Genomic DNA, 144179 nt, shown 5'->3' on the forward strand with positions numbered 1-144179 from the left:
TAGATACATTTGTCTCTGTCCCACAGGGCTAGGCTGGTCGGCTCAATTGGCCTCTATCAGTGTTTTTGCTCTGCCTGAGCCTCCACCTACCCCTCTTCATCGCCCCTTCCCATCCCTCATCAGCAAACTGATATCCCCCACTTATCACACGTTTGCTTTATACTACTTTACTTTTACAAAAGACCCACATTAGTACCTGTTTTCGCTAATCAAAAGAAATCCAAAGAGGATTTTTGCTTTCATGAGAGGCAACGTCCTAGTGAACCTTCTCTGCACCCTCTCCCAGAGCATCCACGTCCTTCCGGTAGCATGCTGGCCAGAACTGCATGCAATGTTATGAATGTGGCTGGAATAAATAGCTGTAACATAACTTGCTAACTCTTACACTCAAAGCAAGCATGCTGTATGCCTTCTTGACCACGTACCTGCCTGCTTTGCCACTTTCAGGGATGTATATGCCCAGATCCCTCTGTATGCCAGATCTTCAATGCGTTCTGTAATTTAATGTACAATTCTCGTATTTCCTTCTCTTCCTTTCTCCCTCATCTGTATCCCGCTTCCCCTTAATTGTATTCCTCTCTTCATCTCTTTCCCCCCGTTCCTCACCTCTCCACACATCAGTGTATCATAAGACCATAGGAGCTGAAATTAGGCCATTCAGCCCATTGTGACTGTTCTGTGATTCAGTCATGGCTGATAGGTTTCTTAACCCCATTCTCCCAGTAACCCTTGATCCCTTTCATACTCAAGAAACTATCTTTCACAGCTTAAATGTGCTCAATGCCTTGGCCTCCACAGTCTTCGGTGGCAGTGAATTCCATAGATTCACCACTCTAGCTGAAGAAGTTTCTCTTTACCTCCATTCTAAAGGGTCTTCCCTTTGGTCTAAGGCTGTGCCCTCGGCTTCTAGCCTTTCCTACCAAAGGAAACATCTTCCCACCATCCAGTCTGTTCAGAATTCTGTCAGTTTCAATTAGATCCCCCGTCATTGTTCTAAATTCCATTAAATATAGATCCAGAGTCCTCAAACATTCCTTATTTGTTCAGATGTTCATTCCTGGGACCATTCTCGTGAACCTCCTCTGAACACACGCCTTGGCTAGTACATCCTTCCTGAGACTTGGGCCCAAAACTGCACACAATACTCCAAATATGGCCTGACCAGAGTGTTACAAAGCCTCAAGTACATCTCTACTTTTACATTCAAGTCCTGTCAAATTAAATGTCATCATTGCATTTGCCTTCCTAACTACTGTCTCAACCTGTAAGTTTACCTTGAGAGAATCCTGGACTAGAACACCCAAATCTCTTAGCACCTTAGATTTCTGCATTTTCTTCAGTTCCAAGGGTGACTGTTGGTGTCGGGGCAGCACCAGAGATTTCCTGACATGCGGATTGTATTCGGGGGTACCAAGTTATCTGAGGAACTGGCAGTATTTCAGGAGAAATGGTTATTCCTGGAGGAGGTAGAGAGGAATGTGGTGTGATTCTGTAAACTCGAGGTCTCCAGAAGTGTGCAGAGGTAGTGTTAGAATTTCACACCACAAATTTGAAAGTGAGAAAACTCCACCAGAATTCAATTATCAGACATGACAGGCCAATGGTGTCTATCTGTGATGTTAGAATTCAGGCCAATGGTGTCTATCTGTGATGCTTGGAACTGAAACATAACTTTCAACCCCATGTATTTCATCTCCTTTGTAATAGAGGCCTCTATTTGTATTTTTCAATTGGTTTTTGTACCTGTCTGCTATGTTTGATGATTTGTGTACTTGGTCTCCAAAGTCTTTTTTTCCCTTTTATAGTGCTTAGTTTCTCATAATTTAGCAGTTCTCCAATCAGTTTTCTTGGGTGAAAAGTAAATGGTCTGATTTTGTCTTATTGGGTGACATTAAACATTTTTTCCACTCATTCGTTTAACCCATGAATGCTGTTTAGCTTCTTCCTGCTTTCTGTACAAGTTGATGCCCCTCTGTCCCTGGATAGTTGATAGTTGACCAAGAACTAGATAGGTGTCCCCTTGATCCAACCTCTCGAGCAATAAGCTATCAGTAACCAAGGACAAAGGTCTTGGACTCCAATTGTTAGCAGTAAACCTCCACTAGGGACAGATTCTTTGGACATGATCTTTGCTTTTGGCACAGAGACAGGAAACATCTCACCTGTTTCAGATAAATCAAATTACTGACTGTCAACTCCTTTGATACTGACACTGCCATGACACTGTCAACTTCTTTGATGCTGAACAGCGTGAATTGAGTATTTACTGGCCCAACAAGAATGGATTTCCCAAACTGCCACAGTGTTGGTGACAGTCATACACCCAAACCAGCTGCTAGTAGGGATCAGCCTTCTCTCTGAATCAGGAGGTCACAGGTTCAAATCACAGGATGTTGCTGGTAAGAGGTTCAGTGATGGAAATGTCATTCAGTGGAAAATACTAATAGCTCCCAGAAATTATGGTGATTGTAGGGGCTAGTATAAATGAAGAACTGACGGATATTAATATGTATGAAACAAAAATGCATCAGAGAATTGAATAGGATTTAAAGTAGCTAAATTCCCTGGGCTTGGTGGTTAACGCTAGTTCACTGGAAAGTGGTAATTGGAAAGTGGCACATGTCATCCCACTGTTTTAGAAAGAAGGAAGAGAGCACAGGGAATCTATAATGAAAGGTACAATAACAGGACAGTTAAAAATTAATGATAGGACTGAGCAGAATCAACATGGGCTTATTGGAAATATATGCTGGTCAAACTCTGGTCATTATAGCTAGCAGAATATATGAATGTCCAAATTAGGAGCTGAGGTAAGCCATTCGGCTCATTAAGCTGCTCCACTCCAAGAAGATAATGGCTGATTACTTTGTGTTATACATTGCACATTCACATCCATCCCCATAACCTCTTCTTAGGCAAAGGAATTAATCTACTTCTGCCTTAGAAATATTCAATGGTCCTGTCTCCACTATCTTCTGTCGTAAAGTATTCCAAAGCTGCATAACCTTCCAAAATATTTCCCTCCTTCTTTGTCACAAATGATTGCGTTTTTTGAAGAAGTAACAAAGAGGATTGATGAGGGCAGAGCAGTAGATGTGATCTGCATGGACTTCAATCAGGCATTCGACAAGGTTCCCCATGGCAGATTGATTAGCAAGGTTAGATCTCACGGAATACAGGGAGAACTAGCCACTTGGATACAGAACTGGCTAAAAGGTAGAAGACAGAGGGTGGTAGTAGAGGGTTGTGTTTCAGACTGGAGGCATGTGACCAGTGGAGTGCCACAAGGATCGGTGCTGGGCCCTTTACTTTTTGTCATCTACCAAAATGATTTTGATGCGAGCATAAGAGGTACAGTTAGTAAGTTTGCAGATGACACCAAAATTAGAGGTGTAGTGGACAGCGAAGAGAGTTACCTCAGATTACAACAGGATCTTGACCAGATGGGCCAATAGGCTGAGAAGTGGCAGATGGAGTTTAATTCAGATAAATGCGAGGTGCTGCATTTTGGGAAAGCCAATCTTAGCAGGACTTATGCACTTATTGGTAAGGTCCTCGGGAGTGTTGCTAAACAAAGAGACCTTGGAGTGCAGGTTCATAGCTCCTTGAAAGTGGAGTCGCAGGTAGATAGGATAGTGAAGAAGGCATTTGGTATGCTTTCCTTTATTGGTCAGAGTATGGAGTACATGAGTGGAGAGGACATGTTGCAGCTGTAGTGGACATTGGTTAGCCCACTGTTGGAATATTGTGTGCAATTCTGGTCTCCTTCCTGTTGGAAAGATGTTGTGAAACTTGAAAGGGTTCAGAAACTATTTACAAGAATGTTGCCAGGGTTGGAGGATTTGAGCTGCTGGAGCATCGGAGGCTGAGGGGTGACCTTATAGAGGTTTACAAAATTGAGGGCATGGATAGGATAAATAGGCAAAGTCTTTTCCCTGGGGTCGGAGAGTCCAGAACTAGCGGGCATAGGTTTAGGGTGAGAGGGGACAGATATAAAAGAGACCTAAAGGGCAACTTTTTCACGCAGAGGTTGGTATGTGTATGGAATGAGCTGCCAGAGGAAGTGGTGGAGGCTGGTACAATTGTAACATTTAAGAGGCATTTGGATGGGTATATGAATAGGAAGGGTTTGGAGGGATATGGGCCGGGTGCTGGCAGGTGGGACTAGATTGGGTTGGGATATCTGGTCAGCATGGACGGGTTGGACCGAAGGATCTGTTTCCATGCTGTACATCTCTATGACTCTATAAATGGGTGATCTAATTGTTCGTTTACAACAGGAAGTAAACATCCCTCAACATCCATCTTTTGAAGACCATTCAGGCTCATAGAAACTTCAATCAAATCACCCCTTGCTATTCCAAACTCTGGTGGAAAGTCAGACCTGCCTGTCTAATGATTTTCCATTAGACAGTCTGTTCATTGTGGGTGTCAATCTAGTTTACCTTCTGTGAATTGCCTTTAATGCATTTTCATTCTTCCTTAGGTAAGGATATCAAAACTGAGCACCGTGTTCAAGATGTAGTCCCACCATTGCTCTGTAACTGAGGCATAATCGCCTTACATTTATGTCATTGGCCTTTCTAATCACTTGCTGTGCTTGCATTCTAACTTGTGACTTATTTGCAAGGCCCCCCCAATCCCTCTACATCTCAGAATTATGCAGTTGTTCTCCAAGTAGTTAACAAATTGCATTTTACCATATTGTACACCACTTGCAAGAGTTTTGCTTATTTATTTAACCAATCTATCAATCTGCATCATTGATATGTCATCCCCACAATGCACATTTCCATCTATCTTTGTGTTGCCTGCAAAGGTAACCACATACCTTTGATCCCCTCCTGTAAGTCATCTATATAATTGTAGAAAGTTGAGGAGCCAGCAGAGATCCCTGTTGGAACCCCACCATACATTGTCATATACAACCAATTTGACAAAAGAATCATTTTTGCATATTCTGTTTTCTGCCAGTCAGTTGATGTTCTATAACTATACTCTACACCATGAGCTCCTCTGTGTAGTATGCTTTTCGTGAAAACATGTCAAGCACCTTTAGGATATTCAAGTTCAGTATATCCACAGGCTTCAATTTACATACTCTTTCAAAGAATTCCTTTAGGACAGCAATGTGGCACGGTGGCTCCCTCTCACGGCCAGAGACACCTATTTGATTTCAACCTTGAGTCGACTATCTATTTGGAGTTTGCATGTTCTATCTATGTCTTTATGAGTTTCCACTGGGGTTCCACAGTCCAAAGATGTGTAGGTTGGATGGATTAGCCACGCTGGATTGCGTAATGTCCTTGGATGTACAAGCTAGGTGAGTTAGCCATGCGAAATGCAGGGTTACGGGAGTAGGGTGGCGGTCTGGATCTGGTTGGGATGCACTTGAGGGTTGGTGCAGGACTTGATCGGCCAAATGGTCTCTTTCCACACTCTCGGAATTCTATGAATAAATTGGTGAAACAACATTTCATTTTCATATTAGCATGCTGATTTTTTTCAATTACCATGAGCTTTTTGACATGGTGGTTATAATCTCCTTAATTGATTCAAAAACAAATGTTTAATTGCCATAGACTCAAGGGACCACATTTTCCATGATGTATCTTTCCCTTCGAGAACAGAAGTATTAAATATGTTACTCTCCAGTCTGAGGAAAACTTGCCTGAATCTAATAAATCTTGGAAAATTAACATTAATGCAAAATGAACTCATTAGCCACCTTTTAAAATTCTCTGAAGTCCACCTTACCCAGAGATTTGCCAGCCCATAGCACCATCAGTTCGCTCAGTAGCATTTATCTAATGATTCTCATTTCACCAAACTCCTCTGTTTGTTCAACCTATGGGGTTAAAGGCAGGATTCTTGACAGTGTGGTGGAACAGAGGGATCTTGGAGTCCAAGTCCATAGATCGCTCAAAGTTGCCACCCAGGTTGATAAGTTGTTATGAAGGTGTACGGTGTGTTGGCTTTCGTTAGCAGGGAGATTGAGCTTAAGAGCTGCAAGGTTATGCTGCAGCTGTATGGAGTACTGGTTAGATCACACTTGGAATATTGTGTTCACTTCTAGTCACCTAATTTTAGGGAAGATGTGTAGGGAGAATGCCAGAGGAAACATCACAGAAGCGCTTCACAGGAGGCTCCCAAGCACTGAGGATGTCACCTGGACAGGGGACGAAACGTCTGCAACACAAATTCCCAGCTCGGTGAACAGAACCACAACAGGAAGCTGTGTAAGCTGAGAGAGGGTATAGAGGAGATTTACCTCGATGCTGCCTGGAATGGAGGGCCTTTCTCATTGGAGCGAAGAAGGATGAGAGGTGACTTTATAGAGGTGTACTATATGTTGAGAGGCATAGATAGAACGAATAGCTAGAGACTTTTTTCCCCAGGTCAGAAATGACAGGGCATAATTAAGGTAATTGGAAGAAGGTTTAGGGAAGATGGCAGAGGTAGGTTTTTTACTCCGAATGGTGAGTGCATGGAATGCACTTCCAGGGTTGGAATGAGAGTCAGATACATTTAAGCGACTGCTGAACAAGCACATGGACGGCAGTAAATTGAGGGGAATGTAGGCTAGTCTCATCTTCAAGTTGGATAAAAGGCTGGTACAACATCGACGGCTGATGGGTCTGAACTGTGCTGTATTGTTCTCCGTTCTCGCTCCAGAATGTTGCAGCAGCAGTATTGGAAGAACAATATTGTGTCAAACCCCTTGACCCTTCCAGAGATGGGCACTGTCGATGGAAACTCGGTTAAATTCTGCCAGCAATCAGGTGATAGCCGGGGGGAGGGTGGCAACGGTGAGACTGAACTTGCTTACTTGAGGGTTTTTAGTTTTAGTTGCTACGTGCAATGAAGTGTGAATCATTGTTTCAGCAGTTCGTTTCTGAGTCAGTGGCCAAATTAAGGCGATTCACCCACAACCAGAGCAAGAGGCTGGGATTAATATTGACTCCACTTCATTCAACATGACACACGTCAATACTGTTAGACACCAACCCCAACCCCACCAGAGATCTCAAACCGAAACACCCAAAGAGAAGCGCATCACCCTATAATCTGTAAAATTAATGTGAAAAGTGGTGTAACCTGCTCTAATGTTTAAAAAATAAATCCCTGACACTTTAAAATCAACAAAAATCCATTTATTTATCCAAGAGTAACGGTGAACAGATAAACTAAACTATTAACAAACCAAATAAATCCCTTCTAACTACTGACTGTTCTGGAATGAAACAAGATTCTCGTGATATGATGATTCAATAAATATAATTCCCTCTCGTAACAAAAAATGGAATTTAGTCTCTCAGATTACAGCCAGGTTATGTGTCTCTTGGAATACTCTGTGCTGCCTTCTGTTGAATCTTCTGTCAGGAATGCCCTTCTCAGTTTTTTTTTAAATGATGCATTTTCTAATACAGAGATGACTGACGGCCAATTTCCCCCTCTCAATAGAACTGAGGACATTTGGCTCTCGCAAGGGGGAGTTAGAGATCTGGGCGTTCAGTCGATTGTACCCTGAAGGTGGCAACACAGGTCAATGGAGTGGTCATGAAGGTTTCATTCGGCGGTGTGTAAATAAATTGTTTTCCTGGAAGCCAAGTGATTTGACCAGCTGCATGACTCCTGAGATACCTCTGCCGAAAACAACTAAAAAAGGTTAGGGTCTGGGGTACATTCCTAGAATGTTTTGAGGGGATCTGGCCTGGTCCATAACACTGTACACCTGCAAATTGTGTCTCCAGGAAGGATGTAGTGCAACTTGAAAGGGTTCAGAAAAGATTTAAATGGATGGTTCTGAGGTTGGAGGGTTTCCTTCCCCGGGATTGAGTACAATGGTTGGCAGGTTATGTTACAGTTGTATAGGACTTCGGTTTGGCCACATTTGGAACACTTCATACAGTTCTGCTTGCCACATTCCAAAGCATCCACATCCTTTTGGTAGAGGGTGCAGAGGAGGTTCACCAGGATGTTGCCTGGTAAACAGGGCGCTTGCTATGAGGAGAGGTTGAGTAGATTAGGATTATTTTCATTAGAAAGATGCGGATTGAGGGGAGGGCCTGAATGAGATCTACAAACCATGGAGTGGCATGGTGGCTCAGTGGTTAGCACTTCTGCCTCACAGCACCAGGGCACTGGGTTTAATTCCCCCTTGGGTGAGTGTGTGGAGTTTGCATATTCTCCCTGTCTCTGATTGTCCTCCATGTGCTTTAGTTTCTTCCCACAATCCAAAGATGTGTGGGTCAAGAGAATTGGTGATGCTAAATTGCCAGGTCAGGGGTAAATAAAGGGTAGGAGAATGTGTCTGGGTGGGTTACACTTCAGAGGGTTGGTGTGAACTTGCAGGGCCGAAGAGCCTGTTTTCATACTATAGTGTATCTAAGGAAAGAACAAGAAACTTTTATTCCCAGAATGGGAGACTCAATTACTAGTGAGGTCACAAGTTCAAGGTGAGAGGGGAAAAGTTTAAGGGAGTTTAATGCATGGCAAGTTCCTTATGCAGATGGTGGTGGGTGCCTGGAGCGCATTGCCACCGGAGGTGGTAGAGGCGGACATGATGGTCTCATTTAAGATGTATCTAGACAGATACATGAAAGGGCAGGGAGCAGAGGGATACAGATCCTTAGAAAATAGGCAAGAGGTTTAGATAGAGCATCTGGATTGGTGCAGGCCTGGAGGGCCAAAGAACCTGGTCCGGTGCTGTAGCTTTCTTTGTTCCTTGTTTAGCTCTGGGCTTCTGTCCAACTGTCCCCTTCTTTTGTACCCTTGATGACATATCTTTCTTTTTTAGGATTGTTCCTCTGTTTTCAAAACAATCATATCAGATTGAAATTTAACAGGTTTTTGGAAGCCAAAGGACCTGGTTTAAATTGATTGGCTAAATTGAAAAACTGTTGTCTTAGCCTGCTAACTGTATGGCCTTTCAATACAAATGCTTCAGTTCAGGTGCTCTCTGTTGTGACAATGCTGCTCCTTTGAAGAAGATGTTGTTCTTGGTTTTTTTTGAAGAGAGGTTGTAAAAGGCAGAGGTTCTGATTCATCTGGGGTTAGGGACTTTGCTAATGGCTAACAGATACTGGCTAAGGCAACAATCAGGGAAAAGGGTTTGAGATGTTTTTTTTCTAAAACACTTGGACAATGAAAGGGCGGTTCTCCTTTTTGTTAACCCTGATTTGGTTTGAGTTTTAGCAAGCAGTCTGTCTGAAGCTACTGGGGGAAGAAAGGTTCCCTGATTCAACAAATGTTTCTGGCTGACTCTCTCACTAACATCTCTCCTGTAAGAACCTGTGTTTGAACTGACCGTTCCTTTTTGCCATAGGGGTGTGTTTATGAGAATGTTGCAGGAAATCTGAACAGCTGCTTTCTTAAGTTGCGGGGAGATCGTGATGGTCAGGTTTATGAATGGCTGCTATTCTAAAATCTGTTTTCTTTTGTGTTTCATTCGGCGGTGTGTAAATAGTTTTCCTGGAAGCCAAGTGGTTTGACCAGCTACATCACTCCTGAGATACCTCTGCCTAAAACAACTAAAAAAAGTTAGGGTCTGGGCTACCTTCCTAGAATGTTTTGAGGGGATCTGGCCTGGTCCATAACACTGTACACCTGCAAATTGTGTCTCCAGGAAGGATGTCGTGAAACTTGAAAAGGTTCAGAAAAGATTTAAATGGATGGTTCTGAGGTTGGAGGGTTTGAGTTATAGGGAGAGATTGAATAAGTTGCAGGTATTTTCCCTGGAACATTGGAGGCTGAGGAGTGACCTGGTAGATATTTATCAAATTATGAGGGGCACAGATAGGGTAAATAGTCAAAATCTTTTCCCCAGGGTGGGGAATCCAAAACTCGAGGTTTAGGATGAGGGGGAAAAGATTTAAAAGGGACCTGAGGGGTGACCTTTTCACGGAGAGAGTGGTGTATGTATGGAATGAGCTGCCAGAGGAAGTGGTGGAAGCTGGTATAATTTCAACATTTAAAAGGCATCTGGATAAGAACATGAATAGGAAGAGTTTAGAGGGATATGGACAAGTGCTGGCAAATGGGATGAGATTAATTTGGGATATGCAGTCAGCATGGACGAGTTGGACTGAAGGGTCTGTTTCCCTGCTGTGCATCTCTTTTGACTCGAAGTCTCTAAAAGATACCACATTGCTTCAACTGAACTCTGAAACCAACGTTACTGACAGATTCTTTGTGTGTGAACCCGAGAGGCCTAGTCGCAGAGATGTACAGCACTGAAACAGACCCTTCGCTACAACTCGTCCATGCTGACCAGACATCCAAAATTTAATCTACTCCCATTTGTCAGCATTTAGCTCATATACCCATCCAGATGCTTTTTAAATGTTGTAATTGTACCAGCCTCCACCACTTCCTCTGGCAGCTCATTCTGTACATGCACCACCCTCTGTGTGAAAACTTGTCCTTTGAGGTCCATGCTAAGTTGCCTGTAGTGTTAGGGTGGGTTACTCTTCGGAGGGTCGGTGAGGACTTGTTGGGCCGAAGGGCCTGTTTCCACGCTGTAGGGAATCTAATCAAAAGGCACCTGGACGGGTGTATGAACAGGAAGAGTTTAGAGGGAGACAAGCCAAGTGCTGGCAAATGGGACTAGATTAATTTAGGATATCTGGTCAGCATGAATGAGTTGGACGAAAAGGTCGCTTTCCAGCGCTTGGCCTATATCCCTCTCAACCATTCCTATTCATGTTCCCATCCAGATGCCATTTAAAAGCTGTAATTGTACCAGCCTCCACCACTTCTTCTGGCAGCTCATTCCATACATGTGTCACCCTCTGTATGAAAAGGTTGCCCTTTAGGTCCCATTTAAATCTTTCCCCTCTCACCATAAACCCTCTGGTTCTGGACTGCCCAACCTCCAGGGAAATGACCTTGTTATTTGCCCTATCCATACCCCTCATGATTTTATAAACCCATATAAGGTCATCCCTCAACTTCTGACACTCCAGGGAAAACAGCCCCAGTCTATTCAACCTCTCCCTGTAGCCCAAACTCTCGGCAACATCCTGGTAAATCATTTCTGGTAGAGAAGTCAATGATTTGGGTTAATACCTGAAACACTGACTTCACTGTTGGTGCTGCCTGGCTTGCTGCGTTTTTCCAGCCTCCTGCTTGCCTACTTTGGATTCCAGCATCTGCAGTTTGTTTTTGTCTCTAACGAATGGCAGAGCAGACTCGATGGGCTGAATGGCCTAACCTCTGCTTTGATGGTCTCACAGGCTTAGGTTTGTGCAGATTGTTTCAGTGGGAACGTGCAGTAGCGCCCAATGGATCAAAGTTAATAGAATCACAGAATCCCTACAGTGTGGACACAGGTCCTTCAGCCCAACAAGTTCAAACTGACCCTCTGAAGAGTAACCCACCCAGACCCATTTCCCTACCCTATTACTCGACATTTCCCGTGACTAATGCACCACACCTACACATCCCTGAACACTGGGACAATTTAGCTTCGCCATTCCACCCTACCTGCACACCTTTGGACTGTGGGAGGAAACCGGAACACCCAGAGAAAACCCACACAGGCACAGGAGGAGAATGGGGCAACTATCTGTGTGGAGTTTGCACAATGTCGGGCCCCTGGCACTGTGAGGCAATGCTACTCACCACTGAGCCACCGTGGGAGTGGGTGCAGTCCAACAGAAAACAAAACAAGCCCACTAACTCTCCCACTGTCAGACTGGGCAGGAGGTTCAGTCCTGGGGGTGACCCACAGCAGCCTCACCGGCAGAATCTGATTGTTGGGAGCGCTGGTGCCCCCGCTGGTGCCTCTGCAAGTTGCAGGCCTGGGTGAAGGCCTTCCCGCACTCAGGGCAGCTGAAGGGCCGCTCCCCGGTGTGGACCCGCTGGTGCTTCAGTAAGTCAGAGGAATTGCTGAAGGCCTTTCCGCACTCAGGACAAGTGAATGGCCTCTCCCCGGTGTGGACCCGCCGGTGGATCAGCACGTGGGAGAAATTGCTGAAGGCCTTCCCACACTCGGGGCAACTGAAGGGCCTCTCCCTGGTGTGGACCCACCGGTGGGTCAGCAGGTTGGAGGCATGGGTGAAGGCTTTCCCACACTCGGGGCAGCTGAAAGGCCTCTCCCCAGTGTGGACCCGCCGGTGGGTCAGCAGGGCAGAGGAATCGCTGAACCCCTTCCCGCACTCTGGGCAAGTGAATGGCCTCTCCCCTGTGTGGACACTCTGGTGCCTCAGCAGGGAAAAGGCCTGGGTGAAGGCCTTCCCACACTTGGGGCAGTTGAAGGGCTTCTCCCCTGTGTGGACCCGCCGGTGGGTCAGCAAGGCAGAGGAGCTGCTGAACCCCTTCCCACACTCTGGGCAGGAGAATGGCCTCTCCCCGGTGTGGACCCGCTGGTGCTTCAGTAGGTCAGAGGAATTGCTGAAGGCCTTCCCGCACTCCGGGCAGCTGAAGGACCTCTCCCCTGTATGGACCCGTCTGTGCCTCAGCAGGGTGGAGGAACTGCTGAACCCCTTCCCGCACTCAGGGCAGGAGAATGGCCTGACCCCAGTGTGACTGCGCTGATGAGCCTCCAGGACAGACGGGACATGGAAGCCTTTCCCACAGTCACCACACTTCCAAGGTTTCTCCACGGGGCGGGATTCCTCGGGTTTCTCCATGGCTGAAGCTTCAACGGCACACAAACGTGTACAGTCCCTCCCCGCCGTGAATTCCTCTTTCCGGGCTGGATAACTGTTTAAGGTTCCACACTCAGTGCGTTGTAACAGTAGGGTCTCTCATTCAGTCCCACTGATGCTGAAAACTTACTGAAACAGGGACCAAAAAACTTTGCTCCTTCTCACAGAATCTTAGTCAAAACTCGTTACAATCCCAATGGACTGAACGACTGTCAGACATTGACTTGAAATTGAGGACAGCAGACGCTGGAGAGTCAGAGTCGAAAAGTGCGGAAAAGTACAGGTCAGGCAGCATCTGAGCAGCAGGAGAGTCGGCGTTTTGGGCATAAGCCCTTCATCTGTTGATTTTTAAACTTCAGTTTTCAGATCAAATACTCTGTAAAAAGAGATTACAAAAGTCATCATTGTCACTGAGAAGGTCTGTAGCCTTAAAACTTGTCTTTAAACATTTATACTAAATTTAATGCTGAATTATGGAACACATTTATTGCACAAGACAGCAAGGCTCAGAAAAGGGGGGAATCTTAAAGGATGCACAAGATAGGGACACCTGGGGTCACCAAGTGATAACAGGATGCTGTAAGACAATTAAGAACGTTTGCCTCAGCATCGGTGAATCTGTGTGAACAGGACACCAAGTGATAACATTCACAGCCGTTCCCTTGTGAAATTAATGACAGTGTTTGATTCTGACCCTGAAACGAAACTTGGTACTATCAAAACCTTTGTAACGGTCAGTCGCTGTCAATTATAATGGATTCTTATACCCCTTGCAAGCAGGGCAGTCACAGAGAAAATAAATCTTTGCTGTTACAAAACCCTGACTTGAGAGTTCAAAAGGACACTAGAGAGAGACACCACTTTAGTGCTGAGGCTGTTGAATCCAGTAGAAAATTAACTCTTAGTGCTTAGCTGCTATGGATTGAATTTAATTGAGTTTTGAGACTTTTTGATGCTTTTGAGTAGCCAATTCTGGTTATGAAATGCAAACTCTGTAAAAGGAAATACTGATAAAGCTTTAACTTACTTGCTGTTTTTACAGACTTTACAGACTGCCCCACTGTCAATTCTAACTAATCAGATCTTATGTCTTATTTGAATTTCAATCACAAACTTGAAAAGAAGGCATGTTTCATTCGAAGACGAATGAATCAGTTTAAATGCAACCTTACAGTAACATCTCAGCCTCAGGTACAGAATGATTTAGTGCTTAAAAAGCAGGAGTCTGCTCCTAGCTTAGAAATTATTCTAGGTCGAATATTGAAGAGATTCTTGCACAATGTGTCGGGAAGCCATTTTATGATTGAACGTTTGCCCTTCCTACTAAGAAGCTGTTTTATAAAAGAACTGTATCTGACATGTGAGCTGTGCAAGGTTATCTTGTGAACTCTCCAATTAGCTGGGACTGGTACCTCTTTATGAGGGGAGTTTATCTCACTAGCAGGCACCTAATTCAGCTGTTTTTCCCACCTGACGAATGGCTTCGGGCCTGTAGGAGTGATTAGTCAAGCTTCACAGATCTGTCAATTAGCTTTTCTTCCTTATGAATTATTGTCTTTCACTGTTATCTGTCTAATTAAGAACATGCAATTTCTTTTTCAAACTTTTGTACAAAGGAAGCCACTTTGTATCAATACATTGGAGTAGCCTGGTGGGCATTTGAACAGCTGGTAACCTACTCTCCTAGATTATTAGAACCTAGTTAGTTTAGCTGATAGGTATCAATGTTATGTTGTCACAGTGATGCTATTAGTGAATAAAGGGGATAACTAAAATTATACTAAACTGTCCATAACAGGATTTTATTCCAGACTTCCAAACAGTACGATTTCCGGGACGAACCAAGAGAGAGGCTTTACAGGTCTGAGTCCACAAGGGATTCCCTGGGCCATCTCAAATCTCCACTTTAACATCAGTCCAGGGTAGAAATTCAGAACAAGCAATTCTTTTTCTGCAGAACAATCTTTTCTTTTGTTATTCCACAAAATTGAAAGCACCATCCCAATCTCTCTCCCCCCATCCATTCTCACTCCACTCTAATTCTCCTGAAGGATGCTAATTCAGGATCTTACAGGGCCAAAAAAGTAAAAACATCTCTTTTGAATAACTCTACCTGAAAGTTAACAACTTTCACGACATTGGGATACTGCTCAGTGTGAGCAGATCTGTTTTTGGGAAGCAAAGGAAAACTGTATAAATTCAGGATAAACCTGCAATACAGCATCTTTAGAAACAACCAGACACAGGGTCAAGGCATTGACACCAACACCAGTGAGAAACTAAACATACAGATGTGGCAAACCATCAGTCTTTAATCTTTTAGAATGGGTTGTAGGTATCATTAATATGTAAATCTCAGAACTTCTTACAAATCACCTTCTCGAGATAACTTAAGGTTTGTAACAAAAGGTGACATCTCAGCTCAGACAATGCATTAAAGGTATGAGGTCACAGTCTGTATCCCAATTTTGAATCTGACAGGTTCTGTTTCCAAAGTGAAATTTACAAAATATTACATGCATGCATTGCCTGCATTGACTGCCAGCAGACTGCGCATTTTTTGAACAAAATCAAATTTTTGGATCAGAAATTGGCTAGCTGAAAGAAGACAGAGGATGGTGGTTGATGGGAAATATTCATCCTGGAGTTCAGTTACTAGTGAGTTACCACAAGGATCTGTTTTGGGTCCACTGCTCTTCATCATTTTATAAATGACCTGGATGAGGGCATAGAAGGTGGGTTCGTAAATTCGCGGATGACACTAAAGTCGGTAGAGTTGTGGCTACTGACTAAGGATGTTGTCAGTTACAGAGGGACATAGATTAGCTGCAGGGCTGGGCTGAGAGGTGGAAAATGGAGTTTAATGCGGAAAAGTGTGAGGTGATTCACTTTGGAAAGAGCAACAGGAATGCAGAGTACTGGGCTAATGGTAAGATTCTTGGTAGTGTAGATGGGCAGAGAGATCTCGGTGTCCAAGTACGTAGATCCTTGAAAGTTACCCAGGTTGATAGGGCTGTTAAGAAGGCATACGGTGTGTTAGCTTTTGTTGGTAGAGGGATTGAGTTTCAGAACCATGAGATCATGTTGCAGCTGTACAAAACTCTGGTGCGGCCAGATTTGGAGTATTGCGCACAGTTCTGGTCACCGCATTATAGAAAGGATGTGGAAGCTTTGGGAAAGATTCAGAAGAGATTTACTAGGATGTTACCTGGTATGGAGGGAAGGTCTTAGGAGGAAAGGCTGAGGGGCTTGCGGCTGTTTTCGTTAGGGAGAAGGAGGTTGAAAGATGACTAACTGAGACATAAGATAATCAGAGAGTTAGATAGGTTGGATAGTGAATGCCTTTTTCCTTGGATGGCAATGGCTAGGACGAGGGGATATAACTTTAAATTGAGGGGTGATAGATATAGGACAGATGGTCAGAGGTAGTTTCTTTACTCCGTAGTCGAGGTGTGGAACGTATTGCCTGCAATAGTAGTAGACTCGCCAACTTTAAGGGCATTTAAATTGTCATTGGATAGACATATGAACGAGAATGGAAGAGTGTCGGTTAGGTGAGCTTCAGATTGGTTCCACAGGTCGGTGCAACATTGAGGGCCGAAGGGTCTGCACTGCGCTGTAATGTTCTATGTATCTATAAATATAATTCTACAAATACAAATTCACCCTATATACTTATATGCATGTGTGCATGCATGAGAGAAAGCAAATGTCTATGTCTATGCTGTTTATCTCTATGTCTATTTGATAACAAATGCTTTATTTCTGTAAATGTTGTTATAAATCAGAGTTGGGTACTAATAGTTAGATGGAAGGGAGAGAGAATTCCTCAAGTTGGGTACCATAAGAATCCTGGGAGACCCTTATTTCTGGCTTACTTCCTAATGAACAAACATTAAACAAGCTCACCTATTTATTTCTAATTTTGTTTCATTTTTCTTGTTTATTCCCTGCTACGATGAGTCTCTCTGGATGGTTGACAGGCTGGGGCAATGTGGGTTGGGCCTTGAGTGGCTGAATGTTTTATTGTTCTGGAAGGTGGAAAAGGGGGTCAAAGTTTCAGCAAAAACCCAGCAGAGCTGAGGACATACGACACCTTACTCTGTGGGAACAGGGAGATCAACAGAGGACAGAGAAATCAGGACCTGAAACCCGAGCTGACACCAGGCTACCCTGTGATCAGTGCTTTGATTAGCAGTGCCAACCTTCTACCTTTACCGAGCTTCCCATTAAACTTCTTTATAAGGAGTCTCAGATCATAATTATTCTCTTTAATGTGTGCAGCCAATTCACTCACTTTTGTTACAATGCAGCACACATGCAGCTTTTACTTTTATTTTTGTGATCTTTTGAATCGAGCTTTGATTGCTGTTACGTTTATCCTCCTTGTCCCTTTTTATCATTCTCCAACGTTCATTTTCCACATCACCACACTGCTCACCGGCCTTGATTTGGATTGGCCATGCTAAATTGCCCATTGTGTCCAGGGATGTGCAAGTTAGGTGGTTTAGCCAAGAGAAATGCACAGTTATAGTTTCACAGTAATAGGAGCAGGAGTAGGCCATTTGGCCCATCCAGCCTGCTCTGCCATTCATTATCGTCTCAGCTCCTCCTATCTGCATTGTCCCAACTACCCTTTAATTCCCTACAATGCAATAACCCAGCCAACTGTATCCTGAATATACTTAATAAAGCTGCTGCTACTGCTTCCTTGGGCAGACAATTCCATAGATTCACCACATTCCAGGAAAAACAGTTCTTCCTCATCTCTGTCCTAAATCTACTCTCCCTAATCTTGAGGCCATGTCCCCTAGTCCTAGTCTAATTCACCAGCAGAAACGACAGGACAGGATAGGTGGGGTGGGGGTGGTCTGTGTGGCATGCTCTTCAGAGGGGTCAGCGTTGCCTTTATGGGCTGAATGGCCTGATTCCACACTGTAGGGCTTCAATGATTTACCAGGGTTGTGTGCGTTCCGGATGACATCTCCCAGAACCTCCACTTTCTGCAAATCGAAAGACAAGTCCCACCCTGCCCTCTCGTATGTGTGTTCTGTAACTGCTTAATCGTTTCTAGTGAATACAGCCCACACCTGCTGCTGCCAGTAACCTTTACAATGCTGATGAAACAATGCAATACCTGCTGTATTGAAAATCGTAAGGCTTCTAACGATACCAGTTACTGATTCACCGCTCCTTCTGATGGACAGCGTTGGAAATACAATGTTGAAGGCTGAATGAAATGAGCAGTTTAAAACAAAAACCCACCTAACCCTTCACTAGGTTCTCTACTCAGCACACTGTACTTACTGCCAGTAAACCTGAAAGCACTTCATCCCCACAGTGCAATGAATTCCCACTTTCCACTAGAATTCCAGATGTGCTCCCTCACTCAGTTACTGTCTCACAACTGGAAGAATTCGTTGTAACTTCTGCTCCCAGGAAGGGCAAAACATCTTTGAAAACTGCTCTGAAAGTCTAGTCTTCACAACCACACTTCTACTTTCACTGAGGACGATTAGAGTCATACAGCACGGAAACAGACCCTTCAGCCCAACTCATTGGTGCTGACCAGATATCCTAAATTAATCCAGTCCCATTTGCCAGCATTTGGCCCATATCCCTCAAAACCCTTCCTATTCATGTACCCATCCAGATGCCTTTTAATATGTTGTAATTGTACCAGCCTCCACCGCTTCCTTTGGCGGCTCATTCCACAGAGACATCACCATCTTTGTGAGGAAGTTTCCCCTCAGGTTACCCCTCTCATCTCAAAACTATGCCCTATACTTTTGGACTCCCATATCCTGGGGAAAAGATCTTGGCTATGCATCCTATCCATGCCCCTTATGAACTTCTGTAAGGTCACCCCTCAGCCTCCACTCCAGGAAAAATAGACCCAGTCTATTCAGCCTTTCCCTGGAGCTCAAACCTTCCAACTCTGGCAACAGCCTTCTAAATCCTTTCTGAACTCTTTCAAGTATCACAACATCTTTCCTACAGCAGGGAGATCAGAACTGAGTGTGGTATTCCAAAACATGGTCTAACTCAATGTACTGACCAATGGAGGAAAGTAGACCAAACAGCTCCTTCATTATCTGATCGACTTGCGACTCCACTTTCAAGGAACTATGAACCTGCTCTCCAAGATCTTTTTGTTCTGCTACACTCCCCAGGACCTTAGCATTACGTGTACAAGTCCTGCCCTGATTTGCCTTACCAAAATGTAAAATCTCATACTCATCTAAATTAAACTCAATCTGCCACTCCTTGGCACATCAGCCTATGTAATCAATTCTAATTTATATCAAACATTCTTTCCTCTCTCATTCCCAGAAAGCTGAAAATCTCCATCCCTCAGACTCTTCCCCCATTCTCACTTTGCTGAACCTAATTCCTCTGTACCTCATCCTGAAGGGTGTGGTTCATGCTGATTAACAGGCCCACACTCGGGGGGATCTAAATGAAACAGACAGAATGCTGAACAGCCAGGACAGAGTGGACATTGGTAAGAGAGGGCACAGCCTTCGAGTAAGGGGAAGACTTTTCTGAATGGAGATAAGAAGAAATGTCTTCAGCCAGAGAGTGCTGAATCTATAAAATTCATTGCCACAGGAGGCCAGGTCACCGAGTATATTTAGGACTGAGATAGATAGCTTCTTGAGTATCAAGGGATTCGAAAGTAATGGAGAGAAAGCAGGAGAATGAGGTTGAGAAATTTATCAGCCATGATTGAATGGCGGAGCAGACTCGATGGGTTGAATGGCCTAATTTCTGTTCTCATGTCTTATGGTCTCTCACAGTATGAGCAGGGGTAGACCATTTGGTTTTTCGAGCTTTCGCCAGCACTGAACAGATCATAACTGGATATGAATATACTTACATCTGGGTGGATAGGTTGAGATGTTTTTCACTGGAGTGTAGGAGGTTGAGGCGACTTTATAGAGAGGATTATAAGATCATGAGGGTATAGATGAAATGACCAGCAGATGTCCTTTCCCTAGGGTGGAGGTTTCAAGTTGAGGGAGCAAATTTTGAAGGGGAGAGGAGAAAGATTTTAAAAAGATATCAGGAGAACTTTTTTTTAAGAAAGTGGTTTGTGTGTGGAATCAATGTCCAGAGGAAGTGTGGATGCAGATGCAGTAACAATGTTTAGAAGACATTTGGATAAGTACATGAATAGGAAAGGTTCGGAGGGATATGGGCCAGTCACTGGCAAATGGACCAGTTTAATTTGAGAACATAGCATGGACTAGTTAGACTGAAGGGTCTGTTTCTGTGCTGTATGATCTTGTAGCAGTTCTCTACTGGTCTGAAAACCATTTTCTTGGAGATCCAAGATGGCGGTGGTCTGCTGTGTTGGGCTCTGTGCCATATCCTCTGGCAATGTGGACCTTTACCACCCCCCCACTCATTAACCATCCTTTGGAGAAAAATTACTAATATAAACTTAGTGAACATCTGGAGCTGCTATAATTGTGGTTTGACAGCTTTAAGACCAGGATGAAAGCAAATGAAGAAAAGGGGCCGAAAGGAGTGCAGCAGGTAGGGCATTCCCCTACTGCATCGGGGGGGCCTGGAGCCATTGCTCATACTCCCAGGGCAGACGTTTTGGGTTTAATGGGGTAGCAGCAGTTACTCTCGGAGTTTGCCAAACTCTGAGAAAAGATTGAAGCAGCGGTGGAACCACTATCTGCCACGCTGGAAAAGCATGGACAGGAAATTCAAATGTTGGCCCGAAGAGAATAGGCAGCGGAGGAGAGGACCGTGGCATCGGAGACCGTGGCGGAGGTCTCAGGAGGAAGGATCCAAACGCTGGAAGACCAGGTTCGGGTCCTTCAGGAGCAAGTGGACGACCTGGAAAACAAAAGTAAGAGAAAAAGCTTACAGCTCATGGGTCTTCCGGAACGCGAGGAAGGCAAAGACCTCGTTGGAAAACTGGAGAAGTGGTTCCTGACGTTCTTGGGGCTGGAGTTGGAGTCGGGCCTGTTGAGTTTGGAGCGGGCCCACCGAATTGCAATGTGCAGGTCAGGACCGGACCCACGCCCCTGCACGGTCCTTGTGCGACTCCTGCATTATAAAGAAAGACAGTTAGTGATTGAAACAGCAAGAAAACTGGGAAGAGATCCACAGGCTTTAAAGCACAAAGGCTCAAGAATAATATCTTTTCAGGACTTCTCAGGAGCAAGAATTAAGAAGAGAAAGGGCTTTTGATGAGGTTAAGAGAAAATTAAGGGATCTGAACATTCAATGTTCCTTGAGGTCCCTGGCCATGTTGCATTTTGCTCATGGGGGGTCAGTATCTCATTTTGATTCAGCAGAAAAGGTGAAGGACTTTGTGAATTCTCTGAATTCAAGGACTCAGGTTGGGATAGGGCCATCGATATGGACAATGGTACAGTTCTTTCTGCCCTTCTTTTCTTTTCCTCTCTCCATTTTTTTTGTGGTTATCGGCTTCTCTGTACTGCCTTGATGTAAAACCGGAATTATTTAGTATATCGTTCAGTTGTGCATTATGTGGGGACTTTTGTTTTAACTGCTGTCCTTTTGCTTTTGGTTTGGGGGTGGCTATACCTCTGGTTAAGATGTATGGAGAAGGGGTGTGTGTGTGGGGGTGGGGGGGGAGGGCGGGAGAGGGGGGAATGGGCATCCATTTTTAACTCTCAGAATGTAAATAACGTTTTTTTTCCATCTGTAAATTGCCTGGGGCTAGGGCACGGCCTCAGCTGGAAGGATCCAGGATGTTAGCTATGGGTAAGGTGGGGTGGGGTGGTGGGGGAGTTATGATAGGGTATTCTTCTCGTTTAGCTCCAAGAGTAGAGGAGTGGCTATACTGATAAGAAGGAACCTCCCTTTCCAGGTAATTGAGCAAATTAAGGATGAACTTGGACAGTTCATCATTCTTAAAGCTCAACTACATGGAGAAGAGTATGGCGTCCTGAATGTGTATCCTCCCCTACCCCACCACATGCACCCTCTTACATTTCTAATTGATGCAGTTGCTAAATTAATGAGTCTTGGGGTGCACAGCACAATCATAGGAGGGGATTTTAATCGCCTCATAGATCCTGAGGTAGACAGGGTAACAAGGGGCCTGGCATGTATGACTGCACAATCTAAGCAGTTGGTGGACATGATTAGTTTGATGAGTTTCCCTACAGTGTGGAAATGGGCCCTTCGGCTCAACAAGTCCACACTGACCCTCCGAAGAGTAATCCACCCAGACCCATTTCCCTCTGGCTAATGCACCTAACACCATGGGCAATTTAGCATGGCCAATTCACCTTACCTGTACATCATTGGACTGTGTGAGGAAACCAGAGCACCCAGAGGAAACCCACGCAGACACGGGGAGAATGTGCAAACTCCACACACAGTCGTCTAATGCCAGAATTGGACCTTGGTCCCTGGTGCTGTGAGGCAGCAGAGCTAACCACTGAGCCACCGTGCTGCCCCAGTGTGAGGAGTTGGGGTTAGTGGATGTGTGGAGGCACCTCCACTTGAATGGAAGAGACTTTACTTTCTATTCCAACCCACACAAGTGCCACACGCGAGTTGACATGTTTTTTATGTCATCAGATATTTTGGATATAACACTGGCTTGTAAAATTGGGAATATAGCTGTCTCAGACCACATGCCAGTGTATTTAGATGGTAAAATCAAGGGTGGTGGAATGGATGCACGGCACTGGCGCACGGACCCATTCCTGTTAAGGAATGGCAAATTCGTTGAGTACATCAGAAGAAAGTTCAGGGTCTTCTGGGATATCAACTCAAGTGAGGCCAGTAATCCGGCAATACTGTGGGAGGCCACTAAGGCATATTTATGAGGCCTAGTTATTTCGTATTAAACAACTAGAAGGAAGCAGAGGGAGGAGCAACAATAGATGCTGAGGAAGTATATTATATTAGGCCTTCACTAGTCAAGCTGCAGCTCTCCGGGCTGCTCTCGACTCATTGCACACACAGGTAGCAAAAAAGGGTCTCCTTTGCCAAAGATCGCTTGAATTTGGAGAACCTGCCCCTCCCCAGTATAAAGGCGGAACAGGTTTCCCTGTTGAATGCATCTATGATGATAGAGGAGGTGCAGGAAACAATAAAGGATCTCCAGAGTGGCAACGCACCGGGGTCAGATGGATTCCCAAGTGAATTCTATAAGGAATTCATAAATGCCACCTCTGAGGATGTATATCAATTCATATACACAGGTTTGTCTTCCGCCCTCTCTTAGAGAGGCTAATATCGCCTTCATTTTAAAGAAGGGGAAAGAGCCTGAAGAATGTGCTTCATACAGACTCATCTCACTGTTGAATGTAGATTTTAAAATTCTACCCAAGATGCCGGCTCTGAGGTTGGAAAAGGTGTTGCCCTATATTATTAAAGAAGATCAGATGGGTTTTAAGGGTCGTAGCTCCTCCAACAATATCAGGAGGGTATTGAACATGGTGCAGGTATGCCACAATGATTGATCCTGGGCTCTGTGGTCTCCGGAGACGCAGAAAAGGCATTTGACCGGATAGAATGGCTGTACTTGTTTGGGGTCCACAAGCATTTTGGTCTGGGGGGATCCTTTGCTAGACGGGTGGTAGTGTTGTATAATGATCCTAAGGCAGCAGTCATCACAAATGGCACTAAGTCAGATAACTTTAATAGTGGGAGAGGTAGTAGACAGGGGTGTCCTCTTTCACCGCTGCTGTTTACCTTGGCAATTGAGCCATTAGCTGAGGCTATCAGGAGGGATCCTGAAATAGTGGGGCCAGGAGTGGGAATGGGCGAGCATAAGATCACCCTATATGCTGATGACATCCTTTTGTTCTTGGCCAATCTGGAGGAGTCAGTTTCTCGATTGATTCAAACAATTAATTTATTTGGCTGTTTTTCGGGCTACAGGATCAACTTTACAAATTCGGAAGCCGTGCCGGTGGGGGGGATTAGTGGAGGTGCCTGATCTGAAGGATAGAATGCAGTTCCTGTTTAGATGGTCGTCAAAAGGATTTTTGTATTTGGGAATTTTTATTACTCCTGCCTTCCACCAGCTGTATAAAGCTAACTATGTACAATTACTCGAGAGGATAAAGCAGGATTTGCAGCAGTGGGAGGGATTACCGTTATCATGGTTAGGCTGAATAGCCCTGAATAAAATGAATGTTATTCCTCGCCTATTGTACCCCATGAGAATGCTCCTGTTGTTGCTACCCAGATGAGTATTACTGAGGCTCCGTGGTTGGCTCGGTTCTTTTATTTGGTGTTGCAGCCGCCCCCTAATTAAATTTACCAAATTGCAGCTCTCACAGGGTGAGGGAGTGGGGTGAACATTCCGGACTCGAAGAGACATCAAATATGCACTTTGTTACCATATCTGGGTGGCTGGGTATGGGGGTGATTCGGGGTCAATTTGGCTTGATGTTGAAGCCTCGCCGTTGCGATGTCGAAGCCTCGCCGTTGCGATGTCCCCTAATTATTTATGGATAAGATGAAATCCATGACCGAGCAGTGTAAGAGTCCAATCATTTTAAATACAGTGAAAGCCTGGAGGATAATGAGGCAAGATGAGGGCAGTTGGCTTAAGACCTCACTGTTTACCCCACTGGTGGGAGCCCAAGGATTTAAACCTGGGGCAATGGACTCCGGCTTTAAGTCATGGGAGAATAAGGGAATCTCCTGTCTGGGAGATTTATTCAAGGGGGAGGTCTTGATGTCATTTAGCCAGCTAAGTCAGAAATATGGATTGTACCTATTCCGGTACTTTCAGATAAAGGGATTATATACAGAAAAAGACGATGGTCCCAGCTCAGCTTTACAGGTCAGACGTGGAGAAAGAGTACTCCAGTGTGTTGGTGTTCTTTCAGTCAGTACTTTGTATTATTTACAAAAGGGACGTGCCTTATGGGACATGGAGGGAATCTGTAGGATGTGGAATCAGGAGCTCGGAGAGGATACTTCATTGGAAGTATAGAAAGAAATATGGGAAAATGTAAGGAAAATTTCAATACGTAACAAAGCATAGGCCATGAAATTGAAGATTTTACACAGGGCTCATATGGTGCCAGAGAGGCTAGTTCAAGAGAGGAGTATCACCAGGGTGTCCCAAATGTAAAATTAGTAGAGGCACTCTCTCACACTGCTATTGGTCATGTTTTAAGATCCAGACTTACTGGAGTGCTATAGTAAGGGAGCCGAAGGACATCCTCGGGATTGAAGTTAAAGTGGATCTGGCATTTCTTCTTCTGGGGTTGGCAAATTTGCCCTCTCCTGGGAAACATGGGAAGAGACTGTGTAACATTCTTACTCACTATGCAAGGAAGAACATTTTAATGAAAGAGACATTTGGGAAAAAACCCAGGTCTTATGGGGTGGCGTCGGCTAGTGATGGAGCATCTCCACCAAGACTACCCCATGAATATGGTGCACCACAGAACAGAGCAGTTTTACAAGACGTGGCAACCCTTTCTAAATTATATGGATGCAGACTTATCAGCAATATTGATTAGGGCCATGGTATGCCATGGGAATCAGATTGGGCACCAGTGGGGCCCTGGGAAGGGCGGCTGGGGGAAAAGATTATGGGTACAATAACTGGAGCTCCCAGGGATGGGAGCCTCAGTGGAGGTGTAGTGAGTGAAATAGAATAAAATAATGTGATGTAATTTAATTTGAATTCAGTTTAATTTAATTTTTTAAAAATTTGATTGTAGTTTAGTTTAAGCTAAGTAGGTACGGTTGTTCTGGTAGAATAGTCGTTAGTTCATTATTAATAGTATCGTGATATGACATTGTTGTACTGCCTCTATCTTTCTGTATTTTGGTATTGTTCTTTTTTGTCTATAGATGTTTTGTAAAAGATTTGAAAAAGTTTCTAATAAAATTTTTTTTTTAAAATGTCCTTGCCTTCCCCCATAACTACTTTTAACATTTAAAAGTCAGATAAACTCAGCTTTGAATATATTCAATGACCCCCTAACTGCAGGAAGACATCCCCACTTCTGAACTCAATTCCTCTTACTAATACACCACTTGCCTTGCTCATTGCTTGCTGCACCTATCTGACAACTGGCATTGACTGGGATAGAAAGCCTGAGTAGAACGTAGCTGAGGCACCTTTGCACATCCACACATCATCCCTGATGAATGGTTTTTGCCCAAAACATTGACTGTCCTGCACTACGGATGTTGCCTGATCTGTTGCACTTTTCCAGCGCCACATTTTTCGACTCTGATCTCTAGCATCTGCAGTTCTCACTTGTTCCACATCCCAATATAAACAACGTATTTAAACAATGCATCTCCTTTCTGTTTTTATTTCACAGGAAAGACTATAACTTCACACTGTGTTACTGCATTTGCCATGTGTTTGCTAATTAAGACACAGACCTGAACCAACTTTGCTGCAGGTCAAGAACTGAACTCCAGAATGAAAAAATAAAATGGAAAAGGGGCTGAGAAAAGAGTGTGTTGTACTCACAGATGTTGGACAGAGGAAAGTTGCAGTCTGAGGTGAAGCTCAATTTTCATTCAGACAGACAGGAACAGCAACTACAGCTTCACAAGCTCATGGTCCAATGTCCGCATTCAGAGAATAGGTGCGCTCTCAATGGCAAGAAGACCACACTCCTTCCGGTCTTCTAGCGCTTTCTCTCGGTCCATCAAAAGAATGTGGCGCGCTGTTTCCGCTGTCAGATAGGAGCATGCGCAGTATTTTGCTGACACCGGGACACATGCGCAGTATTTTGCTGACACCGGCGTACATGCGCAGTGCTTGCTGACACCGAGAAGCATGCGTAGCATGTCCTGTGGAGATGTTGGTATAGCCGACAGATTTTCAGTCCAAATGCTAATAGGAGAGAAAAAAAAAGACTGGTGCCACAACTTTGTTTTCCTGGGACTCAACATTTTATTCTTTTTGAACTTTGTCTGGCTGCTCAATTTTATATGTCTTTTCCCCAGGGTAGAGGAAGTCCGAAACTGGAGGGGCATCGGATTAGGGTGAGAGGGGAAGGGTTTAAAGGGGACAAAAGGGATCAATTTTCACGCAGGGCGTGGTATGTGTATGGAATGAGCTGCCAGAGGCCGTGTGTCAAGGCTGATACATTTACAACATGTAAAAGGTTTCTGGATGGGTTCTGGAAAGGCCTCTGTATGAATAGGAAGGGTTGAGAGAGATATGAGCCAAATACTGGCAAACAGATCACTAGATTAATTTAGGATGTGTGGTCGGCGTGGACCAAAAGGTTTGTTTCTGTGCTCTGCAATTCTATGACTCTATTTCTACATATTCTGTACCAATTTCACAAGACTAGGAATAGTTCATTCCTCCCTCACAGCCTGTTCTCAACTGTGGCTTAACTGCAAGTTTCAGAATGATGTCTGCAGTTTTTTTGAAGCAATTGAATATGCTTTCAGACTTTATTGATGTTTCTAAATACATTATTTTAGCTATTCTCAATGTTTTAAAGATCAGCCATTTCGCTGGTTCAGTGGTTAGCGCTGCTGCCTCACACTGCAAGGGATCCGGGTTCGATCCCACCGTCTGGCAACTGTGTGTGGGATTTGCACATTCCTCTGCCCTCCTTTCAGTGCTCCAGTTTCCGCCCATGGTCACAAAGATGGGCAGGTTAGGGTGGATTGGTCTTGCTAAATTGCCCCACAGTGTTCAGAGATGGGTTTTGGGGTGGGATGCTCTTCGGAGGGTCAGTGTGGACTCGATGGGCCGAATGGCCTGCTCCCACAGTGTGGTGTAAAATTATGTCCCAATACATGTGTGAATCATTATGCAACACATGTATTGGGCCAAGCAGTGGAATGTGGTGAAAGGGTTAAAATTGTGTCCCAATACATGTGTGAATCTAACCGAAAATGGAAGGTGTCGCTTGGTCCCGTGTGAATCTTGTTATACACCTTCCCGTGTGAATAACCAGAATGGAATGTGTTTTTTAGCCTTGCTCTGCTCTAACCGAAAATGGAAGGTGTCGCTTAGTCCCGTGTGAATCTTATTATACACCTTCCCGTGTGAATCTTCTTATCTGTATGTAACCAGAATGGAATGTGTTTTTTAGCCTTGCTCTGCTGTTCACATGAATGTTTATATCTGGAAAAGAGTATATCAGCTGGAGAAGTCTCCAGTTCGGTAGAGTCTGCTCCGGGGTTACGTTTAACCGCCGAGCGTGGGTTGTTGGCAACCGCTCTACGAGAACTGACGGCTCCCAGTTCGGGTAACATGTAGAGTGAGTATAAACCAGACCCATTGTAAGTACGAGACTGGTTGTGGTGACACTGCGGGGAATAAAACACTTATATTCTAGCAGACTCGCCTCTTGGCTGTTTGTTCTGTGTCAGACTACTTTCCTGCGAGCCTGGTCCTTGACCTTGAGAATTTTTTAAAACACACAGTGTGCGGATTCTATGATTACAAGAGTTGTCAAACCAATTTTAATTGGTGAAGTATAAGACCAGGAGGCAATCTTTAAGCAGTTTTCCATTCATTCACAGAGTGAAACTTTAGAATTGTATCAGTCTGAGCTCTACTCCAATCTCCATTTACGACAGAGATGAGGAGAAACTTCTTCACTCAGAGTGGTGGCTGTGTGGAATGCTCTGCCCCAGAGGGCAGTGGAGGCCCAGTCTCTGGATTCATTTAAGAAAGAGTTGGATAGAGCTCTCAAAGATAGTGGAATCAAGAGTTATGGAGATAAGGCAGGAAGAGGATACTGATTAGGAATGATCAGCCATGATCATATTGAATGGCGGTGCAGGCTCAAAGGGCAAAATGGCCTACTCCTGCACCTATTGTCTATTGTCAATGTCAATAAATGTCTTTTTATCTGTCCTCAAACAATCATATAATCAATATGTCCCTCCTTAACCTTGATTTTTTAAAGTTAGCAGTTTCTTCCTTTAGATAAACCTTATCAATCAAAACACAAAACATCGTTTCAAACCTAATTAAAGATTTTTCAAGTTCTGTACAAATCTTCTGGGATCCCCAGTAATCACCCCATATGAGCTGTTATCTTCATCAAATAATCTGACAATTATTGACTGCTATCAAGCTCTTCCGTCCCAGGAAATTTCCTTTCTCTGCAAAGTTTGGTTCATGTTGGCAAGTTCAATCCTCCTCCATTTCCCAAGAACACAGTTTAAAACGTGTTACATTCTCAGTATCTGTTTAACGCTCAGTGGGAAAACTGTTTTCACTCTCACAGTTATACAGAATTCCTCCAAAATGTTTTTGAGGAATGCACTGCTCCCACAAGAGCTGGTGGTTCCACAGTTAAAATACTATTAACAGCACTTTTACTAATTTACCCACCTTCCCAGGATACAGGATTTCTCTCACCAGAAACTGTGCCCCCTGAAAAAAATCCAGCAGGAAGATCATTATGCAGCTATCAGTAAAAATGTCTCATTTGGGTCACCCAGTGATAGAAATGGAAGAACCTGTCTCTTCAAGAGAGATATCCGCTGGCCTTGTGTTGGTGCTTGCTTGGTTGTCTTTGCTGTTTCCCCTCTAACTGTTCAAAACATCTGGTTTTATACCCCAAAACATCAGATCATTTCATTGGTTTGGTGTCATTCCAAACAGTAAAATTCAAATTCGATAGGGGTATCAGGGGCATACTTTAAACTGATTGGCTGAATTGAATTTGTTTTTGTTCCATGGCAACACAACCCCAGCTATTTGTTTCAACCAAATGTTACATTTTTAAATTGTTCAGCACACTTTGTGCTTTCAGTCAGTCCTTGCTCGCTTCCTCTCTCTCAAAAAGGTACACTACACACCTACACCTTCATTACACCATCCAAATGTCTTTTAAATGTTGTAACTATACCTATGTCTATCACTTCTGGAAGTTCATTCACTCACAAACTAACGTCTGTGAAAAAAACGTTATCCCTCAGGTTCCTTTTAAAATCTCACTCCTCTCACCTTAAAAAATGTCTCCCAGTTTTTAATTCTCCTTCACTGAAGGAACAGACATTTGCTAATCACTTTACCTTCATGATTTTATAAATTTCTACAAGGTCACCCTCAACCTCTTACGCTCCAGTGAAAAAAGTCCAAGCCTCTCCTTATAACTTGAACCCTTCATCCTGGTAACATCCTGGGAAAGCTTTTCCAAACCTTCTCCAATAATATTCTTCCTATAACAGGGCGACCAGAACTGTACTCAGTACACTAAAAGTGGCCTCATCAACATCCTGTACAACCTCAACATGACATCCCAACTCCAACACTGAATGACGTGAAAAATGAAAGCAAGTGTGCTAAACACCACCTTAACCACCCTGTTTACCGGTGATGCAACTTTCAAAGAACTCCCCCCCCCCCCGCCACCAGGTCTCTCTGTTCTACCATTTACTGTACAAGTCTTGCCCTTGTTTGCTTTACCAAAATGCAACCCCTCGCTTTTATCCACACGCTCTCTCTCAGGTACACACACACAAATACACCCTTTCCACAGGCTTACACTCCATCACACTTACACTTTACCAAGTTAAAAAATCACAACACCAGGTTATAGTCCAACAGGTTTAATTGGAAGCATTAGCGTTCAGAGCGCCGCTCCTTCATCAGGTGGTTGTGGAGGACACAATTATAAGACACAGAATTTATAGCAAAAGTTTACAGTGTGATGTAGCTGAAATTATACATTAAAAAATACCTTGATTGTTTGTTGAGTTTTTCATCTGTTTGAATACCATGATAGTTTCACTTTTTTCATATGTAAATTAAAAAAGGTTTTGTGATTTACATCAGTTACATTTTCAGGTTAACTGTAACAATTGACGTTAGCGAACACCAATTGTTACAGTTAACCTGAGAACATTTAAGAGGCATTTGGATGGGTATATGAATAGGAAGGGTTTGGAAGGATATAGGCAGGGTGCTGGCAGGTGGGACTAGATTGCGTTGGGATATCTGGTCGGCATGGATGGGTTGGACCGAAGGGTCTGTTTCCATGCTGTACATCTCTATGACTCTATTTACATATGAAAGAAGTGAAACTATCATGGTTTTTGAACAGATGAAAGACTCAACAAACAATCAAGGTATTTTTCTATGTATAATTTCAGTTACATCACACTGTAATGTTTTGCTATAAATTCTGTGCCTTATAATTGTGTCCTCCACAACCACCTGATGAAGGAGCGGCGCTCAAAAGCTAGTGCTTCCAATTAAACCTATTGGACTATCACCTGGTGTTGTGTGATTTTTAACCTTGTACACCCCAGTCCAAGACCAGCATCTCCAAATCATGACACTTTACCAAGCACGCAAACACGCACTCTCTTATGTGCACACACACACACAATTCTATGGGGCAAATTTGGATTTTCAGAATTATATTTGCAGATACATTCAGTTTTCCGCAAAATGTGTGCAATCTGCAGGCAGTCAAGCCATGTCATATTTTATAAATCCCTACTTTGAAAATACAACCAGTCTAACTCAAGATTGGGATACAGACAGACTCAAACCTTACACCTTTAATGCATTGACTGAGGTGAGATGTCACCTCTTTTTATAAAACCTGAAGTTATCTGGAGAATGTGACTTAAAACTAGTTCTGGGATTTACATATTAATGAACAGAAACCTTCAACCCATTCCACAAGAAAGACTTAACAGCAATCTAAGTTGGTTCAATATATCATTTCAATTGCATGACACTAATCTTTTGCTATAAATTCTGTGCCTTATGATCCTGCTCCACAGCTACCTGATGAAGGAGCAGTTTTCCGAAAGCTAGTCCTTCCAAATAAACCTATTGGATTATAACCTGGTGTTGTGTGATTTTTAGTTTCTAGTGAACACAGCCCACACGTTCCTGCTGCAGGCAGTAAACTTTACAATGCATATGAAACAACGCAGTAAGTGCAGAGATGACAAACTTAACAGTTTCTAACAATACTAGCTACTAGTTCACTGCTCCTTCTGATACATAACATTGGAAGCTTAGTGTTAGAGGCTGAAAGAAATTAGCAGCTTTAAAACAAAAACCTGTTGGACCTCATAGATATCAGTGTCTGAGTCTGATGGTAAGTTCAGGTCACCTTTATTGTGACACAACTTCAGTACTGCTTCAGATCTGCCCAGCAAAAAGGCTTATGAAAACCAATTTATTTCATTTAAAAACAGTTCAAGGTCAAAGTGCATACACTCCCCATCCCCACTTTCTTCACTATTGGTCAGCACAGACGTGTCCCTTTGTAATTGGATCCTTGGTACAGCCTTAACCCAGAGGAAGTATTGCCTCACTCAGCAATTTCAACCTATGCTCTGTATCCAAGTAAATTTCTTCCCACCTATTTTCCAGGCATGAGGGAGCGTAGTCAAGAGTCCACCACATTGCTGTGGGTCTGGAGTCACGTGTAGGTCAGATCAGGTAAAGGATGCAGCTGGGATGACTGAGTGAATCCTTTCCCACAACGGCAGTTTCCCTCCCTCAAATGGACATGAATGAATCAGATGGGGGTTTTCTTTGTTGCCCTGAAAACAGTTTCATTGTTAGATTCTGAACTCCAGATTTCTGACCAAATTCCAATTCCGTCATCTGCCACAACAGGATTCAAACCTGTGAGTTCCCAGACCTGGGTTGATAGTCCAGTCAATAATGGGGCTCGGCCATTGTTCTTTCAATTCCCCTGCAATGGCACGTGAATTTACTGGTGCCTCCACAGGTGGGAGGAGCTGGAGAAGCCTTCCTGCACTGAGAGCGGGGGAGTGGGCTGTCTCCAGCGTGGACCAGCTGGTGGGTCAGCAGGCTGGAAGAATCAATTAATTCCTCCTCACATTCAGAGCAGGTGAACGGCATCTTCCCTGTGTGGACCCGCTCATGTTGCTGTACGTTGCCCACAAGCCCTTCCTGCACACGGGACATGTGAATAGCCTCTCTCCCGTGTAGACCGGCTGGTGGATCAGCAGTGTAGATGACTGCACGAATCCCCTCCCGCACATGGGATACGTGAATGGATTCTCTCCTGTGTGGACCTGCTGCTGCATCTGCAGGTTGTCCATCCACCTGAATCCCTGCCCGCATATGGAACAGGTGAATGGCCTATCCCTGGTGTGAACTCGTCTGAGAGTTTCTAGCACCGAGGGGCAAGGGAACCCTTTCTCCCAATACTCACATTTCCACGGTTTCCCAATAGGGAGAGCTTTCCTTGTGTCGCTCTGGATTTGAAATTACAGACAAAATGTGTTCACAGTCTCTCCCCACCGTGAATGGTGAGATTTTTATCCCCCAAGCTGAGTCATTAGGTTGAAGCAGTTTTCACAGTCAGCGCACTGAATCTCCCTCACTTGTGTGTCTCAGTATTCTTCCTGCCATACCAATATCCAAAATCTCTCAAGCAAACAAAAGCAAACATTTCATCTCAATTTGAACAGTTGCTGATATTCAAGTCCCAATGAATCAAGTGTCTCTGTCAGAAGTTGTTGTGTCATTTGCTTTCAGATTTCTTTCCACCTGTCTTCCTGCAAAAGAAATGCACAAAATATGTGATTAATGTCACTACAGTTAAATAAACATAACATAGGCGGCAATTCCTGTTTGCCAGATGCCTGCTGATCACATATTATCCAGGACACAGAAACCTGAATACCCTCATGCAGCCAGATAGCCTTGTGTGTGTATGGAGGAAAACTTCATTTAGGTAACAATTAGCTTGAACAAGCTGCTTCCAAAGTTGCTGGAAATGAAGCTGAATCAGGGACATGATAATGAAATGTCAAGGTTGCTTGAGAAAAGAAAACCAGTAAATTTGCTGAATGACTTCCTGCTGTCCAAGCTTGCCACAAGGTTGGAATTCTCCTCCGGAAATGACGGTTGATGGGGCCCTCACCAAGATGGCCGCCCGCGCTCCTCGCCCCAAGACAACATGCGCCTTACCCTCACAAAGATGGCGGCAGGTTGCACCGGCAACCCGAGAGGTCCCTTCCCAATGAAGTGAACACTGGGGCTGTGGGTTTTATTCCGAGGCCTCGGGCCTCCCCCTCGGAGTTTATAAACTCCCCAGTCTCCCTCCTCCCGCGGGTCCCAATCCTACCCTGTCTCACTGTCTCCTCTCCCCGGGGGCAGGAGCCAGGTCTTGGCGCTCGGGCCTGGCCACCTCCCCGGGATGTTCCTGAAACCTGGTCCTGTTCTGAAGGAGGATCCCCGGACCCGAAACACCTCCTCACATTCCTCCCGACACGAGCTGCCGGACCTGCTCAGCTTTTCCAGCGGTTTCTGTTCTTGTTCCTTCAGCCGCCAGCGCCATTCCTCTCCCACACTGCCTTTGTCCTGCTACAGGACCTACACTGCACATGCGCCAGTTCACAAGGGGCGGGGTCCGAGCTCGTGACGTCACGCTACGTGCAGCGGGCGTGGCTACATGGGTCATCCAACCAATCGGAGACAACGGGCGGGGAGATCGTGTTCCTTGCCCCAAGACAACTGAAAGGTCCGGGTTTTATTAAAGTTTTAACGGAGAATATTTTTGAATTTTTCAGTCTTTTTCGAAATATTATTCCAGACCTCTGGAAGGCTCAAACATTGGAAAACTTTCAAACATAAACAAAAGGATATTCATAAATGAATAAAGGTAAATTACAAAAGAAACCTCGCACAAAATATCAAAAAGTGTAGCAAAAGCTTCTGTTGACACGCTAAAGGGAACAGAGTCACTAAGGTAAATGTTGGTCCCTCGGAAGATGAAACCGGTGACTTAAGGGGGGAACACCGAAATGGCAGAGATGCTAAGTCAATGCTTTTCCTCAGTTTTCAAGTTGGAGGACAATAGTACAATTCCTATTGGAACGGACAAGTCAGAGGCTACAGAAACAGTAAAACTTAAACAATCAACGTCGATAGGGAAAAGGTACACAGCACACTATTAGGACTGAGGGCAGACAAGTCCACTGGGCCTGATAGCCTACATCCCAGGGCACCATATGGACTTCACTAAGGGGTTTGACAAGGTTCCCCATGGAAGATTGGTTAGCAAGGTTAGATATCATGGAATAGAGGGAGAACTAGCCATTTGGATACAGAATCGGCTCAAAGGTAGAAAACAGAGGATGGTGGTGAAGGTTTGCTTTTCAGACTGGAGGCCTGTGATCAAGGATGGGTGCTGGGTCCACTGCTTTTGGTCATTTATATAAATGATGTGGATGTCAATATAGGAGGTATAGTAAATAAGTCTGCAGATGACACCAAAATTGGAGGTATAATGGACAGCAAAGACGGTTAGCTCAGAGCACAACACGATCTTAATCAGATGGGCCAATGGACTGAGGAATAGCAGATGGAGTTTAATTTAGATAAATATGAGGTGCTGCATTTCGGAAAAGCAAACCAGAGGAGGACTTCTCTATTTAATGATAAGGTCTGAGGGAGTGTTCCTCAACAAAAAGACCTTGGAGTGCAAGTTCATAGTTCCTTGAAAGTAGTCACAGGTAGGCAGAATATCCAAGAAGGCATTTGGTGTGCTTTCCTTTATTGGTCAGAGTATCGAGTATAGAAGTTAGGAGGTGATGTTGCTGCTGTACAGGACATCGGTTAGGCCACTTTTGGAATATTATGTGCAGTTCTACTCTCTTTCCTATTGGAAGTTGGTTGTGAAACATGAAAGGGTTCAGAAAAGATTTACAAGGATGTTGCCAGGGTTGTAAGATTTGAGCTAACGGGAGAAAGTGAATAAGTTGCGGCTGTTATCCCTAGAACATCGGAGGCTACGGGGTGACCTTATAGAGGTTTATAAAATCATGAGGGGCATTGATAGCATAAACAGACAAGGTCTTTTCCCTGAATTGAGGGAGTCGAGAACTAGGTGGCATACATTTACGGTGAGAGGGGAAAGAAATAAAAGGGACTTAAGGGACAACTTTTTAACGCAGAGCATGTGCGGTATGGAATTAGCTGCTTGAGGAAGTCGTGGAGGCTAGTATAATTACGACACTTAAAAGGCATCTGGATGGGTACATGAATAGGAAGGGTTTAGGGGGATATGGGCCAAGTGCTAGCAAATGGAACTAGACTGTTTAGGATAACTGGTCAACATGGATGAGTTGGACTGAAGGGACTCTTTCCATGCTGTAATTCGTGTGACTCTGTGGAATTCTCTGCCCAAGGGAGCAGATGAGGCATTAATTATATTCAAGACACAGTTGGATGGGATATTGCATGGAGGGGAATTAAGGGTAGATGGATTAATGCAGGTAGGAGGAGCTGAGTTGATGGATAGATCAGCCATCATCTGAATGAATGGTGGAGCAGGCTCGACAGGCCAAATAGCCGACTCCTGCTTCTATTACTTTGAAACGATAACTCTGCATTTCCCATGGCTAACCTATCTAACCTGCACATCCCTGGACATGATGGGCAATTCCAAATCAAGGCAGGTGAGCAATGTAGTAATGTGGAAAGTGAATGTCAGAGAACAATAGAAAGGGACAAAGGGAATAAATGTAGCACCAATCAAAGCTAGATTGAAAAGATCACAAAAATTGAAACGAAAGACTGTGTCTGAATGTGTGCTGCACTGTAAGAAAAGTAAATGAATTGACTGAAGAAAATAAGTGTGATCTGGGACTCCTTACAGAGACGTGGTTTTAGGATGACAAGGATTGGATCCTGAATATTGAGGGTACGTGACATTCAAATCAAATGGGAAGTTCGGTAAAGGTAGAGGGTTGGCAATGCAAATCAAAGCACTGATAACATGGTAGTCTGGTGTCAGCTTGGATTTCAGGTCCTGATGTCTCTGTCCTCTGTTGGTCTCCCCGTTCCCACAGAGCTCGGTGTTGTCTGTTCTCAGTTCTGCTGGATTTCTATTGAAGCTTTGACAGCCCCCGCCCACCACCCCGCCCGCCCAACCGCACCGCCCCCGCCCCGGCCTTTTACACCTTCCCGAACAATAAAACATTCAGGCGATCAAGGCCCAACCCACAATCTCCCAGCCTGTCAACCATCAGACAGAAAGAGTCATCTTGGCGGGAAATAAAACAAGTAAAGTGAAAATGATTGTCCTCAAGTTTCTCTCTGAGGTTCGCACTGCCTTCACCTGCCCAACACCCAATTCTAGATACTTGGAACTCTTGCACAATTAAATAATGAGAAGTTCAAATCCATTATGGACAAATCACACTGCAAACACCACTCCCATCTATCCTCATGCCAAATGTGTGAGGCTGAAGTATATTTGATTTGAATACATTACAGTGTGTAAACAGGCCCTTCGGCCCAACAAGTCCACACCGACACGCCAAAGCGCAACCCACCTATACCCCGACATTGCCCCTGACCTAACACGACGGGCCAACATGGCAAATTCACTTAACCTGCACATCTTTGGACAGTGGGAGAAAGCCAGAGCACGCAGACTCGGGGAGAACGTGCAAACTCCACACAGTCAGTCGCCTGTTGCGGGAACTGAACCCGGATCTCAGGCGATGTGAGGCAGCAGTGCTAACCACTGTGCCACCCAGAAGTAGCCGCTGGAAAGCTTGGTAAATGCTTTACCTCTCAGATGAGCTGCATGTCCACACTTTCATTGGGGCCACCTCTTCAAATCTCAGGAATAATTTCTTACCCTGCCCCACCTCAGTTCATCTGATTCTGAAAATTACACTATGCCTTTGTCACCTCTTGAGTTTGATTCTTCTGTCACACACCTGAAAGCCTGAAACATTCTACTCCCCATAAATCTGAGGTCATCCAAATCGCTAAACAAGAAACAAATAACTGTGGATGCTGGAAATCTGAAACAGAAACAAAATCAAAAATTGCTGGAGAACCTCAATAGGTCTGAGAGCATCAATGGGCAGACAGTACAGTCAACATTTCAGGTCCAGTGACCTCATTTCCTTCCAGATCACAGCTGCTTCTCGCCTTCCTCACACCAAGTTCATTTAATCTATGATTGCTATGCCTGCTGACGCACACAGGTTCCTGGTGATGCAGCAGATCCATTATAAAATGTTAATCTTTGCTCATAGTCTTGTTCCTCGCTATCACTATCATCTTCTCCAGCTCTAAACCTCTGAACTCAAGGAGCTCAGTAAATGCCCAACATTCTCAATCAAACTGACATCGAACCCCAGGGTTTCCTGATGAAGGGCTTTTGCCCGAAACATCGATTCTCCTGCTCCTCGGATGCTGCCTGACCTGCTGTGCTTTTCCAGCACCACACTCTAGAATCCAACTCCAGGGGTCTGACGTCAGGAACTCAGAATAGCACAATTAGGGATAGCAAATAGATGCTAAAGACGTTCAGGTCCCATGTATGAGTAAGATTGAGGAGTGCAGCTTAACAGTCGCAGTAAACTACAAACCACCAAAATTATCATGTGAATGAGACAGAGGTCAGAAAGACTCACCACACGACTCCAGTCAAACATAAAAACATTACTTGAGGAAAAGCCTGGAAATGCCCCCCGCCCATGATGGCGGCACGGTGGCTCGGGCGGTGGTTCCCGCCTCGGGCAACTGTCTGTGTGGAGTTTGCACATTCTCCCCGTGTCTGCGTTAGTTTCCTTCGGGTACTCCGGTTTCCTCCCACAATCCAAAACTGTGCAGGTTAGGTGAATTAGCCATGCTAAATTGCCCTAAGTGCTAGGTGGATTAGCCAGGGGTAAATGCAGGGGAATGGGTCTGGGTGAGTTGCTCTTCGGAGGGTTGGTGTTGGGCCGAATAGCCTGTTTCCACACTGTAGGTAATCTAATCAAATCTGTGACAGGAGTTTGTCGGAACCATCACTGTCAGTGTTGGACAGAAATTGACATCATTCTCCCTTCCGGCTTCCGGACCATCAATGCGCATGTTCCCAACTCCAGAACCATGTGCCTGGAAGCGCGCATTGCGCGCGCTTGTGGAACTCCTGCATTGAGAATGGGGTGCGATCACATTCGCATGCCATGTTGGGTAAAATATATACCATGGAAGACTGTGATTTACCATCAGACAGAGCGATTATAGATTGGTCGCTGAAAAACGTTCAAATTAGTAAACATGGAAATTTTCTGAAAGGTAGCTAGATTCAAGGAAGGGTTTTATAGACTGGAATATAATCAAGAGATGGGGTTTGTTAACTGGCCAAATAGCACAATCAGAAGTGATCGACAGACGGAAATGTGATCGAGGGAATCAGGATGATTACATCCAGTATAACAGAAAACTGAGTGTGTAATACAGGCTATAATCTAATTGAGGAGTTCGGGATAGTTTGTATATAGAATAACATACTCAGGAATGAATTACAGACTGGAACCTAATCAAGAGGATCGTTGTGATTGATATAGAGAATAACGTACGCAGAAGTAAATTACATCCTGGAATCTAATCAAAGCACCTTGATGCCACACTGGGTCGAATGCGCCTTGAGGTCAAGGGCTGTCAATCTCATCTCACCTCTCGGATTAAGCTTTTTTGTCCATGTTTTAACCAAGGCTAGAATGAAGTCAGTACCTGAGTGAGCCTGGTGGTACCCAAACTGGTCACACAGCAGCTCATAGCTGAGAGGATGTTATTCGATATGTTACATAGCTTTATCGATAATCGAGAGAATAATGATAGACAATTAATCCTGAGTTCGATGTGTCCTGCTACTTGTGCACAGGCAATCTGGCAAATTTCCAGATAGTTGGGTAGATGCCAATGTTGTAACTGCACTGAAGAGCTGAGAAAACTGAATGCAGTTTGTATTACACTCGGAGCAAGTGGATGATCTCTCCCTAGTGTGAACTCATTGATGTGTTGGCAGAAGTGAATTCTTTTACAAACTCTCACCAGAATGATTGTGTTGATGTATCAGCGGGTTGTGGGACTATCCGAATCCCTTTGCAAACTCTGAGCAAGTAAATAATTTATCTCCAGTGTGAACTCGCTGATGTCATAACAAGTTTGATGTCCGGCAAATTCCTTCCCACATACAGGGCACATAAACAGCCTGTCCCCAGTGTGAACTCGTTGGTGCAGAGTGAGGTTGACTGACTGTGTGAAACACTTTCCACAGAGGTTCAGCTAAACGGTATCTCCTCAGTGTGATAAGCAAATTTTTCTGGAAGCTGGAATACACTGTGAATCCCTTTCCACATGGAGAGCAGGCAAAAGCTCATTTCCAGTGTGACTGTATCAATCAATTTCCAGCTAGACAGGGTAACTACAATCTCTTCCCATAATCTCCACATTTACATGGTTGCATCATGGTATGGAGTCTTCGTGTTCGTCCAGGACAAATGCTCAATGCAATGTTATGAAGTAGAAAGCATGTATTGTCAGGTTAAGATAGAGAGTGCTTTTCTCAACTTAAAGTACAGCCACAGCTGCTAGCAAAAGGTCGGGCTGTTTCAAATGTAGCAATTGGCTGTTAAATGGATACCTGAGTTCTGTTTGATGTTTTGACAACAATTCAAATTTAATTAATTTAATCTATTCCCAGGATACCAGAAGACAATGAGATTTGAATTTTATTGTTTTGATCCCTGGAAAATCAATCAAATAAGAATTTATTCCTATGGGGGAATATAAACCCGGCATTTTGAAAGTTAGTGGGAGAGCAACTGCCAATCTAATACCTTGCTCTCAGAGAAAATGAAAACACTCTCCATCTAAGGTACCTGTTCACGTGAAACATACAGTAAGAAGAAGAGCACCCAGGAAGATCAGCAGCTAGAAAAGTGAAAACATCAATGAAGAGGAGACTGTGTGGCCTTGAGATTCAGTTAATGTAACGTTTAATAAATATGATATTAGAATAGCATATTAAATTGTGTAGAGTTGGGGTCAGACAGTAAGTAGTTAAAGAAAGGGGGTGTTGGATTTGTGAATAGGTTTTGTTTAGTGTTCACTATTAGAGTTAGAAAATATTTTCTTTAAATAGTGGAATTTAGGAATTCTGTCACTCACATTTTAACAGATTATGAGGCAAGATGAGCTTTTCTGGGCGGTTAGTTTAATTAACAGGGTTTGATCTCTATGCCGTAACAATAAGTATTATTCTTACTCACACACGGACTTATGGATTATGATTCTTCTTTTCATATGTAAATCTTCACCCTAAAATCCTGTGAGGGAGTTTTACAGAAGTTATTCCTGTCAGTTCATGATGGAAATTCTGAATAGATACTTCTGGTTTCCCTAAAACTCTTGTTGACCAAAACTGGAAATTCTCAGAAGACAGTGGTTTTGTCTCAATGTAACTGGTCTAGTCCTAGCTAACCCTGGTTAGTGTTCTGTGAGAGGTGTTCAAATCTCACCAGGCCAGATAGGGGTGTTCCGTTAAGTCATTAAAAATCTGGACTGTCAATTATTGTAAGATACCATTGGGCTCACCTTTCTCCGGTTAGACTTACCTATGACTCCATTGTGGTTGACTCCTCACCGCCCTCCAGTCAACGAGGGATGGACAATAAACACACGCAGGCTCAGAGATGAACACATATCTCTTTTATGCTTCAGCTCTTGTGTGACTGACCGCATGTCCTGCCCAATAGAAAGTGGGGCAGCTCGGGACGACATTCTGGAATTGGCGGGACACCGAGCCAATCAGAGTGAACAAAAGGCAGCGCCGAGTTGTTTATGGAGCATGCGCAATGCGGGTGTCTGAGCTGGTGGAGTTGAAAAGTGAGAGACAGTGCTGGAGGGAGGGACTGGATGGGTTTAGGAACAACCTGCTGGGAAGTGTTTGTATTCGAGTTAGTACTGAACTCTGGGAAATTCTTTTATACGGGGTTAGAGTGGAAGAATTTCCCCACAACAATCTCAAACCAAGAGGAACATTTGTCTCTCCTGCACTGAGAAGGAGAGGCTTCGGAGCGGCTGGTTCTTGAAGGTCAGTGAGCTGCAATTCTTTCTCTCTCTCTGTCTGTCCCTCTCTCTAAAGAAACAAAAACATGTATCCACAGGAGGACAGTGTGTGTCTGAGAGCGGAGTTTATCGGTGATGCTTCTTCATACACTCTGATCTTGATCTTCTTGAAGTGGGGATCTGTCAGTTATTCCTGTGATAGAGATGGAGGAAACTATCTGTAAGTATCCCACTGCTCTCACTATCTCTACTCTCATTGAGGGCTGAGTATTGTGGAGGGCCAGAACGCGCCCTTTCCCTGAAGGACATTTGTCAGCTAGTTGAGTTTTTCATGACAGTCCAGTAATGTTTCACGGTCAGTATTTGAGTGACTTTCAGACAAATGGTTAACACTGCTGCCTCTCAGCTCTGGTGACCTGGGTTTGATTCCAGATTAGGGTGACTACGTGGAGTTTGCACTTTCTTCATATGTCTGTGTGGTTTCCTCTCGGTGCTCCTGTTTCCTCCCACAATTCAACGGTATATGGGTTAGGTGGGTTGGCCATGCTAAATTGCCCATAATGTGCAGACTGGGTGGGTAAGCCATGGGGAATGCAGGGATATGGGGTGAGTCTGTGTGGGATGCTCTTCAGAGGATGGGTGTGAATTCAAACGGCCTTCTTCCACACTATAAGGTTTTTATGATTCTTTACTCCTTTTAGTATCTTAAACAGTACGATTTCTCAATCTCTAATTTTTCCTGATTTACGGATCTTAGAGTGAGTCAATTCATCAGGATTTGAAAACCATTAGATTGTCAATTTTTGTCTGTGGGAAAAGTTTGCAAACATCAGTGTACTCAGTGACAGATGGACAAGTCCTGCACCAGTTCCACAGATTGAATAGCATCCCACCATTCACAGCAGGGAGAGATTGTATCGCCACAGTGGCTCAATCCCAGCCTCAGGCGACTGTCTCTGTGGAGTTTGAACATTCTCCCTGGGTCTGTGCCAGCTCCATCTGGGTACTCCGGTTTCTTCTCCCAATTCAAATATGGCCAGGTTAGGTGAATGGACCTTGTTTGAATCCCTTCCCTTGTAAAATTGCACATTGTTTTCAGGGATGTGTAGGTTAGGTGCATTAGTCAAGGGTAAATGTTCAGTAATGGGGTAGGAGAATAGGTCTGGATGTCTTTATCCCCAGAGGGTTGGTGTGGACTTGTGGACTGTAGGGATTCTATAAGTCTATTAACCCTGTCCTGTGTCTGGGTGAGGAATCAGCTGATCATCCAATATGGAGAGACATGATCTACACCATAGAAACCATGGAAATGTGCAAACTATGGGAAGGGATACAAATGTCTATACATGCTGGAAATTCATTGATGCAGTCACACTGGAGATAAGTCATTCATCTACTGTTTGTGGGAAGGCATTCAATCAATCACCCGTCCTTGAGAAACAAGAACGCACTCAGTGGGGAGAGGCCATTCATCTGCCCTGAGTGTGGGAAGAGATTCAGTGACTCATCCTACCTGCTGACACACCAGTTAGATCACACTGGGGAGAGACCATTCCCCTGCTCTGAGTGTAACAAGGCATTCTCTGTTATCAACCTCTAAGCACACCAACTAGTTAACACTGAGAGACCTTTCAAATGTTCACATTGAGAGAAAAGCTTTAAACACAGACATGAAATGCTGATACATCAGTACGTTCACACTGGGGAGAGGCCATTCCCCTCTCTGTGTGTGGGAAAAAAATTGTCCATTCAAAAAACTTTCTGAAACCCCAACGAATACATACTGGTAAGAAGCTGTTACCTGCTGCTTTTCTGGGAAAGCATTTAATCAGTCATCCCACCTTCTGAGTTCACACCTGACTCAGGCAGCTGTGTGCTGCTGCTGCTGTTCTCAATAAAATTCTGATGGATCTCCACACCCCCCCCCCCCCTCCCCCGCCGCAGGAGGACCAGGAAACAGATGCAGTGGAACAGCGAAATGTGGCGCTTGTGATGTCAAATGGGTAGGCCAGCAGAAGGCGGCATTGTGTTACTGTACTTCTCAGAGAGAGAGAGAAACTCTGACTTTGAAAGAATGAATTATAAACGTGGTGAATCAAAGTTTGTCCCATTGCAGGCAGAACTGGGCACACACCAACACGCACAGGCACAAAATCAGATTCACAGACAGCTATAAAGAAACTTTCAGACACACGCTTCCGGGACAATGTGTGCCACTGCAGACAGCTTGTCATTCATACACAGATAGACACACTCAAACTTCCCTCCGACATAATCTGAGTCACTTTGCTTGCAGAGATAGTCACATCAACACTGAGAAAAAAAACATTAACACAAATTATTTTCCTCGTGAATTTAAAACTCTGCTGAATCGTTGTCGATCCTTTCAGGCGTGGGAGCATTTGAACTACTTTATTCTTTGTCTAGAACCTCATGACTTGAAAAACGTCAATCAGGCCAGCTTTCAACCTACTGTTCTCCAAGGAGAACTGTCCCAACTTTCCAATCTACCTTCATTGCTGACAATCCTCATACACGGCACCATTAACGTCAACCTGTTCAGCGCTGTCTGCAATCACTTCACTTCCCCGCTTCCTGAAATTTCACGCTCACAATTGAGCAATAATGCAGCTGGAGGATTCATTCAGAGTCGCCATGCGCGGGCGAACGATGTGCAATGCTTGTTTTCACTTTGAGCAAGTGTTTCCTTTTACCCTGTTCGCTGTAATGGGAGCTCGGCCCCATCCCTACTTCAGGAAGCCCGATCCCGTTTAATAAATGTGCTTTTGGAGAAAATTGCGCTGGCGTTTCGGCACAAGACAACTTCCGAAATGAAGGCTCGTCCGGGAATTTCTCGCACATGCACCCTACTCTAGATCCAAAGCGAGAATCATATCGCTAGACTGGCGGAAAGCAACTTAAATCTCCACAAGCACTTCCCCTCAATTGTGTAAGTTGGGCCAGTGTTTAGTGACATATTCAGCTCAGATGCTCGAAGATTTGGGAAGCAGAGGCAAAGGCAAGATATAGAACAGAGTACCGTTACAAAGGGAAGCAATAGCAGACGATAGTTTCAATCGAGGGACATGAACCCAGCACCCTCCTGCTGCGCCCCTCTACTTTCCCACGCGGAGTGTTTTCCACAGATCCCTTCAGCCTTTTGTCTGCAGTGTGGCATGCACGTTCGAGCCTGATGTCAAAGACCTCCACTGCTGTCGTGTAATATGCTGTTTCGCGGACGTATGGAGGCTGTGTAAATATAAACTTATTTCTAAATTCCCACATTCTGTTGATCGAACTGTGATTTCACACCGAATCACAACATGTGTCACAGCGCAGACGGTGGCCATGCGGCCCACCTTCGCTCTGCTGGTTCTACACTGTTAGTAAACGTGTGTCTCAGTTCGTATTTCTGTGCCTTTTCCGTGCAAATCTGCACATCTGAACATGACCACCGAATTCCCTTTCGGGTCCATTGAATCTTCATCTTTGTCAATGTCAGATAGGGATTTACTGACCCTAACCACTCCCTGTACGAAAACGTTCTTCCTAATGTCACTTTTACTTCTTTCCCTCCTGACTTTAAAATTCTGCCGAATCGTTGTGGATCCTTTCAGGTGTGGGAGCATTTTCACAACATTATTTCCTGTGACTAGGCCTCTCATGATTTGCAAGGCTTCTGTTCTCCGTGGAGGGCAGTCCCAATTTTCCAATTTCGCTTCATTGCTGACATTCCTCAAACACCGCATCTCTGGCAAGTCGGAGCAGTAGAAGACCCAAAGCGAGAATCATACCCCTAGACCAACGAGCTGGATACCAGGCGCACCCCATCGCCCGTACCCGCCCCACCTCTTGAACTAGCTGAGACTTGCTCAGTGTGAAATACATTTGAGATTGCTCTTAGAATTGCAAGCGGCAAACAGTTTCCAGAACAGCTGCTTCTCATTCAGTCTCCCTGCTGCTGTTTGTCCCGTCCCCAGGAACCGGGCTCTCTCCACTGGCAGATAATTCAACCGTTTTGTTTCTAACCATTTTTCTGATACCCAGGTGGCCAGTGACAAGCACTGCGCTCCTCAACATAGGGTACAGAGAACAGGGGAAGACCACAAAGACCTCCACGAGTGTGTCACCTCAGCTGTGCAGATTGGGCCAGTATATCCATGTGAAATATTTATGTTGAGTTTTTTGGGAAGCAAATTAGAAGGCGAGGTGCAGAACAGAGCGCCCTTATACAGGAAAGCTGCTAAGGACGACATTACGTGAATAGGAGAGAATAGGACATGGCGGATTTCAGGCCCTAAAATCATGGAACTGAAGGTGGGGTTGGAGAGTCTTCGTGGAAAATGAGGCGTTGTTCTTCCATCTGGAGCTGAGCTTTGCTGGAACACTGCTACATGCCTGAGACTGAGGTGTTGGCCAGGGAACAGGGTGGCGTGTTAACGTGGCGGGCAACCAGAAACTCAGGGCCTTTTTTGCGGGCAGAATTGAGATGTCCTGCGAAACAGTCACCCAGTTTATGCATCATGCTACGTTGGGGAAACGACACTGTGAGCAGCGAATGCAGTAGACTAGGTTGTGGCAAATGTGCAGGTAAAGTGCTGCTTGACCTGGCAGGTATGTTTGAGCCGTTGGATATTCAGGAGGGAGCAGGTAAATGGGCAGGTGTTACACATTCGGCGGTTGCAGGGGAAAGTGCCTTGGCACTATGGGAGGTGGGTGTAGGGTGTTGAGAGTGAAGGAAGAGTGGAACCGAGGTGTAAGCCCTGCCCACTTCTCTCAATTATAAATCCGTGAAGTTGAAAGAACGTTCCATAGAATGAGTCAGGACCACGTGACTCATGAACTAATTTGTATTCATGTTCCGGGGCCAGCATCATTATTGTATCACAGCAGCTGCAGGCCATCACTGGGGGCTCGCCCTATGACGTCACGGTACGGCTGGAAGCCCCGGGACAGTTTATCAAAGAAACCTCCGGGTGGGTCAGGGCAACCCTGCATCGGGAAGTACTGGGATGGTCAACCACTATCAGTTAACATGGGGAACACATCTCCACATTGCACAGCCTCGAGGCAAACTTCCCGTCCTTCCACTTAAAGTTCAATAGCCCTCAGACCGAAATTCCCCAGGTACGTTTGGAAGAATGTTTTCCAGGTGTTCGCAAAGTATATCTATCGCTTAGGGGAGGCTATTAGTGAATTCATAATTCAGCCTCCCCACCTAGAATTACAATTGTCGTCTATCAGTTTTACTTTTCCATAACAAAGCCTGGGAGATTTATTGTGGAGACACCGGGGACAGTCTGATCCGACCCTCTGAAGACACATCCATGTCAGGAGGAACTAGCTTTCTTTCTCCGGGGCCGTCGCCCTTCGAGCCTTTCAGTGTTTTGCCTGTTCCCGAGTTCTCTCATTGGCTCGGAGGCGAGAAGGGGTTTGAATTCCTGATGTGCAGGAACGAAAATTCTTTCAATGTCTCAGATCAGTTCATGTCCCGAGAACATCAGAGTCAATCTCCCGGCCTCTTCAACAAGGGGACGGTGTCTGCACTGTCTCTGCTCAGTGGGACAGGTCATCTTTCATTCTCCTTCAAATCCGCTTCCCAAAGAATTTCTAAAGATTTACAAAGCTGGAGACTGGGATTTCCGGTTTGCTTCATGAACATTTTTCCATTTCCTAACTGAGAATATTTTGCCAAAATCTCTTCCCAATTGTACCCCTTGCGTCATGTCCAGGGATGAGGAATTTCCATTTTGGAGAGACATTCCCAGGGTTGGGAATGTTCGCTTTGGAGCAAACAAGGTTAACTGGAGATTTCCTGGGGCTGTTGGTAATGATGGGAAAAGAAGCGGTGGGAATGGGCAGATTAATGATCAGAAGAATCAATTGCCACTGGCCAGAGTCAGTTACCAGAGGACAGGGATTGAAGTTCTTGAATGAAAAGCAGCACTTGTGCCTAATAAACACAGAGAATACTGCAGAAAGCCAACAGGTCGAGCAGCATCTGTGGAAAGGTAAACAGAGCTGACGTTGTGAGGCTGGTACGTTGTTTGTTCAGAACCAGAGTTACCTGCATGGCAATCAATTCCCAGACATGAGAAAACGGGACTTTATTGAGACGGGTGTTGTGAAGTTTGAGCGATAATGCAACCAACAGGAAGTCATTTAAAATCGCCAGCGAAGAAAGCACAGTCAGCAGGTTACCAGCCTGGGCGAGGGAGCCCCACAAGATCTCTACGCCAACACCTTAAGTGTTCGGCCACAACTGCACGCCCAAAGTTATGGTGCAAAATTTCTCATGGAATGGTTCTAACAGGAAAGGTGTGTATTGGGCTTGTCCTGTCCGCGCCATAGCCCCAACGTATCCTGTTGCCCTGGATTTGATCAAGACAGAGGAGGCTGATGGGAGATCGAACTGAACTACACACATTGATGAGTGATAGAGCGGGTGGGAAGGATCCATTCCCATGCATAGAGAGATTAATAATCAGGGCTGAAAATAAGGAGCCACTTCAAGAAATTTGGGGTTCATTCAGCAAAGCTAATGTAGAACTGTTCACATAAAATTGTGATGAAAGTCTCTCGAGTTGTTTTGATGAGAAGTGTTGATGATGCTCATACAATCGGTAGGATGAACGTAGATTGGTAAATGTATTTGGTGACAGTTCTGTTCTAGCCCTGTGAGCGAAACCTGGATCTGAAGGAATAAAAGGGACATTAACAGCATCGATCTGAAATTGGATACGTGACAAGAAACAGAGCCATCATTAACAGTTGGCTTTTGAACTGGAAAAGCTTTCTCGTGAAATTAGTTTGAGGCTTGAGGTATGCAAGGTCAAGATAATTTAGGTAAAACACGGAAACGCTATCCTCATTAGCAGACAGTAAAAGGATTACAAGACGCAAATTAAACATTTTCTACAAGTGATACAGGGGACTGGGAAGATAAGTATTATAAACTGTGAACAACAAAGTTCTGGAGCACAAAACTTACATTCAAAGACCGAAAACATCCAGGTCCTGATTAATCAGATGGCATTGTGGTGCTTTTCTGCAAAACATCCACTTGCAATGTCCTACAAAAGAGTGACAAAACCCATCCCTCTCAGCCCAGGATAGAAAATCCGAAGAGATGAACGTTTGCTGATTTTCAGAAGATTCACAAAGCTAAGACTGGGTTTTGGTGATTGTTTCCTTTCCACTCCCAGGAGCCGCAGTGGTTGAGGTGTTGAGTTGGGGAAAGTAAAATGTGCCCGTGAGCAGCGTGTGGGGCTATTTCAGCTTCCCCTCATCTGACAGCGCTGTGACGTGACTCCGATGTTCTCGGGGACACTCACTGACGCGAGACAGTGAAAAGATTCCCATTCCCGCAGATCGGGATTTCAAACCGTATGCCGGCTTCAGGACAATGAGAAAGATTAATTGGGGTGTGTGAAGAAGCTGTGAGCTGCATTTCAAACAGGTCGGTGGAGTCAGATGCGTCATCCATTGCGCCCAGGCCCTGTGCGTATCTAACGCCACCATGCTGCAGAGTTCTGACGTTATCACGGACATGCGCAGCAATGGGAACATTCACAAGGTGAATAACCAAAGATAATCACCGTCACTGATTCCCTTCCACAGGCCCAACTTTGTGAAGCAGTATCTTACACTGGCAAAGGAAACACCCTTGTCCTCAGGTACCTGCTTCATTTCGATCACGATTTCATGCCCCTCACTGTTCTAGTCTCATTTCCAAACACTTTGCTCATAGCCTCAAAAGAAGCTCTGCGGGTATCTGCTTGTTCCACCCGAACAGGCAGTGGGTTGCAGATTCCCACCAGTCCCAATGTGAGTGAAATATTTTTCCCCCTCCACTGATTTGAATCTTAAAGAAGAAGCCGGGGAGCAAGCTCCCTTTCTTTTCGACGACATTTCTCATTTTGTAGTCGGCAGGGTTCACACCTGCGTGGGGAGACCGCAATGGATTTAAAGTCCATCGCATGAAACACTCGGCCCACGAATACAGAACCACACTGACAGCTTCACTTCCCAGGTCTGTCTGCCTGTGGAGCTGAGAAAGAGTGAATCATCGCAGAGTTTGTTTGAATCCAATCACTTCACAGTGATTCGAAAGGGTTAAATATCTGCACATGGCGAGTCGAGGTGTTTCATCCCAAAAGGTGAAATGAACTTTCCGTTAAAAACAAAACTAGAAATTGCAGGAGGAACTCAGCAGGTCAGGCAACATCTGTGGAAAGAGAATCAGAGACAACATTTCAAAATTCTGTTTTCTCCGACACGTACTGTCAAACCTGCCGAGATTCTCTTTTTGTTTCGGCCTCTCAGCATCCGCAGTCCCTTACGTTCAACATGAATTCAATTCAGAAACCCCTTTGTGGAGAGGATTTCCGTTTGGGGAACATTTTCCTGACCCCATTAAAAGCGTTCAGCTTCGAAGCCAAGAGAACACACCGCCTCTGGGTGGGCTCGAACCACCAACCTTTCGGTTAACAGCCGAACGCGCTGACCAATTGCGCCACAGAGACAGGCGACGTTATGCGCTGCACCATCGCTTAGGGGAGGCTATTAGTGAATTCATAATTCAGCTTCCCCGCCTAGAATTACAGTTGTTGTCTACCGCGCAGTCTTGCGAGAGATCCCGGCTTTCTTAACTTGACTTGTGCAAAAATGCCCGACTAAACTTCTCAAAAAGAACCTTCATTAAACGAGGCTGGGCTCCCTGGAGTACGAATGGGACAGGAAGTGAAATGATTGGAGATAGCATTGAACAGGTTGACGTGTTTACTTCCCTAATTTTCTTATCCCTATGCCAATTGGCACGTGGCTTGGGCAGTAATGTTATTACACACACTGCAGCAGTGGGATTTGAACCTGAGTCTCAGGGCTCTATGGGAGACGACAGCTTCACCACAAAATAAAAACTCGAGTAGATAGGTCCTCTTCTGTTGAATGAGAGGAAACAGCTTCCTCCTCAACATGAGACACGACCACTGTACCCTCCGTGCCCATTACAGTAAATTGAGCCGCCTCCTGTTGAATGAATGAGTGGGAACCCCTCTCCAAGCTCCAAGAAGCGGGGTCCCGGCTGGAGGCTGGATTTGCTCAAGGCTTGTATCTATTAACTTATTTAAATGGTACCTACTGTATGGGGCTATGGTTTACATTAAAACCGGAGGGTCATGTCAGAGTGTTTGTTTATATTGAGCAGTTGTAGTTGGTAAAATACACTCCCTGGAGGAGCACCTTCTATGATGCTGCATTTCTTGCCTTCTGCCCTTCCCCCATTTGTTATCTCTCATCTCGATTTTACATTTTCAGTCAAATTTAATTTCACATTAATCAGCCTTGTATTCACTGTGTATTATTAATTAATCTGTTGGATTGTTGTAAAACAAAATTAATGGTGTAATTTCATTTATGTTGTCTGAGTTTGACATTGAATGTGCAGGTGTGAATGCCAGGAAGTTGTAAAAATAAATCAAGAACTTGTGCTTTTTAAACAAAAAGACGAGTTCAATGGTATTACTGGCATTGTCTCCTTTGAGGATGATGATTATAGTCTGACCAACAAACCATTTCATGCTGTCCCCCAGTTTAATTAAAGTCTTTTGGAAAATAATTCTGGCGGGCAAATATTTATACAACCCAAAATACGGTTGGTAATCATGTGTATTCTTATCTTTTAAGCCGTAACAGATGGCATTGCGTGGCGGTTTGAGACTGAAACTTCGCTGGAAAGAATGTAGATTGATGAGGAAACTGAAAATGGCAGAGTCTGGGGCCACAATCTATTAGTCTGGCTTGATTGCATGAGTGGTGGTTCTTCAAAAGCACCTTCCAAGTCATGACCTCAACCACCAAGAACAAACAAGTGTGAACACAGGATTCCGACTGCAAGATATATCGCATTGTTTCTTTGTTATTGACCAAAATGCTGGAAATCACTCCTGAACATTGTTGCAGTCCACACCATATTTGTGAAGCAATTTCAGAGGCAGTTCAGCACCACCTTTTCAAGGTCAGTTTGGGAAGAGTTGTTGGCACAGCCAATGATATTCACATCTCATGAAATAGTAAGCAAAGAGCCCACGGTGTTGGGAGGCTGTATGTTAGCATGGATAGAGGATTGGCTAACTACCAAAGTTGTGGTAAGGGGCATGTTCAGGATGACAACTTGTAACTAGTGGTGTACCACAGGGATCAGCGCTGGGGCCAACATTATTTACAATATATATACGAATTACTTGGATAAGTAAAGTGAAGGTACTATTGCTAAATTTGCAGAAGAGACAGTTGATGTGAAAGCAGGTGGTGAGGATGACATTAGATATCTGTAGAGGGATATAGACAGGTTAAGCAAATGAGCGAAAGCTTGGCAGATGGGAAAATGAGGTAATACAGTTTGTCAGGAGGTGAAGAACTGAATATTAAATGGAGAAAGGTTTAGAATAGAGGGATTTGGAATCACGTCCACGAATCTCTTCATCCAATTTCAGTGAGTAATAGGGAGGCAAATGGGAGGTTGGCCTTTTCAATAGAGTAGAAATGTAGGGAGGTTATAGTGAACCTATGTAAGGCATTAGTCAGTTCACAACTGAATACTGTGAACAGTTTAGGGCCCGTTACCTGAGGAAAGATATATTGGCATTGGAGGCAGTGCAGAGAAGGTTGACCATGATGATATCAGGGATGGAAAGAATGTGTTATGAGGAGAACTGAAAACGTTGGGCCTGTGCTTATGAGAAGTTAGAAGAATTAGAGGTAACCTTATTGTCACGTACAATATTCTGAGGAGAATTGACAGGCTAGACGTGGAAAAGTGGGTGAGTCTGGGACCAGAGGAAGTAACCTCCAAATAAGAGATTGCATGTTTAGGACAGATAGGAATTTCTCCTGAGGGCAGTAAATCTGTGGAACTTGATACTACAGAGGGCTGTTGAGCCCGGGTTGTTACGTGCATTCAAGGCTGAGATAGTTTTTTTTTAATCAGTAAGCGAATTGAGGATTATGGGGAAATGGCAGCAAAATGGAGTAAATGTTTCCCAGAATAATCGTGATCTGAATAAATGGCAGAGTCAACTCAATGGGCTGAATTGAATAGTAAATAGTAAGGTGGAAAAGGATGCAACGGGCAATTACAGACCAGTCAGTGTTGGGAAGCCGAGAGGTTGTAGGGAGTTGGTGGCATTTGGACATTGTTACTGGATTTAATATCTGGAGTTTCAAATTGATGCTGCTATGGCCCCGATGCAATTTGAAATCAATTTATGTATCTGGAATATAAACTTATCGCTGCTTTGGTGATCTTATCAATTGTCATAAGTACCTATCTTGTTCACTAATAACCTTTTTTTAAGGAAGGAAATCTTCAGTCCTTTCCCAGTTTGGTGAATGTGTCACTCTTGATCCAAAGTCATTTGGTTGACTCTTAACTGCCCTCTGAATTGGCGCTTGGTTAGTTTTTGGGAGACCAAGTGTCACGTTCCATGAATGAATAAAGAAAGATATTCAGGACAAGATTGTCAATGTCACTGTCAGTGAAGGGAAGATTGTGATCTCGTGATACTGGTTAAGTAGCCCAGAGATCTCGGTCTTCTGAGAATAAAGATTAAAATCCCATCATGGATGCTCGTGGACTTTATTTTCAACGATTAAAAAGATCTGGAAGTGAGAGTTTGTCTCTGTACTGGCAACCAGGAAACCATTATTGGCTAAGACAATGAATTGCAGATGTTGGAGATCAGCAACAAAAGGCACAATTGCTGGGGAAATGCAGCAGGTCTGGCAGCATCTATGGAAAGAAACAGTCAATGTTTTGAATCCAGCCTAATTTTGAAGGGCCACCGGACTCAAAACAGTAACACTGTCGTCTCCTCACAGATGCTGCCAGAACTGTTGTTTTTGTCCAATCATTACAGAGTGTTCTGAAAGTGTTCTTTTAGGGAGGGAAATCTACCATTCACAACCCTACACACGCGTGCATACGCTCACATCATGTGGCTCCAGACCTACTACAATGTGATTGACTCTCAACTGCCTTCTAGCATGTAGCCAATTGCTCAGTCCAAAGGCCATGAGGGATGGGGAGCAAATGTTGGACGTGCTAGCAACACTTCCATCCCTCAAAATATTTTCTTATATATTTTAAAGCATAGGTTAATGAAGGACAACCAAAACAAACTGCTATGGGAAAGTCATGCCCAACTAACCTGATTTGCTTGTAGTTATAAATATTGTTTTAAAATCCTCTTCAGAGAGGACATTGGTTCCATCATTGTTGCAATACTGCATGCAATTCTGTGCTTTCTGCTGCAGGAAGGGTGTTGTGAAACTTGAAAGGGTCAGAAAACATTTACAAGGATGCTGCCAGGGTTGGAGGGTTTGAGCTACAGGAAGAGGCTGAATAGACTGGAGCTATTTTCTCTGGAGCTTTGGAGACTGAGGGGTGACATTAAAGACATTTATAAAATCATGAGGGACATGGGTAGGGTAAATAGGCAAGGTCTTCTCCCTTGGGGTGGGGGAGTCCAAAGTTAGAGGGCATAGGTTTAAGGTTAATGACAAATGGAGTTTAATATAGATAAGTGTGAGGTCTTACATTTTGTATAGTCAAATCAAGGTAGGAATTTCATGGTGAATGGTACTACATTAAGGAGTGTAGTCGAACAGAGGGATCTTAGAGTACATGTTCACAGTTCTCTGAAAGTGGAGTCACAGGTAGAAATGTTTGGCACAGTGGCTTTCATCAGTCATGGCATTCAGTGTAAAATACCGAATTAGAGTCGAGAGAAGCACCAAATAATAACACATACCAACAAGCACCAAATCTGTTTCATATGCAGTATTTCAAACCAAGAGATGTAAGGGTGCAGGTTCATAGCTCCTAGAAAGTGGAGTCATGGGTAGACAGGGCAGTGAAGAAGACTTTCGGCATGCTTGCTTTCACCAGTCAGAGCACTGAGTACAGGAGTTGGGATGAATTGTTGCAGCTGTCACAGATTCCACACAACAACACAAGACGTGACCCTGCCCTCCCCTGACTGACTGTCCCTGTGCATATCAGGGAGAAGACACCCCTTTAATTGTGATGATCAGAAAACATCCCATCCTTCAAAAAAAGGGATGTGTTCACAAATATTTGGACAGAGGAAGGAAGTTGCAGTCTGGGTGAAGATCAATCTTCATTCAGAGAGGGAGAGGAAGAACAGCAGCAGCTTCAGAAGTTCATGGTCCAACTTCTGAAAAGACCTTGTCTGATTTGCAATTGTTCCTGGGCTTGTAATATCGTACTGCAGCATATTGTAGTAAGAGTGTCAATACTGCACGACAGAGGTCCATTCAACAACTTGAGTCCATGTGAACTCTTCGTGGAGGTATGCAGTCTGCCCCATAACCCTGTTGGTTTACAGTTACATGTAGATCTACACAAAGTTCTTTGGGATTGAGTGGAAAGAATGTTCCACAGTAACTAGAATTACGTTCAGATTTTCTATCATGGACTGACTGTGATGACCTTTGCAATCACTTCATTGGAATATTACAAGAGAAGAATTTAGTGGCCGAAATCTCAGACCAAACATCACATCAAAGTCTGACAGTCACTTGATTCACGAGGACGTGGATATTGATGGCCTTGAAAACAAAGGGGAGAAGGTCTGTCTGCTTAGTTAGGTTTTAAACGTCAGTGTGGCTGGAAACTCAGAGTCTCACATACTCACACACCCGAGTAGTGACTGGAACAAGCTTTACAGACTGAATGAGAGTGTTCCAATTATCAGAGGGTTCACCAGTAACACCACACACATGCTGTAAGCGTGAGCAAGTTTTCAACTGATTGTTAAGGTCTGAGACAGACGAGGGCACCTGCACCATGGAGAAACCGTGGAAATGTGGGGAGTGTGGGAATGGTATCCCTTCGCCATTTGCGCTGGAGATTCATCGGCGTTTGCACACCGGGCAGCGGCTGTTCACCTGCAGTCAGTTTCCACCACCTCCTGGCCCACCAGTGTGTCCACACCAGCAAGAACCTGTTCATCTGCCCCGTGTGTGGGCAGGGCTTCACTCAGTCACACCACCTGCTGCCGCACCAGCGGATGCACACCAGGGAGAAACGGTTTTCCTGCTCCGTGTGCGGGAAGGGCTCCACCTGCTGCTCAGCTTCCGCGTCCACACTGGGGAGAAGCCGTTCACCTGTCCCGTGTGGAGCAATAACTTCCGTGATTCCTCCACCCTGCGCAAACACCAGTGCATCCACACCAAGGAGCGGCCGTTCACCTGTCCAGTGTGTGAGAAGGGCTTCACCCAGTCATGCAACTTGTGGAGATACCAGCAACTTCACAAGTGAGACGGTGCAGGGATTCGGGTTGGACTCTGCTGTTACCGCTGCTGAGAGTCACATCATGAACCCCGTTTAGTGGGTGAAGTGGGAGGGGTAAGGGGTTCCTTTATGCTGACTGGCCGCTCTCTCACCCACTTGACTTCCAGTGGGGGTTGATGCTCTCTGAGCCTGGGATTGCACCTTCCCTACGGAAACAGTCCACAGAAGCGGCTGAAGTGCAGGTAGATCTGAAGTAGATACGTTTGTCTCTGACCCATTGAGTCTCCAGCACAGTCGATCCAATTGGCCACTATCAGTGCTTATGCTCCACCTGAGCCTCCACCCACCCTTCATCAGCATACAGGTATCCCATGCTTTTGGAAAGTTCAATTTATCCCCTACCCCCTCCCCGCCCAAGCCTGTGCCAATTCTTAATCCTAACTTAGACCTGCTATTTATTGCCGATGCGTGGTTTCTGTCCCTGTATACACCTGCCATTCATGTGTCTATCCAGATACACCTTCAGTGTTGCTAAGGTGCCTCTTACCACTACATCCACTGGCAATGCATTCCATCTACCATCCAACTGTGTGAAAAATCTTCCCTTTCATTTCTCCCCCAGACTGTCCCCCTCTCGCCTTGGACTTGTGCCCTCTTGTAGTTGACTTTTCCACCCGGGAGGGCGGGGGGAAGCCTCTGACTATCTAACAGACTATCTGGCCCAACACCAAACGTCCAAAGAATAATCCACATAGACACATTTCCCTACCCCTATTACTCGACATTTACCCCTCACTAATGTACCTAACTTTCACATTCCTGAACACTGTGGGGCAATTTAAGCATGGACAATCCAACTTAACCTGCCAATCCCTGGGCATTGGGATAATTTAGCATAGCCACTCCACCCTAACCTACACATTTGGATTGTGAGAGGAAACCGGAGGAAACCCATATCGACACAGGGAGAATGTGCAAACTCCACACAGACAGTCACCTGGGACTGAAATCGAACTGTGAGGCATCAGTGCTAATGATTGAGCCACCACGCCGCCCCCGTCCAGTCAATCTGTGTGTCTCATCATTTTGTTGAGGTCATCCCTCCGCCTCCATCTTTACAGTGAAAATAATCCAGGTTTATCCCATCTCTTCTCATAATGAGACCTCCAGACCAGGCAATGTCCTAGTGAACCTTCTCTATACCCTCTCCCAGAGTATCCATGTCCTTCTGGTAGTCTGGGGACCAGAAATGCATGCAATATTCTGAATGTGACCGGAATAAATAGATGTAACATAACTCGCCAACTCTTACACTCAAGGCAAATGTGCTGTGTGCCTTCTTGATCACGTTACCCGCCTGTATTGCCACTTTTGGAGATCTATATGGCCAGATCCCTCTGTATGCCAGTGCTTCTATGTGGTCTGAAATTTATCGTTCAATTATTGTATTTCCTATGTATCTGTACCCAGCTTCACTTTAATTGTGTTCCCCTCTTTATCTCTTTTCCCCCATTCTCACCCCTCCACACATCAGCATATCATAAGAGCAGAAATTATGCCATTCAGCCTGCTCCACCATTCAATCATGGCTGATAAGTTTCTCAACCCCATTCTCCCCATAACCTTTGATCCTCTTGATACTCAAGAAACTAGTTATCCCCATCTGAAAATGTATTCAACGATCTGGCCTTCACAGCCTTCTGGGGCAGTGAATTCCATAGATACACCACTGTCTGTCTGAAGAAGTTTTCCTTATCTCCGTTCCAAAAGGTCTTCCCTTTACTTGAAGGCTGAGCCCTCGGGTCCTCGTTTCTCCTACCTATGGAAACATTTTCCCAACATCCACTCTGTCTAAGCTGTTCAGTATGCTGTAGGTTTCAATTAGTTCCCTTGTCATCTTCTAAACTCCATTGAGTATAGACCCAGAGTCCTCAAATGTTCTTCATATGTTAAGCTTTTCAATCCTGGGACCTTTCTCATCAACCTCCTCTGAACATGTTCCAGGGTCAGTACATCCTTCCTGAGATATAGAGCCCAAAACTGTGTACAGTACTCCAATTGTGGCCTGACTGGAACCTGAAAGATCCTCAGAAGTATATCCCTGCTTTTATATTCAAGTCCTGTCAAAATAAATGCCATTGTTGCATTTGCCTTCCTAACTACTGACTCAGCCTGTAAGTTTACCTTGAGAGAATCCTGGGCTAGAAGTCCCAAGTCTCTTTGCTCTTCGGATTTCTGAATTTTCTCCCCATAATCCTTCTGTTCCAGGGTAGCAGCAGAGACTTCCAGACACACTGATTTGTATTCCGGGATATCCAGGGATCTCAAGAACTGCCAGTATCTCAGGAGGAATCGTTATTCTGGGAGGAGGCAGAGAGGAGAGTGGTGTGCACCTGTAAACTCCAGAGCTTCCCAAACTTCATGAGTCAACAAGAACTCTTTCTGGACCAAGAAACGAAAGGGCCGACGAGAAACTGTGACACCACAGGAAGTGAAATTAGGCCATTCAGCCCATTGAGTCTGCTCCACCATTCACTCATTCTTGAGTATCAAGGGGCTCAAAGGTTACAGGGAGAAAGGGGTTAAGAAAAATATCAGCCATGACTGAATGGCAGAGCAGATTCAATACGATAAATGGCTTAATTTCTGCTAGTTAACATCCATGGGAAGAAGGAGGCAATACAATAAGTTGTTTCTTGGGAGAGGCAAGATAATGTTGTTTAATAATGGTGTGACAAAAGGACAATTAATTCTGCCTGTAGAAGGAAAGCCCTGACATAGAGGGATTAATTGCAGGGCAGGCTGTTTCAAACAGACAGCTAACCCTCAAGGATAAGAAGGTAAGCTGCAGACCTGAGGTCTCCAGCAATGTGAGGTGATGTTAGAGTCTTAAAAACAAAAGTCACACCACAGATTGGAAATTGAGGAAACGCCACCAAAATTCAACTCCAGAATTATGCAGCCGCAGCTGTTCCAATCAATACATGTCCCACTCAGATAACACAAAATAGAATTTAATCTCTCAGATTACAACCAGGTTATGTGTCTTCCGGAATATTCTGCGCCATTTTCTGTCGGGGATGCCTCCTCCGATTCCTGTGTCTGGAATGTCCTTCTCTGTTTTTCTAAATGATGCTTTATCTAATACACAGATGACTGAGAGCGCCAATTCTTTATGATAGGATTGGTCCTGTTGTCAAAACTTTAGGATTTAAATTTAATAAGTTTTTGGTAGCCAATGGGGTTGATTTAAATTGATTGGTGAAATTGAAAACCTGTTTTCTTGTCCTGCTAACGGTACAGCCTTTTGTTACAAATGTTTCAGTTCAAGTGCTTTTTGTTGTGATCATGTTGCTCCTTTAAGAAGATTACGTTGTTGGTTTATCTTCAGGAGGGGTTGGAAAAGGCTTCCCATTCATCTAGGATTAAGGTTTTCGCTAATGGTTAACAGATACTGGCTAAGGCAACAATCCGGGAAAAGGGTTTGACATTTTATTTTTCTAAAACACTTCTACAATGAAAGGGCAGTTGTCCCATTCTTTTCCCCTGGTTTTGGTTTTGGCAAGCAGTCTGTCTGAAGCTGCTGCAGGAAGAGATGTTTCCTGATTCAACAGATGTTTCTGGCTGACTCTAAAGCTTCAGGGAAAATAGTACCAGCGTATTCAGCCTCTCCCTGTAGCTCAAACCTTGCAGCCCTGGCAACATCCTTCCAAACCTTTTCTGAACCCTTTCAAGTTTCACAATGTCTTAAAAAGGCGTCAACTTTGCTCGACTAATGTGGGAGAATTTTCTGCATGACGCGTTGTGTCTGAAAGAGCCCTCCCCTGTGCTGTGACAGAGCTGCAGTGACTTTCAAAAGCCTGACAAATGCTGTTATCAGTCAAAGATTCATTGGGAGAAGCTTCTCAATCACATCTGTAAATGGAGAAAGTGTTTTTAATAATGAGACATGAACAAAGGCTGCATTAATCTTTTGTTCTGAAGATTTACTCATACATCTCAAAACAGAGCATATGAACCCGGTCACAAGAAGTCTACAGGAATATAAGACACCACTGCCTATTTCCTGACCAGGACCGACTTTGCACAGAAAACATAGACATTTTAAATGAATGGGGTGCCATTCGTTTTAAGATCAGGTGAACTTAAGAGGCACAGTATTGGCTTAGAAATGAGAGATCCTTGACACACACACAGCCAAAATCATCACTGCCGTTATTATCAAATTAGAATTTAGGCTGGATAGGCTGGGATGTTTTTCCACTGGAGCAGAGGAAGTTGAGAGGCAATATTTTCAAACCATGAGGGATAGTGTTAGCTTAATGGTAGCTGTCTCTTCCCTAGGGGGAGGATTTCAAGAGCAAGGACGCGTTTTATGGTGAGAGGAGAAAGATGGAAGAAAAGATGTGGGGCAAAATATTTACAGAGTGTAGTTCGCCTGGGGAAACAGCTGCCAGTGGAAGTGGTTGAAGCAGGTACATTAACAACAGGAAAGCTTTAGAAGGATATAGGCCAAGTGCAGTGAAATGAGGTTAGTGTTGGCAAACATTTTGGTCAGCATGGACCGGTTTGGGCTGAAGGGCCTGTCTCTGTGCTATAGTACTCTATGACTGGCATTTCTTTATAACTCTGACAGTGTTGAGTTTCCACATGAACAAGGAAAAAGTGAGGACTGCAAATGCTGGAGATCAGAGTTGAGAGTGTGGTGCTGGAAAAGCACAGCAGGTCAGGCAGCACCCGAGGCGCAGGAGAATCGATGTTTCAGGCATAAAGGCATCCAGATGAATATCTCACTAAATCATGCTGAATAAAATCTGATCTCATTCGTCAACTCTGATGTGGAGGTGCTGGGGGTGGACAGGTCAGAAGTCACACAACACCAGGTGACAATCCCAATAGATTGGTTTGAACTCATGAGCTTTCGAAGCACTGTTCCTTCATCAGGTGAAGTGATGAAGGAGCAGCACTGATGAAGGAGCAATGCTCCCAAAGCTTGGGATTTCAAATAAACCTGTTGGACTGTAACCTGGTGTTGTGTGACTTCTGACTTCTTCAACTGCGCATTCATGTTGAACTTGATGGGATACTTTATCCAACTCGGTATAGTTAAATCATATCGCTTGGAGGGGTTCATTTGAAACCTTTCAGGAGGTGAATTCAACAAGATTGAATTATTCAAAGTTACTCAATTCTAAACTTACATCAGGACCGGTAGTCATAGAGAGGTACAAAGCGGAAACAGATCCTTCAGTCCAACTCGTCCACGCTGACCAGATGTTCTAAATTAATCTAGTCCCATTTGCCAGCACTTGGCCCAAATCCCTCTAACCCTTTCTATTCATGTCCCCAAACAAATGTCTTTTAAATTCTGTAATTCTATCAGCCTCCTCCACTTCCTCTGGCAGCTTGTTTCATACACGCACCACACTGCAGGAAAAGTTTTCCCTTTCGGTCCCTTTTAAATCTTTCCCCTCTCACTCTCAACCTCTGCCCTTTAATTCTAACAACATCTTGATAAATCATTTCTGATGGAGATGTCAACGTTTCGGGTAGAACCCTTCTTCAGTCCTGAGGGATAATACTTGAAATGCTGCCTTCTCCACCTCCTGGTGCTGTCTGCCTTGTTGTGCCCAGCCTCCTGTTTGTCTATTTTAGATTCCAGCATCTGCAATTTTTTATTTTGTCCCTAAAAAATGGCGGAGCAGATTCAATGGGTCAAAATATCCTAACTTCTGCTCCAATGGTCTTGTGGTCTTAGGTTTGTGCGGGTCCGAGGCTCAATGAGCAGCAGCGTCCACTGGAAGCAATGTTCACAGAATCATAGAATCACTAAACTGTGGAAACAGGCCCTTCTTACCAACAAGGTCAGAGCGATCCTTTGAAGAGTAATTCACCCAGACACATTTTCCTACCCTATCACTGTGCACTTACCCCTAACTAATGCACCACACCTACACATTCCTGAACACTATGGGACTATTTAGCTTGGTCAAATCGCCCAAACATGCGCACGTTTGGACTTTGGGAAGACACTGCAACACGCAGAGGAAACCCACGCAGACACAGGGGGGAATTACATGCAAACTCCACACAGACAGTCACCCTGAGGATGGAATAAAATCTTGGTCCCTGGCGCTATGAGGCAACAGTGCTCACCACTGAGCCACCAGCCCCCCTTCCCCCTCCACTCCCCCAGTAGAAAACACAAAAAACCTACCAACTCTCCCACTACCCTCACTGTCAGAAAGGGCTGGAGGTTCAGTCCTGGGGGTGACCCTCAGCAGCGTTACCGGCAGAATCTGATTGTTGGGAGCATTGGTGCCTCCGCTGGTGCTTGTTCAAGCTGCAGGACATTGTGAACCTCTGCCCACACTCGGGGCAGGCAAACGGCCTCTCCCCAGTGTGGACCCACTGGTGCGTCAGTAGAGTGGAGGAGACAGCAAAGCCCTTCTCGCACTCGAGGCAGGTGAACGGCCTCTCCCCAGTGTGGACCACCGGAGTGTCAGCAGGTGGGAGTCCTGGGTAAAGCCCTTCCCGCACACAGAGCAGCTGAAGGGTCTTCCCCCAGTGTGGACTCGCTGGTGCTTCAGCAGGTCAGAAGAGCTTGTAAAGCACTTCCCGCAGACAGAGCAGGTGAATGGCCTCTCGCCGGTGTGGACCCGCCGGTGGGCCAGCAGGTCAGAGGATTCGTTGAAGGCTTTCCCACATTTGGGGCAGTGGAAGGGCTTCTCACCGGTGTGGACCCGCCGGTGAATCACGAGGTGGGAGGAGCGAGTGAACACCTTCCCACAATCGGGGCAGCTGAAGGGCCTCTCCCCTGTGTGAACCCGCCGGTGCCTCAGCAGGACAGAGGAATCACTGAAGGCCTTCCCGCACTCAGGACAGGAGAATGGCTTCTCCCTGGTGTGACTGCGCCGATGTGTCTCCAGGGCAGACAGGACACGGAAGCCTTTCCCACAGTCGCCACACTTCCATGGTTTCTCCATGGCTGAAGCTACAGTTGCACACAAACGCGTGTATGTCCCCTCCCTGCCTTGAATTCCACTTTTCAGGCCAGATAACTGTTTCAGGCTCCACACTCAGTGCGTTGCTGCAACAGTAAGGTCTCTCTTCCAGTCCCACTGATGCTGAAAACGTACTGAAATAGGAAGCAATTGGATCACAGTTGAAAATTGTTGCAGTCCTGATGGATTGAGTGACTCACAAATGCTGGAGAATCAGAGTCGAAAACTGCGTGTCAGGCAGCATCCGAGCAGCAGGAGAGTCAATGGTTCAGGCATAAGCCTTTCATGTGTTGATTTTGAAACTTCATCTTCAGATCAAATACTCTGAAAAGAGATTAAAAAAGTCATCACTGTCAGTCAAGCAATTTTACTTTCTGCAGAACATTCTTTTCTTTTGTTATTCCACAAAACTGAAAGCACCATCCCACTCTCTCTCTCTCTCTCCCTCTGTTCTCACTCCATTCTAATTCTCGTGAAAGTGCTGATTCAGGATCTGACAGGGACTGAAATGCAAAACAGTCACAACTGACATCTCTGAATTTTGGATACCTGCACCTGAAAATTGATATCTTCCACGACATTGGGATACTGTTGAGCAGATCTGATTTTTGGAAGTAAAAATATAGTATGTAAATTCAGGATGAATTTACAATGCAGCTTTTAGATTAGATTACTTACAGTGTGGAAACAGGCCCTTCAGCCCAACAAGCTCACACCGCCCCGCCGAGGCGCAACCCAACCACACCCCTACATTTACCCCTTACCTAACACTACGGGCAATTTAGCATGGCCAATTCACCTGACCTGCACCTCTTTGTGACTGTGGGGGGGAAACCGGAGCACCCAGAGGAAACCCACGCAGACAAGGGGAGAACATGCAAACTCCACACAGTCAGTCACCTGAGGCGGGAATTGAAACCGGGTCTCTGGCACTTTGAGGCAGCAGTACTAACCACTATTCTTGACAAGCAATCAGACACAAAATGGTTAACGTGCCCCCACGGGGGTGTGGGAGTTATGGAGTGAGACATCAAGGCTATGACACCAGAGAGAAATTGAACAGACTGGCGTGGCAAACCAGAGTCATCTCGATACACAGCACAGAAACAGGTCCTTTGGTCCACTGGTCTATGATGACCAGATATCCTCACCGAATCTGGTCTCATTTGCCAGCATTTGGCCCATATCCCTCTAAACCCTTCCTATTCATAAACCTATCCAGATGCCTTTTAAATATGTCATAATTATACCAGCATCTACTACTTCCTTTGACAGCTCTTTCCTTACACGCGCCATCTTCTGCATGAATTGCCCTTTTAAATCCCTTGCCCCCCGCCCCCCCCACTCCGTCTCCCTGGGCCACCTCACACTAAACCTATTACTCTATAGTTCTACACTCCCAGAGAAATGACCTTGTCTATTTACCCTATCCATGCCTCTCTTGATTTTATAAACAATGGAAGCATCAATGGCTCAGGGCAGAGATGGGGGGGGGGGGGGGGCGGGAGGAAGCCGAATGTGCTGGAGAGGACATAAAACCTTGAAGCTGCAATGAGGAATACTGCATGTGCTGTACTTGTACCTGTTGCTTTTATTTGTGGGAATCATGTGCATTTTAAAAATAAAAGCAAACGAGATATCTATCCCCTCCCCTTTCCCAATCTCCCAATGCTGTCCTGGACACAGAGTGAGAGAATTGGGAGCAGAAGTTGGCCATTTGGTCTTTTGAGCTTGCATCAACATTGAACACATCATAACTGAATATGAATATACCTACAGCCAGGTGGAGAGACAGGGATTTCTTTCACTGGAGCAGAGGAGATTGAGAGGTGACCTTATCGAGGATTATAATATCATGAGGGGTACAGATGAGGTGAAAGGCAGGTGTCCTTTCCCTAAGGTGGGGCTTTCAAGATTAGGGAGCAAATTTTGAAGGGGAAAGGAGAAAGATTTAAAAAAAATGAAGAGCTCCACTTTTTTCTCACAGAGAGTGGTTTGTGTGTGGAATGTGTGTCCAGAGGAAGTAGTGGATGAAGGTACAGTGACAATGTTTAAAAGACATTTGGAAATGTATATGAAAAGGAAAGGTTCACAGGGATATGGACCAATCACTGGCAGATGGGACTAGTTGGGTTTGAGAACATAGTGAGCATAGACTAGTTGGACCGAAGGGTCTGTTTGTGTGCTGTATGACCCTGTAGCTGTTCTGTAATGGTCTTAAAACCATTTTCTTGGAAATCCAAGATGGCGGTGGTTTAAGTGGTCTGCTGTGCTGGGCTCTGTGCCATACCCCCGGCAAGGTGGACTTTTACCCCTCCCCCCATCTCATTAACCATCTGTAGGAGAAACAAAATGCTAATATAAACTTACTGAACGTCTGGAGCTGCTATAATTGTGGTTTGACAGCTTTAGGACCAGAATGAAAGCAAATGAAGGAAAGGGGCCGACGGGTGCAGCAGGCAGGGCACTCCCCTACTGCATCGGGGGCGCCTGGAGCCATTGCTCAAACTCCCAGGGCAGTCCCTTTGGATTTAGTGGGGCAGCAGCAGTTACTCTCGGTTTTTGCCAAACTCTGAGAAAAGATTGAAGCAGCGGTGGAACCACTATCTGCCACACTGGAAAAGCATGGAGCAGGAAATTCAAGTGTTGGCCCGAAGAGAATAGGCAGCGGAGGAGAGGACCGTGGCATCGGAGACCGTGGCGGAGGTCTCAGGAGGAAGGATCCAAACGCTGGAAGACCAGGTTCGGGTCCTTCAGGAGCAGGTGGACGACCTGGAAAACTAAAGTAGAAGAAAAATCTTACAGCTCGTGGGTCTTCCGGAATGTGAGGAAGGCGAAGACCTGATTGGATTCCTGGGGCTGGAGTTGGAGTCGGGCCTGTTGAGTTTGGAGTGGGCCCACTGGATCGAAATGCGCAGGTCCGGGTCGGACCCGCAACCCCGCGTGGTCCGAGTGCACCTCCTGCATTATAAAGAAAAACAGTTAGTAATTGAAACAGCAAGAAGACTGGGAAGAGATCCACAGGCTTTAATGCACAAAGGCTCAAGAATAATATATTTTCAGGACTTCTCAGGAGCCTGGATTAAGAAAAGGGCATTTGATGAAGTTAAGAGAAAATTAAGGGATATGAACATACAATATTCCTTGAGGTCCCTGACCGTATTGTGTTTCACTCATGGAGGGACGGTATATAATTTTGATTCAGCAGAAAAGGCGAAGGACTTTGCGAATTCTCTGAATTAAAGAAATCGAGTCGGGGTGAAGGCGGGAGGGACAGCATTACACACAATGCTACTTTTTGCCCCTTTTTTGTGGTTATCGGCTTTATACGTACTGCTTGACGTAAAACTGGAATTATTTGGTATATCGGTCAGTTACTTATTGTCTGGGGCATTTTTTTTACTGCTGTCCTTTTGTTTTTGGATTGAGGTGGATATACCTGTGCTTAAGATGTATGGAGAAGGGGTGTGGGGAGATGGGCAACCATTGTTTACTCTCAGAATGTAAATAACGTGTTTTTTTTGATCTGTGAATTGCTTGGCGTTTGGGGCAGAGCCTCAGTGGAAAGGAGCCAGGATGGTGGCAATGGTGGGGGTTGGGGTGGGGAGGGGCGGGGGGGAAGAAATCTATATATAATTGGGGGTTATTTGAGCGTTTGTCTAAGTTATATGTGGTGGTTAGATTTTTATTTATTGTAGTTTTTAATAGGAGCAGTTTTTAGACTTTATAGAGTTAATGTCTTTGTTGCTCACTGCACCTCGGATAAGCTTCCTCCTCTTGGGAAACCACGGGCTGCCCTGGATGACCATGGCTACTGATTCGTTCAGGTGGTACACCTGGAATGTAAAAGGGAGCCATTCCCCCGTTAAAAAGAAAGACGGTGCTGTCAAGCCTCAGGAAGGAAAAGGTGGGCATCGCCCTGCTGCAGGGGACACATTTAACTGATAAGGAACATCTGAAACTGCAGCAAGGAGGTTATGATAGGGTATTCTTCTCCTCCTTTAGCTCCAAGAGTAGAGGAGTGGCTATACTGGTAAGAAGGAACCTCCGTTTGCAGGTAATAGAGCAAATTAAGGACAAACATGGACTGTCCGTCATTCTTAAAGCTCTAATACATGGAGAAGAGTATGGCGTCCTGAATGTGTATTGTCCCCCCGGTGCACCCTCTTAAATTTCTAATTGATGCAGTTGCTAAATTAATGAGTCTTGGGGTACGCCACATGGTCATTGGAAAGGATTTTAATCGCCTAATAGATCCCGAGGTAGACAGGATGCCAAGGGGCCAGGCAGATACACCTGCGCAATGTAAGCAGTTGGTGGACATGTGCGAGGAGTTGGGATTAGTGGATGTGTGGAGGCATCTCCACCCTAATGGAAGAGACTTTACTTTCTCTCCCAACCCACACAAGTACCACATGGGAACTGACACTTTTTAATGCCATTGGATTGCTTGGACAGAACATTGGCTTGTGAAATTGGCAATATAGCTGTCTCGGACCATATGCCAGTGTATTTATATGGTAAAATCAAGAGTGGTGGAATGGATGCACAGCACTGGTGCATGGACCCATTCCTGTTAAGGGATAGCAAATTTGTTGAGTACATCACAAGAGTTCAGAGCCATCTGGGATATCAACTCGGGTACGGCCAGTAATCCGGAAATACTGGAGGAGGCCACTAAGGCATATTTATGAGGCCTGATTATTTTTTATTCAACGACTAGAAGGACAGAAGGATGCAGAGGAAGGAGTAACAACAGATGCTGGAGACCCGTCTGCAGATAGCTGAGGAAGTATATTATAATAGGCCTTCACTGGTCAAGCTGCAGCTCTCCGGGCTGCTCCCAACTCATTGCACACACTGGGAAAAAAACGTCTGCTTTGCTCAACAAAGATTGTTTGAATTTGGAGATGAGCCACGTAGATATCTGGCTAGAAAGAAAAATGCTTCCCAATCTATTATGTCTGTTAGATAGAAGGTTGGCACAGTTACCCTTGAGTTAACGAAGATTAATGTTAGATTTAGTGAATACTTTGCAGAGTTCTATCAGTCAGAGGGAGATGAACACAGTGCAGCGAGAATGCAGCCCTTCTTTGAGATCCTGCACCTCCCTAGTATAAACGCGGAACAGGTTTCCTGTTGAATGGGCCTATGACAATACAGGAGGTGCAGGAAGCAATAAAGCATCTCCAAGGTGGCAAAGCACTGGGGTCAGATGGATTCCCAAGTAAATTCTATAAGGAATTCATAAATGTGTTGGTGAGGCAAACACTGGGGTCAGATGGATTCCCAAGTGAATTCTATAAGGAATTAATAAATGTGTTGGTGGAGCCACCTCTGGGGATGTATAGCTATTCATATGCACAGGATTATCTTCCGCCCTCTCTTAGTGAGGCTAATATCTCCCTCATTTTAAAGAAGGAGAAAGAGCCCGAAGAATGTGCTTCATACAGACCCATTTCACTGTTGAATGTAGAATTTAAAATTCTAACCAAGACGCTGGCCCTGAGGTTGGAAAAGGTGTTGTTCTGTATTGTGAAAGAAGATCAGATGGGTTTTGTTAAGGGCCGTAGCTCCTCCAACAATATCAGGAGGGTACTGAACATGGTGCAGGTATGCCAGCAAAGGTTGATCCTGGGTTCAGCGGCCTCCCTAGATGCAGAAAAGGCATTTGACCAGATAGAATGGCTATACCTGTTTGGGGTCCTCAAGCGCTTTGGTCTAGGGACAACCTTTGCTTGATGGGTGGTGGTGTTGTATAATGATCCGAAGGCAGCAGTCATCACAAACGGCAATAAGTCAGATAAATTAAAACCTGGGAGAGGTAGTCGCCAAGGCTGTCCTCTTTCGCCGCTGCTATTTACCTTGGCAATTGAGCCATTAGCTGAGGCTATCAGGAGGGACCCTGAAATAGTGGCGCCAGGAGTGGGAATGGGGGAACATAAGATTACCCTATATGCTGATGATGTCCTTTTGTTCTTGGCCAATCTGGAGGAGTCCGTTCCTCGATTGATTCAAACAATTAATTTATTTGGCAGATTTTCGGGCTGCAAGATCAAATTTACAAAATCAGAAGCTATGCGGATGGGGGAGGGGAAGAATTAGTGGAGGTGCCTGATCTGAAGGATGGAATGCAGTTCCTGTTTAGATGGTCGTCAAAAGGGTTTTTGTATTTGGGAATTTTTATTACCCCTGCCTTCCACCAGCTGTATAAAGTTAACTATGTACAATTACTCGAGAGGATAAAGCAGGATTTGCAGCGGTGGGACGGATTACCATTATCATGGTTAGGCCGAATAGCTCTGATTAAAATGAATGTACTTCCTCGCCTGTTGTACCCCATGAGAATGCTCCTGTTGTTGCTACCCAGATGAGTATTACTGAGGCTCAATGGTTGGCTAGGTTCTTTTATTTGGTGTCGCAGCCGCCCCCTAATTAAGTTTACCAAATTGCAGTTCTCACAGGGTGAGGAGGAGTGGACCTTTTGGACTTGAAGAGATATCAAATAAGCGCTTTCTTAGCATATGTGTGTGACTGGGCACGAGGGGACTCGGGTCGATTTTGCTTGACGTTGAAGCATTGCAGTCGAGATGTCCCCTAGTTAATCTATTATTCATTGATCAAGATGAAATCCGAGACTGAGCAGTGTAAGAGTACAATCATTTTAAATCCAGTGAAAGCCTGGAGGATAATGAGGCAAGACAAGGGCAATTGGCTGAAGACCTCACTGATTACCCCACTGGTGGCAGCCCAAGGATTTAAACCTGGGGCAATGGACTCTGGCTTTAAGTCATGGGAGAATAAAGGAATCTTCTGTCTGGGAGATTTATTCCAGGGTTAGGTCTTGATGTCATTTAGCCAGCTAAGTCAGAAATATGCATTGTCTAATAGGGACCTTTTCCGGTACTTTCAGCCAACGGATTATATACAGAGGAATACCACGCTCCTGGCTCAGCATTACAGGTCAAATGTGGAATAAAGAGTACTCTGGTGTTCAGGTGCTCTTTCAGTTAGTACGTTGTATCATTTACAGAAGGGACGTACCTTAGGGGATGTGGAGGGACACTCTAGGATGTGGAATCGGGAGCTAGGATAGGATATTTCATTAGAAGTATGGCAAGATATATGGGAAAATGTAAGGAAAATTTCAATATGTAACAAAGCACAGGGCATGCAATTGAAGATTTTACATAGGACTTATGTGGTGCCAGAGAGGCTAGCTAAGTTCAAGATAGGCACATCACCAGGGTGTCCCAAATGTAAAATTAGTATAGGCACTCACACACTGCTATTGGTCATGTTGTAAGATCCAGAGATACTGGAGTGCTATAGTAAGGGAGCTGAAGGGCATCCTGGGGATTAAAGTTAAAGTGAATCCGGTATTTCTTCTTCTGGGGTTGCCAAATTTGCCTTCTCTCGGAGAACACAGGAACAGACTGTAACATTCTTAAGCACTGTGCAAGGAAGAACATTTTAATTAATTGGACGTTGGAAAACCCCCAGGGCTTATGGGGTGGCACATGCTGGTGATGGAGCATCCCCCCCAAGATGACCTCACAAATATGGTGCACCACAAAACAGTAGTTTTACAAGACGTGGCAGCCCTTTCTAAATTATATTGATGTAGACTGATCAGCAGTATTAATTAGAGCCGTGGTATAACTGTGGGAATCAGTCTGGGCGCTCATGGGGCCCTGGGAGGGCAAGGCTGGGTGAAAAGAATACGGGTGCAATAACTGGTGCTCCCATGGATGGGAGCCTTAATGGAGGTGTGGTGAGTGAAATAGAATAAAGTAATGTGATAGAATTCAAATTAACTTAAATTATGTTTAATTTTATTTTTATTCAATTTGATTGTAGTTTAGTTTAAGCTAAGTTTGTTCCAGTAGAATAATAGGTAGCTCATTATTAATAGTATCATAATATGACATTGTTGTACTGCTATGTTTCTGTATTTTGGTATTGTTCTTTTTTGTATATGGAGGTGTTGTGAGAGATTTGAAAAAGTTTCTAATAAAAGTATATATTTTTTAAAATTTCTTGCCTTCCCCCATAACTATTTTTGACATTCAAAAGTCAGATGAACTCAGCTTTGAATATATTCAATATCTCCCTAACTACAGGAAGGCATCCCCACTTTGAACTGAATTCCTCTTGCTAATATACCACTTGCCTTGCTGATTGCTTGCTGCACCTATGTGACAACTGGCATTGACTGGAGTAGAAAGCCTGAGCAGAAGGTAGCTGAGGCACGTTTGTACATCCACACATCATTCCTGGTGAAGGGCTTTTGCCCAAAACGTTAACTGTTCTGCACCTCGGATGCTGTCTGACCAGCTGTGCTTTTCCAGCGCCACATTTTTCGACTCTGATTTCCGTTATCTGCAGTCCTCACTTTCTCCACATCCCAATATATCACCATTTAAACAATGTACCTCCTTTCTGTTTTTATTTCATAGGAAAGGCTATAATTTCACACTGCGTTACTACATTTACCATGTGTTTGCCAATTAAGACACATACCTGAACCAACTTTGCTGCAAGTCAAGAACTGAACACCAGAGTGAAAAATTAAAATGGAAAAGGGGGTGAGAAGAGTGTGTTGTACTCACAGATGTTGGACAGAGGAAAGAAGTTGCAGTCTGGGATGAAGTTCAATCTTCATGCATAGAGAGAGGAGCAGCAACACCTTCACAAGCGCATGGTCTAACTTCCGCATTCCGACATTAGAGGGGAGGCTCTCGATGGCAGGAGGACCACACTCCTTCCCGTCCTTCAGGGCTTCCCATTGGTCGATCAAGAATGTTGCGTGCCGTTTCCGCTGACAGCAAAGAGCATGCGTAGTATTTTGCTGACACCAGCGTACATGTGCAATGCTTCCTGACATCGAGAAGCATGCGCAGTATGCCCAGTGGAGATGCTGATCCAACTGCCAATCGGAGAGAAAAAAAAGCTGGAGTCAGACTTGTTTGTTTCCCTGAGGCTCAACAGTTTATTCCTTTTGCATTTTGTGTGGCTGCTCAATTTTTGAATGTCTTTTCCCCAGGGTAGAGGAAAGCCAAAACTAGAGGGGTTTAGGGTGAGAGGGGGTTTAAGTGGGACCGAACTCGTAACGTTTTCATGCAGAGCGTGGTATATGTATGGAATGAGCTGCCAGAGACAATGGTCGAGGCTGGAACAATTACAACATTTAAAAGGCATCTGGATGGGTATATGAATAGGAAGGGTTGAGAGAGATATGGGCCAAATGGTGGCAAATGGATTACCAGATTAATTTAGAATATGTGGTTGGCATGCACCGAAAAGTTTGTTTCCCTGCTCTGCAACTCTATGACTCTATTTCTAATTAATCTGAACCAACTTCGCAAGACGAGGAATTGACCATTCCATCCTTACAGCTTGTCCTCAACTGTGGCCTAATTGCACAGATTTCAATGCAAGTTTCAGAAAAATGCAGCTTTTAAAAAAAATTGAATTTGCTTTCAAACTTTACTTATGGTTTTGAAAGTATCATTTTAGCGATTCTCAATGTTAAAGATCAGCCATTTCTCACACCACACCCTCCCATCTCGCAGGTAGAGTCATCACCATCCACGCTCTCTCTATCCTTAGAAGGGCTGATACAGTGATCAAAGAGGGCTCGACGCACAAGAAAGGATGAGAATGGGGGTGCAGGTAGAGAAATTGGACGGGAAACAGAGGCTGGGCGTAGAGAGAGAGAGAGAAATCGACCCGGGGACAGAACATTGGAGTTAGAGAAACACTGGGGGTGCACAGGGTGGGGGCAGAGCGTTTGACAGAGAGAGAGAGAATGGGTGTGCAGAGTGTGGGGAGAGAGAATGGATGTGGGTCAGTGCGTGGGGAAAGAATGCAAGGGGGCAGAGGGTGGGGGAGAAAGAGAGCAACAATGAATGTTAGGAGAGGGTGAGGGAAGAGAGAGGGAATGGATGGAGAGCAGAGGGTGGGGAAAGAGAGAGAATGGAGGGGAGCAGAGAGTGGGAGGAGAGAGAGAATGAGTGTGGGGAGAGGGACTGGATGGAGGAAGGCAGAGGGTGGACGAGAGACTGGACTAGACAGGGGGAAGAGGGTATGGAGATAGAATGGACGGAGAGGATGGCATGTGTGTGAGAGGGGGGAAGCGAGATAGCGAGAGAGATGACAGGGGGCGCTGTGGGCTTGATTGGGTCTTGATTGAATGGGGAGTTGGTGAATGCGTCCCACCCACTCCCAGCATCCCCTTCTTTGCACATGTGCAGTGCAGATTTTTGTGAATGATGCGAGAGAGAATCTGGAGCGTGAGCGCAATTCCCCTCAGATCCTGGCATCAGCAAACCACTGCCTTTCTGTTTTAAAAACTAAATAAAGATGTGGGCAATATACTGGGAATGGCAAGAAGTGACTAAGAAACTGAACCGAGAGTCAGCACTTTCCGGTGAGGGGAGCTGGGCAAAAACAGGAGGATGGAAGGATGAATTCGAGTTGGAATCCATTGAAAGGTGGAGGAAATGGGAGACAGAGATTTCGGGTAGGAGATAGGGAAGGCTGCTCGGTACAAACTAGAATTCTCTTATCCTATCTCCTGCCCTGCACTGACAGCAATGATCTGTTTTCTCAAGGTATTAGCAGAGGAGGATTTGCTGTTCAGGCGTGCACAAAAAATTTACTCAGGGCCTGAATATCAGCAGCGTTTAAATCCAGGAGGGGAAGTTATTTCAAACATCAACGTGACTTGAGAAGCCCCGCGATTACACGCAGCCTGCGTGGGAGTGTTCCAGGGTTCTGACTGTGCAGAGAACTTTAACTCTGTAGCGAAATGTGGACTAGTGTTCTCGCTGTAGACGAGCCCTTCTTTGGATCGTTGAAGCTGCTGAGACGCAATGACCCTGTACCGTGGAAACTCTGTGGAAGCAAATTCAATTCCCCAAACGGGCTGGAGTGTCACCAGGACTGGCATGAAGCCAATCGATTCCTTCAATCCTGGAATGAAGTCAATCGATTCCTTCAATCCAAGACTGTGGGCGGCGCGGCAGTAGCTCAGTGGTTAGCACCGCTCCCTCACAGTGCCAGGGACTTGAGTTCGATCCCACCCTCAGGGTGATTGTGTGGAGTTTGCACTTTTCTACCCTCCCCCTCCCCCTCCCCCTCCCCCTTCCCCTCCCCTCCCCTCCCCTCCCATCTCTGGGTGCTCTGGTTTCCTCCCAAGGCCCCAAGATGTGCAGCTTAGAGTGGATTGGGCATTCTAAATTCAGGGATTAGCTGTGGAGGTTATTAGGTGGGATGCTCTAACGGGGGTCAGTGTGGATTGTTGGGCCAAAGGGCCTGTTTCCACAGTGTGGGGGTTTGATGATTCCCCCATCGTGTCTGCAGCCTGGCTTCCAGCTGCATCTCTTTGAGCCGAAGGTCCTCCAGCATGTTTTCCCTAGTTTACAGCACCCAGAACCTCCCACCTTCTGCAAATCGAAAGACAAATCCCACCCTGCCCTCTCCAATGTGTGCAAAGTAACTGCTTATTCAGTTTTAGTGGCCCAGCAGAGGCTGGAAGCCAAGTTCAGAACACATGAGGATGGCCTCAACCAGGACCTTGGGTTCATGTCACATGACAGGTAACCCCACTTCACTGTCACGCTCTCTCACACCCACACAAAGCATACACTCTCACACACGCTCACATTCACACAGATCACTCTCTCAGACACACACACACATATACACCCTCTCTCAGGCTGATACTCTATCACTCACACACTTTATCAAGCACACACACACATCCTCTCATGCATGCACACTTACATATAAGGCTTTTGTGTGATTTTGAATTTGCAGAATTATATTTGCAGATACATTGTGCGCTTTTTGAGCAAAATACAATCTACAGGCAGTCAATCCATGTGAGATTTTATAAATTCCTACTTTGAAAATAGAACCAGTCTCACTCAAGATTGGGATAGAGACCTTAAGTTGTCTCGAGAATGTGTCTTCAAACAAGTTCTGGGATTTACATATTAATGAACCAAAACCTGCAACCTATTCTAAAAGATGAAAGACTTCACAACAATCTAAGTTTGTTCTATATCATTTCTGTTGCATGAAACTGCGATCTTTTGCGATAAATTCTCCTATGATCCTGCGCCACAAACACCTGATGAAGGAGCAGTGTTCCGAAAGTTAGTGCTTCCAAATAAACATGTTGGACTATAACCTGGTGTTGTATGATTTTTAACTTTGTTTCTCATGAATACATCCCACACTTCCCGGTGCTGCCAGGAAACGTTACAATGTCGATGAAATGATGCAATACCTGCAGAGATGAAAAATTTACAATTTCTAACGATATTAGCTACTCATTCACTGCTCCTTCTGATACATGACATTGGAAACGTAGTGCAAGAGGTTGAAAAGAGTGAGCAGCTTTAAAACAAAAACCTATTGGATCTCATAGCTTTCATTGACAGTCTGAGACCAGGGTTAAGTTCAAGTAACCTTTATTGCCACCCAACTTTGTTACAGCTTCAGATCTCCCCAGCAAAAAAAAAGTATATGAAAAGAAGCTTTTTTTTTAAACATCTCAAAGCTCACACACTCCTCCCAACTCCACTTCCTTTACTGTTGGTCAGCGCCGAGTTGTCCCTTTATAATTGGATCCTTGGTACAGCCTTAAGCTAAAGGAAGTATTGCCTCACTCAGCAATTTAAACCCGCACACTGTATTCATTTAAGTTACTCCCACTCATTTGCCATGGGGTGGGGGCAGTCAAGAGTCAACCATGCTGCTGTGGGTCTGGAGTCAGGTGTAGGTCAGACCGGGTAAAGGATGCAGTTGAGATGACTGAGTGAATCCTTTCCCACAATGGCAGTTTCCTTTCCTAAAAGGGACATAAGTGAATTAGATGGCAGTTTCTCCCCCCAAAAATGGATTCATTATTAGATTCAGAACTCCAAATTTCTGACCGAATTCCAATCTCACCATCTGCCTCGGCGGGATTCAAACCCCGGGAATCCCCGGAACTGGGTTGATAGTCCAGTCGACAATGTCACTCAGCCGTCGCTCCTTCAATCCCCCTGCAATGGCACATGAACTCAATAGACAATAGGTGCAGGAGTAGGCCACACAGCCACCACTCTCTGGGTGAAGACGTTTCTCCTCATCTCTGTCCTAAATGGCTTACCCCTTATTTTTAAGCTGCGTCCTCTGGTTCGGGACTCACCCATCAGCGGAAACATTTTTCCTGCCTCCAGAGTGTCCAATCCTTTAATAATCTTATACGTCTCAATCAGATCCCCTCTCAGTCTTTTAAACTCAAGGATATACAAGCCCAGTTGCTCCAATATTTCAACATAAGATAGTCCTGCCATTCCAGGAATTGACCTCGTGAACCTACGCTGCACTCCCTCAATAGGCAGAATGTCTTTCCTCAAATTTGGAGACCAGAACTGCACACAATATTCCCGGTGCCGTCTCACCAGGGCCCTGTACAGCTGCAGAAGAAACTTTTTGCTTCTATACTCAATCCCTCTTGTAATGAAGGCCAGCATGCTATTAGCTTTCTTCACTACCTGCTGTACCTGCATGCTTGCCTTCATTGACTGGTGTACAAGAACACCCAGATTTCTTTGTACTGCCCCTTTACCTAACTTGACTCCATTTAGGTAGTAATCTGCCTTCCTGTTCTTGCCACCAAAGTGGATAACCATACATTAAACTGCATCTGCCATGCATCTGTCCACTCACCTCACCTGTCAAGGTCACCTTGTAATCTCCTAGCATCCTCCTCATATTTCACCCTGCCACCCAGCTTTGTATCATCAGCAAATTTGCTAATGTGACTATTAATACCATCTTCCATATCATTAATATATATTGTAAAAAGCTGCGGACCCAGCACTGATCCCTGCAGTAGCCCACTGGTCACCGCCTGCCATTCTGTAAGGGAGACATTTATCACTAGTCTTTGTTTCCTGTCAGCCAACCAATTTTCAATCCAAGTCAGTAGTTTGCCCCCAATACTATGCGCCCTAATTTTGCTCACTAACCTCCTATGTGGGACTTTATCAAAGGCTTTCTGAAAGTCCAGGTACACTACATCCACTGGATCTCCCTTGTCCATCTTCAGAGTTACATCCTCAAAAAATTCCAGAACTCGCTGGTGGCTCCGCAGTTGGGAGGAGCGGGTGAAGCCCTTTCCACACTGAGAGCAGATGAACGCCCTCTCCATGATATGGACCCTTTGGTAGATTACAATGTAGATGTCTGAGTGAACGCCTTCCCGCACACAGAGCATGTGAACGGCCTCTCCCTGGTGTGGATCGGCAGGTGCCTCCACAAGTTGCCCACATGACTGAAGCTCTTCTCGCACTTAGGGCAGGTGAACGGCGCCTCTTTGCTGTGGACCTGCTGATGGGTCAGCAGGGTGTAAGAATCGACAAATCCTTTCCTGCACTCAGAGCAGGTGAACGGCCTCTTCCCCAGGTGAACCCGCTGGTGTTTCAGGACGTGGGATGCATCGATGAATCGCTGCCCACACAGAGAGCAGGAGAACGGCCTCTCCCTACTGTGAACCTGCTGGTGTGTCTGCAGGTGGGACAACTGAATGAATCATCTCCCACAATGGTGGCAGATGAACGGCCTCTCCCTGGTGTGAACTCGCTGGTGTGTCTGCAGGCTGCACAGCCAACTGAATCCCTTCCCACATACTGAGCAGGAGAACAGCGTCTCCCCAGTGAGAACGCATCTATGGGTGTCTAGCACCAATGGGGAAGGGAACCCTTTCCCACAGTCCCCACATTTCCATGGTTTCCCCATGAGGGGAGCATTCTTTGTGTCGCGCTGGGTTTGAAATTCAAAACAGAATGGATACATAGTCTCTCCCCACTGTGAGGGTTGAGATTTTGATCCCCCAAGCTGAGTAAATTGTTTGACGCATTTTTCACAGACAGCGTACTGAATCTCCCTCACTCGGATGTCTCAGTATTATTCCTGCCATACGAGTGTTCAAAATCTCTCACACAGACAAAAGAAAACATTTCTTCTTGAATTGAATGGCTGCTGATATTCAAGCCCCAATGATTCAAGTGGCTCTGTCAGAAGATGACGTATCGTTTGTTTTCAGATTTCTTTCTGCATGTCTTCCTCCAAAAAAAAATCACAAATTGAGTGATCACTGTCAGTACTGTTAAATGAACATACTGTTAAATGAACAGGTGGCAATTCCTGTATATTGCCAGATGAGTGCTGACCATATATTATGCAGGACGCAGAAAACCCTCATGCAACAAGATAGCCTTCAGTGTGTTTGGAGGAAAACTTAATTTAGATCGCAATAACCTGGAACAAGCTGTCGACAAAGGTGCTGGAAATGGAGCTGAATCACGAATATGATAATGAAATGTCAAGACTGCTTGGGAAAAGAAAGCCAGTGAAGTTACTGAATGACTTCCTGCTGTCCTAGTAAATACAAAAGAGACAAGAGATATAGAACGTAACTCTATTTCTGCATGAGAAGGTGAAAAATCATAGCCACAAAGTTTTTATAACAGCCAACAATATCAGATATACACCATATGAAGCAACAGATGTCTACATTTGAAATCAATGTGCCAATCCCTTAAATACTGCTCAGTTCCATGAGAAACGACCCTTATAATTTTGAACATGAGGAAAGAAGTAAACCTTTTCCAGGGTGCAAACTCTATACGTGCCAAACCGAGGGAATACACAAGGAAAATGTCTTTGAGAAGGACAGAGAGCATCTGAGCACCTTTGGAGAGCCTGCTCCCTCCATGGAGTCACTCCAGTTGCTACATGTGAACAGTCTCCACCCAACACAACCCCCCACCCACGCCTCTCTCTCTCCCCCTCCCAGGATGAGGAATAGAAAGGGGGAGACGTTGCTATGCTCCCAGATGTTGCCCAGAGGGAGGGAGTTTCACTCTGAAATTGACAGGGCTACCTCCACGTTGAGACGTCCACAATGGGGGAGAGAGGGCACATTGGGAGGGGAGGACACTTTGCAAACTCCTTTCGCTCTCCTCCACGTCAATGCAGTTTGAGTTCAAGCAAAGCACCGGGTATAATTTTAGCTTTACACTCTCAGAAAAACCCCACCTCTGTGAATCCAACACTTTACTCCCCCCTCCACTCCATGGAAATATCGATTTGAGAGATTCCAGAGTTGGAGTTGCTACCATACCTGCTGTAGGGGGTTTGGTAGAAGCTGTTTATTTTAATGAACCATTTCATTTCAACCTCATGCTTGCCATTCAAATACTAATTTTACACAGAGGGTGGTTGATGTGTGGAATGAACCTCCTCAGGAAGCGGTGGATGCGGGTACAATAAAAAGACATTTGTTTTAGTACATGAACAGGAAAAATTTGGAGGGATACAGGCCAACAGCAGGCAGGAGAGACTGATTTAGTTTGGGATTATGGTTGGCATGGACTGGTTGGACCAAAGGTCCATGACCATGCTGTATGACTCGATGGTAAGTTCATAGTTCCTTGAAAGGGGAGTCGCACATAGACAGAATAGTGAAGAAGGTGTTTGATATGCCTGCCTTTATTGGTCAGTGCACTGAGTGCAGGAGTCGGGAGGTCATGTTGCGACTGTAGAAGACATTGGTTAGGCTACGCTTGGAGTATTGCAAGCAATTCTGGTACCACCGATCCCACCCTGACACACCATAAACCAGAGATAGTGACTGAAATTGACTCTGATACAAAATCAAATCATTAAATCGCTCCAGTGCAGAAAGAGGCCATTTGACTCGTTGAATGCATTGAGTACAGGATTTGGGAGGTCATGTTGTAGCTGTACAAGACATTGGTTCACCCACTTTTCGATTCTTGCATTCGATTCTGGTCTCCCTACTGTAGGATAGGAACGATGTTGTGAAACTTGAAAGTGTGCAGAAAAGATTGATAAGGATGTCGCCAGGGTTGGAGGGTTTGTGGTATAAGGAGAGCCTGAATAGGATGGGGCTGCTTCCCTGGAGTGTCAGAGGCTGTGGGGTGATCTTATGGACATTTATAAAATCATGAGGGGCACGGATAGAGTAAATAGGCTAGAGGAAGTGGTGGAGGCTGGTACAATTACAACATTTAAAAGGCATCTGGATGGGTGTGTGAATAGGAAAGGTTTGGAGGGATATGGGCCAAATGCTGGCAAATGGGACACTAGATTTAAATAGGACATCTTGTCAGCTTGGATGTGTTGGATCAAAAAGTCTATTTCCGTGTTGTATATCTCTATGTTTATTTGTTGACAGATGCTTTATTTCTGTTGATGTAAATATTGTTAGGGAAAGAGAATTCCTCTAGTAGGGGACGATAAGAATCCTGGGAGACCCCCAATTCTGGTTTACGATCTAATGAACACACTTTAAGCACCAAATGTGCATTTATGTCTCATTTTGTTTCATTTTTCTTGTTTTATTCCCTGCTCCAATGACCCTCTCAGTCTGGATGGTTCTCAGTCTGAGAATATTGTGGATTGGGCCTTGATCGACTGAATGTTTTATTGCTCTGGAAGGTGTAAAAGGGGCTCAAAGTTTCAGCAGAAAGCCAGCTGAGCTGAGAACAGACAATATCTTTCTCTGGGAACAGGGAGAAGAGGACAGAGAAATCAGAACCTGAAATCCGAGCCGACACCAGAGTACCATGTTATTAGTGCTTTGATTAGCAGTGCCAACCCTCGACCTTTACCTCGCTTCCTATTCAACTTGAATGCCACGTACCCCCTCAATATTCAGATCCAATCCTTGTCATCCTGAAGCCATGTCCCTGTAAGGAGTCTCAGATCATAATTATTCTCTTCAATGTGTGCAGTCAATTCATTCAGTTTTGTGACATTGCAGCACACATTCAGCCATACAGTCTTCAGTTTCAATTCTTGTGTTCTGTAGAATCCAGTTTTGATTGATTAGATTAGATTCCCTACAGTGTGGAAACAGGCCCTTCGGCCCAACAAGTCCACACCGGCACCCTGAAGAGTAACCCTCCCAGACCCATTTCTTTCTGATTAATGAACCTCACACTATGGACAATTTAGCATGGTCATTTGACCTGACCTGCACATCTTTGGACTGGGACATTTACTTTCCGTGTCCCTTTCTATCATTCTCTGATGTTCATTTCCACATCACTACATTGCTCACCTGCCTTGATACGGATTGGCCATAAAAAATGCATGTTCATACATTCCCAGTAATAGAAGCAGGAGTAGGCCATTTGGTCCATCAAGCTACTCCACCATTCATTAAGATCATGGCTCATCTATCCATCGTCTCAGCTCCTCTTACCTGCATTATCCTGACTATCCTAAATTCACCTACCATACAAAATCCCATTGAACTATGTCTTGAATATGGCTGCTTCTACTGCTTCCTTGGGCAGAGAATTCCAATGATTCACCACTCTCCGGGAAAAGCAGTTCCTTCTCCTCTGACTTAAACCTACTCCCCCTAATCTTGTGACCTAGTCTCACTCACCATAGAAACAACTAGATAGGGTGGGTCTGGGTGGTATGCTCGTCGGATGGGTCAGTGTGGACTTGATGGAATGAATGGCCTGCTTCCACGCTGTAGTGATTCTATGATTTACCGCAGTTGTGTTTGCCATGGACCACAGCACCAGAACCTCCCACCTTCTGCAAATCGAAAGACAAGTCCCACCCTGCCCTCTTGTACATGTGTTATCTAACTGCTTAATCATTTCTGGTGAATCCAGCCCACGCCTCCCGCTGCTGCCAGCAATCTTTACAAAGCTGATGAGACAATGCTATACCTGCAATACTGAAAATCATAAGGCTTCTAACGATACCAGTTGCTGATTCACCACTCCCACTGATGGACAGCATTGGAAATACAATGTTGGAGGCTGAAAGAAATGAGCAGTTTAAACAAAAACTCACATAACCCTACACTAGGCTCCCTGCTCAGCACACTTTACTTAAATCACTTCAACTCCACATTGCAACAAATTCCCACTTTCCACCAATATCCTGAATGTCCTCACTCACTCGGTTGCTGTCTCACAAATGAAAGATTTCATTGTAGCTTCTGCTTCCAGTCAGGACAAAACATCTTTGAAAGCTGCTCTGAAAGTCCAGTCTTCACAATGACACTTCTGCTTTCCTTCAGTCCAAATTGTCCGTGCTGACCAGATATCCCAAATTAACATAATCTCATTTGTCAGCACATAACCCATACCCCTCTCAATTCTCCCTATTACCAGATGCCTTTTGAAATGCTTTAATTATACCAGCCTCCACCACTTCCTCTGGCAGCTCATTCTATGCACACAACACCCTCTGCGTGAGAAAGGTGCCTGCAAAGTTCCTTTTAAATATTTCCCCTCTCACCTCAGACCTATGACCTCTAGTTTTGGTCTCCCCTACTCTGGGGAAAACGTTTCGCTATTCACCCTATCCATGCTCCTTATGAACTTCTATAAAGTCAACCCTCAGCCCCCAATGATCCAGAGAAAACAGCCCAGCCTATTCAGCCTTTCCATATAGATCAAACCCTCCAACTCTGGCAATAGCCTTGTAAATCTTTTCCAAATCCTTACAAAGGTTCGTAACACTTTTCCTGTAGCAGGGAAACCAGAACCGAATACAGTATTCCAAAAGTGGCCGTATCAATGTCCTGTACAGCCGCAACATGACCTCCCAATATCTGTATTGAAATGCACTGACCTATTAAAGCAAATATACCAAACACCTTCTTTGCTACCCTGTCTACCTGCGACTCCACTATGAACCAGCACTCCATGGTATGTTTATTCAACAACACTCCCCATCAAATGTGTAGATCCTGCCATGATCTGCCTTTCCAAAATCTATATTTCAAAATGGGGTCGAGAAATGTATAAGCCGTGATTGAATGGTGGAGCAGATCTGATGGACTAAATAGCTTAATTTCTGCGCCTATGTCGTATGGTCTCTTGCTGTCCTGGACACACTGAGAGAATTGGAAGCAGGAATACGTCATTTGTCTTTCCAGCTTTCGCCAGTATTGAACAGTTCATAACTGGATATAAATATACCTGCATCTAGATGGATAGGCTAGGACTTTTTTCACTGGAGCATCAGAGGTTGAGAGGTGACCTTAGAGAGGATTATAAAATCATGAGGGGTATGGATGAGGTGAACAGCAGGTATTCTTTCCCTAGTGTGGGTGGTTCAAGATTAGGGAGCAAATTTTGAAGGTGAAGAAAGAAATATTTTAAAAAGACATGAGGGGCACCTTTTTTTAAAGATAAAGAGTAGTTCGTTTGAGCAATCAATGTCCAGAGGAGTTGCTGGATGCAGGTACAGTTACAATGTTTAAAAGACATTTGGATAAGTCCATGAATAAGAAAGGTTCGGAGGGATATATGTCAATCATTCGCAGGTGGGACCAGTTTAGTTTCAGAACACCGCCAGCATGGACTAGTTCAACTGAATGGTCTGTTTCTGTGCTGTATGACTCTGTAACTGTTCTGTACTGGTCTTAAAACCATTTTCTTGCATTCTCCCATAACTTATTTGTTCTTCAAAGTCACATGAACTCAGCCTTGAATACATTCAATAATCGACCTAACTGCAGGAAGACATCCCCACTTCTGAACTCAATTCCTCTTGCTGATATACCACTTGCTTTGCTCATTGCTTGCTGCACTTTCTGACAACTGGCAGTGACTGGTGTAGAAGGACACTGAGGCCCCTTTGTCTATCCACACATCACTCCTGATGAAGGGCTCGTGCCCGAAACGTCGACTCTCCTCCTCCTCAGTTGCTGCCTGACCGACTGTGGTTTTCCAGCGCCACAATATTCAACTCTGATCTCCAGCATCTCACTTTCGCCACATCTCAACATATCACCATTTAAACAATGCACCTCCTTTCTGCTATATTTTTTACACTGCAAAGGCTATAACTTCACATTGTGGTACTGCATTTGCCATGTGTTTGCAAGTTGACACACAGACCTGGATCAACTTTTCCAGAGTCTGGCCCCTCCTTCGGTTCACTCTTGAACCCCAGAATGAAAACGTGATGAGAAAAACACTGTTGTACTTACAAATGTTAGACAGAGGAAGGAAGTTACAGTCTGGGGTGAAGTTTAACCTTATGCAGAGAGAAAAAAGTAGCAGCAGCTTCAGAGCTCACGGTCCAACCTCCGCATTTCCACAATGACCGGCTCTGATTGGCAGGAGGACCAGACTCCTTCCGGTCCTCCAAGGTTCTCCACTGCTCCATGGAAAGGAGCTCGCGCTCTCCCAAGAGTATGCGCAGTGCTTTGCTGACACTGGCGATCATGCGCAGTACTTGCTGACACCGCGGAGCATGCTCAGTGTGCAGGAATTTGTTTCAAATTTTAAAGTTAAAAATCACAAAGCACCAGGTGATAGTCCAACAGACTTATTTGGAGAACTAGCTTTCGGAGCCCTGCTCCTTCATCAGCTGATTGTAGAGTATAACATCGTAAGACACAGAATTTATGATCTTACGATCTTATATTCCACAACCACCTGATGAAGTAGCAGCGCTCCGAAAGCTAGTGCTTCCAAACAAGCCTATTGGACTGTAACCTGGTGTTGTGTGATTTTTAACTTCGTACACCTTAGTCCAACACGGGCACCTCCCGATCATGACAGCGTCCAAATGCGAATACGAGAGAAAAATGCCGAAGCTATTTTATTTTGCCGATTTTTTCCCCCTGTGCCTCGACATTTTATTTCTTTTGCATTTTGTTTGGCTGCTCAACGTTTCTGTCTTTTCCCCAGGGTAGAGGTATTCCAAAACTAGAGAGCAAAGGTTTAGGGTGTGGGGGAAAGATTTTAAAAGATCAAAAAGACTAGGAATAGAACATTCACCCCTTACTGGGCGAAAGTGAGGACTGCAAATGCTGGAGATTAGGGTCGAGAGTGTGGAGCTGGAAAAGCACAGCAGGTCAGGGAGCATCCGAGGAGCAGGAGACTCGACGTTTCGGGCAAAACCCTTCGTCAGGAAATAGCCATGGGGAACTGCAGGGCTGTAGCGTAATCGAGTGAGTCTAAGTGGGATGCTGTTTGGAAGGTCGGTGTGAATGGCCTGTAGGGATGATATGGTTCCACTGCCTGAACCACGCGTCTTTTGAGAAGTGTGGGAGGAGTGGGTTCCAGTTCATGGGACACTGACACGAGTCCTGGAGAAGGTGGCATTTGTGCTGTCTCTCTCTTCACATTTTGCCCCCCTGTCCATTTTCTCCCCATCCACTGCCCCCTGCCCATTCTCTCTCCTCACACCGCACCCTCTATTCTCCCCCAACCATCTGAACCCCAGCCTGTTCCCCTGTCCATTTCCCTCCCTTCTCCACAACCACCAGCGACCCCCCAACACACGCCCCCAACAATCGTCCTTTCTCGTGCCTCAGCCCTCTTTGATCGCTGTATGAAGTCTTTCTCAGGGGAGAGAGAGAATGGATGGTGATGACTTTACCTGGGAGACACGGCATGTGAGAAATAGCTGATTTTTAAAATTGAGAATAACTAAAACCATATATTCAGAAACTTCGTTAAAGTCGGGAAAAATGTTATTTTTTTCAAAAAAAAAGCTGCACAAATCTTTCTGAAACTTGCATTGATGTTTGTGCAGTTAGGCCACAACAAATGACAGGCTGTAAGGAGTGAATGAGTGAATAAAAGACAAGTCCAACCTTGCCCTCGAGGAGAAAGTGAAAAATGCAGATGCTGGAGATCAGAGTCTAGAGTGTGGTGTTGGAAAAGCAAAGCAGGTCAGGCAGCATCCAAGGAGCAGGAGAATCGACGTTTCGTGCATAAGCACTTGGCACTCGGCCATCGCTCCTTCAACCCCCCTGTGATGGCGCGTGAACTCACTGGTGCCTCCGCAGGTGGGAGGAGCAGGTGAATCCCTTCCGGCACTTACAGCAGGTGAATGGCCTCTCTCCAGGGTGGACCCGCTGGTGGGTCAGCAGTGCAGCTGACTGAGTGAAACCCCTCCCGCACATGGGGCACGTGAATGGCTTCTCTCCCTTGTGGATTCACTCATGCGTCTGGTGATGGCTGATCCGACTGAAGCCTTTCCTACACACTGAGCAGGTGAATGGTCTCTCCCGGTGTGAATCCGTCTGTGGGTTTCCAGCAGGGATGGGGAAGGGAATCCTTTCTCAAAGACCCCACATTTCCAATGTTTCCCCTTTGGAGAGAACTTTCCTTGTGTTGCTCTGGGATTGAAATTACAATCAGAACAGGTACATAGCTTTTCCCACCTTGAGGGGTGAGACTTTGATTCCTCCAAGCTGAGTAAATGGTTTGAAGCACTTTTCACAGTCAGCGCACTGAATCTCCCTCACTCGGTGTCTCAGTATTCTTCCTGCCACAGGACTGTCCAAAATCTCTCAAACAAACAAACAAAAGCAAACATGCCTTCTTGATTGGAATGGCTGCTGATATTCAAGTCCCAATGAATCAAGTGGCTCTGTCAGAAGTTGATGTATAATTTGCTATAAGATTTCTTTCTGCACGTCTTCCTGCAAAGAAAAATCACAAAATAAGTGATCACTGTCAGTACAGTTAATGAACATTACATTGGTGGCGCTTCCTGCAGACTGCGAGATGTCTGCTGATCACATATTATCCAGGCCACAGAAACCTGAAAACCCTCATGCTGCCAGATCGGCTTAGCTGTGCAAGGAGGAAAACTTCATTTCAGTGACAATAACATGGAACAAACTGCCTACAAAGATGCTGGAAATGGAGCTGAATCAAGGATATGAAAATGAAATGTTAAGGCTGCTTGAGAAAAGAAAGGCAGTAAAATTGCTGAATGACTTCCTGCTGACCTATTAAATAAAAAATTATGACAAAAAAAGGACGTAACTCCATTACTACATTAGAAGGTGAATAATAATTACAACAGAAACTTTTACAACAGCCAACAACATCAGATATACACCATATAGAACAAAGAAAGTTTACAGCCCAGGAACAGGCCCTTCAAGCCTGAGGCGATCCAAATGTACTGTCTAAACCTGTCGGTCAATTCCTTAGCATCTGTATCCCTCTACTCCCCACCCACTCATGCATTTATCCAGACGCATCTTTAATGTATCGACCGTGCCTGCCTCTACCACCTCTGCTGGCAACGCGTTCCAAACGCCCACCACCCTCTGTGTGAAGTAAAACGCGTTTTCGCTTTGAATAAGTGCTGCCCTTGCCGCGTTCATTGTAACGGGAGCTCTGCCTCATTCCTAATTCAGGCAGTTGGATCTCGTTTGATGAAGCTGCTTTTTGAGAGTATTGACTAGCCGTTTTTGCACAAGGCAGTATAAGAAACAAGGGCTCGTGCGGGATTTGAACCCGGGATCTCTCGCAACCCCACGTATCAGAAAACCCGAAGCGAGAATCATACCGCTAGACCAACGAGCCACAGGCCACAGGCGGCCTACATTTTTTGAGCAATGTGCCAATCCCTTAACTGCTGCTCAGTTCCTTGAGAATCTAACCTTTTAGTTGTGAACATGAGGAAAGGACCAATCCTTTTCTAGGGTGCAACTGTATACGTGCCAAACTGAGGGAACACACAAGGAAAATAGCTTTAAGAGAGATAGAAAGTGTTTGAGCACCTTTGGAGTGTCTGCTCCCTCCCAGGATTCACTCCAGTTGCTACAAGTGAACAGTGTTTCACCCACCCCGACCTCCCCTTCCCCCTCGCTGCTGGAGGATGGTATATGGAAAGGGGGAGACATTGCTTGGCTCCCAGATGTTGCCCAGAGGGAGGGAGTTTCACTCTGAAACTGACAGGGCTGCATCCGCATTGTGACGTCAACAATGGAGGGCGGGCCGGACAGCTGTCCTGCAGATGAGGCACGTGTGGAGGGGAGGGCACTTTGCAAATCCCATTCTCCTCCAAGTCCATGCAGATTGAGTTCAAGCAAAGCAAGGGGTTTAACTATACTATAGAAAACCTCCTTTGTGCCTTGGGAAAACTCCGGCCGCGGGAAATGCAGTGTTACAGATTCAAAGTAACAGAAGCAGGAGTAGAGCATTTGGTCAAGCCTGCTCCGTCATTCATTAAGATCACAGCTCCACCAACCTGGACTATCCCGACTACCCTTAATTCCCCTACCATGCAAACACCCATCCAACTGCGTCTTCAATAAACTTCATGAAGCTGTCTCAACTGCTCTCTTGGGCAGAGAATCCCATGGAGTCTCACAGAGTGACACAGATGTACAGCACGGAAACAGACCCTTCGGTGCAACTCATCCATGCAGCCCAGATATCCTAACCTAATCTAGTCCCATTTGCCAGCACTTGGCCCAAATCCCCATAAAACCTTCCTACCCTCCAACCTCCAACCCTGGCAACATCCCTGTAACTCTTTTCTACACCTTTTCTAGTTTCACAACATCTTTCCGATAGGAAGCAGACCAAAATTACATGCAATATTCCAAACGTGGCCTGACCAATGTTCTGTACAGTGGCAACATGAGCTCCCAACATCTATCCTCGATGCTCTGACCAACAAAGGAAAGCACACCAAAAGCCTTCTTTACTATCCAATCTGCCTGCGTCTCTACTTTTAAGGAACTATCAACCTGAACTCCAAGGTCTCTTTGTTCAGCAACACTTCCAAGGAACTTACCATTAAGTGTAAAAGTCCTGCTCTGATTTGATTTTCCAAAATGCAGCACCTCATATTTATCTGCATTAACCTCCAACTGCCATTCCTCAGCCCATTGGCCCATCTGATCAAGGTTCTGTTGTGATCTGAGGTAACCTTCTTTACTGTCCACTACACCTCCAATTTTGGTGTCATCTACAAACTTGCTAACTATACCTCCTCCGTTTACATACAAATCATTTATATAAATGACAAAAAGTAGCGGGCCCAGCATCAATCCTTGTGACACACCATTGGTCACAGGCCTTCAGTCTGAAAACCAACCTCCATCACCACCCTCTGTCTTCTGCCTTCTAGCCAGTTTGTATCCAAATGGCTAGTTGTCCCTGCATGCCATGAGATTAAACCTTGCTCACCAGTCTCCCATGAGGAACCTTGATGACCGCCTTCCTGAAGTCCATATAGATCACGTCCATCGCTCTGCCCTCATCAATCCACTTTGTTACTTCTTCAAAAAACCCAATCATGTTCATGAGACATGATTTCCCAAGCATAAAGCCATGCTGACTATCCCTAATCAATTCTTGCCTTTCCAAATACATGTAAATCCTGTCTCTTAGGATTCTCTCCAAAACCTTGCCCATCGCGGATGTCAGGTTCACTGGTCTATAGTTCCCTGGCTTTTCCTTACCACCGTTCTTAAATAGAGGCACCACGTTAGCCACCCTCTAGCCTTCCGGCACCTCGCCTGTGACTATTGATGATACAAATATCTCAGTAAGAGGCCCAGCAATCACTTCCCGAGTTTCCCACAGAGTTCTAGGGTACTCCTGATCAGGTCCTTGGGATTTATCCACTTTTCTGCATATCAAGATATCCAGCAATTTCTCATCTGAAATATGGGCATTTTTTCAACATGTCACCATCTACTTTCTCACATTCTAGATCTTCCATGCCCTTCTCCACAGTAAACACTGATGCACGATATCCGTTCAGTATCTCGCCCGCCCCCCGCCCCGCCCCCCCATTCTACTGCAGCTCCACAAAGGCCGCCTTGCTGATCTTTGACGGGCCCTATTCTCTCCCTTGTTATCCTTTTGTCCTTAACGTATTTATAAAAATCCTTTGGGTTATCCATGACTATTTGTCAAAGCTATCTCATGTTCCCTTTTTTGCCCTCATGATTTCCCTCTTAAGTATGCTCGTACTGCCTTTATACTCTAAGGATTCACTCGATCTCTCTGCCGATACCTGATATATACATCCTTCTTTATCTTAACCAAAATCTCATTTTCTCTAGTCATCTAGCATTCCCCAAGCTACCAGCCTTTCCTTTCACCCGAACAGGAATATACTCAGATGAAGGAGCGTCGCTCAGAAAGCTAGTGTGCTTCCACGTAAACCTGTTGGACTATAACCTGGTGTGGTGTGATTTTTTAACTTTGTACTCCCCAGTCCAACACCGGCATCTCCGAATCAGGAATATACTGTGCCTGAACTCTTGTTATCTCATATTTGAAGGCTTCCCATTTTCCAGCAGTCCTTTAACCTGCGAACATCTGCCCCCAATCAGCTTTTGAAAAATTTTGCCTAATACCTGAGTCTGTCTCCAATTTAGAACCTCAACTTTTAGATCTGATACATTATTTTCAATCACTGTTCTAAAGTTAATAGAATTATGGTTTACCCTTAGGTTTTGCACCCTCGCCAGTATGTACATCCACATTGTGAATTAGAAAATGTCCTTGTACACACTTAACAAATTCCTCTATTTGGCAGATAGGAAAATGGGCAGGAGTTATACCTTGGGTCCACTCTTCCTTCATTCCCACCAAGCCTAACCCCATTCCCACCCCAATAGTCCAACGGCACTTTCCCCTGCAACTGCCGAATGTGTGACACCAGCCCATTTACCTGCTCCCTCCTCTCTATCCAAGGGTCCAAACTTACCTTCCAGGTGAAGCAGCACTTGACCTGCACTTCCCACAACCCAGTCGACTGCAGTTGCTGCTCATAATGTGGTCTCATCTACATTGGGGAAAACGAAGCATAAACTGGGTGACTGCTGCACAGAACATCTACGTTCTGCCTGCAAAAAAGACCCTGAGCTTCCAGTTGCCTGCCAATTCGACACCCCACCCTGTTCCCTGGCCAACATCTCTGTCTCAGGTTTGCTGTAGTGTTCCAGCGAAGCTCAGCACCAGCAGAACGAAGAGCACCGAATATTACACTTGGGGAGCATACATCCCTCTGGTCCCAATATCAATATCAGTCTCGGGCCTGAACTCCATAGTATCCTCGTCCCTTCCACACAACCAAGCCTTGTTATCACATAGTCTGTCATTACACACTACCTCTTCTTTGCCACGAACAGTCTCCATTCACCCTCCCACGCAGATCGTTATCAACTTCCTTTCCTGTCCACAGTTCTGCCCTCGCTTTGGGCTCTGTCCTGATCTATCATTAACTGCGTCCGCCTTCCTCCCATATAAACCAACGTTTTCCCAAAATATCTCCTGCATATAAACCAACGTTTTCCCAATCACCATCAGTTCTGTGGAAGGGTCACCGGCTACTCCTGTTTTTTGTTTTAGATATACAGCATCCACAGTTCTTTCACCTTTTTATTGAGGTAGATTTTGAAATTACTTCGGGAGACAGAAGGAGAGGGGGCAGAGAAGAACACCCATGAACTGTTGATCTCCGTTGTTACTCATAACGTAAAATCATTGCAGTGCGATCACTTCCCTTAAGCATGAATAGAGGTTGCGGGCTATGCGTGAGCTTGTGGCGCAACGGTAGCGCGTCTGACTCCAGATCAGAAGGTTGCGTGTTCGAATCACGTCAGGCTCACTGACGTCAACTTCCTCCATTTCAAATCAAGAAAGGAGTACTTCACTCCGGATATCTGTTGAGCCAAATCTTCTTTGCGGAAATTTTCGATCACACGTGAAGCTTTGCTGTCTGTTTGATTTGTGAACACTGTGTCAGGGAGGTGGTGTGCCCATTGTTTGAGTAAATGCTCAGCTCCCCCAGTTCATCACGGGATTTAAACACAGCCGCCTCCCTCTGGGCAGCCGCTTCAATCAGTTGGTGACAGCGCGGTGTGAATAACGTAATACCGATATTTTTACAACATAATTCAGAGACTCCCAGCTTTATGTTTCAATCTATCAGGAGAGTGTTAGCGAGTTCAGATAGAAATGTTTCTCACCAACTGCAAATCCTTTCCTCTCACTGGACACAGTTAAAATTATCTTTATTCAACAGAAGGAGCGGAAACTCTAGTCTGATGGCCTCTCTCCACATTAACGGTGAGCCTGAATTTTATAAACGGTGTCAGTAAAATCCAGTGGCGGACACTGATTTGGTTCAATCGATTTTTTTTGCCAAGAGTAATTCACAGAGAGGATGCTGCTGTGCGAAACAGCGTGGGGAATTACTGCAGGGCCTCCTGCGCATGGGACACACCGCAACTGATGTGTTTCACCTTCACCAGGCTCAACACAATATGTAAATAAGTGTCTCATTCTGTCGCCTTTCTCCCTGTAAATCTGCACATTGTTACATTGAACATGCCCCACCGAATTCCCATTTGTGTCCATTGAATCTGCCTCTTTGTCACTGTCAGACAGCGACTTACTGACCCCACTCCCTGTGCGAAAACGTTCTTCCTAATGTCACTTTTACTTATTTTCCTGATGACTTTAAATCTCTGCCAAATTATTCTCGATCCTTTCAGGCCTGGGAGCATTTGCACTGCATTATTTCCTCTGTCTAAAACCCTCATGACGTGGAAAACTTCAATCAGACCAGCTTTCCGCCCTCTGTTCACCAAAGAGAGCTGCCCCAAACTTTCCAATCTCCCTTCATTGCTGACATTCCTCAGGACGGTACCATTCACATTAACCTGTTCAGCGCCGTCTGCAATCACTTCACTTCCCCGCTTCCTGAAGTGTCACCCTCAGAATTGAGCGTAATACAGGTGGAGGATTCATTCAGACTCGGATTGCGCGGGCGAAAAATCTGCAATACTTGTTTTCACTTTGAACAAGTGTTTCCCTTCGCCGTGTTCGCTGCAATGGCAGCTCTGCGCCGTCCCTAATTCAGGCAGTCCGATCTTATTTAACGAAGCGACTTTTTGAGAAAATTCATCAGGTATTTTTGCTCAGGTCAATTTAAGGAATGATGGTTCGCCTGGGATTGGAACCCGGGAATTCTCACACGGCTGCATATGCTCGAAGACCCAAAGCTAGAATCAGATCCCAGACTAACGAGCCACCTCCGGAAGCAGCTGAGATTTGCTCAGTATGAAATCCATTGTGCATTGCTCCCAGAATTGCAAGTAGGGAAGAGTTTCAAGAACATCTGCTTCTCAATCTGTCTCCCTGCGGAGTTACAGTCCTCCGCATGACAGTTACAGTCATGCGGAGGAAATGGGCAACTTTGAACGTGTTCCAAAGGTCCTGTTAATGGAGAGATAGAAAGATGCTGTGCTGTCGGGACAGAGAGAAATGGACACCGGAGACTCTTCCCTCAGGTAAATTGATATCAGTGCATTTTTGTGCAGCCTGCTTGGTGTTCAGAATTTGTCTTAACACAACAATCCTGCAGGAAGTCTTTTGTTACACCGTTGGTTTCTTTACTGCGGGCAATGGACTAAAACAGCAAGTCATGTGTTTCAACTTCACCGGTTCATTGCCATCTGAGAGAAGAGGTTTCACACGAGATCAGGACACACCGTCAGAGAACAGGACAAGACAACTCAGAGCTCCACAAGGGTGCCAGCGCAACTGTGTAAATTTGACTTGTGTATCGATGTGATATATTGAGCTCAGATACCCAGATTTGTTTTGGGAAACAAATGACATGGCAAGGAAAAGAACAGAGCGCCGTTATACGGGAAAGCTACGAAAGACATTAAGTGAGTAGGAGAAAATGGTTTCGCTTCTGGGTTATGATCCCATCATGCACTCGCTGTGCCATTCTCCTGCATTGCACGGTAGCTTTTCCAGAGAAATATTCAGCTTTTCATCTGGCGTGTGACTTGCATGTTCGAGAATGACGTCAAAAGATCTTCACTGCTGTAGTGTCATGTGCTGTTGTGCAGACATGTCGCCGATGTGCAAATATAAACTCAGAGAGTAATGTACACTAGAGACTCTGAGCCAGCTGAAACTTGCTCAGTGTGAAATACATTCCACATTGCTCCAAGAATTGCAAGCAGCAAATTGTTTCCAGAACATCTGCTTGTCATTCTGTCCCAGGGGCGCTGATGTTTGTCTCATCCCCAGGAACTGGTCTATCTCCACTGTCGGATAATTAAACCAATTTGTTTCTACTTGTCCGCTTTTCTGGAGGGAGGGAAGAGTCCATTCGCTCTTCTGCTTTTTAACTCCCAATCCCTTGGGGTGAGAGGTATCACTTACACTTTGTGGGCGGCACGGTGGCACAGTGGTTAGCACTGCTGCCTCACAGAGACCCGGGTTAAATTCCCGCCTCAGGTGACTGACTGTGTGGAGTTTGCAGGTTCTCCCCGTGTCTGCGTGGGTTTCCTCCGGGTGCTCCGGTTTCCTCCCACAGTCCAAAGATGTGCAGGTCAGGTGAATTGACCATGCTAAATTCCCCGTAGTGTTAGGTAAGGGGTAAATGTAGGGGTATGGGTGAGTTGGGCTTCGGCGGGTCGGTATGGACTTGTTGGGCCGAAGGGCCTGTTTCCACACTGTAAGTAATCTAATGAGTGGGAAGTGAGTAACTTTGATTGTGAATTTCCTCCAAACTTCTGTTATTGGAGAGATAGAAAGATGCTGTGCTGGCGGAGCAGAGAGAAATGGACACCGAGGACTCTTCCCTCAAGTAGATTCATATGAGTACATTGTTGTGCAGTCTGCTTGGTGTTCAGAATTCGTCTTCACGCAGCAATCTTACAGAAAATCTTTCGCAAAGTGGGCATCGCTTTCATCGCTGCGACCGCGCAGCAGTTAACATCTGAGCCTAAGTGCCCCAGATGAAGAGAATCCGAGTGAAACCTTCACTCACTGAGAGTCATCCCCACGGCACTGAGCTGCGGGACTGCAGGCAGTCCAACACGGAAGGGACGGTTAAATGAACCATTGTCGCTCCCTCAGCCTCTCTGTCCCATAGACAGGCAGTGGGACGGCATAAACACGTACCATCGTTCTCCCGCCGACAGAGGCGGTCCAGCCCATCGTGTCCACGGCGACTCGCTGCCACTTGTCTCTCTCTGAGGTGATTCACAATCAGTGATATCTGTCCGAATACTAAGGGGCTGTGTCTGAATGGTGATACCGTTTCTGACATGCTGATCGTCTTGTCATTCACGTACGAACCGGCGTGGCGAATTACGGCAGGCAAGGCACGAAATCACAAGGTATGCGTCTCAGCTCACTGGCATCTCAGAGAAGTGGGTTTGCGATTCAGTTCGTAGGAAGCCGACGAAAAACAGGAGAAGACCACTCAGACTTCGAAAACCAAGTTACTTGAACAGTGTGAGTTTCGGGATGATCCGGGGCATTCAGACAGTCGTTTGAAAGGCAAGATGCTGAGCAGAGTGCTATCACAAAGGAAAGTTGCTGTAGAAGACACTGAACAATAGCAGAGGATGATTTCGAGCCATCGACCTCTGGGTTATGGGCCCAGCGCACTCCCGCTGCGCCACTCTGCTCTTACGCACAGCGCCCTATTCCACAGGTCCCTTCAGACTTTCGTCTGGCGCCTGGCATGCACGTTCGAGACTGATGAGAAAGTGAGGTCTGCAGATGCTGGAGATCAGAGCTGAAAATGTGTTGCTGGAAAAGCACAGCAGGTCAGGCAGCATCCAGGGAACAGCAGAATCGACGTTTCGGGCATAAGCCCTTCTTCAGGAAGTTCGAGACTGATGTCAAAGATCTCCACTGCTGTCGTCTGATATAGTGTTGCGCAGACGTATGGAGGCTGTGTAAATACAAACTTTTTCTAACTTCCCACATTCTGTTGGTCGAACTGTGATTTCACTCTGAATAGACGCCATGCGGCCCACCTTCGCTCTGCTGGGTTGACACAGTAAGTAAACGTGGGTCTCTATTCGTATCATTCTCTTGCCTTCTCCATGTAATTCTGCACATTGTTACTTTAAACATGACCACCGAATTCCCGTTTGCGTCTAATGAATCTGCCTCTTTGTCAGTGTCAGTTAGGGATTTACTGACCCCAACCACCACTCCCTGTACGAAAGCGTTCTCCCTAATGTCACTTTGGGTTCTTTTCCCCATGACTTTAAAACTCTGCCGAATCGTTGCCGATCCTTTCAGGCGTGGGAGCATTTTGACTACATTACTTTCTCTGTCTCGACGTCGCATGACTTGGAAAGCTTCAATCGGGCCAGATTTGAAACTTCTGTTCTCCGAAGAGAGCTGTCCCAAATTTCCTATCGACCCTCATCGCTGACAGCCCTCAAACACCGCACCACTCACGTCAACCTATTCAACGGTATCGCCAATCATTTTACTTCGCTGCTTTCTGTCCCATTGGTACTCCAAGGAGCCCAACCTCGTTTAACGAAGATGCTTTTTGAGAAAATTAATCGGGCACTTTTGCACAAGTCACGAAACGCGGGCTCGTCCGGGATCTCTCGCACGTGTGCGTCGACGCAGACCCAAAGTGAGAATCATACCGCTAAACCAACGAGTCACACCGCCGGGCTGCCTGCGCCCCCACTCTACCTCTTGAACCAGCTGAGTCTTGCTCAGAGTGAAGTATAGTTGACATTGAACAGGCTGGAGCTGTTTTCTCTGGAACGTCGGAGGCTGAAGGGTGACTTGATGGAGGTTTACAAAATTATGAGGGGCATGGATAGGATAAATAAGCAAAGTCTTTTCCCTGGGGTCGGGGAGTCAAGAACTAGAGGGCATAGATTTAGGGTGAGAGGGGAAAGATATAAAAGAGACCTAAGCGGCAACGTTTTCACGCAAAGGATGGTGCGTGCATGGAATGAGCTGCCAGAGAAAGTGGCGGAGGCTGGTACAATTGCAACATTTAAGAGGCAATTGGATGAATATATGAATAGGAAGGGTTTGGAGGTATGTGGGCCGAGTGCTGGCAGTTGGGACTAGATTGGGGTGGGATATCTGATCGGCATGGATGGGTTGGACCGAAGGGTCTGTTTCCACGCTGTACATCTCTGTGACTCTATGAACAGCTGCTTCTCATTCTGTCTCTCTGCTGCCGTTTGCCCGCCCCCAGGAACCGGACCCTCTCTACTGGCAGAAAATTAAACCGTTTTCTTTCTCAACTTTTCTCTGACACCGGAGTGACCAGTGACAAGCATTGCCCTCCTCAACATAGAGTACAGAGAACAGGAGAAGACCCCGCAGACCTCCACGAGTGTGTCATCTCAACTGTGCACATTGGGCCTGTGCATCAATGTGAAATATTTACGTCGAAGTTTTTTGGGAAGCAGATGAGAAGGCGAGGTGCACAACAGTGCGCCGTTATACGGAAAAGCTGCTAAAGACGACATTGAGTGAATAGGAAAGATGGTTTCCCTTCTGGGTTATGCTCCCATCACGCACTGGCAGACATATCGCCTACAAGCAAATATTAACTCTGTCTAAATTGCCACATTCTGTTTTGACGAACCGTGACTTCACTCAGAAGCACAATTTACCCGCTCCCTCCTGAATATCCTTCCAGGCTCGAACATACCTTCCAGGTGAAGCAGCACTTTACCTGCACATTTGCCGCAACCTAGTCTACTGCATTCGCTACTCAGTGTCGTTTCCCCAACGGAGCATGAAGTATAAACTGGGTGACTGCTTCGCAGAACATATCGGTTCTCGATTAGATTACAGTGTGGAAGCAGGCCCTTCGGCCCCAACAAGCCCACACCGACCCGCCGAAGCGCAACCCACCCATACCCCTCAATGTACCCCTTACCTAACACTACGGGAAAATTAGCATGGCCAATTCACCTGGCCTGTCGGACTTTGGACTGTGGGAGGAAACCGGAGCACCCGGAGGAAACCCACGCAGACACGGGGAGAACCTGCAAACTCCACACAGTCATCTGAGGCGGGAATTGAACCCGGGTTTCTGGCGCTGTGAGGCAGCACTGCTAATCACTGTGCCACCATGCCCGAAAATAAAGTCCCTGGGCTTCTGCTTTACTGCCACTTTAACACGCCACCCTGTTCCCTGGCCAACATCTCTGTCTCAGGCTTGCAGCAGTGCTCCAGCAAAGCTCAGCTCCAAATGGAAGAACAACGCCTCATATTCCACTTCAAAACCCAACAGCCGTCCAGTCTTCAAGGTCGAGTTGCATGACTTTATGGCCTGAAATCCCCCATGTCCTTGACCCCTACCACATACATAGGAGCCCTTGTTATCACATAGTCTGCTACGACACACTACTTATTGTTAGCCACTAACAGTTATTCACCCTCCCACACGAATCGTTATTCACTCCTTTATCCCTCCTATTGTTCTCTCTTTGAGCTGGCGGGAAAGAGAGCAATGTACACTGGAGATTCTGAGCCTGCTGAAACTTGCTCAGTGTGAAATACATTCCACTTTGCTCCAAGAATTGCAAGCAGCAAAAAATTTCCAGAACATCTGCTTGTCATTCTGTTCCCGGGATGCGGTTTCTGACATGCGGATCGTCTTGTCATTCACGTCCGAAACGGCGATTTGAACCCGGGTCTCTCTCAGATGACAAGCAACATGAGTTTGACTGGGACAACACTACTATTACAGGACAAGCCAAAACAGAGAAAAGCCATGGAATTCCTAGAGGCGTGGCACTCATCCACAGATTCTATCAACAAGCACATCGACCTGGACCCAATATACCGGCCACTGCAGCGGGCAGCTGGAACTGACAACCGGAAGCGGCAGGTACAAACCACTATAAATGCCGGAGGAAAGATCACAGAAGCGCTTCACAGGAGGCTCCCAAGCACTAAGGATGTCACCTAGACAGGGGACGAAACGTCTGCAACACAAATTCCCAGCTCGGCGAACAGAACCACAACAAAGTTTTTGCTTGCAGGAACTGAATGACATAAACAGGATGCTCTCAAATTTTGATCGGAATTACACTTCCGTTCAAGATTTGCGGAAAGCTTTGTAGCTCGGCTGCCGATTGTCGTAGCTCGCCGAGTTGGGAAGTTGATTTGCAGGCGTTACATCCTCTGTCTAGGTGACATCTTCAGTGCGTTGGAGCCTCCTGTGAAGCGCTGCTGTACTGTGTCTTCTGGAATGTATTTGGTTCTGTTTCTGCTGCTTTTGTTTGACGGTTCTGGTTGTTCGTTGCAGTGATTGGCATGTGTCAATGTATTTATTGGTGGAGTCCCTGGATGAGTGCCGTGTTTGTTGAATTTCTCTGGCTGACCTCTGTTTAGATGTACTATGACCGTTGTGCTGTCTCAGTCGATTTTATCGTCCTTATCATCTGTGTTTGTGTGGGTACCAGAGACAGTGTTTAATGGGTAGATGTTGTTCATGGTGACAGATTGCCTGTTTGTCCTGTACTGTTTAGTTTTCGTGCAGCCTTTGCATGGAATCTTGTAAACTATATTTGTTTTCCACATGATATAGTTGAGTCTTTTGTTCTGGTGAGTTGTTGTCTGAGCGTGGCTGTCAGTTTATGGGCTGTCATGAATCCGAGTGGTCGGAGATGTCTGGCTGTAAGTTCTGTGAGGTTTATTATATAAGGTAAAGTGGTGAGTGTGTTGGGTCTGGCAGATCCTTGTCCCGTTGTTTGTCTGCTCGGCCCTTGTGGATGAAGTTGCGGGCATATCCGTTCCTGGTGAAGCCTCTGTAGACGTGTTCTTCTTCCTTTCACAGGTCGGCAGTGCTGCAGTGTGTTGTAGCCCTTTTGAACAGCGTCCTAATGCAGCTTCTCTTGTCTGTGTTTTGATGGTTGTAGTTCAGGGTCTGGTCTGGGGGTGTGGCTTTTCTGTACACTTTTGTAGAACATCCCCCGTTCTGTGTCCTTTCTCCCATAAACCGTCAGTTTCCAGTTTCCTGTCACTTCAACCTCCCACTGTGTTCCCATGACACCATTTCAGTCTCTGATTTGCTGCAGTGCTCCCACAAGGCACAGCGCAAGCTGTAAGAGCGGAACCTCATTTTCTCCTGAGAGACCGCGTTGCCTTCAGGACCCAACGCCGAGTTCAATCATTTTAGAACCTGTCCACCTTCTTCCACGGTCTTTACCCGCCCACTCATTCCATCAGTTCCGAAGACGGATCGTTGGACTCAAAACATTATCTCTCCTTTCTCTCCACAGATGGACTAGACCTGCTGGATTTGTTCATTTGAAAATGAACAAAATGAGCAGGGAGACAGAATGAGAAGCACTGTTCTGGAAACTCTTTTGCTGCTTGCAATTCTAAGAACAATGGCGAATGTATTTCACACTGAGCAAGTCTCAGCTGGTTCAGGAGGTGCTGGAGCCAGCGGCCTGTGGCTCGTTGGTCTAGGGGTATGATTCTCGCATTGGGTCTTCTAACGGGCAGACTTGCGAGAGATCCTGGCTTTCTTGACTTGTGCAAACATGCCGGATTAAACTTCTCAAAAAGCACCTTCGTTAAACGAGGCTGGGCTCCCTGGAGTACGAATGGGGCAGGAAGCGGGGAAGTGAAATGATTGGAGATAGCGTTGAACAGGTTGACGTGAGTGGTCCCGTGTTTGAGGAAGGTCAGCCATGAAGGTAGTTTGGAAAATTGGGACAGCTCTCCTCGGAGAACAGAAGTTTGAAATCCGGCGTGGCAAGTTTTCCAAGTCATGAGGGGACGAGAAATTGGAAATAATGTAGTGAAAGAGTTCCCACGCCTGAAAGGATCGAGAACGATTCGGCAGCGTTTTAAATTCATGAGGAAAAGAAGTAAAAGCGACATTCGGAAGAACGTTTTCGTACAATGAATGGTTAGGGTCAGTAAATCCCTGTCTGACAGTGACAAAGAGGCAGATTCAATGGACACAAAATTGAATTCGGTGGTCATGTTCGACCAACAGAAGGTTCATATTAACACAGCCTCCACACCTCTGCGTAGCAGTATATTACATAACAGCAGTGGAGATCTTTGATATGTGTCTGGAACGTGCATGCCAGATGCCTGTCGAAAAGCTGAAGGGTTCTGAGAAAACGCTTGGCATGCGAAACACAGAGTGACGCAACGATAGCGTGCGGGCCCCACAACCCAGAGGCCCATAGCTCGAGACCATCCTCTATTGTTATTGCTCAAACTCTCCTTGAGCAGCTTTCCTGTGTCGTGAGCCTCTGTACTATATCTTGCCTTAGCATCTGCTCCCGAAAACTTCGAGTGTCTGAGTGATATGTATCATGCTGATAGACTCGCCAAATTCACGAAGGCGAAGTGACTCGCTTCAGGAGGTCTGAGTGGTCTTCTCCTGTTCTCCGTCGAGTTCCTCTGAAGTGAATTGTAAAACCACTTTTCTGAGATGTCAATGAGCTGATAAAGTTGAAACACGTACCTTACGTTTTTGTCCATTTCCTGCAGTAATTCTCCATGCCGGTTCGGAAGTGAATGATAACTTGGTCAGCATGTCAGGAATCGCATTACGACTCAGACACATTCCCCCACGATTAGGACGGAAACCACCGATTGTGAATAACCTCAGGGAGAGGCAAGTGACAGACAGTCGCCGTGGACTCGATGGGCTGAATGGCTTCTGTCTGCGCGAGAATGATGCTACGTGTTTATGCCGTCCCTCTGCCTGTCTCTGGGACAGAGAGGCTGAGGGGGCAAAACTGGTTCATTTCTAACCGTCCCTTCCGTGTTGGATTGCCTGCAGTCCCATAGATCAAGGCCCTGGGAATGACTCTCAGTGAGTGAAGGTTTCTTTCGGATTCTATTCATTTAGGACACTTGGGGCTCAGATGGTTAACTGCTGCGCGGTCGCAGCAAAGAAAGCGATGCCCACTTTGCAATAGACGTTCCGTAAGATTGCTGCGTGAAGACGATTTCTGAACACCAAGAAGGCTGCACAACAATGTGAATTTACCTGGGCGAAGAGTCCTCGGTGTCCATTTCTTTCTGTCCTGCCAGCACAGCATCTTTCTATCTCTCCGATAACAGACTCTTGGACAAAGTTCACAATCAAAGTTGTTCATGTTCCCCGCATTAATGTAACTGACACCTCTCACCCCAAGGGTTTCAGAGAGAGAGAGAGAGAGAGAGCAGAAGAGCGAATGGACTCTACCCGCCCCCCACCCTACACCCCGTCCCACCCCCCAGAACAACGTGCAAGTAGAAATGAAATGGTTTAATTATCCACCAGTGGAGGTAGTCCAGTTCCTGGGGATGAGACAAATAGCAGCGCCCCGGGGACAGAATGACAAGCAGATGTTCTGGAAACGCTTTGCTGCTTGCAATTGTTGGAGCAATGTGGAATGTACTTCACACTGAGCAAGTTTCAGCTGGCTCAGAGTCTCCGATGTACATTGCTGTGTTTGCCGCCAGCTCAGAGAGAGAACAATAGGAAGGACGTAGGAGTGAATAACGATCCGCGTGAGAGGGCGAATAACTGTTAATGGAGACTGTTAGCGGCTAACAATACGTAGTGTGTCATAGCAGACGAGGTGATAACAAGGAGTCGTTTGTGTGGTAGGGGTCAAGGACATGGGGGAGTTCAGGCCCTAAAGTTATGGAACTCGATATTGAAGACCGGAGGGCTGTAAGGTCTCCAAGTGGAAAATGAGGTGTTGTTCTTTCATCTGGAGCGAGAACACTGCTGCAAGCCTGAGACAGAGATGTTGGCCAGGGCACAGGGTGATGTGTTAAAGTGGCAGGCAACCGCAAGGTCAGGGCCTTTTTCCTGCGGGCAGAACCGAGATGTTCTGCGAAGCAGTCACCCAGTTTATGCTTCATGCTACATTGGGGAAATGACACTGTGAGCAGCGAATGCAGTGGACTAGGTTGTGGCAAAAGTGCTGCTTCACCTGGCAGGTATGTTTGAGCCCTTGGATATTCAGGAGGGAGCAGGTAAATGGGCAGGTGTTACACATTCGGCGGTTGCAGGGGAAAGTGCCTTGGCACTATGGGAGGTGGGTGTGGGGTGTTGCGAGTGAAGGAAGAGTGGAACCGAGGTGGAACCCCTGGCACAACGGGTGCGTGTTGGGACCATAACCCAGCTGAGAAAGCATTCTCTCCTATTCACTCAATGTCGTCTTTAGCAGCTTTCCGGTATAACAGCGCTCTGTTCTGCACCTCGCCTTCTCATCTGCTGCCGAAAAAAACTTGGACATAAATATTTCCCAGTGATATACTGGCCCAATGTGCACAGTCGAGTTGATACACTCGTGGAGGTTTGCGTGGTCTTCTCCTGTTCTCTGGATCCTATGTTGAGGAGGGCAATGCTTGTCACTGGCCACTCGGGTGTCAGAGAAACATTTCGAAACAAAATGGTTGAATAATCTGCCAGTGGAGAGAGCCCGGTTCCTGGGGACGGGGCAAACAGCAGCAGAGAGACTGAATGAGAAGCAGCTGTTCGGGAAACTCTTTGCCGCTTGCAATTCTCAGAGCAATCTCAAATGTATTTCACACTGAGCAAGTCTCAGGTCGCGCAAGCGGGGTGGGGCGCCAGCAGCCTGCCAGCTCTCTGGCTCGTTGGTCTCGGCGTATGATTCTCGCTTCGGGTCCTTTACAGTTGCGAGAGATCCCGGGTTCAAATCCTGGACGAGCCCACGTTTTTTAACTTGACTTGTGCAAAATTGCCTGATTAAGTTTCTCAAAAAACATCCTTCGTGAAACGAGATTGGGCTGTCTGGAGTACGAATGATGCAGAAAACAGGGAAGTGAAATGGCTGGAGATAGTGTTCAACAGGTTGACCTGAGTGGTGCGGTGTTTGAGGAATGTCATCAATCAGGTTAGTTTGGAAAATTAGGACAGCTCTCCTCGGAGAACCGAACTTTTCCAAGTCATGAGGGACCTAGAAACAGGAAATAATATTGTGAAAATGCTCCCACACCTGAAAGGATCCACAACGATTCGGCAGAATTTTAAAGTCACGAGGAAAAGAAGTAAAAGTGACATTAGGAAGAACGTTTTCGTTACAGGGAATGGTTAGGTTCAGTAAGTCCATGTCTGACATTGACAAAGAGGAAGATTCAATGGACACAAAAGGGAATTCGGTGGTCACGTTCAGATGTGCAGATTGACGCTGAGAAGGCGAGAGAATGAAACGAATAGAGACACACGTTTACTAAAGTGCAGAACCAGCAGAGCGTAGGTGGGCCGCATGGCCTCCGTCTGCGCTGTGACACATGTTGTGATTCAGTGTGAAATCACAGTTCGACCAACAGAATGTGGGAATTTAGAAATAAGTTTATATTGACACAGCCTCCATACGTCTGCGAAACAGCATATTACACGACAGCAGTGGAGGTCTTTGACATCAGGCTCGAAGGTGCCTGCCGCGTGCCAGACGATTTCCAGCATCTGCAGCCCTCACTTTCTTCCAGTGAAAACGCCTCAGCCTATTCACCTAGATGGACATAGATTCATATCCAGCTGTGATCTGTTCAATGCTGGTTCAGGCTTGAAAGACCAAATGGCCTACTCCTGCTCCTAATTCACACCCTCTGTGTCCAGGGCACCAACAGACCACAAGACATAGGAGCAGAAATTATGCCATTCTGCCCATCAGCTCTGCTCCACCATTTCATCATGGCTGATGAGTTTCGCAACCCCATTCTTCCACTTTCTCCCTGTAACGCTCAATCCCCTTGATAATCAAGAACCGATCTATCTCACTCTTAAATATCTTCAGTGACTTGTCCTCCACAGCCTTCTGTGGCAATGAATTCCATAGATTCGCCGCTGTCTGACTGAAGAGGTTCCTCCTTCGATCCGTTCGAAAGGTCTTCCCTTTACTCTAAGGCTGTGCCCTCGGGGCCTAGTCTCTCCTCCCAATGGAAACATCTTCCCAATATGCATTCTGTCCAGGCCGCTCAGTATTCTGTATGTTTCAAATAGATCCCCCACAAGTGTGGGCCTGTTAAACAGCACGAACCAGACCCTTCAGGATGATGTACAGCAGGATTAGGTTCAGCAAAGTGAGAATGGAGGGAGTGTGTGAGATGGAGATTTTCAGCTGTTTGGGAATGAGTGAGGAAAAAAAGTCTGATATAAAATAGAATTGATCAGATGGGCTGATGTGCCGAGGAGTGGGAGGTCGGGTTTAATTGAGAGAATTTTGGTCAAGCAATCCAGACAGGACTGGTATAGTTAAGGGGAGTGTTGCTGAACAAAGAGACCTTGGAGTGCAGGTTCATAGTTCCTTGAAAGCAGAGCCTCAGGAAGATACGATAGTGAAGAAAGTGTTTGGTGTGCTTTCCTTTATTGGTTAAAGCATTGAGTATAGGAGTTGGGAAGTCATGGTGCAGCTGTACAGGACATTGGTTAGGTCGCTTTTGGAATACTGCATTCAGTTCTGGTCTCCCTGCTTATAGGAAAGATGTTGTGAAACTTTGAAAAGAGTTGGAAATGATTTACAAGGCTGTTGCCAGAGTTGGAGGATTTGAGCCACAGGGATGGTTTCCCTGGAGCATGAGAGGCTGAAGCGTGACCTGATGGATCATCAGAGGTTGAGGGGTAACCCAATAGATATTCATAAAGGGCATGGATTGGGTGAATACCCAAGGTCTTTTCCCCAGCGTGTGGGAGTCCAAAGCTAGAGGGCATATGTTTGAGATGAGTTGGGAATGATTTTGAAGGGACCTGAGGGACATGCATGGAATGAGCTGCGAGAGGAAGTGGTGGAGGTTGGTACAATGACGTTTAAAAGACATCTGGATAGGTATATGAATAAGAAGAGTTTAGAGGGATATGGGCCACATGCAGGCAAATGAGACTAGATTAATTTAGGATATCTGCTCGGCACGAACGAATTGAGCTGAAGGGTCTATTTTCGTGCTGTATGACTCTAATTGTCTTCGGTGAAAGCAAAAGTGTGATTGTGAAGACTCGACTTTCAGAGCAGCTTTCAAGGATGTTTTGCCCTTACTGGGAGCTGAAGTGTTTGACTGAAGTGTGTCTGTGTTAATGCCTTGATGTCTCAATTTGCTCCCAGCTTCCTGGGGATGTTAACCATTTCATGTCTGGTTGTTCCTCAAGAAGCTACATGGCAGGTTCACCCTGAATTGACATTTCTTTTACTTCCCAAAATCAGACTTGCTCACTCTCAGCAGTATCCCAATGTTGTGAAAAATATTAACTTTCAGGTGAAGCTATCCAAAATTCAGTGAGATGTCAGACTTGACGTTTTTGCTGTTCTGCTCCTGTAAGATCCTGAATCCACACCTTCAGGAGAATTAGAGCGGAGTGAGAACAGAGGGGGAGAGAGAGTGATGTGTTCAATGCTGGTGCAGGCTCGTAAGACCAAATGGCCAAATTTCTGCTCCCAATTCTCACCCTCCGTGTCCAGGGCAGCAAGACACCATAAGACAGAGGAGCATAAATTTGGCCTATCAGTCCATTGGGTCTGTCCCCCATTCAAGCACGATTGATAAGTTTCTCAACCCCATTCTCCTGCTTTCTCCCTGTAACTGTCAATCCCCTTGTTACTCAAGAACCTATCTATCTCAACTTAAATATAATCGACCTGGCTTCCACAGCCTGCTGTGGCAGTGAATTCAATAGATTCACCACTCTGGCTGAAGAAATTTCTCCTTATCTCCATTCTGAATGGTTTTCCCACTAAGGCTGTGCCATCGGGTGCTAGTCTCTCCCCCCAATGGAAACATCTTCCCAATGTCCACTCTGACCACGGTCTTCAGTATTCTGCATGTTTCAATTAGATCTCTCCTGAGTGGGGGCCTGTTCATCAGCATGATCCAGACCCTTCAGGATGAGGTACAGCAGGGATGAGGTTCGGTGAAGTGAAAATGGAGGGGGAGTGTGTGGTATGGAGGTTTCAGCTTCTCAGGAATGAGAGAGGAAAGAGAGTTCGCTATAATTAGAATTGATTGGATGGGTCAATGGGCCGAGGAGTGACGGATGAAGTTTAATTTAGAGAAATGTGAGGTGTTGCATTTTGGAAAGGCAAATTGGGGCAGGACTTATACACTTAATGGTCAGGTCCCGGGGAGTGTTCCTGAACCAAGAGTCCAGGAAATGTCGGTTCACAGTTCCTTGAAAGTGGAGTCACAAGTCGAGATGGTAGTGGAAAAAGCATTTGGTGTGCTTTCCTTTATTGGTCAATGGATTGAGTATAGGATTTGGGAGGTCATGTTGAGGCAGTACAGGAGGTCACTTTTGGAATACTGCATTCAGTTCTGGTCTCTCTACTATAGGAAAGATTTTGTAACACTTTGAAAGGATTCCGAAAAGATTTGCACGGCTATTGCCAGAGTTAGTGAGTTTGAGCTCGAGGGAGAGGCTGAAAAGGCCAGGGGTGTTTTCCCTGGAGCGTTGGAGGCTGAAATGACCTTAGAAGTTTATAAAGGGCATGGATAGGGTGAATAGCCTAGCTTTTGTTTTCACAGGGTAAGGGAGTCCAGAACAAGAGCTGCATGGGTTTAAGGTGAGTGGGGAAAGGAAGCTGAGGGGCAACTTTTTCACGCAGAAGGTGGTACATGTATGGAACAAACTACCAGAAGAAATGGAGGAGGCTGGTACAATTACAACATTTAAAATGCATCTAGCCTAGGAAGGGTTTAGAGGGATGTGGTCCAAATGCTAGGAGACTAATTTAGGATATCTGGCCGGTACGGACGGGTTGAACTGAAGGGTCTGTTTCCATGCTGTATGACTCTAATCATCTTCGGTGAAAGCAGAGGTGTGGTTATGAAGAATGGACTTTCAGAGCAGTTTTCAAAGAGGCTTTACCCTTACTGGGAGTAGAAGTTCCAGTAAACTCTTTCGTTTGTGATACAGCAACTAAGTGAGTACATCCGGGATTTAGGTGGAAAGTGGGAATTCATTGTATGTGGGGGTGCAGCCCTACCCTATCCACTCATTTCTGCTGGTGGATGGGACCAGGCCTCAAGATTAGGGGAAGTAGATTTAGGACAGAGATGAGGAGGAAATAATATTCCCAGAGAATAGTGAATCTATGGAATTCTCTGCTCAAGTAAGCAGTAGACGCAGCTTCATTAAATATATTGAAGACACAGTCGGATGGGTTTTGCATGGTAGTTGGGACAATGAAGGGGGAGGAGCTGAGACAATGAACAGATCAGCCATGATCTTAATGAATGGCGGAGCAGACTGGATGGGCCAAATGGCCTACTCCTGCTTCTATTACTATGAAACTATAACCCTGCATTTTCCATGGTTCACCACGGCATGTTGGAATTGGCAGTCGATGAATTCAGCATCGTACTCTGTTCTTATGAGGGCATCCCTGAGTATTTCCAAGTGCCCACCACGTTCCTCCTCATCGGAACAGATCCTGTGTATGCATAGGGCTTGGTCAGTGGGGATGGCTGTTTTAATATGTTTTGGGTGGAAGCTGGAGAAGTGTAGCTTATGAGGTTATCCATGACTTTGCGGTAGAGTGAGATGCTGCACATCCTTGATGCATGTGTCCAAGAATGAGACAGATAGTACAGAGTAGTCCATGATGAGTTTGGTGGGATAAAACTTGTTGATATCACTGTGTAACTTTTTCAGTGACTCCTCTCCATGGGTCCAGAGGAAGAAAATATCGTCAATGTACCTGGTGTATAATGTTAGTTAGAACATAGAACAATACAGAGCAGAACAGGCCCTTCAGCCCTCAATGTTACACCGGCCTGTGAACTATTCTCAGCTCGTCCCCCTACACTATCCTAAATTTATCCATGTGCTTATCTAAGGATTGTTTAAATCTCCCTAATGTGGCTGAGTTGACTACATTAGCAGGTAAGGCATTCCACATCCTTACCACTCTCTGCATAAAGAACCTGCCTCTGACATCTGTCTTAAATCTAACGCCCCTCGTACATGCTGACGTCATCATCCTCGGAAAAAGACTTTCACTGTCTACCCCATCTAATCCACTGATCATCTTGTATGTCACTATCAAATCCCCTCTTGCCAATGGGAACAGGTTCAGGTCTCTCAGCCTTTCCTCACAAGACCTTCCCTCCAGACCAGGCAACACCCTGGGAAATCTCTTCTGCACCTTTTCCAATGCTTCCACATCCTTCCTGAAATATGGGGACCAGAACTGTACACAATATTCCACGTGTGGCGGCACCAGTATTTTATATAGTTGCAGCATGATATTGCAGTTCCGGAACTCAATCCCTCTACAAATGAAACCTAACACACCGTATGCCTTCTTAACAGCACTATTCATCTGGGTGGCAACTTTCAGGGATCTATTGACATGGACTCCAAGATCCCTCTGCACATCCACACTACCAAGAATCTTTCCATCGAACCAGGACTCTACCTTCCTGTTATTCTTCCCAAAGTGCATCACCTCACATTCAGCTGCATTGAACTCCATTTGCCACCTCTCAGCCCAATTCAGCAGTTTATCCAAGTCTCCCTGCAACCTGTAACATTCTTCCACACTATCTACTACTTCACCAACTTTAGTGTCGTCTGCAAATTTACTAATCCATCCACCTATGCCTGCGTCTAGGTCATTTATAAAAATGACAAACAGCAGTGGTCCCAAAACAGATCCTCTTGGCACACCACGAGTAACCGGACTCCAGGCTGAATACCTTCCTGAGGTCCTGCGTAGAGAAGAAGTCTTGTTCGAACTTGTGCATGAAAATGTTGGTATATGGCAGTGCAAGTTTGATCCCCATGGCTGTTCCATGTGTCTGGATGAAGAACTGGTTGTCAAAGGTGAAGATGTTGTGATACAGGATAAAGCGGATCAGTTGTAGGATGGTGTTTGGAGATTGGCAGTTATTGGTGTTGAGTAATGAGGCTGTTGCCGCGATGCCATCATTGTGGGGGATGCTGGTGTAGAGTGCTGAAACATCCATTGTGACGAGGAATGTTCCTGGTTCGACTAGTCCGTGGGTGCTGGATTTCTCTAAGAAATCTGTAGTGTTGTGACAGAGGCTGGGGGTTTCCCTGTACAATGGGTTTCAAGATGCCCTCGACATAGCTGGAGAGGGTGTCACACAGAGTCCCATTGCCAGGGATGTGCAAGTTACGATGGATTAGCCATGGGAAATACGGAGTAACGGGGTGGGTTTGGGTGGGATGCTCTTTGGAGGGCCAGAGTGGAATAGATAGGCCAAATAGCCTGCTTCCACATTGTCAGGATTCAATGACTCCCCCCACAAAGGAACATTTTATCTGCAACTGTCCTGTCAAGCCCCTTTCAGAATTCTACTAGTTTCAATAAGATCGCTTCTGGTTCATAGAGGTGTACGGCACAAAACAGACCCTTCGGTCAACCCGTCCATGCCGACCAGGATTCCCAAACTAAACTAGGCACACTTGCCTGCATTTGGCCCATATCCCTCTAAACCTTTCTATTCATGTACCCATCCAAATGTCATTTAAATGTTGTAACTGTGCCTGCATCCACCACATCCTCAGCAAGTTCATTCCACATGCAAACCACTCTGTCAAAACGTTGCCCCTCAGGTTACCTTTTAAATCTCTCTCCTTTCACTTAAAAAATAAAATGCCCCCTAGTTTTGAGCTCCCTGAAGCTAAGGAACAGCCCTTTGCAATTTTCCTTACCTGCACTCCTCATGACTTTATAAATCTCAACGAGGTCACCCCTCAATCTCCTGTGCTCCAGCCTCTCCTTATACCTCAAACTTCCCAGTCTTGGTAACATCCTTGTAAATCTTTACCGAACCCTAATAGAGTTCTTCCTATTACACGGCCACTAGAACTGTACTCAGTACTCTAAAAGTGGCCTCGCCAACATTCTGCACAACCTCAACATCATATCCCAACTCCTAAACTCAACAGCGTGAACAATGAAGGCAATGGTGCTGTCTACCAGTGATGCAACTTTCAAAGAACTAGGTACCTCCCAGTGCTGCCAGTAAGCTTTACAATGCTGATGAAACAAAGCAGTACCTGCACCCCTGAAAAATTTACAAATTCTAACGATACTAGCTAGTCATTCACTGCTCCATTTGATACACGACGTTGGCAACCTGGTGCAGGAGACTGAAAGAAATGAGTAGCTTTAAAACAATAACCATTTGGAGCTCACAGCTTTCAATGAGAGCCTGAGCCCGGTGTTAAGTTCAGGTAACCTTATTGCGAGGAGAAAGTGAGGTCTGCAGATGCTGGAGATCAGAGATGGAAATGTGTTGCTGGAAAAGCGCAGCAGGTCAGGCAGCATCTAGGGAACAGGAGAATCGACGTTTCGGGCATTAGCCCGAAGAAGGGCTAATGCTCGAAACGTCGAGTCTCCTGTTCCCTAGATGCTGCCTAACCTTATTGCGACCCAACTTTGTTACAGCTTCAGATCACCCCAGCAAAAAGATGTAGAAAAAGTAGCTCTTTTTTCAAAACAGCTCAAGGTCAAAGCACACACACTGTCCCACCCAACACCACTACCACCAACCCGTCGCTCCTTCAATCCCCCTGCGATGGCACGTTAACTCGCTGGTGGCTCCGCAGGTTGAAGGAGCGGGTGAAACCCTTCCCACACTGAGAGCAGGTGAAGGGCTTCTCGCCTGTGTGGACCCGCTGGTGGGTCAGCAGGTTGGTGGAATTGCTGAAAGCCTTCCCACACACAGTACAGGGGAACGGCCTCTTTCCTGTGAGGACCCGCTGGTGCCGCAGCCTGGCAGAGGAATTGCTGAAGGCCTTCCCGCACTCGAGGCAGGAGAATGGCCTCTCCCCTGTGTGGACCCACCGGTGACTCAGCAGGTCATAGGATTTACTGAAGGCCTTCCCGCACTCGGGGCAGCTGTAGGGCCTTCCCTCCCATGTGGATCCGTTGGTGGGTTAGCAGGGCAGAGGAATCGCCAAAGGTCTTCCAACACTTGGGGCAGGAGAACGGCCTCTTCCCCATGTGGATCCGACGGCGAGTCAGCAAAATGGAGGCGTGGGTAAATCTCTTCCCGCAATGAGGGCAGCTGAAGGGCCTCACCCCTGTGTGCACCCGCTGGTGCCTCAGCAGGTTGGATGAATTGCTGAAGGCCTTCCCACACTCGGGGCAGGAGAACGGCCTCTCCCTACTGTGACTGCGCCGATGAGTGTCCAGGGCAGATGGGAAACGGAAGCCTTTCTCACAGTTGCCACACTTCCACGGTTTCTCCACAGGGCGGGATTCTTCAGGTTTCTCCATGGCCGAAGCTTTGGCTGCACACAAACTCGTGTCCAGCCACTCCCTCCGATAAATTCCTCCTTCCAGGCCGTATAGCTGTTACACACTCCACACTCAGTGCGCAGCAACAGTATGGTCTCTCATCCAGTCCCACTGATGCTGAAAAGTACTGAAACAGGAACCAAAAAGCTTTGCGCCTTCTCACAGAATCATAGTGGAAAATTGTTGCACTCCTGATGGACTGAGTGACTGTCAGAGACATTGACGTCAAAGTGAGGACTGCAGATGCTGGAGAGTCAGAGTCAAAATGTGTGGCGCTGGAAAAGCATGGCAGGTCAGGCAACATCCAAGCAGCAGGAGAGTCAATGTTTCAGGCCTTCATTTGTTTATTTTGAAACTTCTGTCTTCAGATCTTCAAATACTGTGTAAAAAGAGATTACAAAAGTAATTACCATCAGTCCAGGGCAGAAATTCAGAACAAGCAATTCTACTTTCTGCGGAATATTCTTTTCTTATTCCGCAAAATTAAAAGCACCATCCCACTCTCTCTCCCCCTCTGTTCTCACTCCACTCTAACTAATTCTCCTGAATATGCCGAATCAGGATCTTACGAGGCAACCAACAAGGTGACCTTGTCACTGTATGAGTTCAAAATTAATATGAAATAAGTCTTTGATAAGCTGTTGGCACAAAGGTTGACAAGGCACTGGGACTTGATGAAATATATCCAAGAATCTTGAAGGAAGGGACGACAGAAATTGTGGGACCACTTGCCATCAGTCTTCCGTGGACTTGGAGGAGGTGCCAAAAGAATGGAAAACTGCCAACATTGCAGCCTTGTTTAAGAAAGGTTGTAAAGATAATCTCAGTACTTACAGAGCAGCCAGTTTAAATTTGGTGGAAAAGCAATAATAGATATTCTGGTCAAAATTAGTAGTTACATGGAGAGAGGTGGATTGATCAGGAAGAGTCAGCATGGGATTTCTGACGGGGACATTGCATTTACCTAACTTGGTGATTTTTGAAGAAGTTACTGGCTTGAAGGGGATAACACTTCAGCTCTCCTATTTGTTATCCATCCTGGCTGTCCTAGGGAGTTTGGTACCCCTGTAGCCTCAACATTATGCTGAATGGCATGCATTTGAGGAGACTAAAGCAGCAAAGTGTGACTTCAAATTACTTGGCCACATGGGTGTCTCGGTTTTGCTATCCTATCTCTCCCATAAAGGCTGACAGAACAGGCTGTGTGCAGGAGTCTGCTGGGCACCACCTTCGTCAATCAAAAGGGAAAGAGCTATTGATTCAGCACCTCAGTAAATCTTGAGGCAGTCTTGGCTCCTATGCACATGTTGGGATACATGTAAGGAGATGTTTATATTTTGCTTCTGTACTTAGAATTCATAAATTGAAGCCAGTGTACATTTTAAAAATCTTCAAGATTAAAAGTACAGAGGAGATCAATATTATACAACAATCCAACAACCCCGTCCCAAGACAACAGGCGCCTGACCCTCACAAAGCTGGCGGCCGGTTGCCCGGGGAACCCGAGAGCTCCTTCGCCGGTGAAGTAAACACTGAGCCTGTGGGGCTTCTATTGGAGGCCTGAGGCCTCCCCCTAGGAGTTTATAAACTCCCCAGTCTCCCTCCTCCCGCGGGTCCCAATCCTACCCTGTCTCACTGTCTCCTCTCCCCGGGGGCAGGAGCCAGGTCTTGGCGCTCGGGCCTGGCGACCTCCCCGGGATGTTCCTGAAACCTGGTCCTGTTCTGAAGGAGAATCCCCGGACCCGAAACACCTCCTCACATTCCTCCCGACACGAGCTGCCGGACCTGCTCAGCTTTTCCAGCGGCTCCTGTTCTTGTTCCTTCAGCCGCCGGCGCCATTCCTCTCCCGCACTCAGTAACACTGTCTTTGTCCGGCCGCGGGACCTACACTGCACATGCGCCACACAGGGGGCGTGGTCCTCACAATGGCGTCACCAACTGAGGGGGCGTGGCTGGGGAGCCCTCCAACCAATAGGGGACAATGGGGGTTGGTTTTCCCCGCCCCCAGCCTGTTCAGGAATGTTACTCCAGACCTTTGGAAAGCTGAAACATCGGGAAACTTCCAGACACAAACAAAGGGATTTTCAAAAATGAATAGAAATAGGTAAGGTAAATTACGAAAGAAACATAGCATAAAATATCAAACGCTTCTGTTGGTCTGCCAAAGGGAACAGAGTCGCTAAAGTAAATGTTGGTTCCTTGGAAGGTGAAATAGGTGAGTTAATAAAGGGAACACTGAAATGACAGAGCTGCTAAATCAATACCTTTCCTCAGTTTTCACGTTGGAGGACAGCAGTACCATTCGTATTGGAACTAGCAAGTCAAAGGCTATAGAAAAGGTAGAACTTAAACAATCAACGTTGATAGGTACACTGTTAGGATTGAGGGCAAACAAATCCTCTGGGCCTGATGGCCTATTTCCTAGGGTACTAAAGGAAGTGCCAGTGGAGATTGTGGATTCATTAGTTACAATATTCCAAAATTCCCTGGACATGAGAAAGATTCATTGAGTTTATTTAATAGAGATATAGGTCGGTTCTTGATTGTCATGATCAAAGGTTATGGGGAGAAAGCGGGAGAATGGAGTTGAGAAACGTTTCAGCCATGATTGAATGGCTTGGTTTCTGCTCCTATATCTTAGGATCTTATGGTTCCAGTGGATTCGAAAAATGCTAATGTAATGCCTGTATTCAGAAAGGGAGGCAGGCAATATGTGGGAAATTGAAGACCAGTTATTTTCACATCTGTTGTTGGGAAGGTGTTAGAGTCAATTATCAAGGAAGCAATATGAGGACATTTGAAAAGTCAAAACTCTATCCATCAGAGTCAGCATGGTTTTATGATGGGCAAATCAGATTTGACTAAATTCTTCATACATGTAACAAGTGGATAATAGGGATCCTGTAGATGTAATATATCTGGCTTTTCAGAAGGCATTTGCTAAAGTGCCACTCAAAGCGTTAATTCACAAGGTTAGATCATATGCGATATGGGCTGATTTATCAGCTTGGATAGGTGGCTGGCTGATGGGCAGAGGACAGACAGTCCAAATTAAAGGTTCTTTTTTCTGGATGGCAAGATGTAACTAGTCAGATGCCACAGGGTTGGGTCCTTGGACCCCAGCTATTTACAATCTACATTCGTGACTTGGATATATGTATAAAAGGCTCATTTGCCAAATTTGTGGATGACACATAAATAGGCGTGATGGTAGATTGCAATGAGGATATATGAACCTTACAAATGGATCTGGATAGGTTAGGAGAGTGGGCCAAAATGTGGCAGATGGAGTTTAAGGTGGATAAGTGTGAGGTCATGCATTTTGGTCAAAACAAAACCCAGTAAAGCAACCTATTATCGAATAGAGGGTTTGGGGTGACCTGGTGCAGAGGGATCTGGGTATCCTCATTAATGAGTCACAGAAAACCAGCATGCAGGTACAGTAGATAAGTAAGAAAGTGAATGCAGCATTCGCTTTTATCGCTAAAGGAATAGAACATAAAAGGAAGGAAGTGTTGCTGCAACCAAACATAGCATTGCTGAAACTGCACCTGGAGGATTGTGCCCAGTTTTAAACTCATTTCCCCTTATATGGTTATGGTCGGGGATTTAACTTTCCAACCATAGACCAGGACTGCCATAGGTTTAGGGGTTTAGATGGAGAGGAATTTGTTGAGCGTGTTCAAGAAAGATTTCTGATTTAGGATGTGGACATACCTATGGAGAAGGTGCAAAACTTGACCTACTGTTGGGAAATAAGGCAGGACAGCTGACTGAGGTGTCAGTGGGGGTGCACTTTGGGGCCAGCAACCATAGTTCTATTAATTTTAAAATAGTGATGGAAAAGGATAGACCCGATCTAAAAGTTGAAATACTAAATTGGAGAATGTCTCATTTTGACAGTAATAGGCAAGAGCTTTCAAAAGCTGTTTGGGGGCAGATGTTTTCAGGTAAAGAGACGGCTGGAAAATGGGAAGCTTTCAGAAATGAGATAACGAGAGTCCAGAGACAGTACATTCCTGTTAGGGTGAAAGGAATGTCTGGAAGGTGTAGGGAATGTTGGATGACTGGAGAAATTGATTGTTTGGTAAAGAAAAAGAAGGAAGTATTTGTCAGGTATAGACAGGATAGTTTGAGTGAATCCTTAGAGTATAAAGGTCGTAGGAGTATACTTAAAAGGGAAATCAGCAGGGCAAAAACTGGACATGAGATAACTTTGGAAAATAGGGTTAAGGAGAATCCAAAGGGTTTTTTCAAATACATTAAGGACAAAAGGGTCACTAGGGAGAGAATGGGGCACATCAAAGATGAGCAAGGCAGCCAATGTGTGGAACTACAGGAGATGGGGGAGATACTAAATAAGTATTTTACATCAATGTTTACTCTGGAGAAGGACATGAAAAATATAGAATGTAGGGAAATAGATTATAACATCTTTAAAAATGTCCATATTACAGAGGTGGTGGTGCTGGATGTCTTGAAACACGAAGGTGGATAAATCTCCAGGACCTGGTCAGGTGTACCCGAGAACTCTGTGGGAGGCTACGGGAAGTGATTGTGGGGCCCCTTGCTGAAATATTTGTATCATTGATAGTCACAGGAGAGGTGCCGGAAAACTGGAGGTTGGTTAACATGGTACCACTGTTTAAGAAAGGTGATAAGGAAAAGCCAGGGAACCTGACATCAGTGGTGGGCAGGTTGTTGGAGTGAAACCTGAGAGACAGGATTTACACATATTTGGAAAGGCAAGGACTGATTAGGGATAGTCGGTATGGCTTTGTGCTTGGGAAATCCTGAAGAAGGGCTTATGCCTGAAACGTCGATTCTCCTGTTCCTTGGATGCTGCCTGACCTGCTGCGCTTTTCCAGCAACACATTTTCAGCATGGGAAATCATGTCTCCCAAACTTGATTGAGTGCTTTGAAGAAGTAACAAAGAAGATTGATGAGGGCAGAGCAATGGACATGATCTATATGGACTTCAGTAAGGTGTTTGACAAGATTCCCCAAAGGAGACTGGTTAGCAAGGTTAGATCTTATGGAATACAGAGAGAACTAGCCCTTTGGATACAGAACTGGCTCAAAGGTAGAAGGTGGTGGTGGAGAGTTGTTTTTCAGACTGGAGGCTTATGACCACTGGAGTGCCACAAGGATCGGTGCTAGGTCCACTCCTTTCTGTTTTTTTTTATGCAAATGACTTGGATGTGAACATAGATGTATAGTTAGTAGGTTTGCTGTTGACACCAAAGTTGGAGGGGTAGTGAACAATGAGGAAGGTTACCTCAGATTACAATGGGATCTTGATCAGATGTGCCAATGGGCTGAAGAGTGGCAGATGGAGTTTAATTTAGATGGATGCGAGGTGCTGCATTTTGGAAAAACAAATCAGAGCAGCACATCTACACTTAATGGGAAGGTTCTAGGGAGTGTTGTTGAACAAAGAGACCTTGGAGAGCAGGTTCACAGTTTCTTGAAAGTGGAGTTGCAGGTAGATAGGATAGTGAAGAAGGTGTTTGGTATACTTTCCTTTATTGGTCAGAGTATTGAGTATAGGATTTGAGAGGTTATGGTGTGGCTGTACAGGAGAATGTTAAGGCCCCTTTTGGAATAAGTGTACAATTCCGGAATCCTTCCTCTTGGAAGGATGTTGTGAAACTTGAAAGGGTTCAGAAAAGATTTACAAGGATGTTGCCAGGGTTGGAGGATTTGAGCGATAGGGAGAAGTTGACTAGGCTGAGGCTGTTCTCCCTGGAGTGGAGGCGGCTGAGGGGTGACCTGAGAGGTTTATAAAATCATGAAAATCACGGATAGGGCGAATAGCCAAGGTCTTTTCCCCCAAGATAGAGTCATCCAAAACTAGAAGGTATAAGTTTAAGGTGAGAGGGAGAAAGATTTAAAAAGGAACTAAGGGGCAACGTTTTCACGCAGAAGGTAGAGCGCGTATGGAATGAGCAGCCAGAGGTAGTGGTGGAGGTGGGTACAATTACAACATTTAAAAGGTGTCTAGATGAATAGTTCGGATTTAGAGGAATATGGAGCAAATGCTGGAACTTGGGACTGGGCCAGATTGGAACATCTGGTCGGCATGGATGAGTTGAACTGAAGTGTCTGTTTGTGTGCAGTGTGACTCTATAAGTCTATAACTGCTATGACCGAAACGAGACCTTTTTATTGAATCTTCCTGCTGGATTTTTTTAGTGCACCCAGTTTCAGTCGATTTCTGGTGGGGAAAATTGGCATATGTCCTGTATCCTGGAAATTCTGAAAAATAAAAATAAATAATTCTCCCTGTGAATGGTACAATCCACACCCCGTGATGTGAATGGTACAATCCTCCCCTCCCCTTTTCCTCCTCCACACCCCTCCACCTTCGAATGATGCAATCGTCCCCCTCTGAATGGTATAATCCTTTACTCCCCCACGGCCATTCAGGGTACAATTCTCCAAAGTCTCAATGGTACGATCCTTTCCACATCACCCCAAATGAATGGTACGATCCTCTCCCTGAGCTGGGATTCCCCAATCCCTTTCTGTTTCACATTTCCGAAGCCTTTCCCATTTTGAAAACAGTCTCTGTTTCTGGTCTTCCCACCAAAGTGCATAACCTCAGACTTTACCACATTGTATTCCATCTGCCCCTTCTCTGACCATTCTCCTGGCCTGTCCAAGCATTCTCAGCATGGACCCCTTTATGCCAACTCTCTGCCTTCTGCCAGTCAGCCAATCCTCTATCCGTGCCAGTCCCTTGCTCCTACACCAGGGAATTTTATCTTACTTAGCAGCCTCCTGCACGGCACCTTGTCAAAGGCCTTCTGGAAATCCAAATCGCTCACGTCCACTGGCTCTCCCTTTGTCTAACTTTCTCATTACCTGCTCAAAGAATCCTAATAGATTTGTCAGACATGGCCTCCTGTTGTCAAAGCCATGCAGACTCGGTCCTGTTTTAACATGCACCTCCACATACTTCCCACTCTCAACCTTCATAAAACCTGTTAAGTTTACCTATTTTTAACCATAAATACGTTCTGCTCTTTAAAATGAATTCAAGTTTAAAGATTTCATATTATGTATGTACACTACCTTTGCCCCTTATAATATTTTATCCTTCTGAAGAAGGCCTTCAAAAGAGATTAGCACAAGGTATGAAACTGACTGTGACTGCATCAAGTAAAGGAGTTAGTAAGAATGAGAAAGGAGTGGCTAAATATCTTAACCTACCCATGCAACGGTCAAGAAGGCACAACAATGCCTTTTCTTCCTCAAGATGATCAAGAAATTCGGCATGTCCGTAATGACACTCACCAACATTTACAGATGCACCACAGAAAGCATTGAATCTGGGTGCATCGTGCCCTGCTACGGCAACTGCTCTGCCCAGGACCGGAAGAAACTACAGAAGGTGGTGTGCCCAGCACAGTCCATCACGGAAGCCAACCTCCCACCCATGTAATCCATCTACACTTCTTGTTGTCGTGGAAAGGCTACCAACCTCAAAGACCCCTCCCACCCCGGGAATGATCTCCTGCACCATCTTCTGTCAGGCAGAAGAAACAGAAGCTTGAACACATGTACCAACAGGTTCAAGAATAGCTTCTTCCCTACCATTATTAGACTGCTGAATGGAGCTCTCCAATTTGAAATCTAATGTTGACCTTGCTTCTGCGCACCTCCTGTGCAGCTGTAACCCTGTACGCCTCACTCTGTCTAAGTGCAGTATGACCTGCATGTCCTTGTTTGCTCGGATCTGACTGTACTGCTGATAAAACAACATTTTTGACTCTACTTAGGTACATAGCACAGTACAGGCCCTTCGGCACTCGATGCAGTACCGGCCCTTTATCCTACTCTAAGATCAGACTGACCTACATACCATTTATTGTACTAACTTTCATGTACCTATCCAAGAGTCGATTAAATGTCCCTAATGTATCTGACTCTACTACCACTGTTGACAGTGCATTTCACACGGCCACCACTAGCTGAGTAGAGAACCTACTCCGACATCTCCCCGAAACCTTCCTCCAATTACCTTAAAATTATGCCGAGAGTGTGGTGCTGGAAAACCATAGCAGGTTAGGCAGCAGCGAAGGAGCAGGAGAATTGATGTTTTGGGCATAAGCCCTTCATCAGGAACGAGGTTTGTGGGCCGGGGGTGCTGAGAGATAAATGGGGAGAAGGTGGGGTTGGGGGACAAGGTAGCTGAGAATGCCAAAGGTAGATGAAGGGGTGTGTGTGTGTGTGTGTGTGTGTGTGTGTGTGTGTGTGTGTGAGTGAGTGATGGGATGGGGGGGTGGCAAGCTGATAGGTCAGAGGGGGTTATGATGCAGATAGATAGGAAAAAATGATGGACAGGTCAGAAGGGGCAGCGCTGATTGAAGGCTTGGGATTGGAATAAAGTGGGGGAAGTGAGGAAACTGTTGAAATCCACATCTGCCTTGCGACCTTGCCCGCAAGGACAAAATATGAGGCGTTCCTCCTCCAGGCATCAGGTAGTAACGGTTTGGCGATGGATAGGTTGGAGAAGTGGGTGGAGCTGAGATTGAAAAGTTGATGGACAGAGACAGATCAGAAGGGCAGTGCTGAGTTGAAGGCATGGGACTGGGATAAACTAGGGGGGTGTGGGAAATGATGTCTAGCATCTGCAGTCCTCATTTTCTCCTCCTCAAAATTATAGACATTTGTAAGGGGCATGGATAGGGTGAATACCTAAGGTCTTTCCCCAAGGTCCACCCCAAGGTGGGTGGCACAGTGGCACAGTGGTTAGCACTGTTGCCTCACAGCGCCAGAGACCCGGGTTCAATTCCCGCCTCAGGCGACTGACTGTGTGGAGTTTGCACATTCTCCCCGTGTCTGCGTGGGTTTCCTCCGGGTGCTCCAGTTTCCTCCCACAGTCCAAAAATGTGCAGGTCAGGTGAATTGGCCATGCTAAATTGCCCATAGTGTTAGGTGCAGGGGTAAATGTAGGGGAATGGGTCTGGGTGGGTTGCGCTTCGCCGGGTCGGTGTGGACTTGTTGGGTCGAAGGGCCTGCTTCCACACTGTAAGTAATCTAATCTAATCTAAAGGAGCATAGGTTGAAGGTGAGTGGGGAAATGGACCTGAGGGGCAACATTTTCACGCAGAGGGTGGTGCGTGTATGGAATAACAGCAGAAGTGGTGGAGGCTGGTACAATTACAACATTTAAAAGGCATCTGGATGGGGATACGAATAGGAAGGGTACAGATGAACATAGGCCAAATGCTGGCAAATGGGTCACCAGATTCATTTAAGGTATGGACTGAAGGGTTTGTTTCAGGCTGTACAACTCTATGACTATGTCTACATAGCTGGAAACCAATTTCATAAAATGAGGAATAGGTCATTCACCCCTTACAGCCTGTCCTGAGCTGTGGCCTAACTGCACATATTCCAGTGCAAGTTTCAGAAAGATTTCAGCAGCTCTTTTAAAAAACTGAAATGCGTTCACACTTCAATGATGTTTCTGAATATATCATTTTAGCTATTCTCAATTTTAAAGATAAGAGTTTCGAGTGAACACAGCCCACCCCTCCCAGTGCAGCCAGTAACCTTTACAATGTTGATGAAACGATGCAGTACCTGTACTCCTTAAAAATTTACAATTTCTAATGATACTAGCTACTCATTCACTGCTCCATCTGATACACGACATTAGAAACTTAGTGCAGGAGGCTGGAAGAAATGAGCAGCTTTAAAACAAAAAAACATCTGGAGCTCAAAGCTTTCAATGAGAGTCTGAGCCCAGCAGTAAATTCAGGTAATCTTTATTGTGACCCAACTTTGTTACAACTTCAGATCCCACCACCCCCCACCACCCCCCCAGCAAAAAGATGTAGAAAAAGTAGCGGCTTTTTAAACAGCTCAAGGTCAAAGCGCACACACTCCCTCGCCCCCACCCCACCTCACTTTCTTTACTATCGGTCAGCACATAGTTGTCCCTTTGTAATTGGATCCTTGGTACAGCCTTAACCCATGGGGCCGGGAACGGGGGCAGTGTGGAGTGAAACAGACTGCTGTGGGTCTGGAGTCACGTGTAGGCCAGACCGGGTAAAGGATGCAGCTGGGACGACTGAGTTAATCCTTTCCAACAACGACAGTTCCCTTCCCGAAAAAGGGCGTGAATCAGATTGGGGTTTTCTCTCCCCTCCCCCCCACCCACAGAAAATGGTTTCATCGTTAGATTCTGACCGTATTCCAATTCCGCCATCTGCCGCGGTGGTATTCAAACCCAACAGATCCCAGAACTGGGTTAATAGTCCAGTCGATAACGGCACTCGGCAGTCGCTTTGTCAGTCCCCCTGCGATGGTACGTGAAGTCGCTGGTGGCTCCGGAGGTGGGAGGAGCGGGTGAAAGCCTTCCCACACTCAGGGCAGCTGAAGTGCCTCTCCCCCGTATGGACTCGCCGGTGAGTCAGCAGGGAGGAGGAATCGCTGAAGGCCTTTCCACACTCGGAACATTTGAAGGGCTTTTCCCCCGTGTGGACCCGCTGGTGTCTCAGCAGGGAGTAGGAATAGCTGAAGGCCTTCCCGCAATCAGGACAGCTGAAGGGCCTCTCCCCCGTGTGGACCTGCTGGTGGGTCAGCAAATTGGAGGAACGGCTGAAGGCCTTCCCGCACTCGGGGCAGCTGAAGGGGGTCTCCCCCGTGTGGACCCGCTGGTGCCTCAGTAGGGTGGAGGAATTGCTGAAGGCCTTCCCGCACTCGGGGCAGCTGAAGGGCCTCTCTCCCGTATGTACTCGCCGGTGGGTCAGGAGGGAGGATGAATCGCTGAAGGCCTTCCCACACTCAGGGCAGCTGAAAGGCCTCTCCTCCGTGTGGATCCACTGGTGCCTAAGCAGGGCAGAGACCTGGGTAAAGCCCTTCCCGCACTTGGGACAGGAGAACGGCCTCTCCCCGGTGTGGATGCGCCAATGAATCTCCAGGTCAGACGGAGTACGGAAGCCTTTCCCACAGTTACCACACTTCCACGGTTTCTCCATGTCCGAAGCTTCAGCCACAAGTAAACGCATGTACTGCCCCTTACTGCTGTGAGTTCCTCTTTCCAGGCCGGATAACAGTTTCAGGCTCCACACTCAGTGCGCAGCAACAGTAGGGTCTCTCATCCAGACCCACTGATAATGAAAATGTACTGAAATAGGAACCAAAAAGCTTTGCTCCTTCTCACAGAATTGTAATAAAAAAATCGTGGCTGCCCCAATCGATTGAGAGACTGTCAGATATTGACGTGAAAGTGAGGACCGCAGATGGGGGAGAGTCAGTGTTGAACAGTGCGGCGCTGGAAAAGCACAGCAGGTCAGGAAGCATCCGAGGAGCAGGAGAGTCAATATTTCGGGCATAAGGCCTTCATCTGTTCATTTTGAAACTTCTGTCTTCGGATCTTCAAATACTCTGGAAAAAAGAGATTATAAATGTCATCACTGTCAATGCAGTGTAGAAATTCAGAACAAGCAATGGAGCATTCTTTTCTTTTGTTATTCCACAAAATTGAAAGCAACATCCTTCTCCCCCTCTCCCTCTCCCCCTCTCTGTTCTCACTCCGCTCCAAGTAATTCTCCTGAAGGTGCTGATTCAGGATCAGAACAGCAAAAACGTCAAGACTTACATATTGGATAACTCCACCTGAAAGTTAACATCTTTCACAACATTGGGATACTGCTGAGAGTGAGCAGGTCTGATTTTGGGAAGCAAAACAAAATGTGTCAATTCAGGATGAATCGGGAATGCAGCTTGAGGAATAACCAGACACATCAAGGTATTAACACAGACACCAGAGAGAAACTGAACAGAAGAGACGTGGCAAACCTTAGTAGAAAGCCAGAGTCATTAAGGTATACCGCACAGTAACAGACGTTTTGGTCCAATTCGTCTTTGCTGACCAGATATTGTAAATCAATTTAGTCCCATTTGCCAGCACTTGGCCCATATCCCTTGGCCAATCCACCCTACCTTGCACATCCCTGGACACTATGTGTAAGTTAGCATGGCTAACCCACACAAACCTGCACCTCCTTGGGCACGATGGGTACTTTAACACGGCCAATCCACCCTCACCTGCACATCCCTGGGCACTATGCATAATTTAGCATGGTCAATCCACCCTAACCTGGGCAAAGTTAAAAATCACACAAACCCGGGTTATAGTCCAACAGGTTTATTTGGAAGGACCAGCGTTCGGAGCACTGCTCCTTCATCAGGTGGTTGTGGAGAATAAGACCATAAGGCACAGAATTTATGGAAAGACATTTGTGGCCTGCCACTGAAATGATATATTGAACAAATCTGGATTGTTAAGTCTTTCATCTTTTAGAATGGATTGCAGGTATCATTAATATGTAAATTCCAGAACTTCCTGTAAGGCACCCTCTCAAGATAACATAAGGCTTTACAACAAAAGGTGGCATCTCAGCTCAGACAATGCATTAAAGGTATGAGGTCAGAGTTTGCCTGTATCTCAATCTTGAGTCAGACTGTTTCTATTTCCAAAGCAGGAATTTATAAAATATTATCTGGATTGACTGCCTGCATGAACTGCCGAGTCTCATCCACCAGCTGAAATGACTGGATAGGGAGGGCTTGATCCCCACAGTGCAATGAATTCCCACTTTCCACCAAAATCCCAAATGTCCACACTCACTCAGTTGCTCTCTCACAAATCAAATATTTCATTGTAACTTCTTCTGCTCACAGTAAGGGCAAAAAAATCTTTGAAAGTTGCTCTGAAAGTCCAGTCTTCACAACCACACTCCTGCTTTCACCGAAGACAATTAGTCATACAGCACGGAGACAGACCCTTTGGTCAAACTGTCTGTGCCAAACAGATATCTGAAATTAATCTAGTCCCATTTGCCAGCAGATGGCTCTTATGGTTCTAAACCATTCCTATTCATGTACCCAGCCAGATGCATTTTAAAGATAATTGTACCAGCCTCACCACTTCCTCTGGCAGCTCGTTCCATACATGCACAACCCTCTGCGTGAAAAAGTTGCCCCTCAGGGCCCTTTTAAATCATTCCCCTCTCACCTCAAACATATGCCCTCTAGTTTTGGACTCTCCTACCTTGGGGAAAAGACCTTGGATATTCACCCTATCCATGCTCGTTATAAACCTCTATATGGCTGCCCCTCAGCCTCCGATTCTCCAGGGTACTTCAAACCCTCCAAGTCTAGCAACATCCTCGCAAATCTTTTCCGACCCCTCTCAAAGTTTCACAAGTTCTTTCCGAAAGCAGGGAGACCAGAACTGGACGCACTATTCCAAAAGTCGCCTTACCAATGTACAGCCACAACATGATCTCCCAATGCCTATACTCAATACGCTGACCAATAAAGGAAAGCATACCAAACACCACCACCACTATCCTGTCTACCTGCAACTCCACTTTCAAGGAGCTATGAACCTGCACTCCAAGGTCTCTTTGTTCTGCAACACTCCCCTTCACTGTGCCAGTCCTGCCTGGATTGCTTGACCAAAATGAAAAACCTCACATTTCTCTAAATTAAACTCCATCTGACACTCCTTGGACCATCCGATCAATTCTAATTGAGAGTGAATTCTGCTTCCTCTCTTATTCTCCCAAAGCTGAAAATCTCCATCCCACACACTCTCCCTCTCTTCTCACTTTGTAGAACCTAATCCCTGCTGTATTTCATCCTGAAGGGTCTGGTTCATGCTGTTTAACAGGCCCACACTCAGGGGAGATCTAATTGAAACATTCAGAATACTGGACGGCCTGGACAGAGTTGATGTGGGGAAGATCTTTCCATTGGGAGGAGAGACTAGGGCTCGAGGCACAGTCTTAGAGTAAAGGGAAGACCTTTACATTGGTGATAAGGAGAAACATCTTCAGCCAGAGAGTAATGACTCTAAGGAATTAACTGCCACAGAAGGCTGTGGAGGCCAGGTCACTGAGGATATTTAGGACTGAGATAGATAGGTTCTTGAGTATCAAGGGGATCAAGGGTTACGGGGAAAAAGCAGGAGAACGCGGATAAGAAACGTAACAGCCACGATTGAATGGTATGAGCAAACCCAATGGGCTGAATGGCCTAATTGCTGTTCCTATATCTGATGGTCTCTTGCTGTCCTGGACACAAACTGCATGAATCCAAGTAAGATTCTGTTAATCCATTTTTTAAGATTAGAATCAGTCTAACCGTTGTGGTACAGGCAGCCTCAAACAGGGAAACTCACACTTCCAATACGTTATCTGAGACAACATGATACCAATTGGGAATGTAACTTTTAAAAAAGGTTTTGCTATTTACATATGAAAGAACTAAAACCAACATGGTTATTCTAAAAGAGGAGAGACTTAACAATAACCCAGGTCTTTTTCAATATATAATTTCAGTTACATCCCACTGTAAACTTTTGCTATAAATTCAGTGTCTTACAATCTTATTCTTCACAACCACCCGATGAAGGAGCAGCAGTCTGAAAGCTAGTGCTTCCAAATAAACCTGTTGGACCATAATCCTGTGTTTTTGATTTTTAACTTTGGACACAGAGCGTGAGAATTGGGAGCAGGAGTTGGCCATTTGGTCTTTCGAGCCTGCCCCAGCATTGAACAGACCATAACTGGATATGAATCTTCCTACATCTTGGTGGATAGGCTGGGACTTTCTTCACTGGAGCACAGGAGGTTGAGAAGTGACCTTATAGAGGTTTATAAAATCATGAGAAGTATACATGAGGTGAATGGCAGGTGTCATTTCCCTCAGGTGGGGGTTTCAGCATTAGGCAGCAAATTTTGAAAAGGAGAGAGGAGAAAGGTTTTGAAAAGACTTGAGGTAGTTTTTTTTTAAATACAGTGGTTCATGTGTGGAATGAATGTCCAGAGGAAGTGATGTTACTTTCAAAAGACATTTGGTTAATTACATGAATAGGAAAGGTTCGGTGGGATATGGGCCGAACACTGGCAGGTGGGACTAGATGAGTTTGTGAATATATTCAGCGTGGACTAGTTGGACTGAATGGTCTGTTTCTTTGCTGTATGACTCTGTAACTGTTCTGTACTTGTCTTAAAAACATTTTCTTGCTTTCTCCCATAAACATCCACTTTATTGTTGCTCAAAACTCAGATAAACTCAGCCTTGAATATATTCAATGACCCCTAACTGCAGGAAGGCATCCACAATTCAGAACACAATTCCTCTTGTTAATATACCACTTGTTTTGCTGATTGCTTGCTGCACCTGTCTAACAACTGGCAGTGACTGGTGTAGAAAGACACTGAACTCCCTTTCTATATCCACATATCATTCCCTATTCCCTTGTGCCTGAAACATCGACTGTCCTGCCCCTCAGATGCTGTCTGACCTGCTGTGCTTTTCCAGCGCCACACTTACTGACTCTAATCACCAGTATCTGCAGATCTCACTTTCTCCACATCTCAGCATATCACCATTTAAATAATACACTTCCTTTCTGCTCTTTTTCACAACTTCATATTGTTGTACTCTTTTTCTCATGTTTTCCAATTGTGGTCTTCTCTACATTGTGGAGACTGAGCATAAACTTGGGAACGGTTTGCTGAACGTCGCAGGCGGGTCCACAGTCACTGCCCACTTCCCCTTCCCACTCCCTTTCTGAAAAGACTATCTTAGGCTTTCTCCATTGCCACAATGAACCAAATAGTAAATTGGAGGAACAACACCTCATCTTCCGCCTGGGCAGCCTATAGCCTTGAGGAGCTGGAAATGTGTTGCTGGAAAAGCGCAGCAGGTCAGGCAGCATCCAGGGAACAGGAGAATCGACGTTTCGGGCATAAGCCCTTCTTCAGGAAGGGCTTATGCCCGAAGAAGGGCTTATGCCCGAAACGTCGATTCTCCTGTTCCCTGGATGCTGCCTGACCTGCTGCGCTTTTCCAGCAACACATTTCCAGCTCTGATCTCCAGCATCTGCAGACCTCACTTTCTCCTCAAAGATTATAGCCTTGAGGACTCAACATTGAGTTCTCTAGTCTCAAATAACCTCACTTCCCATTCCCCCCACCCACCGACTCCCTTCTCAGCTCCTCCCCTTCATTTCCACTCATCACTGTCACGAACCAGATTTATTCCTCCCATTCACCAACCAGGTCAGACCTTTCACCTATCCCCAATTCACCACCCTGCCCCAAGGACACTCTTTATCTGCACCCATCCCCAATCCTGAAGAAGGGTTACCCCTGAAACGTCGACTTCTCCACCTCCTGATGCTACCTGGCTTGTTCTTCCAGTCTCCTGCCTGTCTATTTTGCCAATTGCGACACAGACGTGGAGCAACGTTTCCAGAGTCTGTCCACCCCGATTCACTCCCTTTCCTTTCAGTTGCTGCAAGTCAACAACTGAAGCCCTGGATGAAAATAAAGACATGGTGGTGAGAAAAGAGAGTGCCGTACTTACAGATGTTGGACAGAGGAAGGAGATTGCAGTCTGGGGTGAAGCTCAATCTTCATTCAGAGAAACAGGAGCAGTAGCAGCAGCTTCCGAAACTCAGGGTCCAACTTCCGCATTCAGACAATGGGGTGGCTCTGATTGGCAGGAGGACTAGACTCCTTCTGGTCCTCCTGTACTCCCTATTGGTCAATCAAAAGAAGATCGCGCGCCTTTTTGTGCGGACTGCGATGAACATGCCCAGTGTTTTGCTGACACCCGGCGAGCATGCGCATGGCGTTGCTGACACCGGCAAACATGCGCTGTATGCTCTATCGGGATGCTGGTGTTACTGGCAGATTTTAAGTGTCCAAATGCCAATGGGGGAAAAAGGGGTCGAGCCACAATAGGTTTTCCCCGTGGTTCGACATTTTATTGCTTTTGCATTTTGTCTCGCTGCTCAACCTTTGTACGTCTTTTCCCCTTGTTGAGAGAGTCTCTGAGCTGACTATGGGCAGCGCATTAACCAGTTACACAGACTGAAGGAACATGACACTATTCGCAGGAGGGAGTGACTGTACACGTTTCCTGAGTGTGATCACACTTTCAATTGTTTATTGGAAACACAGAGCCAAAAAGTCACCAGAACTGCGGAGAAGTTGTGGAAATGTGGGGACTGAGGGAAGGGATTCCATTCCCTGTGGGCACTGGAGATTCATCAGCTCAGTCGCAGTGCGGAGAGGCCGTTCTTCAAAAAATTATTACAACATTATTTCCCATTGACAAAAACACATTCACGCTGCCTGATTACCTTGAACTTATACAAGTGCCCTGTCATAATATCTTTGATAATAGCTTTGAACATTTTCCCCATTACATATGTTAAGTTAAATGGTCTGCAGTTTCCTGTTCTCTGTCTCCCTTTTTGAAGAAATGATTTTTCCAATCTAAAGAAACCATCCCTGAAACTAATGAGGTTTGGAAAATTAAAACCAATACATTAACTATTACGGGGAGAATGCGGGTAAGTAGAGTTGAAATGCCCATCAGCCATGATTGAATGGCGGAGTGGACTCGATGCGCCAAATGGCCTTCCTTCCACTCCTATGTCTTATGGTCTTATTTCACTCGCTAATTTCTCTTTCAGAGTCGAGGATGAATTCCTTCAAATACCCGGGCCTTATCAGCTCGTAGTTCCAACAGTTTACTCAGTACTAGTGGGCGGCACGCTGGCATAGTGGGCGGCACGGTGGCACAGTGGTTAGCACTGCTGCCTCACAGCGCCAGAGACCCGGGTTCAATTCCCGCCTCAGGCGACTGACTGTGTGGAGTTTGCACGTTCTCCCCGTGTCTGCGTGGGTTTCCTCCGGGTGCTCCGGTTTCCTCCCACAGTCCAAAGATGTGCAGGGTCAGGTGAATTGGCCATACTAAATTGCTCGTAGTGTTAGGTAAGGGGTAAATGTAGGGGTATGGGTGGGTTTCGCTTCGGCGGGTCGGTGTGGACTTGTTGGGCCGAAGGGCCTGTTTCCACACTGTAATCTAATCTAATCTAATCTAATCTAATCTAATTCCTTGGTGATTGTAATTTTCTTCAGTTCCTCCCTCCCTTTCAATTCCTGATTTACAGCTAGTTCCAGGGTGTTATTTGTATCCTCTCTAGTGAAGTCAGATTCAAACTCTTTTCAATTCATGTGCCATCTCTTTATCCTCCATTACTGAATCCCCAGACTCATTTTGTTAACTTTTATTAAGAAAAGCTGACAAAACTTTCCAACCTGTTTTTATAATTCTTTTAGCTAACTTTCTAACCCTAATTGCCGTGCTATACTGCCTGCATTATTTCTGATATTTTGCCACAGCTCTCAACTCGAGCATCAACTTGTCTGCGTATTCTATTGAACTGACCTTGATTAAGTGTTGCAAAACACAGAAGGGCAAATCTTTCCTCTCCAGAAAGTCTTAGTACTTAACACGATAAAATTCACTTTGAAATATTGTTCATCCAAATTTTACCAAGCACATACTACAGATTCAACATCCCACAATGACACCCAGTTTTGTTACGATCTTTAATTCTGAAGAGACATTTGAATACCCAATGATTAACTGGAAGAACTCTTCATTAAGTATTCACATTTTTAAACAAATAAAAATTACCAATTAACTGGAGTCTTGATAGTTCATTCACTTTCTGGGAATAGTCCAAGGGATGCAACATCTCTCTAGGATTCACTTGAATCCTTCTCAGGATTCCAAGTATTCCTGGTAATTGTATGTGGGAAAAGATCTGCCACCCTGGCAACCCACAATAGGCCCACAAAAGCAAAATTGGCCAAACTGTACCAAAACACCCAGAATATCTTAGCAGGGACCAAGCAGGCTGACAAGTGAAACTAGACAGCACTTGCAGGCAAGGGAATACCTGTACACCTAAAGCACCCACTAACAATGACAGAGTACCACAGCTATCCCAAAGCCCTGAGGGCAGTTTCACAACCCAGCAATACCAAAACCACACAAAGGACAGGTCAGACAGAGAGGCACCAGCAAGAGCATTGCTCCCAGGACAGGACAATGGAAGCACCTCACCGCTTCAGAGGAAACATTAGCACCTACCTGCGAAGAGGAATGGAAGCTCCTGATCCATCGATACTGTCAGAATGTTGCTTTGTGTAGAGAATTAGGACATTCCTCTGATAACTGTTTTCCGATTAGCATCATTGTAACTAGATTACTCCATTTCCAGCAGCAACATTTCACTGCCACCCAGAGAATTGGATATGAGGTTGCTTTCCTATCCAAAGCTATCCTGTCCCTACAACGTGCCCCTGCCCTGAACCCCACCACCCTGCTCCCACTCACTCTGACCACTCTTACGGATGAACACAACTGTTTAGACCTTGTCCAGCAGGTCGTTGCCCCATGCCCTGACCTCTCTGAAACACCTCTAGACAACTCTGACCTCATATTCTATACATATGGCTCATCCTTCAGGCCCTCAGACCACTGCACACTGGCAGGATGTGCCCTCTGCACTCCTTTCACAGTTCTAGAGTCAGCTGCACTGCCAAATGGCACATCTGCATAAGCTGCAGAGCTGTTTGCACTCACTAGGGCTGGTGTCATTGCTAAAGGACACACAGCAAACATTTATCCTGACTCCAGATATGCCTTCGGAGTCATCCACGATTTTGGCACATTCTGGAAACAGAGAGGCTTCATCACGTCAGCAGGGAGGCCACTACAACACGCTACGCTGATTTCTAATCTCCTGGAAGCAGCCCTGTTACCCTCAGCCTTAGCAATTATCAAATGCCGCGCCCATACCTCTGCCACTGACCCGGTCACCCTCGGGAATGCCTCAGCTGACACAGCAGCCCGGAAGTCGCACTGCACCCCACCATCTACATCCTGCAGGCTCCCAGAATAGCAAAGGCCCCAGTATTCCCTGACCCCATAGATGCTGTGCAAGCTACCCAAGAAACTGCTCCACAGCAGGAAAAGGACAGTTGGGCCTGCATTGGGGCCACACAATCTCCTCCCCTCAACCTGCTAATACACCCTGATGGCCGCATCAATTGCCCAAGTGCCCACGTACACACACTGGCCCTAGCAGCCCACAGCATTGGCCACATGGGCAAGAGGGGCATGATACACACTGTAACGCAGTCCTGGTATGCACCAGGATTCACTGCCGCTGCCCAAGTCCTGCTGTCACAGTGCCTCATCTGCCTGCAGAACAATGCAGGGAAGCCAGTTGCCAAGTACCTGCCAGTTCCTGAGGGGCCTTTCAGCCTCTTACAGATTGACTTCACACACATGCCCCAAAAACAGGGTTACAAGTACATCCTGGTCATCAGAGATATGTTCTCCAAATGGGTGGAAGCATTTCCCTTAAGAAAGGATGATGCATGTATGGTCGTAAAATGTCTTCTAAAGGATGTCACCCCAGACCTGGAGTTCCGAGTAGCATAGAGACGGAGAGGGGGACTCACTCACGGCTTAGCTTGTGACCAGCATTAGCGAGACACTAGAGATACCATGGCGACACCCCATCCCCAACCAACCCGTCGTCAGGCATGGTCGAGCGGATGAATGGCATCCTGAAGACCACACTGACTAAAACCACCCAGAAAACAGGACTGACCTGGTCAGACGCCTTGCCACTTGCCCTCTATGCTACACATGCGCATCCAAACTGAACAGCTGTGCTCACCCCTTTTCAAGTACTTATGGGGCAGCCTATGCCCACTGCCACCAGACCCCTGACACTCACCACAGACACAGCCCTGCTTCTGACACAAGAGGCCCCACTACAGTATGTCCAGGCCCTTAGCAGGAGCATTAGTGCTCACACAACCAGGTCAGGACTGCATTCCCACACCCCAATCATTGCCCATTCATCTGTTCTGACCTGGGGATATGTCATGATAAAATCACTAGAAAAAGATTCTCTCTCCCCTCGGTGGAAAGGTCTGTACCTGATCCTGATGACAACCCGGACTGCTGTGAAACCGGAAGGATGGCCCGAATGGACACATACCACCCGCTGCAAGAGGGCTCCACAACCTCTGAACAGGGACCACACAGAGGAAGGCACCACTCCGAACACAGAGGATGAATCCAGCTGCTCGCGGCAGCCATCACCATCTGATCTGTCTGACCATCACACTGTGGCTTGCCGGTAAACAGGGCCAAGGGGCAGAACATTTCATAACCCACTGTGATTTGCAGGCCAACACCTTCCTCAAAATGGCCCATGGGTATGCCCAGCGATTTAATCAGACCCGCTGCTGGGTCTGCACTAGGTCCCTGTCCACTCTCACGGGGGGCATTTCCTTAGCCTCAATCCCCTTAAATATCTCTGACATGGCGGAATGGTGCCTGGAGCCAGACAGGTCCCCTGAAGTTACCACACTCAAAATACCACCAGCAATGACCAAATATGGGGGCAACAGCCCTGCCCGCTGGAGGTCTGCGGGTTACCACCTGGAAAAATATAAAGGGTGGTTTTACCCGGCCTACAACCTCTCCCATGAGCCCCCAGCCCAGACCATTGCTGACACTAACACACACGGGCCACCTGCAGGATCCATCTGTTTGAAACACACACAGCCATCTGGATGGGAGGCTGACTGGAGCTGGTGCACTGACTCCCTGCTCCTAACTCCCGCAGCACGCCGATCCGCTGCAGAAGGCAGCATTTTAAACCGACAGGTCCTCAACAGGATCACCCAGAATACCACCTTCCTCACCAGCTGGACAGGGACCCAGACACCCCATCTCCAGACCGACGACACCTATTTTATCTGTGGCCACAAAGCCTACCCCTGGCTGCCGTTCTCCTGGACTGGGAGCTACAATGTTGGGTATGCGGTACCATTCATTTATCACTCCCAGTCCCCTCCCTTCCCCAAGCCCATGCCACGCAGCAGACAAGCCCTCGCTGCCATTGAAGCAGCTCTCTACCTGATGTCACCCCACTCCGCAACCTTAGTTACAGGTAGAAGCCCACGAACTCGCTGTCACAGTACAGGAGGTGGCAAACTCCACAGGAGATGCATTCGCCCAGCTGAATGTGGAGGCTTTTGCCATCTGTACTGTGACTCTGCAGAACAGGATGGCCCTGGACTACCTACTCGCTGTGAAAGAGGGCACGCGCAGAGCCTGACTGCAGGGACTGATAGCCCTCATCACTATCATTGCCAGGCTTAGAGTGCTAGCCATGGCTATCCGACTGTGCTGTTCACGCCTATGTACAATTCTGTTACCCTCTGTCCCCCTTACCGCTCAGCTAGCACAGATCCACTGGGAGAACATCCCTGCTCCTAAAATAGCCTCTCCTGGACCAGACTCGGACACTGAGAGCTACCTGTCTGATACCGAGACCCCCACCCGACAATCCCCCTGGCTCCGGCTACATTGCCCCTTTTGTCCCTCCCCTAAGCAAAACAAAAAGAAAAGGGGGGGGGGGGGGGAAGTTGTGGAAAAAGATCTGCCACTCTGCCAACCCACAATAGGCCCACAAAAGCAAAATTGGCCAAACTGTACCTAAAACACCCAGAATGCCCATGCAGGCTCGCAAGCCAAACCAGACAGCACACACGGACAAAGGAATACACTTCAACCTCACTAACAATGACAGAGCACCACAGGTATCTCAAAGCCCCAAGGGCAGTTTCACAACCCAACAATACCAAAGCCACACAAAGAGCAGGTCAGACAGAGAGCCACCAGCAAGGACTTGCTTCTGGAACAAGAAATGGAAGCACCTCACCACTTCAGAGGAGAAGTTAACACCTACCTGTGAAGAGGAATGGAACCATCGATAGTCAGCATGTTACACTGTGAAGGAACAGGACATTCATCTGATAACTGTTTTCCAATTAGCATCCTTGTAACTAGATTACTCCATTTCCAGATACATTGTATATTCCCCATTTCTTAATCAGCCTTATTGTACAGCATTATTATAAAAACTGGTCTCATCCTCAGCTCTTAGAAGAGAAATTCTGATCTACCTGTACAGACTGTCAGTTCTGTGTCAGTCTAGTCAGTTTCTCTTCCAGTGACATTGCTTGTAATAAAGTGTTTGTCAATTTCACTTTGAACCACGCTTTGTGATCTCTAACTTATTGGGCAAATTTCTCCGACATGCGATAACAGGGCGACCAGAACTGTACTCAATACTCTGACAGTGGTCTTACCAACATGATGTCCCAACTCCTATACACAACGCTGTGAACAATGAAGGCAAGTGTACTGAACGCCTCTTAACCACCCTGTCTACCAATGATGCAACTTTCATAGAACAATGTACCTGAAACCCACCATGTCTCTGTTCTACAACGCAACCCAGGGCCCTATCATTAACTATACAAATCCTGCCCTTCCTTGTTTTAGCAAAATGCAACCCCTCGCTTTTATCCATACCTCTCTCATACACATACTCTCTCTGAGACACTCACACCTTCTCACAGGCTTCTCCTCCATCACACTCACGCTTCAAGCATGCACACACGCAAACAGACACACGCGCTCTCATGCATGCACAGGTCTATGGGGTGAATTTGCATTTGCAGATATATTCAATTTTGATCAAAAAGCACACAATCTGTAATATTTGTAAATTCCTACTTTGGAAATAGAACCAGTCTGATTCAAGATTGGGATACAGACAGACTCAAACCTCACACATTTCATTATTGTCTGAACTGAGATGAAACCTATTTATATAAAACCTTAAGTCATAGAAGAATACAGCGCAGTACAGGCCCTTTGGCCCTCGATGTTGCGCCGATCCAAGCCCACCTAACCTATACTAACCCACTATCCTCCATATACCTATCCAATGCCCGCTTAAATGCCCATAAAGAGGGAGAGTCCACCACTGCTACTGGCAGGGCATTCCATGAACTTACGACTCGCTGAGTGAAGAACCTACCCCTAACTTCAGTCCTATGTCTACCCCCCCCCCTTAATTTAAAGCTGTGCCCCCTTGTAATACCCGACTCCATACGCGGGAAAAGGTTCACACTGTCAACCCTATCTAACCCCCTAATCATCTTGTACACCTCAATCAAGTCACCCCTAAACCTTCTTTTCTCTAATGAAAACAGCCCCAAGTGTCTCAGTCTTTCCTCATACGATCTTCCTTCCATACCAGGCAACATCCTGGTAAACCTCCTCTGCACCCGTTCCAGTGCCTCCACATCCTTCCTATAGTATGGCGACCAAAACTGCACACAATATTCCAGATGCGGCCGCACCAGAGTCTTATACAACTGCATCATGACCTCAGGACTCCGGAACTCAATTCCTCTACCAATAAAAGCCAGTACGCCATATGCCTTCCTCACCGCACTATTTACCTGGGTGGCAACTTTCAGAGATCTGTGTACATGGACACCAAGATCCCTCTGCTCATCCACACTACCAAGTATCCGACCATTAGCCCAGTACCCCATCTTTTTGTTATTCTTCCCAAAGTGAATCACCTCACACTTAGCTACATTGAATTCCATTTGCCACCTTTCTGCCCAGCTCTGCAGCTTCTCTATATCCTGCTGTAACCTGCCGCATCCTTCCTCACTGTCAACAACTCCTCCGACTTTCGTATCATCCGCAAACTTGCTCACCCAACCTTCTAACCCCTCTTCCAGGTCATTTATAAAAATGACAAACAGCAATGGTCCCAAAACAGATCCTTGCGGAACACTGCTAGTGACGGCACTCCATGAAGAAACTTTGCCATCAACTACTACCCTCTGTCTTCTTCCATCCAGCCAATTCCTAATCCAAACCTCCAACTCACCCTCAATGCCATATCTCCGTATTTTCTGCAGTAGCCTACCATGGGGAACCTTATCAAACGCCTTACTAAAATCCATATATACCACATCTACCGCTTTCCCCTCATCAACCTCCTTCGTCACCTTTTCAAAGAATTCAATAAGGTTTGTGAGGCACGACCTGCCCTTCACAAAACCATGCTGACTATCCTTGATCACATTATTCCTATCCAGATGTGCATAGATCCTATCCATTACAATTCTCTCTAAGACTTTGCCCACAACAGAAGTGAGACTCACCGGCCTATAGTTACTAGGGTTATCCCTACTCCCCTTTTTGAACAAGGGAACCACATTTGCTATCCTCCAGTCTTCTGGCACTACTCCTGTAGACAAAGAGGACATAAAAATCAAGGCCAATGGCTCTGCAATCTCCTCCCTTGCTTCCCAGAGAATCCTAGGATAAATGCCATCAGGCCCAGGGGACCTATCTATTTTCACCTTTTCCAGGATTTCCAACACCTCTTTTCTACATACCTCAAAGCCATCCATTCTACTTATTTGTGACTCAGTATTCACATCGACGACAATGCCCTGTTCCTGAGTAAATACTGAAGAAAAGTATTCATTCAGTGTCTCCCCAATCTCTTCCGCCTCCACACGCAACTTCCCACTACTATCCTTGACTGGACCTATTCCTACCCTAGTCATTCTTTTATTCCTAACATACCTATAGAAAGCCTTAGGGTTTTCCCTAATCCTACCGACTAAGGACCTTTCATGTCCCCTCCTTGCTGCTCTTAGCTCTCTCTTCAGGTCCTTCCTGGCTACCCTCTCAATCGCCACAATTGAACCTTCACGTCTCATCTTGAGATAGGCCACCCTCTTCCATTTAACAAGGGATTCCAATTCCTTATTAAACCACGGCTCCCTCGCACGACCCTTTCCTCCCTGCCTGACAGGTACATAATTATCAAGGACACTCAATAGTTGCTCCTTGAACAAGCTCCACATATCATTTACACTCTTGCCTTGGAGTCTACTTTTCCAAGCCACACATCCTAAGTCATGCCTCACCGCATCATAATTTCCCTGACCCCAGCTATAACTCTTGCCCTGTAGTACACACTTATCCCTCTCCATCACGAGTGTTAAAATCACCGAATTATGGTCACTATCCCCAAAGTGCTCACCTACCTCTAATTCTAACACCTGGCCTGGTTCGTTACCCAGAACCAAATCCAGTATGGCCTCACCTCTTGTTGGCCTGTCTACATATTGTGTCAGGAAACTCTCCTGCACACATTGAACAAACACTGACCCATCTAACGAACTTGAGCTATAGCTTTCCCAATCAATATCAGGAAAGTTAAAGTCCCCCATAACAACCACCCTATTACTGTCACTCATCTCCTGAATCACCTTCCCTATCCTTTCTTCAATGATTCTAGGACTATTAGGAGGCCTGTAAAAGACTCCTAACAGGGTGACCTCACCTAAAAAGGGCATGAGTGATTCAGATGGGGGATCTCACGCCCCCTCCCCCAAAAATGGTTTCATCGTTAGATTCCGAACTCCAGACTTCTGACCGAATTCCAATTCCGCCATCTGCCACGACGGGATTCAAACCCAGGGGTCCAGTCGATAATGGGACTCTGCCATTGCTCATTCAATCCCCCTGCCATGGCATGTGAACTCGCTGGTGCCTCTGCAGGTGGGAAGAGCGGATGAATCCCTTCCCACACTGAGAGCAGGTGAATGGCCACTCCCCAGTGTGGACCCGCTGGTGGGCCAGCAGGGTGGAGGCCTGTGTAAAGCCCTTCCCACACTCAGGGCAGCTGAAGGGTCTATCCCCAGTATGGACCCACTGGTGCTTCAGTCTGTCGGATGAATTGCTGAAGGCTTTCCCGCACTCGGGGCAGCTGAAGGGCCTCTCCCCCGTGTGTCCCCGCTGATGCCTCAGCAGGGCTGAGGAATTGCTGAAGGCCTTCCTGCACTTGGTGCAAAGGAACGGCCTCTCCCCGGTGTGGACATGCCGGTGGGTCAGCAGACTGGAGGCCTGGGTAAAGCCCTTCCTGCATTCGGGACAGCTGAAGGGTCTCTCCCCCGTATGGACCCGTTGGTGCTTCAGCAGGTCAGAGGAATTGCTGAAGGCCTTACCGCACTCTGTGCAGGGGAACGGCCTCTCCCCGGTGTGAGTGCGCCGATGAGTCTCCAGGGCAGACGGGAAATGGAAACTTTTCCCACAGTCACCACACTTACATGGTTTCTCTGCGGAGCGGGATCGCTCAGGTTTTTCCATGGCCAAAACTACGCACAAAAATGTGTAGAGCCCCTCCCTGCCGTGAATCCCTCTTTCCAGCCTGTATAACTATTTCTGGCTCCACACTCAGTGCGCTGCAACAGTACGGTCTCTCATCCAGTCCCAATGATTCTGAAAACATACAGAAACAGGAACCAAAAAGCTTTGCTCCTTCTCACAGAATCACAGTTGAAAATTGTTGCATTCCCAATGGATTGAGTGACTGTCCGACATTGACATCAAAGTGAGGATTGCAGACACTGGACACTCAGTGTTGAAAAGTGCGGCGCTGGAAAAGCGCAGCAGGTCAGGCAGCATCCAAGGAGCAGGAGAGTCGATGTTTCAGGCATAAGCCCTTCATCTGTTGATTTTGAAACTTCCAAATTCAGATCTTCAAATAATCTGTAAAAAGAGATTACAAAAATCATCACTGTCAGTGCAGGGTAGAAATTCAGAACAAGCAACTCTACTTTCCGCAGAACGTTCTTTTCTTTTGTTACTCCACAAAACTGAAAGCATCATCCCACTCTCTCTCTTCTCTCCCCCTCTGTTCTCACTCCGTCCTAATTCTCCTGAAGATGCTGATTCAGGATCTTACAGGGGCAGAAAAGCAAAAATGTCAAGACTGACATCTCTCTGAATTTTGGATAACTCCACCTGAAAGTTAATATCTTTCCCAACACTGGAATACTGCTGAGACTGAACAGGTCTGATTTTGGGAAACAAATACTGTGTCAATTCAGGGTGAACCTGCAATGCAGCTTCTTTACGAACAATGAGGCACGAAATGGTTAACATCCCCAGGAAGGGGGAGAAAAGGAGACATCAAGGTATTGACACCTACACCAGAGAGAAAGTTAACATGCCGATCAGGTATCCAGAAATAATCTAGGCCCGTTTGCCAGCACTTGGCCCATTTTCCTTTAACACCTTCCTATTCATATACCCATCCAGATACCTTTTTAGATTAGATTAGATTAGATTAGATTACATTAGATTACATTAGATTAGATTACAGTGTAGAAACAGGCCCTTCGGCCCAACAAGTCCACACCGACCCGCCGAAGCGAAACCCACCCATACCCCTACATTTACCCCTTACCTAACACTACGGGCAATTTAAATGTTGTGATTGCACCAGCCTCCACCACTTCCTCTGGCAGCTCATTCCTTACACACACCGCCCTCTGAATGAAAAAGTTGCCCCTTACGTCCCTTTTAAACCTTCCCTTCCCCACCCCACCTGCCCACCCTGAACCTATTACCCTTACATTCTGGAGTATCCCATCTCAAGGAAAAGACCTTGACTATTTACCCCATCCATGCCTCTCATGATTTTATCAACTTCAGCCTCCAGCACGCAAGGGGAAACAGCGTCATGCTGCTTCACCTCTCCCTATCACTCAAACCCCCCAACCCTGGCAACATCCTTGTAAATCTTTTCTGAACCCTTTCAAGTTTCACAACATCCTTCTGATAGGAGGGAGACCAGAACTGCACACAACATTACAAAAGTGGCTATGGTTCTGCTGAACAATGGCAATTTAATTCCAAAATATTAATTTCTTCATGAGAAGGGAATAATTGGCAATGTAGCTGTAAGAGGCCTCTTGCGGAAGAGTGAAGAACTGAGTGAGAGAACTTTCCATTAAAATGGAGAGGAACAGAGGTGATTCTGAGACTGGGGACTTAAATCTAAAGCAAGGAAATTACAGGCACAAACAGGCCACAACAAATGAAGGAACATTATTGAAAGAAATGACAAACATTTAAAGAGCACCTGGAGGAACTGCAACAGTTGTCCATTCCTGTCTGAAAAAATAAAACACAGAAGGTGGCACAGCCACGGCTAACAAGGGACATGATGGATAGGGCTAGATCCAAAGGAGTGGCGTACAAATTGGCTCAAAATAAAGTAGCAGATCTGAAGACTGGGAGCAGTTCAGGTTTCAACAAAAGGATTGGTCAAAAGGGGAAAATGGGGAATGTGAAGAGGAAAAAAATTAGAGAAAACAATAACAACTAGAACAGGCAAAGTTCTCATGTGGAACAAAGAGATGGCAGACCAATTAACCACATATGTTGCTTCTATCATAAAACACAGGTAACATCCCATGCTCGGGTTGAGGGATTTGAGCTATCGGGAGAAGTTAAACATGCTGGCGGTTTTCCGTGGAGAGTCGGACGCTGAGGGATGACCTTATAAAGGTTTATAAAATGATGAGGTGCACGGATAGAATAAATAGACAAAGTCTTCTCCCTGGGGTGGGGTGGTTGATAACTCTAGAACATAGGTTTAGGGTGAGAGGGGAAAGATTTAAATGAGTTGTAAGCGGCAACATTTTCATGCAGAGAGTGGTAAGTGTATGGAATGAACTGCTGGAGGAAGTGGAGGAGGCTAGTGCAATTGCAACATTTAAAAGGCATCTGGATGGGTATATGAATAGGAAGGGTTCGGAGGGATATGGGCTGGGTGCTGGCTCAAGTTCTCCCTCCTCCTGCATTGAATTTCAAATCCATCTTCATCATGTCTTTCCTCCACTCTTGGCGTTCTCTTTTCTCCTGTCTACAAACTGAAAATAACATCAACACATTAATGCTCTCCTGGTCACTGCGATCTTGGAAGTACCCAGTTTCGGTTCCAGCTCCACAAATGATCAGATTCATTCACCTCAAATTCACAGTCCGCCTTCGTGTCATTCTAGATCTCTCTCTCTCTCTCCCACTCCCTTTTCCTGTTTTAGGGCCACACAAACCAAGCTCAGGGCCAGGTCTCTCAGAGTGAAATGAGGAAATTCTAGTTGAATGACACCAACTGTGACTTCTCTCCCGGAAATGACAGCTGATGGTGCCCTCACCAAGATGGCCGCCCGCACTCCCCGCCCCAAGGCAACATGCGCCTTATCCTTACAATGATGGCGCCCTGTTACCCCGGCAACACGAGAGCTCCTTCGGTGGTGAAGTCGGCCTGGGGAGGTTTTCTTCACGGCCTCAGGCCTCCCCCTAGGAGTTTATAAACTCCCCAGTCTCCCTCCTCCCGCGGGTCCCAATCCTACCCTGTCTCACTGTCTCCTCTCCCCGGGGGCAGGAGCCAGGTCTTGGCGCTCGGGGCCTGGCGACCTCCCCGGGATGTTCCTGAAACCTGGTCCTGTTCTGAAGGAGAATCCCCGGACCCGAAACACCTCCTCACATTCCTCCCGACACGAGCTGCCGGACCTGCTCAGCTTTTCCAGCGGCTCCTGTTCTTGTTCCTTCAGCCGCCGGCGCCATTCCTCTCCCACACTCAGTAACTTTGCCTCGCCGCACGCATGCGCACTGCCAGGGGCCCATAGAGAGGTTTCTCGATCGCATGGGATCGTGGGAATTGAAGGCGCCATTAATGTCATGAAATCCAGTATCCCATATGCCTTCTTAACTGTCCTATTCACGTGTTAATGAAGTTAATGAAGAAGGGCTCATGCCCGAAACGTCGATTCTCCTGCTCCTTCGATGCTGCCTGACCTGCTGCGCTTTTCCAGCAACACATTTTCAGCTCTGATCTCCAGCATCTGCAGTCCTCACTTTCTCCTCCTTAATGAAGTACACGTCAGGGGTAAATCATTCATCGATTTTAGATTTATACATTGAGTGGAACACTACAGGTGTTTAACTATAAACTCTAGTTCCAATTCAGTGTCAGTATAATCGCTTTTTATCTGCTCTAAAATAAGCACCGAATCAATGCACTCCATCTGACCCTTCTTAACGTTGATTTTCTTTAGTTTGCAGATTCCAACACCCTGTTTAAATAATTTATTAAAATCTACTTCTGGTACATGGGTGTCACTGGCTGGCCAGCATTTGGTTCTCCTTGAGAATGTGGTGGTGAGCTGCCTTCTTGAACTGTTGCAGTACACATCCTGTACGATGACCCACAACGTCTTGAGGGAAGAAATTCCAGGATTTGGACCAGTGACACTGAAGGAACATCTCCAAGTGAAGATGGTGAGTGGCTTGGAGGGGTACTTGCAAGAGGTTTTGTTCCCATGTATCTGTTTCCTGGTCCTTCTAGATGGAAGTGGCTGTTAGTTTGAAAGGCAATTTGTAAGGTGCTTTGGTAAATTTTTGCAGTGCATCTTGTAGATACTACACACTACTGCTTCTGAACAGTGGATATGGTACCAATCAAGCAGGCAACATTGACCTGGATGGTATGAAGCGTTTCAAATACAGTTGCAGCTGCAACCCCATCCAAGCTAGTGGGGAGTATTCCATTACACTGCTGACTTGTGGCTTGTAGAAGTTGGAATAGGTTTTGGAGAGTCAGGAGGTGAGTTACTCACTACAGTATTTCTGGCCTCTGACCTGCTCTTGTAGCCACTGTGTATGTATGGTTCATCTAGTTGAGTTTCTGTTCAATGGTTAACCCCAAGGATGTTGATCGTGGGGTATTTAGTGACAGTAACATTGTTGATATCACAGGTCAGTGGTCAGATTATCTCTTTTGGGGATGAGTCATTCTGTGACATTTGCATGGCATTCATGTTACTTGCCACTCATCAGCCCATTGGATATGGTTAAGATCTTGAAGCATTTCAAGCAGAGTTTTATTTAGAGAAATGAGAGGTGTTGCATTTTGCAGCTGTATAAGACATTGTTTCGGCCACTTTTGGAATACTGTGTTCAGTTCTGGTCTCCCTGCTATTGCAAAGAGGTTGTGAAACTTTGGAAGTGGTTGGAGAAGATTTACAAGGCTGTTGCCATGCTTGTGACCTACAGTGAGAGGCTGAAGAGGCCAGGGATATTTTCCCTGGAGAATTGGAGGCTATGGGGGTGATCTTATAGATGTTTATGAGGGGCATGGATAGGGTAAATACCCAAGCACTTTTTCCCAGGGTAGGGGAGTCCAAAACTAGAGGGCATATGTTTGAGGTGAGAGGGGAATGATTTAAAAGGGATGTGACCGGCAAGGTTTTCATGCAGAGGATGGTGCATGTGTGTAACAAACTACCAGATAATGACAACATTTAAAAGGCATCTGGATAGGTACATGATTAGGAAGGATTTAGAGGGATATGGGCCAAATGCGACTAGGTTAATTTAGGATATTTGGTTGGCATGACAAGCTGGGCCGAAGGGTCTGTTTCCATGCTTTATAACTCTAATCAGCTTTGCTTAAAGCAGAAGAGTCAGAGCACTTTCAGAGCAGCTTTCAAAGATGTTTTGCCCTTTCTGGGAGCAATAGACAATAGGTGCAGGAGTAGGCCATTCTACCCTTCAAGCCTGCACCACCATTCAATATGATCATGGCTGATCATCCTGAATCAGTATCCTGTTCCTGCCTTATCTCCATAACCCTTGATTCCACTATCCTTGAGAGCTCTATCCAACTCTTTCTTAAATGAATCCAGAGACTGGGCCTCCACTGCCCTCTGGGGCAGAGCATTCCACACAGCCACCACTCTCTGGGTGAAGAACTTTCTCCTCATCTCTGTCCTAAATGGTCTACCCCGTATTTTTAAGCTGTGTCCTCTGGTTCAGCACTCACCCATCAGCGGAAACATGTTTCCTGCCTCCAGAGTGTCCAATCCTTTAATAATCTTATATGTCTCA

General features: G+C 45.8%; 3 protein-coding genes, 3 non-coding genes and 1 pseudogene across 7 annotated transcripts in view; 1 reads left to right on the forward strand and 6 right to left on the reverse strand.

Moving 5' to 3' along the window:
• Positions 1–11442: 11442 nt before the first annotated feature.
• On the reverse strand, positions 11443–26188 carry LOC148143302 (uncharacterized). Its single transcript, XM_087974106.1, has 3 exons — positions 26113–26188; positions 20539–20720; positions 11443–13029 (listed from the first exon to the last, which is right to left on the reverse strand). Exon 3 carries the CDS (start codon positions 12633–12635, stop codon positions 11712–11714), a length of 924 nt encoding a protein of 307 aa, XP_087830232.1. The 5' UTR covers positions 12636–13029; positions 20539–20720; positions 26113–26188; the 3' UTR covers positions 11443–11711.
• Positions 26189–33101: 6913 nt separating this feature from the next.
• Positions 33102–62739, reverse strand: LOC148143303 (uncharacterized; annotated as a pseudogene).
• Positions 49888–49961, reverse strand: trnan-guu (transfer RNA asparagine (anticodon GUU)). The gene has a single exon. It is a non-coding gene; the product is annotated as a tRNA-Asn (tRNA).
• Positions 62740–65556: 2817 nt separating the features above from the next.
• LOC148143305 (uncharacterized) lies at positions 65557–111985 on the reverse strand. The gene is given in 2 exon segments (XM_087975801.1): positions 65557–65718; positions 111128–111985. Coding segments are annotated over 2 exon segments (636 nt in total). The 5' UTR covers positions 111602–111985.
• On the reverse strand, positions 87075–87164 carry trnap-cgg (transfer RNA proline (anticodon CGG)). The gene is given in 2 exon segments: positions 87075–87110; positions 87129–87164. It is a non-coding gene; the product is annotated as a tRNA-Pro (tRNA).
• Positions 91144–91215, forward strand: trnaw-cca (transfer RNA tryptophan (anticodon CCA)). The gene has a single exon. It is a non-coding gene; the product is annotated as a tRNA-Trp (tRNA).
• A 9812-nt stretch (positions 111986–121797) lies between the features above and the next one.
• LOC122545363 (uncharacterized) overlaps positions 121798–144179 on the reverse strand; it is a 227691-nt gene continuing 205309 nt past the window's right edge. Inside the window, exons 4-5 of one of the 2 annotated variants that reach the window (XM_087974111.1) lie at positions 137986–138497; positions 121798–122468 (exon numbers count right to left, since the gene is read on the reverse strand). In XM_087974111.1, coding sequence (XP_087830237.1) covers positions 121928–122468; positions 137986–138497 — 1053 coding nt within the window. In that variant the 3' untranslated portion in view covers positions 121798–121927. Of the gene's footprint in view, positions 123027–128024; positions 128342–137985; positions 138498–144179 lie in introns of those variants that run through there. The other variant, XM_087974112.1, reaches the window with a different exon arrangement.

This window comes from Chiloscyllium plagiosum, unplaced genomic scaffold (genome assembly GCF_037043375.1).
Source record: "Chiloscyllium plagiosum isolate Xiang-an unplaced genomic scaffold, Cpla_swu_hap1 HiC_scaffold_27, whole genome shotgun sequence".
Classification (NCBI taxonomy): domain Eukaryota; kingdom Metazoa; phylum Chordata; class Chondrichthyes; order Orectolobiformes; family Hemiscylliidae; genus Chiloscyllium; species Chiloscyllium plagiosum.

Bases quoted from the DNA above. Each gene is read 5' to 3' on its own strand.
- LOC148143302 (XM_087974106.1), bottom strand. From the start codon at position 12,635: ATGGAGAAACCCGAGGAATCCCGCCCCGTGGAGAAACCTTGGAAGTGT.